We start from the raw sequence: 134,692 nt of genomic DNA, 5'->3' as shown, positions 1-134,692 counted from the left end.
TGCTCCTGCCCTTCTCTCTCCCCCCTCGCTGCTGCTTCTGCCCTTCTCTCTCCCCCCTTGCTGCTGCTCCTGCCCTTCTCTCTCCCCCCTTGCTGCTGCTCCTGCCCTTCTCCCCCCTCCCCCACTTTCTGCTGCTTCTGCTCTTCTTCTCTCCTTCTTTCTCCTGCTTTTCTCTTCCTGCTGCTTCTGCCCCCTCCTTTCTTCCTCTGCACCCTCCCTGCAACCCCTCTATCTCCAATAAAGAGGGGGTACCCACCAGGAACCAGAGAGCCGGCTCCTCTCTCCTCCGAGAGAAACGGGGCCTGGCTAGGTAGAAGCCCAGCTGTGAGCTTTTGGCCAGATGGCAGCCGGTGGAAAACACCTGAGTGGAGGCTAACCCAGCGGGGCTTAATCACTCCCCACCTGGACCGAGAGGGAGGAAGAAGCCACTGGAGAGTCCTCCGTGACATTTACGGACCGCTTATTATGTGCAGAGCACTTGTACTGGGGGTTTGGGAGAATTCAATAAAACAAAACCGGCTGATACGCTCCCTGCCCACAACGTGCTAACGGCCAAGACGCTACTGAGATGCTCGTTCATTCATTCGGTTGTATTTACTGAGTGCTTACTGGGCGCAGAGCACTGTACCAAGGTGCTCCAAGCTTGGAATCCTGCAGCGTGAGTGTGGCTAGACCGAAGGACCTATCTGGAAATAGGGAAATGCCGGCTTTCAATCCATCGATCGTATTTCTTGAACCCTCACTGCGTGCGGAAAGCTTGGGAACAACGGAATTAGCGGACGCGTCTGCTGCCCGTAACAAACTTACAGTTTGGAGGATCTGTATACTAGTCTATCAGGTATTTTTCTTTTTCTGAAATTTTAAGGGTATTTGTTAAGTGCTTTATTACGTGCCAGGCACCGTATTAAGCGCTGGGGTGGCTACAAGATGATCACGTCCCACATGGGGAGAGGGCCCGGGTTTTCGATCTAGACAGTAAACTGGTGTCTAAACTTAGGCTTAGTTGTGGGCAGGGAATGTGTCTGCTTATTGTATTCTCCCAAGTGCTTAGTAGGGTGCTCCGCACACAGCAGCGGGGCGGCTTAGCGGAAAGAGCGTGGGTTTAAGAGTCGGAGGACGTGGGTTCTAATCCCGCCTCGGCCGTATGTCTGCCGGGTGACCGTGGGCAGGCCACTTGACTTCTCTGTGCCTCAGTTACCTCATCTGTAAAATGGGGATTATGTCTGTGAGCCCCACGTGGGACAACCCGATCGCCTTGCATCCACCCCAGCGCTTAGCAGAGTGCTCGGCGCATACGAAGCGCTTAACAAATGCCATGATCATCATCACACCGAGAGCTCAATAAACACAATTGAACCAAGGACGGAATGCTTCATTCAGTCCCATTTATTGAAGGATCAGAGGCATGGAGAAGTGAAATGACTTTATGAGGCGACCGAGGCACAGAGAAGTAAAATGACTTGCCTGAGGTCACACAGCAGGCGCGTGACCGAGCCCGGAGGAGAATCTGGGTCCTCTGACTCCCAGTTCCGTGATCGATCACGCTGAGCCCCCCCCCCCCCGCTTCCCGGACGTCACTGTGTCCACTGGAAAGGTCAGAACATCTTTCTCCTCGGCGACACCGCGATGGGAGGGGACGGATAATCACCCCAGATCAGCGCCTCACACGTCTTCGGGGGAATCAATCCGTCCTCTCTCCAGCAGTCTGCGGGAAAGAGTGATTTGCATGAAAGAGAATCCCAGGCCAATAAAGACCCAAATTACGCAGAAATTACTATCGTTCTGATCTCTCAGGAGTGTCGTTCGGCATTTCAGCTTTTCCGTTCCGATTCCCGAAGCCGCTCTCGAAGTGCGCGTTAAGAGACGTGCAGGCCGGACACTGTCTCTCGGAACCAAGTGTTCCTTTCAACCGTGACAACGGACCTGGTGGTGTCTCTTCTTCCATTCGGTCGTATTTATGGAGCGCTGACTGTGTGCGGAGAGCTGTGCTTTCCATCCCCCAGTCTCCCCGCCCTGCGAATTAGCATCGGTTTTGAACCAGGTGTGATGAGGCAGGCGGGCCTGGCGGAAAGAGCGCAGACCTAGGAGGCAGAGGACCCGGGTTCTAATCCCCACTCCGCCGCTTCCCTGCTGTTTGATCTTGGGTGAGTCACTTCACCTCTCCGACCCTCAGTTCTGTCGTCCGTAAAGTGGGGTGTCATGAAGTGTTCTCCCTCCTCCTCGCTTGATTGATCGAACCTGGCTCCCAGACCCATGTCCTTACCACTGGGCCTGGTTTACCCATTCATTCATTCATCCATTCGTTCATTCATTCAATTCAGTTGTACTTACTGAGCGCTTACTTTGCGCAGAGCACTGTACTAAGGGCTTAGGAGATACAATATAACAATAAACGGACACATTCCCCGCCCCCAGTACTGCCTCTCATCAAGTAGTAAGCTCCGTCAGGGCAACACGGCAGACAAGTGGTGGAGCAGGGATTAGAACCCAGGACCACCTGACTCCCAGGCCCGTGCTCTCTCCGCTACGTCTTGTCGTGGCTCATCATCGCCGCGGAGGTGAGGGTGGTGCGTAGTATATTTCCCCAGACATTTAGGAGAAGCGTTTAGGGTAAGCGCTCAGTAAGTACAGTGGAAGAATTGGCCGATAGGTTGACGCTTAGAGGACCTGAGGGGCTTAAAAGCAGGGCTGGGGTGGACAACTTGGAGACGTTTATATAGAGTCGAGCGCCATCTTTCACTTTTCCCTCTACTTTAGAAGCATTTCTCATCTTTAAGGAAAAGAAATCAAAGTAAATGAAATTAAGCCCCTAAGAGGTATCGTATTAATGAACCTATAAATTAACTAAAGAAATGAAGATCGGAGAAAACAGAAGACGTTCCAGCTAGATAATGGTAAAAAATCAATTTCTGTAACAAATAATGGCGGAGGCTATAGCAACAGGCCCCCTAAGTGATTCTTAGGAACGACGACGCTATCTCCCTTCTCGACAGGGGAGAGACGCATAAAAAGGAGATGTTTCCTGCCCACGCGGGCCTCCTCCTGTCCGGGAGGCCTTTCTTCGGTCGTCGTGGCTAATGCTTTGGAAATCCCGGTGACCCCGAACCCCGTGCTGAACGAGGGAGTCGACTGACTGTGTTCCTCCGTGGAGAGATGTGGATGTCGCTAAATGAATCCCGCCCAGACGGCCGATCGGCCTTAAACAGAAACAGACCGGCCCGGTCTGTTCTGGATGCCATTAGGGGCTCAGAGTGGGCAGAGTCTGAGGTCACCCAGCACCATATGGAGGTAACCGTGTTATTTTTGTCGAATCCGAGACAGCTCGGCGACCAGGAGAGAGGTTGGGGGGGGGAGTAGGAGGAGGTAGCGGAAGCGGCCGTCCGGAGTCCGCCGGTTTTTCTGGGCAACCTCATCCTACAGAGTGCGTTGGAACCTAAACCGAGCATGCTCTGACTCCAGCTGGGCGTCCCTCTGATCATCATCATAATAATAATCGTGGCATTTGTTAAGCGCTTACTATGGGCCGGGCACCGTACTAAGAGCCGGTGGGGGTACGAGCAAACGGGGTTGGACTCAGTCCCTGTCCCGCGTGGGGCTCACAGTCTCGATCCTCATTTTACAGATGAGGGAAGGGAAGGGACTTGCCCGAGGTCACACGGCAGATAAGTGGCGGAGTAGGGATTGGAATCCATGACCTTCTGACTCCCAGGAGTCTGCCTTGTACCGAAGCGCTTGGTACGGTGCTCTGCACATAGTAAGCGCTCAATAAATACGATCGAATGGTTGAATGAAGTGCTCAGTCCAGTGCTCCGCACGTAGGAGGTGCTCAGTAAATGCTGCCTTCCACGAGGGGCGGCGAGCAAGGGCGGCAGCGAGCCGCGCAAAGCATCCGACGCATTTCATCCATTTTCCTCAAAATTTCCCAAGAATTCCTACAGAAATCAAGAACGGACCTGATTGAGTCACAGCACGACCATGGCGCCGGAGGTCGGGGGACCCGAGTTCTAATCCCGGCTCCGCCAGCCGTCCGCCGTGCTACCTTGGGCAAGTCGCTTGACATCTCTGGGCTTCAGTTTCTCATCTCTGAAACGGGGGATGAGGTAGTTATCGCCTTTAGACCGTGAGCCCCACGTAGGACAGAGAAGGTGTTCGAACTGGTTGTCTTGACTTGACCCCGGCACTTGATACGATTATCACATTATTATTATTCCTCCTCCTCCTCCTCCCTCTTCTTCTTCTTCTTCTTCTTCTTCCAGGTGGAAGAGCATGAAGAACGTTGGACTGGTGACTGCTATCACGTTGTGAATTTCTCCAGAGCTTTAATTCTTTCCAAGAACTCTCATTTTAATCCTCACGGGCTCAACCCCGTTGTCTTTTCACCCCCATCTAGACTGTAAGTTCACTGCGGACAGGGGATGATGATAATGTTGGGTTTTGTTAAGCGCTTAGTATGTGCCGAGCACTGTTCTAAGCGCTGGGGTAAGTTACAGGGTCATCAGGTTGTCCCACGTGGGGCTCACAGTCTTAATCCCCACTTTACAGATGAGGGAACTGAGGCACCGAGAAGGCAGGCGACTTGCCCAAAGTCACACACAGCTGACAGGTGGCGGAGCCGGGATTAGAACCCACGACCTCTGACTCCTAAGCCCGGCCTCTTTCCACTGAGCCGCGCTCTGAGTCTACCAACCCTGCTGAATTGTACAGAGAAGCAGCACGGCAGAGTGGATAGAACAAGGGCTTGAGAGTCAGAAGGTCTTGGGTTCTAATCCCTGCTCTGCCACTTGTCTGCCGGGTGACCTTGGGCAAGTCACTTCGCTTCTCTGGACTTCAGTTACCTTATCTGTGAAATGGGGATTGAGACTGTGAGCCCCACATGGGGGCAGGGTCTGCGTCCAACCTGATTTGCTTGTATCCACCCTAGCGCTCAGGACAGCGCCTGGCACATAGTAAGCACTTAACAAATACCAGAATTATTATCACCTCTTGACTGCAAGCTCGTTATGGACAGGGAACACGTCTACCAACTCTGTTATATTGTGCTCTCCCAAGTCTTTAGTACGGTAATAATGATAACGATGATGATGATGTTGGCATTTGTTAAGCGCTTACTATGTGCGGAGCACTGTTCTAAGCGCCGGGCTAGATACAGGGTGATCAGGTTGTCCCACGTGAGGCTCACAGTCTTCATCCCCATTTTACAGATGAGGGAACTGAGGCACGGAGAAGTGAAGTGACTCGCCCACAGTCACCCGGCTGACAGGTGGCAGAGCCGGGATTCAAACCCATGAACTCTGACTCCCAAGCCCGGGCTCTTTCCACTGAGCCACGCTGCACGTAGTAACCGCTCAATAAATAGGACCGATGGATCGACTGCTTACTCTGCCGGGCACTCGGCGCGGTGCCCGGCACCCAAAAGGTGCTCGGCAAACACCACGGACCGAGTCATTTTACAGAGAAGGAAACGGAAGCCCAGAGAGGTTGAGCGACTTCCTCCGATCGCACGGCCTACGGAAGAACGGGAACGAGGCTTCTGAGGCGGCCGCCGTGTGCGCCCTTGGGCGATTTTCACTTCACTTCTCCGGGTTTCCGGTCGACAAGACGGGGATCCGTGCGAGGGACACACCATCTCACAGCCAACCCGGACCCTCTTCTCGGGAGAAGAAGTTAGATGGCCTCGGACGCCCCCGAGTCAAAAACCCATCCTTTTTTTCTCTCTCCCCTCCCAACTCGTTCATTCACTCGTATTTACGGAGCGCTTCCTGTGTGCAGGGCGCTGTGCGGAGCGCTTGGAGGGTACAGTTCGGCAACGGTAGAGACCGTCCCAATCGCCCCAGAGAAAGCCCGGCGGAGTAGCTCTAACTCCGCGCCTCTTCCACAACGGGGAGGATCATTTCCTGGTGGGTTGTACTGTTGGACCATTTCGTCTGTAACCGAAAGGGGCCACCGGGTGATTTATCGATTCCTGAAGCCCTCCGCGGTGGCTTCAGACATTATGATGGTTATTAACTAGGACATTGTACGGACAGTAGCAACTATTAGTTGACATCCCGGTTGCTATTGATCTACCATTCTCGACGATAAATGCGAGACTTTCTATCCACCAGAATTCAGCAATTTCTCCCTGGCAATCACGCCGCTCGAGAGAGAGTGAACGTCAAAAGCCTGAATAACCCATATAATTGATTCTCCACCTTCTTCGCCCCCTCCCCTTTCCTTCCTTTTTTTTTTTTTTTAAAATGGCATCTGTTAAGCGTTCACCAAGTGCCAGGCAGCGTATTAAGTGGACAGGGCTGGCCGCGGTCTATGTCCCACGTGGGGCTCTCGGTTGTAATCCCCGTTTTACAGATGAAGTAACCGAGGCCCGGAGAAGCGAGGCGACTTACCCGAGTCGCGCGGAAGGCACGTGGCAGAGCGCGACTCTCAGCGTTTCGACCGACTCTTTCTTGCAGGATCCCGGAGACCGCGGCCCAGAATTCTTCCCGTTCTTCTCGGCTCCGCCGTCCCGTGTTCGAAGAGACGATCTTTCCCGTCCCAGAGGTTAATGGGGTGCGTCAATCTGAGCCTCGCCACGGAGCACCGCGAACCCAAAAATAAATCTGACAAGACGGATGCGGGCCCCCATCCCTCCCCGTCTCCGAACCACTCGGGCCCTCTGGCTTCTCTCCCGAAACTCCAGAATTGATGGTGTCGGGATCTGCAGACTGAGGGAGCCGGGTTTCCAGCTCTGATCTGATTCAGCAGAAACGGCTTCGTGGCCCAGGGCCACGAGCCCTCGGCCCTCCTTCCACCGCTTGCCTCCCGGGACCCCCCCGCGCCTGATGCGGTCAAAAGAAAGTTAATAATAATTAATAACGGTGGTATTTCTCAAGCGCTTATTATGTGGCGGGCAACGAACTAAACGCTGGGGCGGATAACAAGATAATCGGGTTGGACACGGTCCCTGTCCCACATGGAGCTGACGGTCTTAATCCCCATTTTGCAGGTGAGGTCACCGAGGCACAGAAAATAACAATAATAGCCGGGGCATTTGTTAAGCGCTTACCACGGGCCGAGCACTACACCGAGTGCTGTGGTGGATGCAAGCAAATGTGGTCGGACACGGTCCCCCGTCCCACATGGGGCTCAGAACCAGCGTGGCCCAGTGGAAAGAGCCCGGGCTTGGGAGCCTGAGGTCACGGGTTCGAATCCTGGCTCCGCCACTCGTCAGCTGCGAGACTTTGGGCGAGTCACTTCACTTCTCTGGGCCTCAGTGACCTCATCTGGAAAACGGGGGTTAAGACTGTGAGCCCCATGTGGGACAAACTGATTGCCTTGTCACCTCTTTCCCCCCCCCAGTGCTCTGCACATAGTAAGTGCTTAACAAATGCCATTATTATTATTAGCATTATTTCCCATCTAGCACTGTGGATGCTAAATAAGGAATGGTAATTACGGTAAGGGCTTAAGGGCTAACTATGGGCCGGGCGCTGCGCTGAGCGCCGGGGCGGACGCAGGCACATCGGGTTGGACACAGTCCCCGTCCCACGTGGGGCTCCCGGTCTCGATCCCCGTTTTACGGATGAGGGAACTGAGGCTCAGAGAAGGGAAGTGACAGGCCCCAGGCCTCGCAGCAGACGAGGGGCGGAACGGGGATTAGAACCCACGACCTTCTGACTCCCAGTTCCGTGCTCTACCGGCTAGGGCAGCGTGGCTCAGTGGACCGAGCCCGGGCTTGGGAGTCAGAGGTCATGGGTTCGAATCCCGGCTCCGCCACCCGTCAGCTGTGTGACTGTGGGCGAGTCACTTCACTTCCCTGTGCCTCGGCGACCTCATTTGTAAAATGGGGATTAACTGTGAGCCTCACCTAGGTCAAGCCGATGACCCTGCATCTCCCCCGGCGCTCAGAACGGCGCTCTGCACCTAGTAAGCGCTTGACAAATACCAATATTATTAATAAGTACTACTGATTTAGTAGCGGGGGTCAGAGGGCTGAGTTTAGCCGAATGGGGAGGGCGTCAGAGGGCCGGCCGGGAAGCTCCACCCTGCGGGATCGGGATCGGGGGACGATTCTGCCCCGATCGATCCTCCCCGCTCTCCGGAGTTGGAACGAGCTCAGCGGTATTGGCTCAAACGGCCCCCGGAGCTGGATTCTCTGAGCCCTGGAGACATAACAGAGGTCTTTAAGATGAGCTACGTTGCCTTCAGAGGACTTGCCAGATCATACTCTCCTCTGGAAGGAGACGAGTGAATTAAAGCTGTCTGTCTCTCAGTCTCCCCCCGGGACCACAGAAGATGCCCCTCCGCGGCTCGGTGAAAAGAATACGGCATTTTCAGTCCGGAGGCCGGGGCTTTTCCTGTGGCATTCGTCGAGCGCTTACTCCGTGTCGAGCCCTGCCGAAGATACACGTTAATCGGGCCAAATACAGTCCCTGTCCCACGTGGGGCTCGCGATCTAAGTAGGGGGGGATCGAATCCCCGTTTGGCAGTTGAGGAAACTGAGGCGCGGAGACTCAGTTGACTCGCTCGAGGTCCCACAGCAGGCAAGTGACGGAGACGGGATTAGAACTCGGGTCTACCGGCTCTTAGGTTCATACGTTACCCACTGGGCCACGCTGGTTCTAATCCCAGCGAAGCCCCTCGTCTGCCGAGCGACTTGGGGCAAGTCGCTTATTTTCTCCGTGGTTCGGTTTCCTCCTCCGTAAGGCGGGGATAAAATATGTCTCTCGATCAATCAGCTGAAGCTGGGACAGAGAAAATGGGCAGGCTGGGTTGGGGGGAGGGGGGGGTGTGCCTTTCTGGTCAAGGGGAAGGGGGGGGTCTCTCCTAAGAACGGGGATGGAGGTCCCGAAGCAGTGACCGCCGCCCCCCCCCCCGCCATGGTGGAAGCGTTTTTTTCTTTAATGGCATTGGTTAAGCGCTTACTATGCGCCAGGCACTGTACTAAGCGCTGGGGTAGATACAGATCTGTCAGGTTGGACACCGTCCACGTCCCACAGGGAGATCACAGTCTTCATCCCCACTGTACGGTTGGGAGGACCAAGGTCACGCCACAGACGAGTGGCGGAGCTGGGATTAGAACTCGGGTCCCTCTAGAGTCCCGGCCCCAGTTTTGGAGGAAACAAAGATCTGCATTTAAATGCTTGAGATGGTGGAACCTGCTAAGCACTTACTGTGTGCAAAGCAGTGTGTTCTAAGCGCTGGGGGGGATCAGGTCGTCCCACAGTTTTAATCCCCATTTTCCAGATGAGGGAACCGAGGCCCAGAGAAGCGAAGTGACTCGCCCAAAGTCACACAGCTGACGAGTGGTGGAGTCGGGATTAGAACCCACGACCTCTGACTCCCAAACCCGGGCTCTTTCCACTAAGCCAAGTGCTTCGGGGAGCGGTCCCGGCACCAAGGGCTCCGAGGAGCAAAAGCGCTCAGCTGACAGGTTTGAGATTCGATGAACGCTTACTGGGTGTCAAGCACTGTTCTAAGCGCTGGGGCGGGCCCGGGATAATCAGGTCGGACACAGTCCCCGTCCCACCCGGGGCTCCCAGTCTTCATCCCCATTTTCCACACGAGGTAAATGAGGCCCAGAGAAGTGAACAACTTGCCTCAGATACCAGTGGCGGAGGCGGGATCAGAACCCAGGCCCTTCTGGCTCTATCCACGAGGCCGTGATAAATCTCACCGGGTTTAAACGTGCACGTCCACCGAGTCCCAGATCCGTTTCCGGACCCCGAGTTTTTCTTTCCCGTGGTCCCGAGGCGGAACGCCGGGGAAGGGGATCCTTCGGAGACAGACGGTGGAACGATACTCCGGGTTCTCTGATCCGTACGGCGTGGGTTTTTAGGCCGCCACGAGGGAGAGGGAGCCGGCCCTCCCGAGACTCTCTGTCGGTCGTCCAAATCCCGGCAAATGCAAGTTAAGCAATTTTTCTACCTTATCTCTGCAGTACCACGCCGGTCATTTCGAGAAAAGCCACTCTACAAACAGTGAGTAAATCGCACACTGTAAAAATAAATTATAGCGTCTCGGGAATTAGCACATGAGAAAAGGCCAGGCGTGCCATCCCCGGGCCCTTCTAAACCCGGGATTCTGTCCCCGGTGATTGGAATGGGACCCGTAAGCCCATCACTGGGCGGGGATCGTCTCCGTCTGTTGTTGAAGTGTCCATTCCAAGCGCTTAGTACAGTGCTCTGCACATAGCAAGCGCTCGATGAATACTATTGAGCGAATGAATACGTGGAGGAGTTTTGAAGAATAATAATGATGACGCTGGTATCTTTTCAGCGCTGGGGTAGATACCGGATAATCAGGTTGTCCCACGGGAGGCTCACAGTGAATCCCCATCTTACAGATGAGGTCACTGAGGCACAGAGAAGTGAAGCGACTCGCCCGCGGTCACACGGCTGACAGGTGGCTCCGCCGGGATTCGAACCCACGACCCGTGACTCCCAAGCCCAGGCTCTTTCCACCGAGCCACGCCGCCGGTGGGTCTCTGAACAACCAAACCCGTGGACGGAAGTGGCCCTCCGCAGCACCCCTTACCCGCGAACCCTGTCGATGGATCGACGTAAGCTCGTCGCCCGGCTTCTCTGGGCCTCGGTTTGCTCATCTGTAAAATGGGGATCGGGTCTGTGATTAGAGGCAACCCGATCAGCTCGCCTCTACCCCGGCGCTTAGAACAGTCCCTGAAAGACAGCAAGCGCTTAAATACCACAATTATGATTATCAGAGTCCTTGCAGGTACGACTCTGCATTTTGGGTACATGGGGAATGTGGGGAATAATCGTAACAATAATGTTGGTATTCGTTAAGCTCTGACTATGTGCAGAGCACTGTTCTGAGCGCTGGGGTAAACACAGGGGAATCAGGTCGTCCCACGTGGGGCTCACAGTCTTCGTCCCCATTTTACAGATGAGGGAACTGAGGCACAGAGAAGTGAAGTGACTCGCCCACAGTCACACGGCCGACAAGTGGCAGAGCTGGGATTCGAACTCATGAGCTCTGACTCCAAAGCCCGTGCTCTTTCCACTGGGGAAGGGAGGGGGGTTTGTGTGTGTGTGTGTGTGTGTGTGTGTGTGTGTGTGTGTCTGTGAGCAAATTTGCGTGCTATCTATCAAGTGCTCATTATGTGCTCATTACGTGCCGGACACTGTTCTAAGCACTGGAGCGGATACGAGCCAATTGGGACGGACACAGTCCTCGTCCCATACGGGGCTTAATCCCCACTGTACACATGAGGTAACTGAGGCCCGCACAATAATAATAATTATATTTGTTAAGGGCATACGACGTGCCGGACACTGTTCTAAGCGGCGGGGTGGATACGAACAAATCCGCTTGGACACAGTCCCTGTGCCATATGGGGCTCCCGGTCTTAATCCCCATTTTCAGATGAGGTGACTGAGGCCCGGAGAAGTGACTCGCCCAAGGTCACCCAACACACACGTGGCGGAGCCGGGATGAGAACCCGGGTCCTTCTGACTCCCAGGTCCGCGCTCTGTCATTCGATCCTATTTATTGAGCGCTTACTGCGGGCGGAGCACTGTACTAAATGCTCGGAAAGCACAACAGAGGGGCAACAGAGAGAGAGAGAGTCCCGGCCCGCAACGGGCAGCGTGGCTCATTCATTCATTCAATAGTATTTATTGAGCGCTTACTATGTGCAGAGCACTGTACTAAGCGCTTGGGATGAACAAGTCGGCAACAGATAGAGACAGTCCCTGCCGTTTGACGGGCTTACGGTCTAATCGGGGGAGACGGACGGACGAGAACAATGGCACTAAACAGCGTCAAGGGGAAGAACATCTCGTAAAAACCGATGGCAACTAAATAGAATCGAGGCGACGTACAATTCATTAACAAAATAAATAGGGTAACGAAAATATATACAGTTGAGCGGACGAGTACGGTGCCGTGGGGATGGGAAGGGAGAGGTGGAGGAGCAGAGGGAAAAGGGGGAAATGAGGCTTTAGCTGCGGAGAGGTAAAGGGGGGACGGCAGAGGGAGTAGAGGGGGAAGAGGAACTCAGTCTGGGAACGCCTCTTGGAGGAGGTGATTTTTAAGTAAGGTTTTGAAGAGGGAAAGAGAATCGGTTTGGCGGAGGTGAGGAGGGAGGGCGTCCCGGGACCGCGGGAGGACGCGACCCGGGGGTCGACGGCGGGACGGGCGAGACCGAGGGATGGCGAGGAGGCGGGCGGCGGAGGAGCGGAGCGTGCGGGGTGGGCGGTAGAAAGAGAGAAGGGAGGAGAGGTAGGAAGGGGCGAGGTGATGGAGAGCCTTGAAGCCTAGAGTGAGGAGTTTTTGTTTGGAGCGGAGGTCGATAGGCAACCACTGGCTCAGCGGCAAGAGCCCGGGCTTCGGCGTCAGAGGTCATGGGTTCGACCCCCGGCTCTGCCGCTCGTCAGCTGCGTGACTGCGGGCGGGTCACCTCGCTTCTCCGGGCCTCGGTTCCCTCATCTGTAAAATGGGGACTAACCGTGAGCCTCCCGTGGGACGACCCGATGACCCCGTATCTCCCCCAGCGCTCAGAACAGTGCTCTGCACCTGGTGAGCGCTTAACAAACACCAACGCTATCATTATTATTATTATTATCCGCTAGGCCACACTGCTTCTCCGTGTGGCCTTCTAACGTTCAAACGCACACGGTCCCTTCGGACGGAGCAGGGGTCGGAGGGGCGGTGGCCGCAGCGTCCCCGGTTAGGACCGTGGGTCCGGAGGCGGGAGCGGGGAGGAGGGGCGGGGGGGGTCCGGATGAGAAGGACGGGACGGCTCTCCGGGGATCCCGGCCAACCGTTCCGCCTGGCAGCGGTGCCGACTCACAGATGCTGACCTGTCGGCTCCGAAGAGTCACGAAGAGACCAGGCGAGTGTTCATCGGCATTCTTCCTGGAAGTGGACGCCGGAGCCAAAGGCGGGGGGGGGGGGAGGGGGGGCGGAAGAGAAAGCGACACGGAAGGGCCGACCCGCCCTGGCCCGAGGTCATTCAGACGGGGTTTTGTTTTCCGCGAGGCCGTCTCCGGGCTGGTCCGTCGGATTGACCGCTGCTTGTAATAATGATAATAATAATGAATGATGATGATGGCGTTTGGTAAGCGCTTAGCGTGTGCCAGGCACCGGACTGAGCACTAGGGTGGATACAAGCAAATCAGGGGGGCTCACGGTCCCATTCTGTAATTACGGGATCTGTTAAGTGCGCAGGCATCACGGCTGCCGATTCTGTCAGATAATTATAATAATAACAGTGGTAACTTTTAAGCGCTTACTGGGTGCCGAGCATTGTACTAGGTGCTGGGGTAAAGAGAAGATAATTAGGTCCCACATGGGGCTCCCAGACCAAGGAGGAGCAACAGGCATTGAATCCCCATTTTCCAGATGAGGGAAGTGAGGCCCAGAGAAGGGAAGCGACTTGTCCGAGGTCACGCGGCAGGTGAGCGACGATTCTGGGATTAGAACCCACGACCTCTGACTCCCAAGCCCGTGCTCCTGCCGCTAGGCCATGAGGCAAACCAGCTGGAATCTCGGAACTCCCCGCCGGCTCCCAAGGGGGCTTTTTTTTAAAAAATGGGATTCGTGAAGAGTTTACTATGCTTCGGACACCGTTCTAAGCGTCCCGGGCGGGTCTAAGTGAATCAGGTCGGACACGGTCCCCGTCCCGCATGGGGCTTCCGGTCTGAGTGGCGATCCGGAAAAACCTGAGCCGAATCCGCGGGGCGTCGTTTCTGGGATCCTCTTCCGGCTGGGCCTTACCCCGCCATGTTTGCCCTTTGAGGATTCGGCCCAGGAAAGTAATTTTCCACTCCCGAATGCCTGGCAGAAAATAAAAATAAAAATAAAAAAGGCTTCGCCTGGCTCCGGATCGACACGGCCGTCGGGTCTGAAAGCATAAAGCACGTGGACGGCCAGGGACCCCCTAATGAGGATCTGAGAGAGGAAACAGACATCTGTTAGATAGAATCAGGATTCCCTGGGGAAGCGGGGCGGTGGAGGGGGGAGGAGACGGGGAATGGGGAGGCGGGGTTCGTCGCCAGAGCGAAATCGGAGAAACAGAAGCCTGGCCGGTTGCGGATGGATTCTGGGCCCCGGGATCCACGAAGCATCATCCTGGGGGAAGACGCGTAAAGATCGGATCGTTGCGTTCCCCCCCGAGGGAGACGCGTGATAACGGTGGGGTTCTGTTAAGCGCTCGCTCCGTGCTAAGCTCTGTACTCGGGAAGCGGCGTGGCTCAGTGGAAAGAGGCCGGGCTTGGGAGTCAGAGGTCATGGGTTCGAGTCCCCGCTCTGCCGCTCGTCAGCTGCGAGACTGTGGGCAAGTGGCTTCTCTGTGCCTCAGTTCCCTCATCTGGAAAATGGGGATTAACTGTGAGCCCCACGGGGGACAACCTGATGACCCCGTACCTACCCCAGCGCCTAGAACAGTGCTCTGCACCTAGTGAGCGCTTGACAAATACCAACGTTATTATTACTCAGCACCGGGGCAGATAGAAGACGAGAGGGTCGGAAACCGCCCTTATGAGCTTCAGTCTAATGGCGGGGGGAGAGCAGGTATTGCACCTCCATTTTTCAGATGAGGTTAATCATCGTGGTATCTGTTAAGCACTTACTACGTGCCAGGCGCTGTGCTAAGCGATGGGATGGAAGCAAGCAAAAGACTTGGACACCGTCCTTGTCCCTCGTGGGGCTCACATTCTCAATCCCCATCTTACAGAAGAGGTAACTGGGGCACAGAGAAGTGAAGTGACTCGCGCCGGGTCACACAGCAGACAAATGGAAGCGCCGGGGTTAGAAGTCAGGTCCTTCTGACGCCGCGGCCTGGGCTCCATCCGCCAGTTCGCGCTGCTTCTCCCGGTTCCTGAGGCCCAGAGAAGGGAAATAACCTGGCCAAGGTCACACGGCAAGCAAGAGGAGAAGCCGGGATTAGAACCCAGGTCCTCTGACCCTCCAGGTCTCTGCGGGCACCATCTCGGTGTCTGTCGGTCTCCCATTCTTGCGTCCCTCTCTCCACCCCCACACGAGTACCGTCTGGGTGCCGATTAGGTGGGAGTCCCGTCTACCAACTCTCCGGTGCTCTCCCAAGTGCTCGGTCCAGCGCTCTGCCCACAGCAGGGGCTCAGGAAATCCCACCGGCGGGCGGATCGACTGACTGGAAGCCCGTCCTCTCGACTGTAAGCCCGCCGTGGGCGGGGATGGGCTCTCTTTTTTGCCGGATTGTACTTTCCAAGGCGCTTAGTGCAGTGTAAGCGTTTAATTAATACGATCGAATGAAAGAACGTATGATCGACCGCTTTCCGATTCCCCAGGAGAGAAGCTCAACGAGGCGTCGGGGAGAGACTAATCCCGCGGATCCATCGACAGCATTCACCGAACGCCCACCGAGTGCCACGCACCGGGCTAAGCGCTCGGGAGAAGAGAGCAGAAGTGAGATTCACGGCTCGTGGCCCGCGGGGAAGATGAACCGGACCGAAGATTCTTTCACAGAGAGTCGGGGCAGGGGAAGGAGGAAGCATCAGATGGACATCCGTAGGGTGGAATACCTGAATCTGGGTCCACGGAGAAGTCACGAGGGTTTTAGACCGTAAACTCGTCGGGGCCAATTCTGTCGGATTATCCTCTCTCAAGCGCTTAGTCCGGGGCTCCGCGCGCAGGAGGCGCTCAGTAAATACCGCTGGGAGATCGATCGACTTTACAGACCCTGAGGTGTAAAGCAGTGTGGATTGAGCCCGGGCCTGGGAGTCAGAAGGTCTTGGGCTCTAATTCTGCTCCCCCTCAGGGCCGCCGTGTGACCTCGGGCAAGTCGCTAACCTCTCCGGGCCTCGGTCACCTCATCTGTAAAAGCACAGGGACCGGGTGCGAGTCCGACGCGGGACGGGGACCGCGTCCAATCCGATCAACTCGTGTAATGATAACGGCGATGACGGGACGTGTTAAACGCCTACCGTGCGCCAGACGCTGTCGTAAGCGCCGGGGGCAGATACGGGGTAATCGGGTTGGCCCGCGTGGGGCTCACGGTCTTCGTCCCCGTTTTACAGACGAGGTAACCGAGGCCCAGAGAAGCGAAGCGGCTTGCCCAGGGTGACACAGCAGACGCGCGGAGGGGCCGGGATTAGAACCCGGGTCCCCTGACTGCCAAGGCCGGGCTCTTCCCGGGGGTTGGGACGGCGCTTGCCAAGCACTTAACGAGTACCGTTATTAGTATGGGGAAGCCCTCCCCGGGGGGAGAGCGAACGCGTCGGATCCGCTCCTACCGTATCTTACCCCAACGCGCTTAGCACGGCGCTCGGCACGCGGCGAGCATTTCGCACGGACCGCTGGACCGCGGTGGCAATCTCACCACCGTAAGCTCCTTCCGGGCAAGGATCGTGGGCGTTTACTACACCGCACTCCCTCAAGCGCTCAGCGCCATGCCGTCCGGCTATCCGGCGCTCGGTGAATCCCCTCCGCCAAGCCGGGCCTCTAGCGTGCTCGGGAAGAGAGGGGGAGAGAGAGAATCCTTCCTTCAACCGAGTCCGCCCGTGTGAACCAGCCGGACCCCGAGGAGCGACGAATTCAACCAGTTGGGCTCCCAAAGCCTCGGTCACCGCCTCGCTGGGGGAGGTGAGCGGCGTGGCCAGCCCAGAGGCACCGGGACGCTCCCAAGAACTAACTCCGTGTTATTACCTGGATACCCGTCTGAGTGGTTAGGAATGGACTGTCCAACCGTCCCCCTGACTCTCCATCCCCGTCTCCCAGTGACCCAGCCCGGACCCTCCCGCGCCCCTGCCCCTCCCCTCTCCATTCGATCGTATTTATCGAGCGCTTACTTGGTGCAGAGGACTGTGCTAAGCGCTCTCCATCTCCGACTCTCTTCAGTGACCCCCCTCCCAGACGCCCCCCCCCCCCCCATCCCCTACTCTCCCCCAGTGTCCCAGCTCGGACCATCCCACACCCCTGACCCTCCCCCGTCCGTCCCTGACTCTCTCCCAGTGACCCGGCCGGGACCCCTCCCACCCCCCCCCCCCCCCCATCCAGCCCTGACCGTCCAACCCCCCGACTCTCCCCCGTCCGGCCCCGTCCGGCCCCCGGTGTCCCCGCCTGGACCGCCCGAGGCCTCCGATCCCCCCGTCCGCCTCCGACAGTCCCGCAGTGACCCGGCACGGACCCTCCAACGGCCGCGACCGTCCCCCGGCGACCCCGCACGGACCAGGTCCCCCGTCCACCCCTGACTGTCCCCCGGCGACCCAGCGGGGACCACCCAAAGCCCCCGCCCCGCACGGACCGCCCGACCCCTCTGACCCTCCCCTGTGCCCCCCCTCCCCCGACTGTCCCTCACTGTGACCCCGCTCGGACCGCCCGACCCCTCTGACTCTCCCCGGCCACCCCCGAGGCTCCCCCAGTGCCCCCGCCGGGACCCCCCGAAGCCCCGGATCCCCCCCGACCCGTCCTCCCCCGACTGCCCCCCCGGTGAGCCGGCACGGCTTCCCGGGAGAACGGACTCCCCCTCCGCCCCCGGGTCGGGGTCGGGCGGGGGGTGGGGGAGGGGGCTCCGGAGGACTAAAGCTCGGGGGGGCGGGGGGCCGCGGACCCTCCAGACTTCAGTCCCCGGGGCGAGGGGAGGCCCGGCCGGAGGGGGGAGGAGGGGGATGGAGGAGGAGGAGGATGGGGGAGGGGGATGGAGAGGAGGGGAGGGGGCGGAGTGTCCCTCCCCGGGTATATAAACCCGGCGCCACTGACAGCCACAGATCCCGCCCGGCCGGCCCGCTCCTCTCCTCTCCTGTCCTGCTCGGACCGGTCCTGTCCCGGTCCGGTCCCGTCCGGTGGTGTCCCGTCCCGCCCGGTCCTGTCGGGTCCGGTCTTACTCGGCCCGGTCCTGCCCCGTCGGGTCCGTCCCGCAGGCCGGTCCCCGGGAGATGCCCCGGCGGCGGGGCCAGTGAGCGGGCCGGGGGGGACACCCCCTCCGGGCCGACCGGACCCTTCCTCTCCTCCGCCCCCGCCGCACCGCCGGACCGACCGGCCGGTCGGGGAGGGAGGCTCGGGAGGCCGGGGAGGGAGGCTCGGAAGGCCGGGGAGGCAGGCTCGGCCGGCCGGGAGGGAGCCTCGGACGTCCCGGAGGGAGCCTCGAACGGCCGGGCCGGGCCGGGCCACGGCCACGATGCTGCCGCCGTCGCCGCCCGCGCTGCTCCTCCTGCTCGGGGCCTCGATGCTCGGGGCTCAACGCGCCGGAGCCCTCAGGGTCTTCAGCGGTGAGTGAGAGCCGGGCCCCGGGCCGGAGGGAGGAGGAGGAGGAGGAGGAGGAGGAGGAGGAGGAGGAGGGGAGAGGGCAAGAAACCCCTGAGGGAGGAGGGGGCAGCCCCTCAGAGGGCGGGGGGCATCGCCTGAGAGGGAGCGGGCAGCTCCCGAGGGGGAGAGGAGGCAGCCCCCGGGGGGGGGGGGGCGACCCCTGAGAGAGGAGAAGGGGGCATCCCCCGAGGGAGGAGGGGGCGTCCCCTGAGAGGGAGGGGCGGCTCCCGAGAGGGAGAGGAGGCAGCCGTCGAGGGAGGAGGGGGCGACGCCTGAGGGAGGAGGGCCCGGCCTCTGAGAGGGGAGGAGGGGAAGCCCCTGAGGGACAAGGGGAGAGGGCAACCTCTGAGGGAGGAGGGGGCGTCCCCTGAGAGGGAGGGGCGGCTCCCGAGAGGGAGAGGAGGCAGCCCCCGAGGGAGGAGGGGGCGACCCCTGAGAGGGGAGAAGGGGGCCTCCCCTGAGGGAGGAGGGGACGTCCCTTGAGAGAGGAGGGGGCATCCTCTGAGAGAGGAGGGTGTACTCCTGAGGGAGGAGGGGAAGCCCCCGAGGGAGAAGGGTGGGGGGCGGCCCCCGAGGGACGAGGGGCACCAGGGGCCGACCGGCAGTTGGGGCTGGAGGGTCGGGGGCGGTGGAGGGCTGCCGAGCTTCCGCGGGGCCTGGCGAACCCGACCCCCGGACCGGCGAGCACAGAGAGCGAGAGCCGGGCCCGCCGGGGCCCAGCACGTCCGAGACAGAGAGACCCTCCACCTTCCTCCTCGACCCACGTTCCCGAGGACTCAAGTGTCGGACTAGTTAATACCCTCTCTTCCCCTTCTCCGCGTCCTGCCCGCTCACCCTGTCCTCCGGCCTCCTCTTCCCCACCTCTGGCTTCTTCCTCTTCCCCTCGACCTCTTCTTCGGCCTCCTCTCCCCCCGCTCCCGTCCTCGTAATCCTGCCTCCGCCGCGTCGGCTGTGCGGCTTCGGGCCGCTCGCCTGGCTTCTCTGTGCTGCGGTTCCCTCGCCTGTCAGATGGGGATTAAGACCGCGAGCCCCACGTGGGACCTCCTGATTCCCTCGTGTCGGCCCCGGCGCTCGGAACGGTGTTCGGCCCGTAGTAAGCGCTTAACAGATACCGTAATAATAATGAAGCTAGTCGACTCCTCCTCTCCCCCCGACTCCGCTCTATCCTCCTCTTCTCCCCCACCCCAACTCTATCCTCTTTCTCCCTTTCATTCGTTCAACTGCATTCACTGAGCGCTACAGACTACATCTCCCGGAAGTCTTCGTGCCCCGAGTCCCGTGCAAATCACCGCACCGAACGCTTCTCCCCCGACCTTCTCCAGCCTCCTCCTCTCGCCTTCGCCCCGACTCTGTCCTCCTCGTCCTCTCCCCCAACCCTCTTCTCTATCCTCTTCCTCTTTCCACACCCCGATTTTATCCTCCTTTCTCCACACCCTCTTCTCCGTCCTCCTTCTCTCCCCTAACCTTCTCCTCTAACTTCTTCCTCTCTCTACACCCCGATTTTATCCTTCTTTTTCTCCTCACTCTCTTCTCCGTCCTCCTTGCCCCTAACCCTCTTCTCTAGCCTCTTCCTCTTTCCACACCCCGATTTTATCCTCCTTTCTCCACACCCTCTTCTCCATCCTCCTCCTCTCCCCTAACCCTCTTCTCTAGTCTCTTCCTCTCTCCACACCCCGATTTTATCCTCCTCTTTGTCCTCCTCCTCTCCCCTAACCTTCTTCTCTAGCTTCTTCCTCTCTCCACACCCCGATTTTATCCTTCTTCTCCTCACTCTCTTCTCCATCCTCCTTGCCCCTAACCCTCTTCTCTAGCCTCTTCCTCTCTCCACACCCCGACTCTATCCTCCTTTTTCTCCCCGCCCTCTTCTCCATCCTCCTCCTCCTCCTCCCCCCCAACCCTCTCCCTTCCCACCCTCTTCTCTAGCCTCCTCCTCTCCTCTCCCCTCCACCCCACCCCCCCCCCCCAGCAGAGCCCCGAGCTCCACCTCCGGTACCTGCTGCGGTCGTCCCACTGGAGAGCCAAGCCGGGCAGCTGGGCAAACGTGGGAGGAGTCCCATCAACCTAGCCGGGAAGGCTCCCTGAGTCGGGCAAACCGGGATCTGTCCCCGCCGCCACCCAGGGGACGCGTGGTTAGCTCGAACCTAATCCGTCCCCCTCGTCTTGGGGCCGAGGGCTCTGATCTTTACCCCATCGATTGACGGAAGGGATTCTCCACACCCCGCCTGCCCCCGTCCCTCGAGCGAGGCCGTGGCCGGGGAGAGTCGGGCTTCTCGGGCAGCCCTGCTGACCGTGTGAACGTCGGCTGGGCGTCGGACGGAGGAAGATTGGCGTTCTCCATTTCTTGTATGTGCGAGGAAGCAGACCCCTGCCCCCTCCCCGCCCCCTATGCCCTTCCCGGGCCACTCTGAAGGTGGCACTCGAGGAAGGCGACCCGGTGGCTTAGTCTGCCTGCTTCTGAGGGTAGAATTCCTTTCATAAAAATGGAAATCTTTCATCCACTCCCCCCGGCTTTCATTTGCCTTAAAGGTGAATTGCCCGGGGAATGGCAATTTGAAGGGCCGGGGGTCGATTTTCCCTCCCAAACCCAGACTCTAGGGAGCCTGTCGCTGTTGAGAACTCGGACGGTCAGCTCCGTAACCCTCCCATCGGCGCCCGTTCTCCCTGCCGGCTAAATCCCACTGATGCCGCCAGGCTCCGGGGGAGCGGACAGGAGAGTGCGGATTGTCCTGTGCAGACTTTCACCCCCCAAAAAACCAGTTGGCAGTCGGCCATCCCTTTCCCCTCCTAACCCCCGAGCGATGTTCCCTCAAATACCGAGGGGCCAGAGGAGATTCGCGGCCATATTTCACGGGCACGGTGTGTGAGAGACTCTCAGTGGGACCCTCCCAGATGCCCCTGATAGCAGCTTCCTCTCCAGACGCTACTTCGTTTTAGTGTTTGAGAGGGAGGTGCCTAGACCGGCTCAGTTGGTGTGATTCTGGGTGTAGAATTCCTGCCATAAAAATGGATGTCTTTCATTCACTCCCCAGAGCTTTCGATTGCCTTGAAGCATATGGAGAGCTCTGTAAGGCCAAGGATCATTTTCTAACCCCAAATTCCAGGCTGCTGACAAGTCTGTCCCCTTGCTCTGATGTTGACAGAGGCTCAAGTTGGTCTTCCATTTGCTTGCTTAGGCTGAGTGGGCATTTCTGGAGTCATAGCTCACAGTCGATCGATCGATCAATAGTATTCAGTGAGCGTCGAACTGTGCCATCACTTATATGTAACCTCGGATCAATCATTCGGTCGATGGCTTTTATTGACTGCTCACTGAAGGCAAAGCATAGTACTAAGCAATTGGGGGGGGGGGGGGGTAGAATTCAGGGAAACATGATTCCTGCCCACAAAGGTCTTACCCTCTAATGGGGAACTTACCCTCGTGTTTATTCATACATATATATACATATATATATATACACATATATATATATATACTTATCGATTCTAGACTGCAAGCCTGTTGTTGGGTAGGGATCGTCTCTATTGCCGAATTGTACTTTCCAAGCGTTCAGTACAGTGCTGTGCACACAGTAAGCGCTCCATAAATACGACTGAATGAATGAATTTGGATTCCTCGGTAAATTCTCCGTTACGGCGTCAGCTCGCCGTGGAAAGGAGTCCGTCTCTGTTTCGTACTTCCTAAGAGCTCAGTCGGGCGTATTGGACCAGTGGGCGCTCAATCAACCAGCCAGTCGACGGTACTGATCGAGCGCTTTCCGGGTGCGGAGGGCTGTACTAAGCGCTCGGGAAAGTACATGACGACGGAGTTGGCAGACACGATCCCTGCCCACGGGCGATTACAGTCTAGAGGGGGAGACGGCACTGAAATAAACTTCAGAGAAAACGGCAGAGTGTAAGGTCCAGGTCGAAACGCCTCCCTCAGAAGGGAGAGCGAGCAGAAAAAAGAAGGTTTAGTTGGGGAAGGCTTCTTGGAGGAGATGTGATTTTAGGTGGGTTGTGAAGGGAGAGAGCGCGGCCGTCTTTCGGATATCAAGGGGGGAGAGAACCCGAGGGAGCTGTGGGCAAGGGGTCGGGGGGAGACAGGATTGAGGTACAGCGAGTAGGTTGGTGTTGGACGAGTGAAATGTGCGGGTTGGGTCGCAGTAGGAAATCGGGGAGAGTTGACTGAGTGCCTGAAGGAAGGAGTTCCTGTTGCGATGGAGCTGGATGGACACCCGTAGGAGCTTTCTGAGGCGCGGGGAAGACGTGAACCCAACGTGTTCTTTGAGAAAAATGGTCCCGGGAGCAGAGTGAAAGTGTTAGAGAAGCAGCATAGCCTAGTGGCAACAGCAACGGGTTGTTGTCAGAAGATGTGGATTCGAATCCTGGCTCCGCCACCTGTCTGTGTGACCTCAGGCAAGCTACTTCACTTCTCTGTGCCTCAGTTACCTCATCTGTAAAATGAGGATTAAGACGGTGCGCCCCACCGTGGGACAACCTGATTACCTTGTATCCCCCAGGGCTTAGAACAGTGCTTGGCACATAGTAAGCGCTTAACAAATACCATAATAGGAATAATAATAATAATGATAGATGGGAGTGTGGAGAGACAGGAGGCAGGGAGGTCAGCGAGGAGGCTGATGCGGTAGTCAGGGTGCGAAATAATGAGTCCTCGGATCAGCGCAGGAGCGGTTTGGAGAGGAAAGGGAGGATTCCGGAAATGTTGCGACGGTAGACGGGATTTCCTACGGGATTGACTGTGATGATGATGACGATGACGGTATCCGTGGAGCACTTACTAGGCGCCAGGTACTGTTCGAAGCGCTGGGTGCTGGCCGGAGGAGCGAGATGAGTTGAGGACGATGCCAAGGTTGCGGACTCGTGAGACAGGGAGGATGGTGATGTGGTCTACGGTGAAAGGAGAGTCGGTGAGAGGAAAGGGTTTGTTTGGGTGTGAAGGCGTGGAGTGCTGTTTTGGACACGTTTGAGGTGTCGGTGGGACATCCAATGGAGATATCCTGGGGGACCCGAGTTCTAATCCCGGCTCTGCCACCTGCCTGCTGTGTGTCCTTGGGCAAGGCACTTCACTTCTCCGTGCCTCAGTTACCTCACGTGTAAAATGGGGATGAAGACCGTGAGCCCGGTGCGGACCGGGGACCGTGTCCGACCCGATTTGCTTCCATCCACCCCGCTGCTTAGTACATAGTAAGCAGTTCAAAACTACCGCTATTAACATTATCATCACCTTCGTGTCCCGGAGACGGGAGGAAACGCGAGACTGCAAAGAAGGAGAGAGAATGCTATTGCTACTATTAGCGAGAACAGCCCTCAGGGCTTGGGCAAGTAACGGAGAGTTAACAGGCCAGGGAGTTTGTGGTCTCCGGGGGGAGACGGCGGGAGAGACAGATGTTAAAAATAATTGTCAACGCCATCCTCAAACACACGCTCCGATAATACCGACTGAGCTTTAAGATGATTCCCCCCTCTCGCGCCGGGGCACGGCTCCCCATTTATCGGAGAAAGAGGAGGATGAGCCCGAGTAAAGCTGGCACGTGTAGGTACCCGATGGATGGTATTTATCGGGCGATCACTATGGGCGGAACACTCTGCTGAGCACCGGGAAGAGTACGACGAGCTTACGGTCCCCGCCTGGCCGTGCCATTTAGAGAACCGGCGGTTTGACGGCACGGCGGTCGAAACCCCTCGTCCTTGGCCCTGTTTTTCGGGAATCCGGAGGCGACATCTGGAAGGTTCATAATGAACTGGATTTCCAGGACCCCAATTGGCAGAAACGATGTTTACTTGATGTTCAAACAATTCCTAAGATGTGTTTTCGTCGGGAGCGATTTCACGGTCCCCGACCGTGAAATAGACCCCGACGGCAGCGTGACCATCTGTGGGAGAATTTGTCGGTGTGTCCAATCGGGCCCGGCCGATCCCGGGGCAGGCTATCAGATGCGAGCGGCGGGCCGGGATGCCAAGTCCTGGAGGTTTCTGGGAGGTCTCGGGGCAACCTGCCGCGCCCCTGGGGTGAAGGGTTCGCTCACTTGGATTCCCTAGAAGGCGTGTGAACTCTGTGGGAGGTACCACTGTATTGGCATCTCCCAAAACCGAAGTTCAGTGCTCTGTACTCAATAAGTGCTCAATGAATGCCGCCGCTTGACTGATTGAACCCCTTGGGTAGGTCAAGGCCACCGTGAGTCCATGGTCTTCCCTGAACTGGGCGGGTGCCGGCGGCTAGCTTATTATTCTTCTTCTTAATTACATCATTGTGAATATGAATATCGCATAATATATCATAATGACACAACTAATAATATTATCAGTATCATATGCCATTGTATATGAATCACATAATAATCACAACACTAACAACTGTGCTTCTAAAGTTCTTACTACGGGCCGAGCACTATCCTAAGCTACAAGATAATCAGGTCCCAGATGGGGCTCACCGTCTAAATAGGAGGGAGCACAGGTATCGAATCCCCATTCTGCAGACGAAGGAACCGAGGCCCGGGGAAGTGAAGTGACCGACCCGAGGTCGCGCAGCAAGCAAGTGGCAGAGCCGGGATTAGAATCCAGAGAAGCAGCGTGGCTTAGGGGGTAGAGCACGAGCCTGGGAGTCGCAAGGACCTGGGTTCCAATCCCGGCTCTGCCACGTGTAGCCTTGGGTAAGTCACTACCCTTCTCCGGGCCTCGGTTACCTCATCTGCAAAACGGGGATCGAGAGCGTGAGCAGGGGCGGGGACCGTATCCACAGCGTTCAGCACAGTGCCCGGCGTTGACGGCAGACGGATAGAACGCCTTTTTGGAGATGCGAGGGAGTGGCCCGCCGCATCGCAGCTCCCTCCGCCGAGGCCCCGGGGAGGTCCGGGGAAGGAGCGGGGATCTTCTCAACCCTGGACTCTGGGAGGTTCCCTGATATTATGCGAGGCATGAAGTGATGATAATGCAGTTTTCAAAGAAGCAATTACTTTAAGTATCTATCGAGCAGGAAAGGGCCAGCCTAATCTTATGACCGGCCACTTAACAAGCTGTATATTAATCACAGGCACGGTGCCCAAACTACAGCCAGCAGCCATTTCACAGAGGGTTTTTTCCAGGGGAATCTTCTTCCTTCGGGGTGGGGCATCTTTTTGGCGAGGGAATCAATCGGCCCTTTGGTTTCATGTTGTGAAACCCTCCCATTTTATAATAATGATAATGGTACCTGTGAAGTGCTTCTTATATACCAAGGGATCGAAACAAGTTAGAATGGAAACAGTCCCTGTCCACAAGGGGTTCACAGTCTCGATCCCCATTTTCCAGATGAGGTAACTGAAGGGCAGAGAAGTTAAGTCGCTTGCCCAAGATCTCCCAGCAGGCACGCGACGGAGCCGGGATTAGAACCCAGACCTGTGTTCTGAAGGAGAAAAGCTGGGCTGAGGGCAACATCAAAATCCTCTGGTCTCCAGGGGGACGATGAGAGATGGGATCCGGCTCTCTTTCCTAACCGGCTCTGCCTTCGTCCACGTGGTCCGAGAGAGGACCGGTCTTCTATTTCCTCTGCCGTGAGCATCTAGAGGTGAACGGAAGCAGAGGGAGGCGAAGGAGGTTAGGGCTGGGAGTCAGCGGATCTGGGTTCTAGTCCCTGCTCTGTTGTGTGATCTCGGGCAAGTTACTTAACCTCTCTGGGCTGCGGTTTCCTCCTCTGTCACATGGGGGTAAGGTACCGGCTCTCCCTCCGAGGCCTAGTACCATACGTTTAGGGGAATACGATATAACACTAAACAGACACGTTCTCTGCCCACAACGAGTTATCATAATAATTATTATTTTTCGTTCGTTCGTTCGTGTTTACGGAACGCTTACTGCGTGCAGAGCGCCGTTCTAAGCGCTTGGGAAATTCCACTACAACGATAAACAGTGACATTCCCTGCCCACAATAAGCTTACAGTCTAGAGAGACATCAGTTCAAAAAATAAGACGACAGATACGCACATAAGTGCTGTGGGGCTGGGATGGGGAAAAAGCAAAGGGATCAAGTCAGGGCAACGCAGAAGGGAGTGGGAGATGAGGAAAAGTGTCATCTCATGGCATTTTGTGCATTCGGAGACTCCGGTTTTCATAATGAGTCCAAGTGGAAAAGCTCAAACCCCTAACGGCGGGAGAGTCTGTCGACCCGCGCGCTATCCCGATCAAACGGATTCTATCTAGCCCCCCTGCTGATTTCTGGGCTCCCAAGGCCGCGACGTCGTCGTCGATAAATGGGTTACGCTGAGTGAAAAACGGTGAGAAATCCAAATTTCACGTTGAATTGTCGGGGGCAACGGCTTGCTGACGCACATAAAATTTCCACGGACGCTTACGCACGCAGAATCGATTATGGCCAACTCCCCGATGGCGGGGCCGAGAAAAATGGAAGCAGTTATTACGGAAAGAGCTTTTAATTTAAGGAATGCTAAGTTAATAAGCAGAACTAAAGCCAAAGAAATAGATATCTTCCACACAGACGAGAAAAGGGAGAACTCTCATGATTTAATGGCTTGGTGCCCCCCCTCCCCTTCTCCCCCTCCAATCAGGAAATGTCATATAGATTTTTTTTTCATAAAAAGACTACTTAATCCAAAGGCTAAAACTGAACTTCATCTGTGCTCCCTCAGTGTATTTCTCCACTTCCTTTTTGAGCCTGCGTTTCCCTCGTATTGATTCAGATCCCTCCAAGGATGTGTACACACCCCCGAGGACATGGAAATGCTTCTGTTACCAGAATTCAGGATTACACATTTTTCTCTAACTGCCTTGGGTTTGGAGTTGGGAAACTTATTTCTGGAGAGAGGGTCCCTATTCAAAGCGGGAGGGAGGAGGGAGGAGAGTTTGGGTTTCGCCCGAACACTTACAATCCGCCCCTTCAATCTCCGAGACCGTGACATTAAACGAAACGATAAATTCATGTTCAATTAGCTTTAACGAGACAAGAGGTCTCTTTGTTCTAGAAAGCCTCTTTAATCAAAACAATTCCATTAAAAAATCTCTACTCTGGTCCTTGCAGGCCGCTGGATAAGTTCACACACTCCTCTTAAGAGCCCTCCATGATCTGTAAATCGGTCGACCGTGTAATTTTTAAGAGTTTTTTCTACGGAACGGTATTTGCGGTTCTCATTTTTTCCAACGGTATCTGTTCAGCACTTACGACGAGCCAGACGCTCATAGCCGGTGTGGGCGCAAGCTAAACGGGTAGGACCCCGACCCTGTCCCGCATGGGGCTCAGAGTCTTCGTCCCCATTTTACAGATGAGGGAACTGAGGCACAGAGAAGCAGTGTGACTTGCTCAAGGCCACACAGCGGACAAGTGGCGGTGCCGGAATTAGAAAACGGGTCCTCTGACTCCCAGGCCCGTGCTCTTTCCATTAGGCCATCCTGCTTCTCATTGTTTTGGAGAAAACGTATTAAGTGTCCATGTAGTGAACAGTGATAATGACGGTTGTAATATCTGTTCTTCGCTTACTATACGCCAAGCAATCAGTGGTATTTATTGAGCACTTATTACGCGCAGAGCACTGTACTAAATGCTTAGGAGACGGATAATGATAATACTTTGGTACCCGGTGAGCGCTTACTCTCTGCTAAGCACTGAAGCAGATACAAATTAATCGGGTCGGACACAGCCTCTGTCCCACCCGGGGCTCACAGTCCATCTAGGAGGTAGTAGGATTAATCCCCATTTTACAGATGAGGAAACTGAGGTATAGAGAAGTGTACAGAGACCTTGCCCAAGGTCACATAGCCCCGCCCACCCCCCCACGGCAGAACCGGGATTAGAACCCACGTCCTCGGACTTCCAGGCCCGTGCTCTTGTCGCTAGGCCACAGGGTTAGCGGACACGTTCCCTGCCTCCGCTGTTCCAATTCAAATTCCCAAGACTGTGTCTCTCTTCTCCGTTCCATTTTGCCCAAGTCAACCGGGCCAAATGGGTAAGACCGATCCCCGTCGAAGAGAAGGTGGGTAGGACTTGAATTCATGGCGGTGGCATTTCCCTGGTTAGACGGGAGTCTACGGGTACAAAGCACCCCTAGACTTCTCCCAATTCCCCACGGTCTGCGGGTTCTCGAGGAGAAGGAGACTACGGGTAAAAATAATAATAATTATGGTATTCGTTAAGTGCTTACTATGTGCCAAGCGCTGTTCTAAGCGCCGGGGTAGATACGAGGTAATCAGGTTGTCCCCCGTGGGGCTCACGGTCTTAATCCCCATTTTACAGATAACGGAAGCACGGAGAAATTAAGTGGCTTGCCCAAAGTCACACAGCAGACAAGCGGCAGACCCGAGATTAGAACCCACAACCTCTGACTCCCAAGCCTGTGTTCAGCCTCAGCCGCCCACCTGCCACACTGTAAGCTTCTCGAGGGCAAGAAGAGCGACTACTAACTGTACCGTGCCCTCCCCGGCACGGAGTGCAGGGTTCTGCACAACGTGGGCGCTCAGATGCTCTTGATCGAATGAGATGCTCTCTCCAAAGAGACGGTCGCAGCCTCGGAAACCGAGAAATGCTTGAAGACTCTGTTACTTGGGGATCTAATGGGCTAAAATGGGCTGTGGGGAGAGTTTGGCTGGTCACGGTAGAGGGGATCCTCTGAGGCTTCTGGATATTCAGATCCCTCTGGGAAACAATGTTTTCTGGGGCGCAGGGGAAAGACTTTGGAAATTCAAGAGGCGCTTAAGGCTTCTCGACACTTGAAGCGGGGAAAGAGATCAGGATTCAGAAACCAATCCTGAATTAGATGAGCATTACCGCGACTCTGTATTATAGAAACAGCTCCTCTCTCTCTTCTTTTAAAGATAAAACAATCTTCCAGCGCGCAGCCAAAACAGTCTACCCTTGGCCAAGACCGAGCCCAGAGGGAGAGTCTCGGGCCAAGTTCTAAACCCGAGGAAAAACCCTCTCTGGCTAATTAAGGGAGGTCTCTCAGGGTTTCTAAGGCACCGGCGACAAGATTCTATTCCGCGTCTGTGCGGTGGTGATTCCTGGAACCCTCTGGCCTGCCGCTTGCTAGAGAGCTGGCGGGAACTGGAATTCTTTAAAGGAGGAGCATTTAATACCGTCAGCATCTCCTTGAATACTCGGTTGTCCTGTCGTTTCACTGCCTCGAACTGTCCCCTGTTGATCTGAGGAGCTTGTGTTGTGTTAAGGGAACCGTACTGAACGCTGAAGTAGATCTAAGCTAACGAGGTCGGACACAGTCTGTGGCCCACCCGGGGCTCCCGGTCTTAATCCCCATTTTACAGTTGGGGCGACTGAGGTACAGAGAAATGAAATGACTCGCCCAAGATCACACAGCAGACAAGAGGCGGAGATGGGATCAGAGGTCAGAGCCCTCAGATTCCCAGGCCCGTGCTCTATCCGCCAGCCCACACTGCTTCGCACGTTGAGGTTTGAGTCCTCTTTAAATTCCGCATTTCAGTCACTCAATCTGCGGTGCTCATTGAGCGCTCGCTGTGTGCAGGACGCTGTCCTGAGCTCTGCGGAGAGTGCAATCCTTGCCCGCAAGGAGCTTACGGACTACAGGGAGAGACAGACGTGCATGATGGCTAGCCCTGGCGTAGGTACAAGCTAATCAGGTTGGACACAGTCCCCGCCCCACATGGGGCTCACAGTCTCAATTCCCATTTTACAGAGGAGAAACTGAGGCCCAGATAACTAAGGGACTGGCCCAAGCTCACAGAGCAGGCACATGGCAAGCGGGGATGAGAACCCAGCTCCTCGGATGCCCAGACCTGAGCTCCTTCCCCTAGGTCATCCTGCTTCTCCGCTTCACTTGCAGATGAGAAAGAGGAGGACCTTAGCCCTCTAATTAGGAAAAATCCCGGGTCTGGGAGTTAGGGGATGGGGGCTCTGATTCCGTTTCTAACAGTTTTCTGCCGTGGGACCCTGGACAAGTCACTTACTGCTTCTGGGCCTCGGTTTCCTCATCTCTAAAATGGGGATCCGATGCCTGTCCTCCATCCTACGCAGACCGTGATCACCGTGTGGGACAGGGGCTGTGCCTGAACCGATTAACTTACATCTACTCGGGGGTTTAGAACGGTGCTTGAAAGAGTGTGCACTTAACATATTAATGATGATAATAATAATAATTTACTAAAATCCTGCAGGGGAGCTGCAGTGGTTAGGATTTGGAAAAGAAGGCACATAGACCATAAATCCCACACTTTTCTAAAATAACAAACAGGATACGGGCCGGACGAGAAGGATCTCAAAGGAGCGCGTTGCATCGAAACAGGAAACAAACACGATCTTTGCTCTGGAAATCTGAGCGTAAACTGCGAGGGACTTGACGGATGTGTTGTTTTGGGAAGATTCTTGAGAATCCTGGTTTGGCCACGGGCTAGTTTGCCAGAGAAAATCCCAGGATCGTTGAACTCCTCTCAATCAGATCATTCAAAGGCAAATGGGTTAGTTTTCTCATACCCATTGCTTTGCTATTAAAAGCTCCAGACCTGATTATCCTGCATGTTCTAGCCCTGTGCTTAGCGCACCCACTTAGGGCTCAATAAATAGCATTTTGATGGTATTTGTTGAGCACTCATTATGTATCAAACACTGTTTCAAATGGTGGGGACAATATAAGTGAATTAGGTTGGATACAGTCCCTGTCGCACATGGGGCTCACAGTCTAAGTATGAGGGAGAAGCGAGGCACCACCAAGTGAAGAGACCTGCCCAAGGTCATTCGGCAAGCACTCGGCAGAGCCGAGATTAGAACCCAGGTCCTCCGATTCCCAGGCCTGGTCTCTTTCCGCTAGGCCACGCCGCTTCTCCGATATATTATTATTCATCCCCACACGGTGAGCATTTTGCTTAAAAAAAAAAATAGGTTTAACTCCCTAATTCTCCCCTTAGTTTTTGGTACCTTTATGTTTGACTGGGTTCTGCCACGGGTTCGGTTCATTCACTCACTTAATCGTATTTACTGAGCGCTTACCGTGGGCAGAGCTCTGTCCTAAACTCTTGGAAGAGTTCAATGTACTAACGAACCGACACATTCCCTGCCCGCAGCGAGCTTACAGTCTAGCGTCTACTTCATCCAGTCTAGAGTCCATCCTAGGGGACGAAGAGGCCATTTTAATAAAGATGGCACTCGTTAAGCGCTCCCTATGTGCCAAGCACCGTTCTAAGCGCTGGGGTAGAGACAAGGTAATCAGGTCGTCCCACGCGGGGCTCACAGTCTTAATCCCCATTTTGCAGATGAAGTCCTCTCCTCAGTTACTCCCAGATTTAAGAGAATTTAATTTAATACTTCCAAACCCTCCTCGAATTCCAAATTTAAGAGAGGTCAAGCGTCCCGCCCAACGTCACCCAGCAGACAAGCGGCGGAGCCGGGATTAGAACCCATGACCTTCTGACTCTCAGGGCCGGGCTCTACCCGTTTCGCCAAGCTGCTTCTCTGGAATTCCTGTTCATTCTACTGTCCTCGCCCGAGCACTTTAGTACAGGGTTCGGCCGACCGGGGTCCGTAAACTCTCTGAAAGCAGGGGCCGCTTCTACGGACTCTACTGTCCTCTCCCGAGCGTTTAGTTCGGTGCTCAGCACGTGGTAAGCTCTCAGTTAAATACCTTCGACTGACTGCAAATGAACGAGGCGAACATCAGCGAACGGATAGAGCACGGGGCTGGAAGTCAGAAGGCCCCGGGTTCTGATCCCGGCTCCGCCCCCTTGTCTGCTGTGTGGCCTCGGGCAAACCGCTTCACTTCTCTGGGCCTCAGTCACCTCATCTGTAAAATAGGGACTAAGGCTGCGAGCCCCACGAGGGACAGGGACTGTGTCCGACGTGACTACCTTGTATTTGCCACGGTGCTTAGTTCGGTGTCTGGCACGTAATAAGCACTTAGCAAATATCACCGATATCATTATTATATTCTCCACCCCAAGCAGCGACGCCAGATTTTCCATTCTCCCAAGAGGAAGTCGAATGCAAAAAAATGCTCTGGGTGCTTTCCTCAAAGATTATTCTAGGCGACCTTTCCCCTCCCCCCGGACCCACTCTGTCTCACCCCTCTGCTCGCCTCTTGAACTTTATTTTTTCTTTAATGGTATTTGTTAAGGGCTTACTATGTGCCGGGCACTGTATTGAGCACTGGGGTAGATTCATTCAATCGTATTTATTGAGCGCTTACTATGTGCAGAGCACTCAAAAAGCGCTGGCAAGCTGGGTCGGATCTAGTCCAGTGTCCCACGTGGGGCTCACGGGCTTAATCCCCGTTTTACAGATGAGGAAACTGAGGCCCGGCCAACTGTAGTGACCTGCCCAAGGTCACACAGCGCACAAGTGGCGGAGCCGGGATCAGGGTCTCAGACCTGCGCTCTATCCACCGGGCCACACTGCCTCTTCGGCTTCTTAAGTGCCCCGTCTTCCAGCCTCACGGGACAGTCTTCGAAAGGAACGAGGAAACCCAGAGAAGAGTAGCGAAATGTCCAAAGGCGAGACGCGTCGGATGATTTCTGAGTCACTCGTTTAAAGGAAACTCATCAGGGATGAACTTCAGTACGGCGCGATCCTTTTCGTAAATCCCATTTTAGACGCTCACCCCAGAGGCGGGAAGCTACCAGGGAGTTATTACGGTTGCCATTTCGATCTCTTTTTCTAGGAAAGGACAGAGGAGAGAGAAAATGCGGGACGCAGATAGCGCGGTGTCGGTTTTCTCATCTCTGCCTGAAGAGAAGAGCCACTTTACCTAAGTCAATGCGGACTCTTATTTTTTGAGCCACATCTCGGTTGGCAGAATGAGAAAAAAACGACAATACCGATGGCTCGCATCGCACTCATGCCTTGTGAGAAAGAAGTCTGGAAGACCAACTTCGAATACGCCATAAGTCAAAATCAAGATGGAGTAAAACAACAGAATCCCATCCCTCCCCACCTTCAAAACCCTCCTCAAATTCCACATCTCCTCGCAACATGCCCCCCCTACACCCTGAGATACATCAAACTCAATGGCTGCCTCTTTTTTTGGTTTTAATCGTATTTATTAAGCACTTACTATGTGTCAAACACTGAGCCCTGGGGTAGGTACAGGTTAATCAGGTCGGACCCAATCCCCGTCCCGCGTGAGGCTCGTGATCTAAGTGGGAGGGAGAACAGTTCTGGATTAAGCTTCACCCTCGTTCGATGGAGCATTCAACTCATCGGACTGTTGTCTACCAACTGCATTGTATTATAGTCTGCCAAGTGCTCAGTCCAGTGCTCCGCACCAAATAAGCGCTCCATAAATAGCACCGGCTGATCGATACGGTGCAGTGAGGACAGGGAGTCCCCGACAAACACCGTGACCGCACCTATTTGACCCCAGCGGAGTGGTCGGATCTACAAAAATAATCAACTCTGTGGTCTTCGATCAGTGGATCGCCCGATCGCGTGACCTTGCAGCAGTGCGGCCTTGTGGATAGGGACCGCGCCTTAGACCGAGAAGGACCTGGGTTCTAACGCTGACTCCGTCACCTGCCTGCTGGGTGACCTTGGGCAAGTCACTTCCCTTCTCTGTGCCTCAGTTACCTCATCTGTAAAACGGGGATTGAGACTGTGAGCCCTGCGTGGGGTAGGGACTGTGTCCAAAACGATTTGCTTGTATCCACCCCAGCGCTCAGTACGGTACCGGGCACACAGTAAGCGGTTAACCAATCCGTAATTATTATTTTTTATTATTATTGTTAACGCTGACTCCGTCACTTGCCCGCTGTGTGACCTTGGGCGGGTCACTTCACTTCTCTGTAGCTCGGTTCCCTCCTCTGTAAAATGGGGAGCGAGTGTGAGCCCCCCCGTGAGACAGGGCCTGCGTCCCACCCGATTTGCCCGTAATAACGTTGGTATTTGTTAAGCGCTTACTGTGTGCACAGCACTGTTCTAAGCGCCGGGGGAGACACGGGGGAATCAGGTTGTCCCCCGTGGGGCTCACAGTCTTCATCCCCATTTGACAGATGAGGGAACTGAGGCCCAGAGAAGCCAAGTGACCTGCCCGCAGTCACCCGGCTGACAAGTGGCAGAGTCGGGTCGTATCCACCCCAGCGCTTAGCACGGTGTCCGGCCCCTCGTGAGCGCTTAGCCCATCCCGTCACGGTGACGACCATCATCACTCTTTCTCCAGGTCAGAAGGTGTGCTACCCAGCCCTCCAGCAGCCCTGCTACAAGATCGCCTACTTCCAGGACCTGGCGCGGCGCGTGGGTTTCCAGGAAGCCCGCCAGGCCTGCGAGCTGGACGGCGGGGCCCTGGTCAGCGTCCGGAGCCGGGCCGAGCAGCGGCTGATGGAGGGCCTGCTCCAGAACCTCACCGCCTCCGGCTCGGGCCTCTCCGACGGGGACTTCTGGATCGGGCTCTGGCGGAGCGGCGAGGGTCAGGCCTCGGCGGGGGTCTGTCCGGACCTCTACCGCTGGGCCGACGGAAGCGCCGACCAGTACAGGCACGCGGGCCGGGAAGGGTGGAGGGGGGCGGCGGGCGGGCGGCTTGGCTCCCCCCACGCCCCTTCCACCTCAATTCACTGTACTGGGCTCTGGGCGCTCAATAAATGCAACTGATCGAACAACCGTGGCCGGTAGGATCGTCCCCATTTCACAGGGTAGGAAACGAGTCCCCGAGAGGTCCGGCGACCCGTCCGGCAGTTGAGCCCGGGTCTCCTTTCTCCAAGAACGGAGGGGGGGGAGGGGGGCGGGCGGACAGAGCCCCTACCTCTCTTTTTCTTTTTAATACGGTATTTGCTAAGCGCTTACTGTGTGTCAAGCACCGTTGTAAGCGCCGGGGTAGATACGGGCTGATCAGGCGGGACGCAGTGCCCGTCTCACACGGAGCTCACCGTCTCAGCAGAAGGGAGAACGGGCATGGGATCCTCATTTGACGGACGAGGTAACCGAGGCCCGGAGAAGTGAAGGGACCTGCCCTAGGTCACCCAGCCGGCCCGTGTTCGATCTATCCCCTGGGCCAGGCGGCCTCCGCGGAGCGTCAAAAGCCCGTTCCCCGGCCCGTGTCTCCGCAGAAACTGGTACACGGACGAACCTTCCTGTGGAAGCGAGGCGTGCGTGGTGATGTACCACCAGCCGACGGCCAACCCCGGCCTCGGCGGCCCTTACCTCTACCAGTGGAATGACGACAGGTGCAACATGAAGCACAACTTTATCTGCAAGTATGAGCCAGGTAGGGCCGTGCCCCAGCTGGCCGGGGGGACGGGAGGGGGAGGCGGCCCTCGACGAGGAAGGCGCCGGCCCTGGCTTGTGCTACCACGGGGCCGGAAGCCTCCCCTGCCCCTCTCGGCGTCCCTCCGACTGACTGATCGATCCTCACAACCGGTCTGCGGCGGACACGGTTGCCTTTAGGCGCCGCGTAATCCGACATTCATTCATTCATTCAATCGTATTTATTGAGCGCTTACTGCGCGCAGAGCAGCGTACTGAGCGCTCGGAAAGTACGAAGCCCTAGAGGGTAGCTCTCCCCTCCGTCACCGTCCTTTCTCCGGCTCGAGTCCGCTCTGAAAATCCAGGATTTGTCTGCCGTAATCAGCCCTGGGTGGCTACGACGCCAAAGAGCTTGGAAACCACTTGCCAACTTAGCGTACTGAGCAGAAAAATCAACGGAGGCTTTTATTTTTGTGACTATTATTATCGTCGTATCCAGTAAGCACTTGCTATGTGCCAGGCACCGTTCTAAGCGCTAGGGGAGGAACAGATTCATCAGGTTGGGCACAGTCCCTGACCCGCCTGGGACTCACAGTCTAAGTAGGACAGGTATGGCGATGAGCCCCACTGTGCAGAGGAGGAAACCGAGGCCCAGAGAAGCGAAACGACTTGGCAAAGGTCAGCCCGGAAGCGGTTGGCGGATCCGGGATTAGGACCCGGGTCCTCTGACTCTCAGGCCTGGGCTCTTTCCCCTAAGCCCTGTTGCCCAACTGTTAGACTAAACTCTCCCAAGCGCTCCGTACAATGCTCTGCGCGTAGCAAGCACTCAATAAACATCATCGATGAGGACGAGGAATACGATGCATCTGCGTGTATTCCAACTTTTATGCAGTTGTTTCCCCGGGGCCTATGTCTTTTTTATTTTTTCCCGCTGGATTTTCAGTGTGGGAAAGAATCATAGTCATCCCACGCAAAAGAAATGTGAAAAAGACTCGGTGGAAGGTATCTGATCTGTTATTTCACTGAACTCTTGCTTTAACAGAGAGTGCCGTGGAACTAGACCGAACAGGAACGGAAGGTAAGAACCCTTAAAACCTGGACATCGGGTGAGTGACGGGGAAAGGGGTCACAGCCATCCACCGTTGCATGAAACGAAAAGAAGGGAGAGCGTCTCCCAAACCGGCCCCGCCGCTTCTCAGCTGCGTGACCCCGGTCGAGTCACTTCACTTTTCTGGGCCTCGGTTCCCTCGGCCGTAAAATGGGGATCGAGGCCGTGAGCCCCACGTGGGACGGGGAACCGTGTCCGGCTCCATTTGCCCGTATCCACCCCGGCGCTTAGGAAGTGTAGGAAGCGCTTAAAAAATACCGTCGTCATCACGCTTTGGGTCCGACTGAGGCCCCATGGACGGCCCACGTTACGTCCTTTTCTGCGGGTCCTACTCACCCATCTGTCTTCAGTTTCAGAGGACATGCCTACGGTAGCTGCGGAAAAGCCTCACGACGCGAGCAAACCGGAAGATTCTTACCACGTGGTGGTCACGGAGACGGGTGAGCGGTCCCCGTGGCAACGGTTGGCCCAGAGACACACATCCTGATGCAGCCCGGGAGACCACCCCCCCACAGTCCCGAGGAGGAGGAGGAGGAGTTTATCCCCATTTACGGATGAGGAAACCGAGGCCCAGAGAAGTAAAGTGACTTGCCCAAGGTCACAGAGCAGACAAATGGAGGAGCTGGGATAAGAAACCAGGCCGGCCGGCTCCCAGGCCGGTGCTCTTGCCATCAGGCCACGCTGCTCCCCTAGGCCGTGAGCCCGTTGTGGGCAGGGGATGCGTCCCTTAGGTCGTACTCTCCCTAGCGCTCAGCACGGTGCCCAGAACACAGCAAGCGCTCGATTAATTCCGCGGATCGGCTGACGTTGGAAGTTACCTTTCCGAGGAGACGTCGGTTTTTTTACTTCGCCGCTCCGGCGCTGTACGACTCCCCGGACGATCCCGTCGCGGGTTTAGGGTTTTTGGCGGGAGGATAAGCGCTGTCCGACGCAGAGAGGGGAGCGTGCGGACCGACAGGTCAAGAGGCCCCGCCTCTTGCCGGCCGTGTGAGCTTCGGCAAGTCACCGACCCGCCGGGTCCTCAGTTACCTCATCTGTAAAATGGGGTAATGATTCCTATCCCCCCCAGAGAGCGGTGGCGAGGGTAAAATGAGATAATTAACGGAAAACGCTTTGGAGAAATAAAACCTCCACCGAGGGAATTATTCTTGCTGTTGTTCACGCCCGCTCTCTCTTCTAGGTTTAATTCCGAACCTCATTTATGTGGTTATTCCGACGATTCCCTTGCTTTTGCTGATCCTGGTGGCTTTTGGGACCTGCTGTTTCCAGATGCTTCACAAAAGGTAACTAGAACTATTAGCATCATGGTATTTTTTTTAAGCATTTACTCTGTGCCAGGCACTGTACTAAGCCCCGGGGTGGATACGAGAAGCAGCGTGGCTCGCGAGAAGCCGCGTGGCTCAGTGGAAAGAGCCCGGGCCTGGGAGTCGGGGGTCACGGGTTCGAATCCCGGCTCTGCCACTCGGCAGCTGGGTGACTGTGGGCGAGTCACTTCACTTCTCTGGGCCTCGGTTCCCTCATCTGGAAAATGGGGATTGACCGTGAGCCTCACGTGGGACAACCCGATGACCCGGTATCTCCCCCAGCGCTTAGAACGGTGCCCGGCACAGGGTACGCGCTTAACAAATACCAACACGATCGTTATTATTACAAGCAAATCGGGTTGGACAGTCCCCGTCCCACATGGGGCTCACGGTCTTAATCTCCATCTGACTCACGAGGGAACCGCGGCCCAGAGAAGCGACGCCGTACACCCGAGGTCACAGAGCCGATAAACGGCAGGGCGGGGATTAGAACCCAGGTCATTCTGGCGCTACCCACTGGACCACGCTGCCAGCAGGTCAGAGGAGACCCCCAAACGTCCGAGGCCCCGGAGAGCAGCCCCCCGAGCTTCGCGTCCCCTCCCGGAGCCCCCCAGCTCTAACCAACCTCTCGATTTTCCCCTCCGTCCTTCAGTAAAGGAAGAACTCAGACGAACGCCAACCAGTCCACGCTCTGGATTTCCAAGAACTCGAGGAAGGAGACGAGCATGGAGGTCTAGCGGCCGGGGGGGAGGCGGACCTCCGGGTAGGCGAAGGAAGGTTACCGAGGGCGCTTGGGACGGCGCTCTGCATCCGGTAGGCGCTCGGTAGATAGCCCCGATCGACTGCCGGGGGGCGGGGCCTCGCCCGCGGCCTCCGCCCCTCAGCTTGGAATGGCTCGACCGCCTCCGAGGGTCAGCCGGTCGAACCGAAAGCCCCCGGAAGAGGTCTCCGCGCCGATCGTTTTCCCGTGTTTGTGATCCGTTGGCTGGACGTGCGCTGTGAAGAATGACGCCGTGCTTATTTTGCTGGAGGGAGCTTCTGGGGTTCATCGGGTCGGGGGCGAGGGTCAGGCCCGGAACCACCCCTACGCTTGTGGCGAAGCCGAGGCCAAGGTCCCAGTTTTCTTTCATCTCATGAGCCCGTAATGTAGCCACTATTCCGTTCGACGCATTTACGGTGTACAAAATATTTTATCTTTGCATAAATGTTTGATAAAAATGGATTGTTCTACACTGTCGTCCCTCTGGCTTTTTATTTCTCAAAAGCGAAGCCTCCTCTCTCTCCCTGAATTTGGCCCATGTCCTGGATGAGGACTAATGATGATCGTAACGACGGTGGTGGTCGAGCACTTACTATGGGCCAGACGCTGTTAATAATAATAATAGTAATAATAATAACGATGGTGTTTGAGTGCCTACTATGTTCCAGGCACTGTCCTAAGCACCGGGGTGGATCCAAGCAAATCGCATCGGACACAGTCCCTGTCCCACGTGGGGCTCACACAGTCTCAATCCCCATTTTACAGATGAGGGAACCGAGGCCCAGAGAAGTGGAGTGACTCGCCCGAGGTCGCACGGCAGACAAGCGGCAGAGCCGGGATTCTAAGCTCCGCCGTGGATCCAAATCGGATTGGACGCGACCCCCGTCCCACGTGGGGGCTCACGGTCTCAATCCCCATCCGACAGGGCCGCAGAGCACACAACCAAACTCGGGTTACAAAATTCGCTCACGCGCCGTCTACTGCGCCGGAGTCCACTCGCGCTCGGGACGCTGCCCCGCACGCAGCGAGGGCTCGATAAATACCGGCGATCGATGAGCCCTAAGAGCCTCTGAACCAACAGACAGACCCAAGGGGAGGAAAAACACCACTGTAGACGAAGGGAAGCCCAGCCTATTGATCAATCAGTGGCGTTTATTAAGCATTCACTGGGCGCGGAGCGCTGGGGAGAGTGCAATAAAACAGAGTTGGCAGATACCACGGCTGCCCTCAAGAAGCTTATGTTACAGTCGGGAGGAGTTGATAATCAGCATCTATCCCGGGTTGAATCGACGTGGAAGCGGCCGGCCAAATTCCAGATTTATTCCCGCTCCCCCCGTCACCTCCTCGGTTTCGACCGAACGGGATCTACTCCTTACGGAAACGACGTGGGGTTGAGAGAGTAGACGGAGGTGTGGATCGTCTGGATTTTCCCTTTCCCAGCTAAATGCTCAGTTGAATTTATGCTGCGAATTGCTATGTGCACTCACTAGATAGACATATTTTCTCTCTCTCCTCGGAGTTGATCTCGACAAGATGAATTTACTGACCGTTTTACCGTGATCTATGGGCGTGGGCTCTTATCCTCCGTTGAACGAGCTCTTAGGGGACTGACTTTCGGGAACACGGGAAAAATCAGAGGCAGAAACGGAGGCTTAAACTGATCACGTTCCCCCACGATCAAAAAACAGTCATTTATTACTAGAATTCAAGCACAGAGATATTCTTCATCAGATCAGGTACTATCTTTGTTTCTCAGGCTAAGAGGAAAGGAGGGCGGGGAAAAGGACTAATAATCATGGTGACTATAAAGATAATGGTGATGGTAACGCCTGGGATTTGTTAAGTTCTTAATATTTGCCAAACACTGTGCTATACGTTGTGGCAGATGGACAATCGGAGCGGACAGTCCCTGTCCTACACGGGATTCACAGTTTGAGGAGAGAAAATGGCGACCGATAAACATTTTTCTTAGGTGAACCTTGCCTTCGGCAGGGTCTTCTGCAAATACGAAGGGCAGCTCCATGGATATGGTTTACAGGTGAGGAAGTTGAGGCACAGAGAGGTGAGGTGATTTGCCCAGGGCCGCCCAGCGGACCGGGGACAGAGCTGGGACTGGAACCGGGGATCTTTTGACTCCTGGTACCTTGCTCTTTCCCTGTTTTGTGCTTTGCGGTAACTTTCAAGCGCTTAGTACAGTGCTCTGCACGCTAAGTGCACAGTAAATGCCACTATTTGTTGACTCCTCTAATTTGGGGAAAATACGCCAGAAGACTGAAAGGGGCAGGAAATGGGGAAGGTGGCCGGTAGAAGGGACTGCAGTTAAAAAAAACACACTGAAATTTCAAATTGATTTAATTCCAAACAGCAGTTTTGATAAGACAGTAACTAATTTTCCTTTCTCTCAGTTTTAGAAGTTTAGGGATCAAGATGGCTTAGTAGAGAGAGCCTGGGGATCTGAGGACCTGAGTCCTAATCGTAGCCCCGCCAGTGGCCTGCTGTGTGACCTTGGACGAGTCACTCCCCTTCTCTGAGCCTCGGTTTCCTCACCTGGTAAATGAGGAGATTCCCTCTGGTCTCCCTTCCTCTTTTTTTTTCCTTTAATGGCGTGCAGAGCACTGTACTAAGCGGTTGGAAAGTACAATTCAGCGACAAATTAGAGACAATCCCTATTCGTTAAGTGCTTACTATGTGCACTGGGGTAGATACAAGGTTGGACACAATCCATGTCCCACATGGGGCTCACGGTCTTCACCCCCATTTTACAGAGGAAGGAACTGAGGCCCAGAGAAGTTAAGAGACTTGCCCAGGTCCTTCTGACTCAATCATTCATCCAATTGTATTTTTTTCAGCGTTTACCGTGTGCAAAGCACTGTACTAAGCGCTTGGGAGGGGACACGTCCCTTGCCCACAGTGAGCTCACAGTCTAGCGAGCCCGAATCCCAGGCCCGTGCTCTAACCACGAGTCCCTCTGGCGAGCCCGCCGGGGACGGGCCCGCGTCCACCCGCCGTCGGTCCCCTCCCCGACCCGGAGGCCCCTCCGTCCCCCGGGGCCCGGCGACGCCCGCGGACGCCGTCCGGCCGACTGGCGCAGGAAACGGCGGATCCAGTGGGCGAACACGGTGGTGCGGGCGTAGACTCCCGGACGACGGGGCAGGGCGCACTGGTAGCCGAAGGAGGTCACGCCCGCCAGCAGCCAGCGGCCGCCCTCTCGCCGGACGAGCGGCCCTCCCGAGTCCCCCTGCCGAGAGAGACCCGGGCCCCACGTGAGATAGCGGCCGCCGGCCCTCCCTCCGGCCGGGGGAGACGAGACGACGCCTCCCGCCTACCGCTCGTCCGACAGCGCTTGACCTTCGGCGCTCCGAGCTGCCCGGTGGGCACCTGAGGCCTGAACCGGACCCCGCTGACCGGACGTCCCTTTTATCTTAGTCTTTCCCCCGCCTCGTTGGGCCCGAGATCCCTCGCTCTTGTTCTGAGGTGAGAGGAATCGGATTCCGGGACCAGTCCCGGCCGGAGCCTAATCGACCCATCCAATCGCTCGACGACACTTACAGGACACGCCGGATGCGTTCCCTGACCCAGCGCTTAAAACGGCGTTTGACGCGTGATAAGCGCTTTAACGAATACCGTAGCAAAGACCAAAAAGAACCCCCCCAAAACAAGCCTTACGGTCTAGAGGGGGAAGCGGACATTGCTATAAATAAATAATTTATAATCTAAAATTTAGAGACACGGACATGAGCGCTGCGGGGTCGAGCCAAATCCGGCCCCCCAGAACTGCAAGATCTGATCGGACCCGACCGATTCATCTGATTACTACTGCTATTGCTATTATTACTATCAGTACTAGTAATTAAGTGCTTTCTCCGTGCCAAGATCACCCAGCGGACAAGAAGCGGAGCCGGCATTAGAACCCAGGTCCTTCAGACTCCCAGGCCCGGGCTCTATCCACTAAGCCACGGTGCTCTCCTGCTGGCTGAGGAAAACCCACTTCGGGCTTAAAAACAGTAATGACGATAATCATCATCGTGGCATCTGTTAAGCGCTCGCTACGGGCCGGGCACCGTACTAAGGGCTGGGGTAGATAGAAGGTAATCGGGTGGGACACGGCCCCGTCCCACAGCGGGTTCGCGGCGTAGAGCGGGAGATGGATAAGGATAGAAATAAATGAATTTCAGATACGTACGTAGGTGCTGTGGGGGCGAGGGTGGGGTAAAGTCAGTCCGTCAATCACATTTATTGAGCGTCTACCGTGTGCAGAGCGCTAGACTGAACCCTTGGGAGAGTGCAACGTCATAATGTCCAACCTGATGCCGCTGTGGCTTCCCCAGTGCTTAGGACAGCGGTTGGCACCTAGTAAGCGCCTACCAAGTACCATAATTATTATTATTACTAATTAACAGACACATTCCCCGTCCACAGCGAGCTTCCGGTCTAGAGAATGAGCTTATCCACCGAGGGAGATGGAGGGGAGAGGGGACGAGGGGCTTTTATTTACCTGGCAGGAATCAACCCCTCCTCGCTCATAGCCGCCGCACATCATCTTGGCGGTGATGATGTATTCCGGCATCCACCGCTGGCATTGTTCGTTGGAGACCAGAGGGATCGTGGCTTCTTGTAAAACGGCGGCGGTTGAACCTGGGCGAGAAGAGAGCCAGTGTCCCCATCATTCCGATCCTAAGGCACGGCGGGCAACCATCCGCCAGAGTGGTTCCAGAACCTTCCCTCTCATTAAAAACAATAACAACGATGATAACTGGGGTATTGGCGAAGGGCTTTTGTGCCAAGCCCCGTTCTAAGCACGGGGGCGATCAGGTCGGACACGGTCCCTGCCCCACGTGGGGCTCACGGTCTTAATCCCCATTTCACAGATGAGGGAACCGAGGCCCGAGGAAGTGGAGTGAGTTGGCCAAGGTCACACAGCAGGCACGTGGTAGGGCTGGGATTAAACGCTCCATCTTCTGACTCCCGGGCCCGTTCTCTTTCTATTAGGCCATTACCGAGCGCTGTGGATATAGTAAATGTAGCTGGCTCGTTTCTCCATCCTGCAAACCTGCACCTCCTCCTTTTTCTTTTTTTTTTCAGTAAACACTTATCAAATACGACTTCTGTGCCAGGCACTGTACTATGTGCCGAGGGAGTTGAAAGCTAATCGCGTTGGACACGGTCCCCGGCCCACATAGGGCTCCCGGTCTCTATCCCAGTTGACAGATGAGGGAACGGAGGCACAGAGAAGTGAAGTGATTTACCCAAGGTCAACCAGCGGACAAGGGGCGGAGCTGGGATTGGAACCCAGGACCTTCTAACTCTGTTCTACTGCACTCTCCCACGTGCTCAGGATGGTTCTCGGCACATAATCCTTTTTATTATTATTAAGTGCCGTCGAGTCGTTTCCGATTCGGAGCAACTCCGTGGATATACTTTCTCCAGAACGTCCCGTCCTTTGCCATGATCTGCAAACTTTCTAGTGGTTCTTCCGTTATCATCGTTCATTCATTTAATATTTGAGCGCTTACTGTGTGCAGAGCACTGTACTAAGCGCTCTCCATCCATCTAGCTGCTGGTCTGCCTCTTCTATTCTTTCTCTGGACTTTTCCTAGCATTCTCCAGAGAATCAAGTCCTGATTCTGTGTCCAAGGTATCCTAATCCAAGTCGAGTCATCTGGCCTCCCAAAGACCGCTTTGGTTTAATTTTGCTCTAAAACGCATCCGTTTGTTTTTCGGGCCGTCTGTGGTATTCACAGAAGTCTCGTCCAACACCACTTTTCGGAAAAATCGACGTTCTTTCTATCCTGTTCTTTCACCGTCCGGCTTTCGGATCCATACGCCGTCACTGGAGACACCACACCACAGAGTTGACAGTTTATATTATATTATTCCCGTGACTAGCAGCGAGAGAAATGAGGGCTGATTCGACTCAGCAAGTGTCAAAAAACGCAACCCTCGGAGACCCTCATCACCCTCTTACCTGCGGTCCTCCTAGCAACCAACCTGCAACTTCACAGTTACCTTAGTTACGGAACAAAATAGAGGGGTAAGATCATCGCGGGCGGAGGTCAATCACAAGCAAGGGTCCATAAAATGCATTAGAAGCGTCCTATAAAAGTAGCTGGGGTATTTATTGAACGACCCCCTCGAGTCGGGGCACCATGTTGAGTGCTTGGCCTACGGTACCTCCTGCCTTTAAGTTCCCTCAGGGCACAAGGGATGAAAATAACGTCTGCTTCCTCAAGTCGACGAAATGGATGGCTTTAATAACCATCAGCGAACAAGCAAGGCTTAATAGGCTCTAAAAAGGTTCCGTGTGCCAGGATACGCCAGGGCCGGCGCACTTCGAGAAATCCAACTTCGTTCGGAGGACGGGGAACGTGTCGAACAACTCTGTAATCGCTCACTAAATAGAGAGGCGGCGTGACTCAGTGGGCAGAGCACGGGCCTGGGAGTCGGAAAGACCGGGTGCTAATCCTGGCTCTGCCACATGTCTGCTCTGCACCCTTGGGCAAGTCACGTCTCCGGGCCTCCGTTACTTCGACTGTAAAATGGGAATCGAGACTGGAAGCCCCTGTGGTTCAGGGACCGTGCCTAACCTGATGAACTTGTATCTACCTCAGCGCTTAGAACAGTGCTGGGAACATAGTCAGCACTTCCGGAGCACCGTCATTATGACCACTGATTGACTGTACCGTGTCCCGTTAAGATAGAGGATAGAGAGTCACTTTTCTCTTTCGCTTTCAAAGGCAATCAGTCCCCCGATTAGACCGTGAGCCCGTCGAAGGGCAGGGACCGTCTCTGTCTGTTACCGATCTGTCCATTCCAAGCCCTCGGTACAGTGCTCCGCACAGAGCGGGCGCTCCGTAAATGCTATCGACTGAATGAATCGAGGGATCGATCGATCGGAGGATTGACGGAAGGCTTGTGTGACGAATGGAAGACCTCCGCTGGACGGATTTGACGAGAGACACGGAAGTTGGTTGGTGGCCGCCATTTTGGATCGGGAGGCGATCTCTCGGTCAAGCGGAGAGGGTCGGGACCGTGGACCGTTTCCATCGGGCCCGGTAGAATGCCGTTTATCGTTTATTATTATATCGTACCCTCCCGAGCACTCGGTACAACGCTCCGCACGCACTAAGCGCTCGATAAATACGTCAGTGAAGGAATGAAAGGGTCGCCACCAACCTCCCGCCCTCGAAGCCTCAAGGCTCACCTTGAGAAGAGGTTTTCCCCCAACCGGCGATGGTACAGTCGATCCCAGGTGGAAACGGTTGATCGGCTTCAGGTAAACAGACGGGCTGGATGTAATCTGGAAACACGGACACCGTTTGGGAATGCCCATTAGTCCCGGCGCCTAATGGGAAAGGGCCTGTTCATCCCGGCTTCCTTTCATCTGACTCTAACGCTTTGTCAGCCAAGCAGTGGGATTTTAGAAGCATTTCAGAAGCACTAAATCACGTTAATTCACGTCGGAAGGCACCGCCGCCTCGTTCATCAATTCCTTTTAAGAACTCCTCCGTTTTCTTCATCCTACTGGAAGTTCCCCCACCCATCCTCCTGGCCTCTGCTTTGAACAACAGCCTCCTGGGTCTCTTTCAGATGCCATTTCCCCTCCTCCCCGAGGTGTTTAACTCTGCGGACCCTCTGAGGTCCCAGGACTGTAATAATAATGATGATACTGATGATGTTAAGCACTTACTATGTGTCGAGCGCAGTTCTAAGCGCTGGGGTAGATACGAGCTTTACCAGATGAAGAAACCGAGACACAGAGCGATGGAGTGACTTGTCCGAGGTCAGACGTGGCGGAGCCAGGATTAGAACCCAGGTCCTTCTGACCCCCGGGCCCCTGTTCTATCCATTAGGCCGTACCGCTTCTACGGTACAGTTTCGGGGCTGGGTCTGGGGTCACCCCCGGTCTAGAGACAAACCTTGGGGGTTTTCCCCCAGAGGATGGAGGGAGGCAAATCTCCGGGAATACTAAACGTATTTATTGAGAAGCCACTGGGTATAACGTCACAGTGATAGGTTCCGGGTTCTAATCCTGGCTCTGCTACCAGCCGGCTGGGTGACCTCGGACAAGTCTCTTAACTTCTCTGGACCTCGGTCACCTCATCTGTAAAAGGGTGATTTTAAGACCCCAAGCTCCAGGTGAGACAGGGACTGTGTCCGACCCGATCGCCTCGTATTTATCCCGGGGTTTAGGACAGCGCTCGGCAAACAGCGAGTGCTCTTCGAATCTTTCTTCAAATGCCGCCGGGTCATATCCGACCCACAGCGACTCCACGGACACGTCCTCTTCGGAACATCCCACGTTCGGTCATGAAGTCGCTCTCGTACGTGCGTCCGTAGCTTTCGTGGCAAAGATACGGACGTGCCTTCTGCCACGCGGCCAAAACTTGAGTTCTCCGCCATTATCTCCGATTAACGCTTTGATCCCTTGACCATCCGCCTGTGATTCTTCCCCACGCGGCTGCTGCCCAGCACAGGTCGAGTGACTCTGTCTACCACTTTGGCTTAGACCTTTCCATTCTTGGGAGCCCAATATGGCACGGCTCTAAGCTTCATCAGCGAACGCACACTCTCCTGCTACGGTGAGATGTCCGTTCACGGGAGAGGCTTAGCCAATCCACAGTCATTATTATTAGTAATAATTAGAGTAGGAGTGACAGGTTTTTAAAAAATGGTACTTGTCCATCGTTTGCTACGTGCCGGGCACTGTCTTAACCGCCGGGATTGGTAAAGGATAATGAGTTTGGACCCAATCCCTGTCCCACACGGGGCGCACAATCTTAATCCCCATTTTCCAGATGAGAAACTCAGGCCCAGAGAAGGAAAATAACTTGCCCAAGGCCTCGCAGCGGACAAGCGGCGGAGCCGGCATCAGAACCCAAGTCCCGACTCCCAGGCCCATTAAGTCACGCTGCTTCTCGATGGCATTAATTGAGCTCTTACAGGTACAGAGCACTGTACTGAGCACTTGAGAGAAGAAAGTACAATAGACCCGGTAGAGTTGTGTCAGGGGGGGCTGACAGGTGGATGAATTCCATTTAACCCGGTCGTGAAAAAAGCGCGTAAACACATCGGGCCCCTCGGGGCCACGTCCTTTACCTGTGTAATTCACCGTGAGGTGAAGCCGCATCATGGCAAGGTCAGCGTCCTTGGTCCGCTTGTTGTAGAGAGGGTGGATGACGATCCGGTCGATCGTCCGTCGGACGGCGTGGGGAGACGTGAGGTTCAGCGTGCTGTGGAGCCCGAGGAGAGCCTGCCACCGGGAGGGGATTAAATTCCTCCTGGAGAGCACAGTCAAGGAATTCTGCTCTTTAGAACCACGCGGGGACTCCGACAGCTGCTCATTCGTTCGTTCGGTCGTATTTATGGAGCGCTCGCCGTGTGCGGCGCGCTGAACTAAGCGCTTGGAAAGTACAATTCAGCAACAAATAGAGACGATCCCCGCCCACGACGGGCTCACAGTCTAGCAGGGGGGAGACAGACATCGAAACAGGTAAACAGACAACGGTGGAGCGTGGGTGTCTGTCTTTAACCGTTTACGTCCACAGGTCTAACTTATTTATTCCTATTAATGTCCGTCTCCCGCTCTAACGATAACAGTAACGACGGTACTTGTTAAGGGCTCACTTCGTGCCAGGCACCGTACCGAGCACCGCGACGGGTGCGAGGAAATGGGGTCGACACAGTCCCTGCCCCTCGTAGGGCTCAGGCCCCACGAGGGGCTCACGGTCTAAGTAGGAGGGAGAAAAGATATCGAATCCCTTTTTGGCAGATGAGGGAACTGAGGCCCAGAGATGCTGAGCGACTTGGCCGAGGTCACACGGCAGACAGGCGGCGGGGCCGGGATCAGGACCCAGGTCCTCCGACCCCCACGTCGGCGCCCTGGCCACTGGGCCACACTGCTTCTCATTTGGGGGCGGTGTCGGACTGAGTGGGATGAATGCCGGGCGATCTGGGAGACGGCCGGCCCCGGATACGGGATTCTTCCGTGGATTTGGGGCATCGAGCCAACGGAGGACGGCTTACGGTCTGGAAGGCTCCCAGTTGGGTGGGAGCCAGTAACTCCATTAGTAGCCGAGTCAAAGGCCGAGGCAACTGAACGTTTCAGACTTCGAGACCCAACTCTACCGAGTTTAGAAACCCGAGCGAGGAGCAGAGCGGCCTAGTGAACGGACCTAGGGCCCGGGAGTCGGAGGGTCTGGGTTCTAATCCCGGCTCCTCCGCTTGCCTGCTGGGTGTTCTTGGGAGAGTCACTTCACTTTTCCGGCCCTCTGGGAGATGGGGATTCGATATCCGCCCTCCCCCCGAGTTAGACCAGGCTCCTTTTAGACGGCGAACGCTCTCCCACGCACTCAGAACAGTGCTGGGCACCTACTAAGTGCTTATTACTATTACTATCATTACTATTACTACTATTACAAGTATTACTATTACTATTGGGTGACTTGGCCAAGTTCACACAGCAGTCAGGAGGAGGACCGTGTCCAACCTGATTAGCTCGTATCTATTCCGGCCCTCGGGACGGCGCCTGGCGTATATTAAGCCCTCCACGACAACCGATTAAAAAACAACCCACCCCGGGAAGAGCTCAATAAACTCGCCTGACGAAAGAGCGAAGGAACGGACGATCGAGGGAGGTCTCGGTGCCGTCTCCCTCCCTCACCCACGGCAGGATTCCGGCACTCACCCGTACACGCAGTGGGCCGCCGACACCAGCCACTCGTGGTTGACCAGGGAAGCGCCGCACGAGAAACGGCCGTTGTAGAAGAGCGCCACTATCCACGGCCACTCTCCCTCGCGGGCGTCCGCTCCGCCGACGATCTTGGGCCCGGCCTCTTCGGCTACCATCTTCCGTCCACACGCTACCCGAAGACCGGGGGGTGGGAGAGCGACCCTGGAGCAGGTCGGAAGGCCTCCCGCTCCTCCCCGGGGCCCCGGAGGAACCGCTCTGGGCCCTCCTTCCCTAAGGGATCCGGCGGATTCCGGGAAAATCCCGGGGCCGGGAGGCGGAAGCGGGTCCCGCCCGCGACGATGGTCGATCCCGGGAGCGGCTCCGGTGTCAGAGAGGGACGTCCACGCCTCACACCCTCCCTCTGCTCCCGGGGTCTTACCGAAAGTTATCAATAATAACAGTCATGATAACCGTGGTACCGGTTAAGCGCCTACCACGTGCCAAGCACTGTTCAAAGAGCTGGGGTAGATACAAGTCCTTCAGGTGGGGCACGGTCCCTGTCGCACGGGGGTCAGACGCTCTTAAACTCCATTTTACAGACGAAGGAACCGAGGCCCAGAGAAGCGAAGTGACTCGCCTAAGGTCACACGGCAGGCGCGTGGCGGAGCCGGGATTGGAACCCGGCTCCTTCTGACTCCCAGTCCCGGGCTGTCTCCGCTAAGCCACGCCGTCCCTCTGCTTCACGGTCCGTCCGCACCGTCTCCCCGCATCCTGCTTCGGAACCTCGGCCCCGGGGGCTATCGTGGACACCCCCGCCCCTCCGCCCCGGCCGGCCAAGGCGGGTCCCGGTCGCGTTGAGTAAATACTCACGGCGGTAATTGCACCGCAGGTGAATCGTGCGGTCTCCGGGGCACCGATTCCTGCAAATCGCACAGAACTTCCATTGTCATCTCGTTCGCTCGTTCGATCGTATTTACTGAGTGGGCCTACTGTGCGCAGACCGCTGTACTGAGCGCTTGGGAGAAGACGATACGGCAATAAACAGACACATTCCCCGCCCCCAACAAACTCACCTTTCGAGACTTTCCACCCCAGTGTCGTGTGCCGAAGGGTTTTCGCTTCAAATGCCCGGGGGCCGTGAGGAAGTCTTCCCTTAGAGGAGCCACTGCTCGAATCCTTGAATCACCGAACGCTCTGTGCCTCAGTTTCCTCAACTGTAAAATGGGGCTTCAACCCTCCTCCCGTCTACTTAGCCTGTGAACCCCCCCGTGGGACAGGGACCGAGTCCATCCCGATGAACGTGTTTCTACCCCAGCGCTCAGAACGGTGCTTGACGGAGAGTAAGCGCTCAACTCGCTGGGGGCAGGGACTGTGCCTGTTTATTCATTCGATGGTATTTATTGAGCGCTTACTGCGTGCAGAGCACTGTACTGAGCGTTTGGATAGTGTTTACTGATACACTGTACTCTCTTTGCCCATAGTGAACACTTGATAGATACAACTGAATGAACAAATACCATTAAAAAAAAGATTTCAGACATTTTGAGAGCTCACCCGGGTATCAGTGTTAAACTGCCATTTGGGGCCGGGCTTAGGGTCACAAAGGATCCATTCCCCGTCGACAATACGGATCGGGATGCGTTCCCACTCCTGGGAAGAAAAAGCATCGCAGCTTCAGACACTCCCCAGGGGATAAACGCCACGAGCTACGGGATTCGGGTTCTTCTGACTCCCGGGCCCGGGCTCTGTCCGCTAGGATAGAGAGATAGCGTGGCGTGACGGATAGAGCCCGGGCCTGGGAGTCAGAGGGTCGTGGGTTCTAATCCCGGCTCCGTCACTTGTCCGCTCTGTGACCTCGGGCAAGTCACTTAGCGGCAAAAGCACAGGCGTGGGGATCAGAGGTCGTGGGCTCCAAGTGACTTTGGGCAAGTCCCTTAACTTCTCTGGGCCTCAGTTCCCTCATCCGTAAAGTGGGGATTGAGACTGAGCCCCACGGGGGACCACCTGATCGCCTTGGATCGACCCCAGCGCTTAGAACAGGGCTTGGCGCATAGTAAGCGCTTAACAAAATGCCATTATTATCATTCACTTCCCCGAGCCCCATTTACCTCATCTGTGAAATGGGGATTGAGACTGTGAGCCCCACGTGGGACAGGGACTGTGTCCAACCCAATCTGTCTTTACCCCAGCGCTTAGTGCAGTGCCTGGCACATAGTAAGCACTTCAAAACCAGAGTTAATATTGTCATTCTCCGGGCCTCAGTTCCCTCAGCCGGAAAACGGGGATTAAGACCGCGAGCCTTACGTGGTATGGGGCCCGTGTCCGGCCCGATTTGCCGGTATCCACCCCAGCGCTTCCAACAGTGCCCGGCACGTAGCAAGCGCTTAACCAACACCACGGTTATTATCATTTTTATCATTACCCCAGGCTCAACAGCCGGCAAACTTCGTCGGAGACGCCGGGGCTCCAGTTCTCCGCACAAGCTGTCCTCCATTCCCTTTCGACCCGGAACTGGACCAGCCCGCTGTTGCTGAGGGAGCCGTCGAACAGACGCACTGGTGGGAAGGAGACGTCACCAGTTGGAGAGACGGAAGGCTGGTCAGAGATGGGCAAGCGCATGGGGGGGGGGGGGATAGGACGAGCCCCAGCGCCTTGTTTTACTTAGGCTCTCGAGTCGTCTCCCGCCCACGGCGACTCCACGGACCCACCTCTCCCGCAACGCCCCGCCTCCGCCTGCGATCGTTCCCTTTCTTGGATCCGTGGACTTTTCTTGGTCAAAATCCAGGAGTCGTTTACCACCGCCTCCTTCCATGCAATAAACCTGACTCTCCACCCTCGACTCTCTCCCGTGCCGCTGCTGTGGGTGACTTTAGACTTATAGCGGTTGGCCTTCCGCTCGCTAGGAATGGAATGGACGGGCCTCCGCTTGACTCTCCCTCCCGTAGCCGAGACCGGTAAAGTACTGGAAATTCTCCGGGTGTGATCCTGAGAGGGGGGCCTAATGCATATCTGTAGGGAAGCAGCGTGGCTCAGTGGAAAGAGCCCGGGCTTCGGAGTCCGAGGTCATGGGTTCGACTCCCGGCTCTGCCACCTGTCAGCTGGGTGACTGTGGGCGAGTCACATAACTTCTCTGTGCCTCAGTTACCTCATCTGGAAAATGGGGATTAACTTGAGCCTCACGTGGGACAACCTGATTACGCTGTATCTCCCCCAGCGCTTAGAACAGTGCTCTGCACATAGTCAGCGCTTAACATACCGACATTATTATTATTATTATAATATATAGAGAGAGAGTATAGGATATCTGTAATTTATTCATTACTATTGATGTCTGTCTTCCCTTCTCGAGACTGTAAGCTCATTGCGGGCAGGGAATGTGTCAGTCTATTGCTGCACCGCACTCGCCCGAGCGCTTAGAACAGTGCTCTGCAATAGCAACAGCTGTGGTATTTGTTACACGCTTACTATTTTCCAGGCTCTCGCCCTCCGAGGGAAGTTCCGGGAAAACGGGCTCATCCTGGGAGGATCATCTTCCGGCCTCTCCTCCACTTCTCCGTTCCTCACGGACTCCTTCCTCTGGATATCCATCCCCCTTTCCCTCCTCTGCCCTCTTCCACCCGTCGATCCATCCCCACACGTCCATGAGGAGCTTTCGGACTCCCGCAGCTCGAACCTTCCGGTTCTGGAATTTCCCTCCGTTCTTCCGCAACTGCTGAGTTTCCCTGGACTCATTTCCCAACCCCGTAGGCAGGGAATATTCCCCCCAAGCAGCTCCAGCGTTTAGTACAGGGCCTGACACGTAGTAAGCGCTTATCAAACACCATCATTATTATTAAGGAGAGTAGCCTAGTGGATAGAGCACGGGCCTGGGAGTCAGAAGGACGCGGAAGTTCTAATCCCATCTTGGCCACTTCACAGTGATAACGAATAATGATGATCGTGGTACTGGTTAAACGCTCGCGATGCGCCAGACACCGTACTAAACGCCGGGGTGGATACAAGCAAATCGGGTCGGACGCAGTCCCCGTCCCGAGAGGGGCTCACGGTCTCGATCCCCATTTTTCAGATGAGGTAACTGGGGCCCCGAGAAGCGAAGCGGCTTGCTCGAGGTCACACGGCAGCCACGTGGAGGAGCCAGGATTAGAACCCATGACCTTCTGAGTCCCGGGCGTGGGCTCTATCCACTAGGCCACGCTGCTCCTCTATTCACAGCAACCATCCGCCACCGCGCCAAGAACCGTCACGGCAACCGCCCCCAAGACAGTCATCACGGCCGCCGCCGAGACGGCCACCGGGGACGATCGCGCCCGGCCGGTGACACGTTTCTTCCTCCGGGGTCTCCCGGTCCTCGCGATCTCAGGGGCTGTGAGGATTTGAACCCACTTCCCCCTTCCTGCCCAACGCTCCTCTCCCCGATTGGCTAGAACGGGGCTCCGCCGCCATCCTCCTCCGGTCCACCGCCCATGTCCCAAGCTGGACGAGGGGAGGGTTGCCCTCGGGGATCCCCTACCGCACTCGGCTTCGTCCGAGCCGTCTTGGCAGTGTCGGTGTCCGTCGCAGAGGTGCTCGGCCGCGATGCATTCTCCGCTCCCACACCTGAAACCCCCTCCTTGGCATGGTTCTGATTCAAGTCGGGGCACAAGGCGGGGGGAAAAAAAAAAAAAGAAAACCCCACATGAGGTGGATCTCGGAAGGGCTGGTCCTGATTTGGACAGAGGAGGTAACTGAGGTCCACAGAAGTGAAGTGGCCGTTGAACTGGATGTGGAGCCTGACGGTTATCATCCACTGAGGCAGAGATTCCCCCTAGAAATACGACAGGTCACGGCCTCGGGTCTCCCGGTCGTGAAGTCTGGAGGCAACCCCTTGGGGACACTGGGTCCTGGGCCCTCTGCCTACCTTCCATTCCCAGATTGTACCCGCTGGTGAAGTTGGCCAGGAAGCCACTTCTCCCCACAGTCTTGTCGGTGATGAGGAGGACGGTCATCGTGTTGGTGGTGGAGTAGACGTCCTGCATGGGCCCAGGCCCCGTGTACACGGCTGTGTTCGTAGAAAACGCAGGTGGGGTCAGTGACCCGGGGAGCGACAGGGCACTCCTATCGTGGCTGGGCTTGGGAAACTTTTGGGAAAAGGCGCCTCTTCCGAATCAAATTTCAACGGGGCTCGGGCCGGCCCCGAGAGAAGGACTCCGTCCCTAAGTCGAACCTCAGATCTCCCCATCTCTCCGGGTCGATCGATCGTCTCGGTGGACGGCTACCAAATCCCCATCACTGGAGAATCAAGCCTGGGACACAGGAGAGGAGGAGGCTGGCGCCTCGCTCCGACTTGGGTGGCTTTGACTTCCGTCGGGGAACCGTTTTCCAGAAACCAGGACGGCTTCCCCAGCACTTCCAGCCGGAAGCCGAGACACGGCTGGGCGACACCGTCCGTCCCTCGTTCCCCCATCGGGCCCCGTGCTCTGTGTGATCTGGATCTCGGGTGGCACCCTGGGTGACTAGGAAAAAGGGTCACAAATTTTCGGGACCCCCTCTTCCCCATACAATCGGGATTCAGGGTCACCCTACCTACTAAAAAGGACGATTTCACACCCGGGGGGAGGGGGTGTCGGAGACGCACATGAGCCTCCCGTTAGAATTCGCCTGCCGTCAGTGACACCTGCCTAGAAGCCGTGAGTCCTCTCCGCTGCCATCTCTGACTTCGACCACATCCACGACATTCTCTAAGTCAAACGTTTGAAAGTGAAGTCGGATATTCTTCCCTTCTTCCGCGTGTAAATACCAGATACCTGGAATGGGGGTAAAAGCATCCGCTCCTCATCACGATGGCCTTTATGCTGTAAACGACAAATCCCCTTTTCTCCCCCTATAGCTCACATTTCCCCGAAGAATCATTCATTCAGTCATATTTACTGAGTGCCTACTGTGTGCAGAGCACTGTTTTACGCACTTGGGAAAGTACAATAGAACAGTAAACAGGCACATTTCCCGCCCACAGTGAGTTCACAGTCTAGAGGGGGAGACAGACATTAATACACATAAATACCTGAATTACAGATATACGCGGATATATTCGTACGTGCCGTGGGGATAGGAGGGAGGGCGAATGAAGGGGGAAAATCAGGGCGACGCAGAGGGACCGGGAAAAGAGGAAAGAGGGGGTTTGGTCAGAGAGACAAGAAAGAGAGAGAGGTGAGGAGGGAGGCGACGACGACATACTCACAGAAAGCTTGATTGGGGTAGATGTTCGGGTAATTCATCGAGCTGAACGTTGAATTGGGCTCCGAGAGTTTCACGGGCCCTCCGCAGTTGGCTGGAAGGAAAAAGAGCGGGAATTGTTAAGAACTTGCTGTTCCTGTCCGTGAGCTTTTGCTGGGAAACATGCACAGACAAGTCCCACGTTAGTCAGACTTCCCTTTTCTTTCTTTTTCTTATGGTATTTGTTAAGAGCTTACTTTGTGCCAGACACTGTTCTGAGCGCTGAGGTTGATACGAAGTAATCAGGTCGGACGCAGTCCCACACAGGACTAACGGTCTTAAATCTATTTTACAGATGAGGGGCCTGAGCCTCAGAGAAGTGAGACAAGAGACAAGTGGTGGAGTTGGAATTAGAACCCAGAACCTGCTGGCTCCCAGGCCCGTGCCACTGAGCCACCCCGCTTCTCTGCCTCAAAAGCGGGCTTCGATAATTCGTCCGTTACGCCACTTATCCAACATGGGCTCGGTGTCAAACCTGGAGACGGAGACAATGTAATCAGATGGAAACCGTCCCCTGGCTCACACGGGGTTGCTGATGGAAGGGGGTATCTTACGTTTATTTTTCCTATAAGGGGAGTCAACAGGGAATCCAGGTCTCCCGACTCCCTCACTCACACACTTCCCATCAGGTTGCTCCCTGAAAAGTTGGGTTCTCAGTCACTGCCCCATCTTTGGATCTCCCTGCAGGCAGTGAGGGGGAGGCAGAAGGGATACCCAACCCAGGGGCGGTAGCCTAGCGAAAAGATCACAGGACCCGGGAGTCAACGGATCTGAGCTCCAATCTCAGCTCCGGCCCTAGTTCGTTTTTTTTAACGTCATTTCTTAAGCCCTTACTCGGTGCCAGGCACCGTGCTCAGCACAGAGGTAGATACAAGCAGTTGGATCACAGTCCCTGTCCCACGTGCGGCTCACTCTTAAACCCCATTTTACAGGTGAGGTAAACGAGGCCCGGAGAACTTGAGTGACTCGCCCAAGGCCTCCCAGCAAACACGTGGAGGAGCCGGAATTAGACCCCAGATAGCTTCTGACTCCCAGGCCTGTGCTTTTTCTGCCGGGCCTTGCTACTTCTCGCTTGCTGTGTCCCTGAAATTATCTAGGCCTCCTCTCCCTTATCTGTAAAACGGGGCTTCGATTCCTTTTCTCCCTCCTACTTAGACCGCGAGCCCCACGTGGAACGGGGACTGCGTCCGATCCCATTAACTCGTACAGTCCAACGCCTTCGACTTGTTTCCGATCCACAGCGACGCTATGGATATATCTTCTCCAGAACCTCCCGTCTTTGTTCCCCGGTAGCCATCCCGATATGTAGGGCCATAGAGTTTTCTTGGTAAAAAACAGTCCGGTCCTTGACCCGTAATAAGCGCTTTACAGATATCAAAACTACTGCTGTCGTTAGGGGAAAGGGAGGAGGGGAACGCGGGTGCAATTTCACCAAGTCCCCCAGCCCACGGCCTCGGCCAGCCGACAGAGTCGGGGTGACCGTTCCCCCGTGGCAAAAATGCCATCCTGCCTTCCGCCTGCATCTCTGGCCTTCCCTGACCCTCCATTAGCCTGCAATCCGGAGGACCGGAGCACTGGGAGCAGAACTCTGCCTCCCCGCGTCCCCAAGATGCTGACTCTCGGTATCTTCAGGGAGAAAGGAAAGAGCCCCGAGTGGTTCCCTGTCTTTGGAATATCAGAGGGGCACTCCTCGAGATGAATTTCTAATCCCATTACTACATCCAAGAGCCGGCGAGTACGGGTCCTTTTCACCTCTGGCTTAAGGAGATGTGTGGGGAGCTTCAGAGCACCGATCTGCCGGAGCATCTCATCACGCTAAGCCCCGTCTACTCTCCCGGCGGCCCAGCCAGGTGGGAGAGGCTGCGTGATTATCTTTATGGAGCCAGCGTCGGCTCCTAAAACGCGGTTCCGAAAGTCTGCGCCGTTATTGAGAAGCAGCAGGGCATAGCGGACGAAGCACAGGCTCGGGAGACAGGAGGTCACGGGTTTTAATCCCGACCCCTTGGGCAAGTCGCTTCATTTCTCTGGGCCTCGGTTACCTCATCTGTAAAACGGGGATCGAGACCGTGAACCCCGTGTGGGACGGGGACTGTGTCCGACCTGATTTGCTTGCATCCACCTCACCGCTTAGTGCGGTGCCCGGCACACAGTAAGCGCTTAACCAATACCATAATTATTATCATCATTATATGGGACAGGGACTGTGCCCAACCTGATTAGCCTGCACCTACTCCAGCACTTAGTACGGCGCCTGGCACCTATTAAGCGCTAAATAATGATAATAATAATTACCGTATTTGTTAAGCGCTTACTACAGCCTTAAGAAATACCATTATCATCTTTATTATTGGCTGAATCTGGCTGATCTGACTCTATTGGATCTTGGCGCACGGTGCGTGCTAAACAGACGCCGCTATCGTTATCATTATTAATGATGTTACTAGGGGGGAAGGGAGAGACGTTACTAGTTCAGCCGAGATGAACCTGCCGAGCTGTTCTCATGCGAGGGGCTGCCGTGCTCAATCCATCCATCTCCCTCTCTGTTGGCAGGATTGATTTTTAAGGGCTTGCTCCCCTGACAGGCGTTTTAAAACAATATGTAAATAAGACAGGCCGGTGGTTGCCAAGTGATTTATAGACATCTTTTGTTTGGTGGCTTCTGCTCTTTTTCCAAAGCTTTGGTCTTATTTATGGCATCTTCTGATTTACGGAAACGACGACGACGACGATGATAGCACCAAGATAATACCAATGATGATAATAGTATTTGTTAAGCGCCTCCAATGTCCCGAGCACTGTACTAAGCCCTGGGGCAGAGGCAAGGTAATCAGGTCCCTCACGGGGCTCAAAGTTTAAGTAGGAGGGAGAAGGAGAGGTAATGAATCCCCTTTCTATAGGTGAAAAAGCATAGATGTATAAACGTCAGGTGGGAAGATCAGTTGCCTCGACCGTAATACGGCAAGCCTTTCTTTTGCTCTACGTCCTTTCGAGCTGGAAAAGTGTCAGCTTTTAAAAAAAATGGTACCGGTTAAACGCTTACCGTGTGCCAGGCACTGTACTAAACGCTGGGGTGGATACAAGCAAATCGGGTTGGACACGAGTCCCTGTCCCACATGGGACTCATAGTTTTACTCTCCATTTTACGGTTGAGGAACCCGAGGTCCAGAGAAGTGACGCGAATTGCCCAAGGTCACGGAGCAGACAAGTGGGGGAGCGGAAACGGAACCCAGGTCCTTCTGCCTCCCGGGCCCACGCTCTATCCGCTGGGCCACGCCGCTTCCCGGTACGGTGTGCGGAGCACTGGACTAAGCGCCTGGGAGGGTCCGACAGAGGGAGAAGCCAAAACGTCCGCTCACGAAGAGCTTAACGGGAAGCGGGGACAAAGGAGCCCTTATAATCAATTCCCGAGGGAAAGGGAAACTCAGCCTCTTCTTCAAGGGAGGATAACGCCCCCCTGGGCTCACGCCCCGGTTTTAACTGGCACAGACCTTGTCCTCGGGTGTGGGGACGCTGCCCGAGGAGTAATCCCCTCCGTCCTCTTTTACAGCCATGGCTTCTGGTGCCAGCTGCAAGGAGGGCTCAGGTCTATCAATCGGTCGCTCAGTTACGCGGCTTCAGAAGCATCCTCCGACACAGGCCACTCAACCTGGAGGGACCGACCGATCGAACGAGTGAATGACGGGATGTTTTGGGGGAGCTCTTGGGGGACCCTTGGTTAGCAGCCAACGGGCATCTGCGGTTTTCGGGCTCCGAGCTCCGGTGAGACCCACGGCCTCGGCGAGAGGGTGGGGAGGGTGCGGGGTGATGGGCTCCGGCTTGATCGTCCAGTGGGGTAGGGCCGGGGTGGAGGGGGAGACCCCCTCCCTGGAGAGGAGTTCGCGGGGAGATGCAGGAATCCTGGGGTCTTGAAGTTTTAACCAGATCAGAAGAGGGTCCTGGGGCGCTCCAACCCTCTCCCCAAAGAGGCTCTGGAGGCTCCAATCCTCCCCCGCAAAGAATGTCCGTGGGGCTCCGACAATCCTCTCCCACATCCAGGCCGCGCCCCTGAGCGGAGCCAAGCCCGCCGGTTCCCGGGGGCAGTACTCACTGGGAAACTCCGGAGCCGCCGTCGTGGTCGGGACGGGCGTGGGCTCCGGGTACGGGCCGGCGTTGCAGCTTCCGGCGGCCAGGCCGACGTCGTCCAACGCTATGTCGCTCGGCCCACGGTTCCGGTGGGCGTCGAAGGCCACCTGAAATTCCCAAGAGATGGATGGGCGCGGAGCCGATACCCGACCGTCCGCAGCCCCTACGGCTCCAGAGGTTCGGCCCAGAGAGAGCAGAAGCGAGGCTGGCCCTCTGCCGTCTTGTGGGCGGGTTCATCCGGCCCCATCTGGGGCCCAACCTTGGGTCTCCCGATGCTGCTTCCCTCCTCTCCCTGTGAAATCAATCTGTCCCATCCTATTGTACTCTGCCCCTCTCCTCCTTTTCGGGGAGCGCACGATTGCCAGCTCAACCACTTTTTCCTTTCCTTTCTTTTCTCTCTCTCCCTTTTCTTGCTTTCTCCCTATCTCCCTTCCTTTTTCTTTCTTTCTCCCCCTTCCTCCATTTCTTTCTTTCTCCCTCCCTTTCTCCCTTTCTCCCTCTTTTTTTTTCCTCCCTCCTTTTTTCTTTTTCCCTCCTTTTTTCTTTCTCCCTCCCTCTCTCCCTCCCTCCCTTTCTTTCTCTCTCTCTTTCCATTAATATCTGTCTCCCCTTCTATCCTGTAAGCTCACTGAGGCAGGGAATGTGTCTGTTTGTCGTTATATCATACATTCCCCATCGCTTAGTACAGTGCTCTGCACACGGTAAGCGCTCAGTAAATACGGCTGAACGAATGAGCGGATGCACGAACGAACAAATGCAAAGAACAATATGACATCTCTGCTCACCTGAAAAGGAACGGTTTCATTCAACGTGACTTGGCCATAATTCCAGTTGTCCCCATAATTGCCTTCCTTCTGGAAAACGGTCTTTTCACCATTGTGTTCGTCGCTGATATTAACGCTTAAACGATATACGGCATCCCCATACATATGATACCTGGATTGGAAACAAAAATCAACCCATCCGTCATACTACCCAGCGCTTACTGTGTTGACAGCGCTGTATTAAGTGCTTGGGAGAGTACAAAATACAAGAGATTTTCGGGGTAACGTATCTCATCAAATGAATATTTTCACAATATCCCCATCTCCACTTTTATTTGTGATGATAAAATTTAGAGAAGGGTACTTTAAAAATGTCTTCCTAATAGCAACAGTGAGGACAATGGTCCACAGTAAGCGTTTGGTATATAATAATTGTTTTATCTGTTAAGTGCCAGGGCCTATACTAAGCTATATACTTACTATACTGGGCTGGATACAAGCAAATCAGGTAGGCCACAGTCCCCGTCCCACGTGGGGCTCACGCTCTCAATCTCTATTTTGCAAACGGGGTAACTGAGGCCCAGAGAGGTGAAGTGACTTGCCCAAGGTCACACATCAGACAAGCGGCAGCGTTGGGATTAGAACCCATGACCTTTCGAATCCCCGGCCCCTGCCCTATCCACCACACCGAGATGTACGATAAGTGCCGGGGTAGAGAGAATCCAAAGGGACCCAGTGCCTCTCCCTCAAGGGGCTCACGGTCTAGGAGGGAATAAAAACAATCATTTCCTCCCCATTTTACAGATGAGGAAAGAGAAGCTCAGACAGATCACGCTTTCCCCTTGTCTCCACCGCTTTCCCGTTTCAAGACTCTACAGAAATCACGTCTCCTCCTCTTCCCTGATTAATCCTTCATCTTCTCATTCTATATTCCCCCCCCCCCCCGCCCCAAATGCTTATTCAGTATCTGCCCTTCAGCTGAGCACTGGGGCTCCCTAAGCGAAGCACCTATGTTCATCTTTTTATGCTTTATTGCTTCCCACTAGCTGTAATTTCTTTCAGCATCTGATTTCTCTGACGTAGGATAAGGTCCTCGGGGGCAGCGATCGCTAACTGAATCATTCTCTCCCAACCACGTCGCGCATCGCTCCGCACAGGCTAAGCGCCGGGCGGACGCTCTGGCTGTTGGCGGAGTAAATCCTTCAGAGGGTTGTTAATCAATCCCTGGAAACTCTTTCTAGCGGAACTCTGAGGCCGAACACTTGGCCCGTTTGCCTCGAAGGCCTTCTAGATTCCAGCGGGAACAATGTCGACGTGAAAGCGGAGTCATAAATTCCACCGTACCAGAAGCTGAAGCACACTGGACCCGAGGCGGGCACCAGAGGGAGACTTAAAAGCCGGACTCTCTCCCGTCTGCCTCCGGGTCCGACGGGCGTAGAGATATAAAACCCTGCAAAATGGCAAAGGGGATCAACTGTAAGGGGTGGCGTTGGCTGTGGGGAACGGATGAAGGGCAACGGGGAGCGCCGCTCGTCCGAGAGGCCTGACGGCTTTCGTTGGCAGGGGGCTAAACCCGAGACTCTGATTCCCACCCGTGTGGCGATCCGTGGGGCTGACATCGGTGATTTAGCGCACGCCGCATCACGCGAAGCTCCACCTATTCCGGGTGGCCATTTTGAGCGCCCAGGACTTCAATTCCCAGAAGCACTTGTGGGTTAGAGTCCCCCTCCCTCACTTAGCTGGAGGACTAGACCCGCGTGTTCGTTCGTTCATATTTGAGCGCTTTCCGCGTGCAGAACGCTGTGCTGAGCGCTTGGGAGAGTTACAGTATCACCGTAAACAGACACATTCCCTGCCCACAAGGTAGAGGGAGCTTACGTCACCATGGCAAAGCGTTACAGGGGAGAGTTGAAGGCTTGGTGCACGAGCAGCACTGCGGCTCAGTGAAGAGCCTGGGAGTCGGAGGACCTGGGTTCTAATCCCGCTGTGTGATCTCGGGCAAGTCGCTTACCTCCTCTGGGCCTTAGTTTTCGCATCTTGAAAATGGGACTGAAGCATCTCTTCTCCCTCCTACTTAGCCTAGGACCCCACGAGCGACACGGACTGTGTTGGAGCTGCTTGACTCGGATCTACCCCGGCGCTCAGGTGCGTGCCCGGCACGCCGCAGGCGCTTCGCCGACACCACACCCGTGTCGATTACTACGCGAAATCGCTTCCGTCCCCCGACTCGGCGAAGCGAGATTTGGATGTGGAGTCTAATGTTGAGGCCAGAGGCCTCCCGCGGGACAGAGCACCTACGCTGACCGTTACCCCTCGCGGACGGGGCTGAGGTACCTGACGAATTGCCGAAAGTGTGATCGTAACTGGGTCCGGTCTGCGGAGGGAAGGTGTATCCCTGAATCCTCTCCCACTCGTCTTCATCTTGGAGATCCTGGATCCAGTAACAGAATCCATCCTCAAAATCGCAGTTGATTTTTTCACCGTCTGTCCGTAAAGAGAACACGCCCACGTTTCATCCGACCTGGAGCGGGGCGCGCCGGGAAACGATCTCAGTGGTCCCAGAGAAGTCTCTCTCCCGGGCTCGTTCTCTATCCGCTGGGCCACGCTGTTTCTCGAGTACCTACCGCTCAGCTCGTCGATGCCGAACGCGCCGTACGTCGCGTGGAAGCCCGTGTGCTCGTTTTCGTCAAAGTCCGCGACGAACTCTACGGTGGCTTCGTGTGAAAAGATGCGGAAAGTTCCGGGATCCTTCCCCCAGAGGGACGCTGTCGGAGAGACACAGGGAGCGGATCGGGCTGGGGCGGGCGGGGAGGCCAGCTAATAATAATTAGAATGGTACTCGATAAGCGCTTACTATATGCCAAGCAGCGCTTTAGATGCTAGACTGTAGATACAAGTTAATCAGGTTGGGCAGAGGCCCCGCACCACATGGGGCTCACGCTCTGAATCCCCATTTTCCAGATAACTGAGGTACAGAGATGAGAAGTGACGCGCCCAAGGTCCCACACTCGACCTGTGGCAGAGTCAGGATTAGAACCCAGGTCCTCGTGACTTGCTCGGTTGAAGGAAGGACCCATTCGCCGGTCAACTCCGCCTTCACAACTTGGCACCGCTTTTTGCCCTGCCTCTCATCTCTAAAGGCAGGACCCAGAAGTAGAGCTCGCCTCAGGAACTTCCAGCCCAGACTAAATATCTATCGAGTATCTTACAGTGCTCAGCACACTGCACTAAACGCTTGGGAGAGTTCCCAAGAGCTAATACACACAATCCCTACCATCAGGGTTCTTATAATCTAGTGGGGGAGAAGGATCTCAAAATCATTTACCGGAACATCCTCCCCCCTCACACCTAACGGACGATTCCTCTCCGCCATTTCAAAGCCTCACTGAAGGCCCGTCTCCTCCAAGAAGCCTTCCCCGACTGAGCCCTCCTTGCCTCTTCTCCCGCTCCCTTCTGCGTCGCCTTGACTGGCTCCTTTTATTCATTCCTTCCCCCACCAGCCCCACGGCGCCTGTGATAATCTAGTGTAATCTAGTGATATTAATATCCGTCCCTCCCTCTAGACTCTGGGTGTGTTGTCGGTTGGGAATACGTCTGTTCATTGTCGTATCGTACTCTCCCCGGTGCTCAGTACCGCGTCCCGCACCCGGTAAGCGCTCAGACACAACCGACCGGCCGAATTCACAGATAGGAGGAAGAAGGTGAGTGGGCAAGTAGTCGAGGGAGTAAGCAGCGGGGCGTCTACTACGTAGTTGAGGGGGCGCATAAGCAGCAGAGGATAATCATCATTACGGTACTGGTTAAGGGCTTACTACGAGTAAAGCGCCGTTCTAAGCGCCGGGGTGGATCGACGTCAAGCTGGATGCAGTCCCTGTCCCACGTGGGTAGGTACCAAGCGCAGTGCTCTGCGCAGGGTAAGCGCTCAATAAACACCGCCGATGGGCTGATGACAGCAGGGCCTCGGCTCCCCGCGAGTCCACGAGCCCCATCTCACCTCGGAGGACCTTGTTTCGTCTTGTGCCTTCGTAGATATAGAGCACGTCTGCGTAATGCTGGGTGTCGAAAGAAGCGAAGTTCAGCTGAATGGCGGATCCTTGATTCACCCTGAAATCAAGCGAGGGCAGTTTCGAGGACCACCTCTCCCGGGGCTCCTCCCTTTGTTGTTTGTTGTCCACTCCCAAGCGCTTAGTACGGTCCTCTGAACACAGTAAGTGCTCCAGCACATCGGGTTGGACCAAGTCCCTGGCCCGCGGGGCGCTCACGGGCTTTATCCCCATTTTACAGATGAGAGAACTGAGGGGCCGAGAGGTGAAATGAATCGCCCAAGGTCAGACAAGTGGCGGAGCTGGGATTAGAACCCAGGACCTTCTGACTCCCGGGCCCGGGCTCTCTCGACTGGGCCACGCTGCTCCTGGATGTGAATCGAGAGGGCCGGGGCCGCTTCAGGTGGCGGGACTTGGGCACAGATTGAGAGCCGAAAGCAAGCCATTTGGGGATCGAGAGGACGCACACAGCTCCGGACAGGTTTCAGATTGTGTTGTAAAAACGGGCTTTTAGGCGCTGACTACGTGCCAGGCACCGTACTAAGCGCCGGGGCAGATACGAGGGAATCAGGTCGGACCCGATCCGTGGCCCACGTGGGGCTCACGCGCTTCGTCTCCATTTTACAGATGAGGGACCCGAAGCACGGTCTGCAACTCGGATCGAGTTGCTTTGGATTCTGCCAAGGGTTTCCAAGCGCCAGTCGTTCCTTCGTTCATCCAGCGGCATTTATTAAGCGCTTACCGTGTGCGGAGCACTCAACTCAGCGCTTGGGAAAGTACAGCGCAACACTAAACAACGGGGACATTCCCCGCCCACTCCGAGCTCACAGTCTAGACCAACCCACGACAACCCACGCGATCCACTCACAGGCTAGATAGATCGGTGGGCGGTATTTCTTGAGCGCTCTGTGTGCGGAGCACTGTGCTAAGCGCTTGGGAGGGTACAACACAACAGAGTTTGCAGGACACACGGCCGTTCTCAAGAAGCTTACAGTCTAGTGGGGGAGACGGAGGTGGAAATAAATGACGGATACTTGCGGAAGTGCTAAATCCTATCATTATTATTAAATGCCAGAATTAGCATTATTGTTATTAGGGCTCTATCAGTCCATCAATCAGGGATATTTACTGAGCGCTTACAACGCGCAGAGAACCGTACGAAGAGCTTGGGAGAGGGCAGCCCGACGGAGTCGGTGGACGCGTTCCCTGCCCGTAGCGAGCTCTCGGCCCCGGAGACGATTCCTCGGACCGGCGCGGGGGGCCTCTCGGAGTCGGGGAGATTGGGAAGGCGCCTACCGTATAACCCACTGGCACGCGATGTTTGAGTTGTAAGGCTTCGGGTAATTCATCGAGTGGAAGTTCCCGGAGGGACCCGTCAGCAGAAATTGGCCATCGCAAACGGTAGCTGGGAAGAGACGGCAGGGGAGGTCGAGAAGGATCATCGTCGTCATCATGAGAGCAAATAATTACAACGGTGATAATCGTGATAATAAGGGTGGTATTTGTTAAGCGCTTACTACGTGCAGAGCACCGTTCTGAGCGCTGGGGGAGATACAGGGGAATCAGGTCGTCCCACGTGAGGCTCACGGTTAATCCCCATTTTACAGATGAGGGAACCGAGGCCCAGAGAAGTGAAGCGACCCGCCCACCGTCACACAGCCGACGAGTGGCAGAGCCGGGAGTCGAACCCATGACCTCCGACTCCCAAGCCCGGGCTCTTTCCACTGAGCCGCGCTGCTTCTCTAATGATGATGACAGTGGTTTTCGTTAAGCGCTCGGTACGGGGCGAGCACCGGACCGAGCGCTGGGGGAGAGACGAGCTGATCGGGTTCCGCACGAGGTTCGCAGTCTAAGATAGGAGGGAGAACAGGTCCCGAGTCCCTGTCTTGCAGATAAGGGATCTGGGGCACAGAGAAGTGAAGTGACTCACCCAAAGTCACACAGCCAGAGGGTTCTTTCCGCCAGGCCGCCCTGCTTCTTGTCATCCCTCCCTTATGAAAAGGGCCTGTCATTTCTGCCCCCGTTTGCCTTCAGGTGCAGAATTGATTAATTCTGGGATTTATTCCAGGCTTCCTCTGTGCCGAGCTTCGGGTAGATTGGAGATTATAAAACGGGACACAGTTCCAGTCTCACCCGGGGCTCCCAATTCATCTTCGACCCATTACACAGATGAGGAAACGGAGCTGGAACTAGAAGCCAGGTCTTCCGACAATCAGGCACAAGCGCTGCCCACTAAATAAGACATTCTGGACGTAGGCTCCAGTGCCTCATCAGCGGGGAAAAGGAGGGAAAATTAATGGAAGCCAGCTCATCCCAGAGCACAGATTAAACATCTTCACGAGCAGGTCTAACGTTTTCATCTGGAAAACGGGGAGGGAAAGAAGCAACGAGGCCCGGTGGAAAGAGCACGGCCTTGGAGTCAGAAGGACCCGGGTTCCAAACCCTATTCTGCCACCGGTCCGTTGTGCGACCCCGGGCTTCACTTCCCTCATCTGTAAAATGGGGATTGAGACTGCGGGCCTCGTGTGGGACGGGGACTCTATACAACCTGATAATCAGCCCAGTGCTCAGTACAGTGCCTGGTACGTAAGAAGTGCTTAACAAGTACCTCAGTTATTATCATCACTGCAATTATTATCGTCATGTCTGTTCTCCCTCCCTCTTAGGCTGTGAGCTCTAGGTGGGATAGAAATGGTGTCTGATCTGATTGTATCCACCCCATAGTAAGTGCTTAACTAATACCATCATCATTATTATTATTATGATTATTACTGTTCTCCCTCACATTTAGATTGTGGGTCTCAAGCGGGACCGGGAATGGCGTCTGATCTGATCGCATTCTGTCCACTCCAGCGCTTAATACGGTGCTTGGCGGTTACAAAGTGCGGAACAAATATTATTATTATACTGTTCTTCCTCCCACTTAGCTTGCAAGCCCTGTATTCAATCGCATTCAATAAATACGACTGAACGAAGGACAGGGCCTGCGTCTGATTTGATCATACCGTACCTATCCCAGTGCTTAGCACAGGGCCGGTCACTTAGCGCGGACTTAACGTCCCCCATGATCCTATTTAAGGGGGTATCCGGGGCACGTGATCTGTCTGGAAGGCCGCTGGGGGAATCGGAGACCACCTTGCCCCGACCCGCCCGTCCGTCTGACGACGACAAGACCCGGTCGAGAATAACATAGGCGTCACCGAGCCGGAGGGGGTCGCCCCCCCCCCCCCCCCCCCCCCCGTCCGCCACCCCCTCACCGCAATCCCGAGGGTCTTCGTCCGAGGCGTCGGGACAGTCCGGGAAGCCGTCGCAGAGGAAATCCCGTGGGATGCAGTAGTCCTGGCCGCCGGCACACGGCCTGGTCCCGGCGGAGCACCCGGACGTGGTGCTGCCTGGAAGAACCACCACGCAAACGGATCACGGGCCCGGAAGAAAAGGACATTTCCCTTCGGTCATCCCAGCCGGACGACCCAGCCGACGGAATTCCACCGGGGAAGGGCGCGGAGGTCAGGGGGACCGGGTTTGGAATCCCGCCTCCGCCACTTGCCCGCCTTGTGATTTGGGACGAGTCACTTCTCCTCTCTGTACCTCGGCTAACTCTTCCCCAAAATGGGGATTCCATTTCTGTTCTCCCTCCTACTGGGTCAGTCGGTGCTATTTGCTGAGCGCCGAGTGTTTGGAGAGTATTTTACTAAACGCTTGGGAGAGTATAAAAGAACGATATAATGGACACATTCCCCGCCCATAAACAGCTTCCGGGCAGCCCCGTGTGAGACAGGGGGCCTGATGATCTTGTATCTATTCCGCTGCTCGATAAATCTGATCGGTTGATTATGATGCTGGTAGCGCCATAATAATCTTTGTGGGATTTATTAAGTGCTTACTAAGTGTCAAGCAGCGTTCTACGCTCTGGGGTAGATACAAGGTAATCAGATTCCACATGGGGCTCACGGTCTAAGAAGCAGGGAGAACGGGTATGGAATGGCCATTTTCCAGATGAGGGAACGGAGGCCAGAAGTGAACTGACTCACCCAAAGTCACCCGGCAGGTAAGTGGGGCATGGGGGATTAGAACCCGGGTCCCTCCGATTCCCAGCCCTGTGCTCTACCCACTAATTCGCACGTCGCGAAAGCCCATCAGAGCCTGAGAACGTCTGTAGCTCGGCTTCTGGGTCCATCCGGGTCTCCGACGGGGACAGAGTTGCTAGGAGGAATTGTGTGCTGGTTGCCATCGAGGCCAACCGTCCTCGTGGCTAGAGGGGGATCGCCCGACACCCCAACTCCCCCTTCTCCATCCCTGACTCTCCCCGCAGTGACCCAGCATGGCACCGCTCCTCCAAGAGGCCTTCCCGGCCTAAGCCCCGCTTTTCCTCGTCTCCCACTTCCTTACGCATCACCCCGACTTGCTCTCTTCGCTCTTTCCCCCCACCTCCCAGCCCCAGAGCACTTACGTACAGAACCGTCATGTCGTCTATTTGTATCGCTATTCATTTCCACCCCTCTGGACCGTGAGCCGGTCGTGGGCAGGGAACGTCCCTGTCGATTGTTGTGTGGTACTTTCCCAAGCGTTCAGTACCGCTTCCCGCACGCAGTAAGCGCTCAGTAAATGCGACCGAACGAAAGAATGACCATCCCACCCGCCTCGGCTCTCCCCCTCCAGTGACCCAGCATACGCCAACTATCAGCCACTCTGAAATTTCCCTCCGTGAACTCAAACTCCTCTGGAACCTGCTGCTATTTTCCACCCGAAAAGCAGCCCGCCTCAGTACACAGAGGAGAATCTAGGGATTCTGCCATCTCGATGTCCTATCTAGCGTTTCTGGGCCTGAAGTGGTCCAACGGACTGAGGTTTCTGAAAACACGGAAACGCTCCTTAAATTTGGTGCCCGGTCCAAAAGCAAAACTATGCTGCCATCTCCTGGGAAGTAAAAGCCTTAACTTTTCCTACTGAAAAAGTTCCCGGAAAAGGCCATTTGGAAAAAAACCAAGCGCTTTTACTTCATGGCCCATTAAGGACGGCATCTGCCCCGTTTTATAGCCGACAGTCTGGTTTGGGGCTGGTCTTTCCCCTTTACCGACACGGCATCCGATTCTTTCATGTCTGACGCTTTTACCTGCGGGGTCCGGTCCCCCCTTGCTCTGGTGCTGCCCTCTGAATTCCACAGCTGGGAAGCAGCCCTTTTTTTTTTCCTTTGGTATCTGTTAAGCGCTTCCTCTGTGTTAGACCCTATACTAAGCACTGGTGTAGATGCAAAGTAATCAGGTTGGACACAGTCCACGTCCCACATGAAGCTTTCAATCTTAACCCCTATTTTACAGTTGAGGAAACTGAGGCACCAAAAACTCAAGTGACTTGCGCAAGGTCACAGAGCAAGCAACGGGCAGAGCAACTGGAAGAGCTGAGATCAGAACCCGGATCCTCCGACTCCAAGCCCGTGTTTTTTTCCACCAGACCACGCGGTTTGTCTTAGACGCTGTGCACCTGGAGCACGCGGTTTGTCTTAGACACCGTGCAACACTCCCGGTGTTGGGCCGATGGTCCGAGTGTGTTCAGTTCCTGGTCAAAAAACCCCAGTGACATGACATAAAATGAAGAGAACCTTACGGACACTTCCACGGTGCTTTCCAGGAGGGTCCCTCTCCTCATTTCCTCCGTCCTGCCGTTTTTTAAAAAGGGTGGTCATTAAATACTTACTCTGTGTCAAGAACCGTGCTAAGCTCTGGGGTCGACAAGATAATCAGGGAGGACACAGACCCGATTCCACATGGCGCTCACTGCCTAAGCAGGATTTAATCCCCGTTTCACAGAAGAGGAAACTAAGGCACCGAGAAAGGAAGCGACTTCCTCACGGACACAGAGCAAAGGGGTGGAAGAGCCGGGATTAGAACCCAGGTCCTCTGACTCCCGGGCCCATGCTTTTTCCACTAGGCCACACTGCTTCTCTTGCAGACCCGCACAGGAAAGGCTCACAAAACACCAGATTGATTAACTGATGTCGCCGTGACAGGACGGGGATCCGATCTACCGTGTATCCTACTCTCCCGAGCTCCTGGGGCAGAGCTCTGCACCCAGTAAGCGCCTCGAGGGCAAGCACTGTACGCTGCTCTCAAGTGCTAACTGCAGCGCCCTGCCTCAGGTGAACTGCTCAGTAAATATCCTCGATCGCTTGGGGCCTGGTGGGGATGGAGGATCTGAAAGTGAGAGCGTTCGAGGGAAAGGTCCTCCCAGGCGCTTGCCGAAACGATCCTTTGTCTCGAAAGAACTCACCTGGTGTTACCTGAGGATTGATCGTGGGGTGGCTTTCGGTTCCTGGGCAAAAAATAACATCATCACCACAGAATTAAGACTGCTATTGGACACTTCCACACCGCTGCAGGGGCGCAGCCTCGCTGGAGAAGCTGGGGGCCTAGTCATTCATTCATTCAATTGTATTTACTGAGCGCTTACTGTGCGCAGAGCACTGTACTAAGCGCTTAGGAAGTACAATTCGCCAACACAGAGACCATCCCTACCCAACATGGGCTCACAGTCTACAAGCGGGGAGACGGGCAACAGAGGCAACAATATAAATAAATAGAGCCCGGGAGTCAGAAGGACCTGGATTCTAGTCCCCGTCCCATCACTCCCGGGACTAGATGGGTGACCTTGGGCAAGTCACTTCACTTGGTACCACAGTTACTTCATCTGGAAAATGAGGATTGAGACCGTGAGCCCCACGTGGGACGGGGACTGCGTCCAAATCGATTAGCGTATATCTAACTCCAGTGCTTAGTAATAATAACAAAAATAACAATAATGATGATAGTATTTGTTAAGCACTTACTATGTGCCAAACACTCTTCTAAGCACCAGAGTAGATACAAGGTGATCAGGTAGTCCCACGTGGGGCTCGCAGTCTTAATCCCCATTTTACAGATGAGGGCACTGAGGCCCAGAGGAGTTAGGTACTTGCCCAGAGTCACACAGCTGACAAGTGGCCGAGCCGGGGTTAGAATCCACGATCTCTGACTCCCGAGCCCGGGCTCTTTCCACTGACTGAGACACGTTGCTTCTCACAGTACAGCGCCTGGCACAAAGTAAGGGCTTACCAAATCCCGCTTTGACGATCAGAAGCTCGACAGATAACACCGACCGAGTGAGACGGGGCTGGGACAGAGCGGTTATGGGTACGTCCCCTTCGGGTCAGCTCCCGGCAGACTCCCGACAGGCCGGATGCGGGGCGGGGAGGGGAAAAAACGGTCAAAGTGGCCACGGTCCACCTACCTAGGATGCCCACGCTGCTTGGATCCACCCGGAGAGTCAGTAAAAGGCTCGAACCGTTGGCCTCGATGCCCCGCACCAGCGCATCCTTGGCGTTTCCGTCGGACACCCGCCGGGAGAAGAAAAGGTCAAAGTCGACCATCACGCTCCCGTTCCTGCAGGATTGGGAGAGGGGGGGAAACAATCAACCGATTGAGAGTATTGGTGGAGCGCTTACTGTGTGCGGAGCACTGTACCAAGCGCTTGCGGGGAGAACAGTACTTCGGAGACGGACTCCCTGCCCGTGAGCAGTTTACAGATCAGAGGGAGCCGGGGTCCAGATGCGTTGAGATTTCTGCTCGTTGCCTACCCGACCTGCCTCTGCAAGCATTGAATCTACTCTCTAAACGTTTCCCCTTCACTTTTTTAAAAATCTTATGGCATTTGTTAAGCACTTACTACGTGCCGGGCACCGTTCTAAGCGCCTTATGGTGTCGGGTCATTTCCGACCCCCAGTGACCCCGCGGACACATCTCTCCCAGAACGCCCCACCTCCCGCAATCGTTCTGGTGGTGGATCCGTAGAGTCTTCTCGGTAAAAGTACGGGAGTGGTTTACCAAGGCGCTCTTCCGAAGCACAGGGGTAGATATATGGTCATCGGATTGGGCACAGTCCATGTCCCACATGGGGCTCACAGTCTTAATCCCCATTTGACCAGATGAGGAAGCCGAGGATCTCCACCTCATCCATCTCGCCGCCGACCTCTCGCCCGAGTCCCGCCTCTGGCCTGGAACGCCCTCCCTCCTCATATCCCACGGACAGTGTGACCCTTCCCCGCGGCTTCAAAGCTTTCCTGAAGGCCCATCTCCTCCAAGAGGCCCTCCGTAAGGCCCCTCTCCCATTCCCTTCCGTGTCACTCTGACTTGCTCCCTCTATTCATCCCCCCTCCCGGCCCCTCGGCATTTATTTCCATTTCGGTCACTTATTTTTTTATATCAACGTCTGTCTCCTCCTCTAGACTGTAAACTCGCTGTGGACAGGGAACGTGTCTGTTTATCGTTATACTGTACTCTCCCAAGTGCTTAATGCAGTGCTCTGCACACAGTAAGCGCTCAGTAAATACATCGAATGAATTCAAGGCTGTTTGTAGAGCCTCTGATCGGATAGCAGCACTGGAATTGGGCTGCTAACTCCACCCAGCCCCGGAGAGCCGAACGCTATAAATCACAAGCACGCTTATCGCCTTCATTACTGAAGGCCGCCGATAACTTGGGGGTTTGCTGAAGAGAGCGAAGGCCTGTTTCTCTCCACGTGATGAGTCAGTGGGTTCAAAGGGCAAACAGAGTAGCCCATTGGCCCCCGGGGCAGTTCCTTCTCTGGAGAAGGAACTGTGGGGCCAACGGCCTCCTTGTCAAAGTCCACTGGCCCGGCAAAATGGCGACACCCGGGAAGCCAAGAGGATGAAGAAAGCTTAAGTGGCAATTAAGGGAAACGAAAGGAAAAACAAAGCGAGAGGCAAACTCGGGTGTCAAGTGACACTTTCCAGTTCAAAGGCAGTGATGAATACTGTGGTGTTTGCTGAATGTTTACTATGTGAAATGCACTGTTCTACGTGTTGGGGTAGCTATGAGATAATCGGGACCCACACAGGACTCACCGTCTAAGAGGGTAGGAGAACATGCACTGGGTCCCCCTTTTACAAATGAGAAAACTGAGGCAAAGAGAAGTTAAGTGACTTGCCCAAGGTCACCCAGCTGGCAAGCGGACCTCCTCCTGTCTCACGTCACAAAAGAGTGGTGCCTTCAAAGTTGAGGTTAACTGGCAGAGCCCGAGAATTCTTGGCCTCCGTGATAATAATAATAAGGTTGGTATACGTTAAGCGCTTACTATGTGCCAAGCACTGTTTTAAGCACTGGGTGTAGATACGAGGTGCAAGATAGACGTAGGGCTCGCAGTCTTCATCCCCATTTTACAGATGGGGGAACTGAGGCACAGAGAGGTTAAGTACCGGCCCAGGGTCACGCAGCTGACAAGCGGAGGAGCCGGGATTAGAACCCATGACCTCTGACTGCTAAGCCCGGGCTCTTTCCACTAAGCCACGCTGCTTCTCATGCTAAACCTTATTCAAACAGATGAGAGGCAGTTGACATTAGCCAAATTCCAGATCCTGTCCTCTTGAGGCAACTTCGCTGTCCGGTACTTTCCAAAGAGCTTAGAACGGCGCTCCGCGCCCGGCAAGCGCTCAAAAATACTTCGGATTGACGGTTCTAGGCCGGCAGGCACCACGGTACTCACCTAAGGAGATGATCCTGGAACCCAGGACACAGAGAGTTCTCTGAGAAGACCCCGTGGGAGCAGAAAGGAAGGATGGACGCTACCGGCTTCGGGGGGATAAAGAAGCCCGGCCGCAGGCCTGGGCCCGGCCTAGTTGGCGCTCGGCGATGGCGGACGTCTTGGGGAAACTGAACCGCGCTCACCTGAACTGCAGAACTCGGGAGGTTTTGAACTCATTCTTCAGGTGGCTTGCCCGAAAGATTTCATCTATCTAAAGAAAGGGGAACGGGAAGAAGAGGTTACCGACCGTTACAGAGCTTTTGGAACGCGGTTTATTATCCGTTAAGGTCGGTTCTATGGCATCTCAATAACGGGATGGGGCGGGGAGGGAATTCATTCCATCGTTTTTATTGAGCGCCTACTACGGGCAACAGCACAGTACGAAGCTCTTGGGAGAGTCCGATATAAGAATAAAGAGACACGTTCCCGGCCCACAGTGAGCTCACAGTCTAGAAGGGAGAGGGGGAGGGAGGGAGGAAGGGAGGGGACGAGGATGCGAGGGGGAGAAGGAGGAGAGAGGAGAAAGGGAGAGAGAAAGGGACGAGAGAGGGGAAGGGACTGACCCCCCATCCTACCATCTGCTGCACGTCAAAGGCCAGGATCTTGAAGTCGGCCGATGAATTGTCTCGTAAGCCTGGGCTGAAAGACGCCCCTGACGCTATCTTGAAGGTTCCCCTGGTTCCGTGGCCAGTACCGGGTTCTGTCCGTGAACGATTCCACGAGAAAGAGAGTAACGGAGATCCGGTCAAGGGGGAGAGGTTTGCCCCCTCTTTCAACAGGGATATAGGTAGGATTCTTAATAAACGATAACGAAAGGCATTTCTGAAGTCCTTACTACGTGCCAAGCCCTGAACCGTACGCCGGGTGAAATACAAGTTAATCGGGTTGGACCCGGTCCCTGTCCCACCTGCGGCTCAGGTTCTCGGTAGGAGGGGTGACGGTTACTAAATTCCAATTTCGTAGTTGAGGAGAGTGAGGGGAGTGAGTGAAGGGACTTCCCCCAAATCACGTAGCGGTTAAGCGGCGGAGCCCGGGATTAGGACCAAAACCCTCACACTCCCAGGCCCGATTTCCACTTAGGCCGTGAAGGACCTGGTTTCTAATCCCGGCTCCGCCACTAGTCTGCTGTGTGACCTTGGGCCAGCCATTTCACTTCTCTGGGCCTCAGTTACCTCATCTATAAAATGGGGGGAATAAGACAGTAAACCGTAAGTGGGACATGGAGCGTGTCCAACCTGATTTCCTTGTATCTACCTCAGCTCTTAGAACAGTGCTCGCCACAGGGTAGGCACCTAACCGATACCACAGTAAATTCATTGATTAATTGCAATCTAGTGGGAAAAACTGTCGCTAATCAGGAAGGAAGCACTGAGGAGGGAAATTCCCTTTAAAAGCCAGGAGGAAAATCCCGTCTCGGCTAAGGTGAGGAAGAAGAGGAGGTTTTCCTTCTCTTTCCCATTTCCTTTCCTCTCCTCCAAATCTTCAGTCACTCTCCTCCCCGTCGTCGCCTCTCCTCTTGACCGTCTCTCCCTCTCTGAACAATCCATGTCTACCTATCGATCCCACTCCCTGCTCCTAGACTTGTAGGCCCTGCATCCCGTCTCTCCGCTTTCTTCCCGGTGGCTCTTCTCCGTCAGATCAATCCATCGATCGGTGACCCAGCCTTTCCTTCTTCACCTCCCCGCTCCTTTCCTCTCCCTTCATCCCCGCTTCCGTCTCCCCCCTTCTCTAGTTCTTTTCTCCATCTCTCCCTGTCGCCCTTCCGCGTCTCGCCTGCTGACTCTCCGTCCGTCGGCCCGCCATCCTGCCGGGATTTGGGGTTTCCAATCGGCCGGTCTGGGTGCCCCCATCTCTTGGTGCCAGCCAATCAGCATCCAGGTTGGCACGGACAGAAAGTCGGGGTGCCCCGGTTGGAATGATATATCTGAATCCATCGCTCTATAATTATAATAATTATGGTGTCTGTTAAGCGCTCACTATGTTCCAGGCACTCTACAAAGTGCTGGGGTGGATAGAAGCAAATCGGGTGGGACACAGTCCCTGTGCCACGTGGGCCTCGCAGTCTCAATCCCCATTTTATAGATGAGGGAACTGAGGCACAGAGAAGTGACTTGCTCAAGGTCACACAAAAGACGAGTGGCGGAGCAGGGATTAGAACCCATGACCTTGCCGCTATGCCATGCTGCTTCCATATCTGTATATATCTGTATATGTCACTATTTCTAGATCTAGTCCAAATATTAGCGATACAGACGGATATAAGGAAACCCAACTCATTGAAACTAGAGACTGACTGCTAGTACAAATCCACCAAAAAAGCTACCCTTGCTTGAAGTGATTTATCGATATACTATCTTGACTTACTAGATGTAAAACCATTTTTTGCCCTATTTCCAGTTTTTCACATTTAGAAGAAAAAAAATCACATCATCCGGTAGGGTTCTAGAGTTCCCCCGGCTCTCCAAAAGATATTTTTTTCTCTCTCCCCAAACATTCGGCACGTCTCGATCCACTCGGCGAACACTTCTTCAGACCGGCTGCGTTCCTTTTCCCTTCAACACAGCGATGAGGACTTTGACTTTCTTCTGCTTACGGGTCCCCTTTAGCGTTTTCAGGTTCCAACGCTTCTAGGGTTTTTCCCCACACTTCACCCATTCTTCAATCGATCAGTGGCATTCATCGAGCGCCTTCTGGGTGCCGAGCACCTTACTCGGGGGGGGGGGGGGGTGTCCAATACGCAGAATCGCTACGGCTAACATTTCCAATCCAGCTCTTTCAGTAGACGGATCTGAGGACTCACCCGTTTCCGAGTCGCGGACGGCCAGCCACGAGACCACCAGTAACCCGACGCTGACAAGCGCAGAAGCGACAAAAAGGGCAGACAGCAGGATTTCATAACTACTGAGAGGGTGACGGGTCCCAGGGGACGACCTCTTGCTCATTCTGTCCTTTAGAAAGCTGAGCTCCGTGAAGTCCTACCCAAGCGGTTGGGCTATTTCTCGCCGGGGGACGGGTATATTTATAGGGGACGTTCATAAATGGAAATCTCCTCACGCTTAGGGAGGGCGGGAGACGGGGGCGGGTCAGATTGGGAGGGTCTAGTCTTGTTCATTGAGGAACTCCGAGAGGCAAGTTAATCTTTAAGAAAACACACCGGTAAACAAACACGTTGTAAACGTTAATGATGAGGATTGACTAATGTCTTGGTCGACGTGAAGGGTGACCGGGACAGCTGACGCTCGAGGTTTCTGGTCGCTGATCCTTTGGACTTCCAGTGGGAAAAATGAGGAATTAACATCCTGTCGTCAGACTACTTAGCCCGGGAGGCCCGTGTGGGCCGGAGATCGGGTCCACCGGTGTGTACCTGTATTGTATCTATCGAACGCTGTGTGTGGAGCACCGTACTAAGCGGGTGGGAAAGTACCGTACGGCAATAAAAAGACACAATCCCCGCCCACGACGAGCTCACAGTCTAGAGGGGGACCGACCGACATGGGGATAGACGTCGTTATGTATTTATCTGTCATTTTATTTATTTATAAGTCCCGTGGGGCGGGGAGAGAGGGTAAGAGCAGAGGGAGCAAGTCAGGGCGACGCAGCGGGGAGGGGCAGAGGAGCAAATAGCAAGCGCTTAGCAAGTACCCAAATGATCATAAAAATAACGATCACGAGAATAATACCGACAGCGAGAATAACGAGGCCGGGATCTATTATTATTCACTGGCGTTCTCCTCAATGCACTCACAGCTCAGCCTTTGCTCAGATCAATCTTTATTCATTCGTTCAATCGCATTTATTGAGCGCCTACCGTGTGCGGGGTACTGTGCTAAGCACTTAGGTAGTATGATTCAGCAACAAATAGAGACGATCCCCGCCCACAACGGGCTCACAGTCAGAAGTAAAACAAGTAAACAGGCATCGATGCCATCGATGTAAATAAATGTAATTATAGATGTATGCACAACATTAGTAAAATAAATTGAATTATAAGCATTTATTTACACTAACGTCTGCGTCCCCCTCTAGCCTGTAAGCCCCTCGGGGGCAGGAAACGTGTCGCCAAACTCCGTTATATTGGACTCTCCCAAGCGATCAGTACAGTGCTCTGCACACAGTTAGCGCTCAATAAATGCCATCGATCAATAGGCTGCCTTTAGAATGGGCTCTCACGACTACCCATTTTATTTTATAAACAACGCCGCATTTTTGTCCGTGACAGGACGATGTACGGATCTTTTCTCTGATAAGATGAGGTAGGCTCATGGGATTTACCAATAATGTTGGTATCTGTTAAGCGCTTACTATGTGCAGAGCACCGTTCTAAGCGCTGGGGTAGACTCAGGGTCATGGGGTTGTCCCAGGTGAGGCTCACGGTCCTAATCCCCATTTTACAGATGAGGCGACTGAGGCACCGAGAAGTCAAGTGACTCGCCCGTAGTCACGCAGCTGACAAATGGCAGAGCCGGGGTTCGAACCCATGACCTCTGACTCCCAAGCCCGGGCTCTTTCCCCTGAGCCACGCTGCTTCTCATGATTAAGGATGAATAATCATGAATAATGATTAGAGTATCTGTTAAGCGCTTACTCTGTGCCAAGCAGTGTGGCGAGTGCTGAAGATGGGGGGGTGAGATGGGAGGCCTTTCTGCTAGCTGGAACCCCCCTCTTCGGGTCGCAAACTGACCCCACCCTAGAGAAGCAGCGCGGCTCAGTGGAAAGAGCCCGGGCCTTGGAGTCGGAGATCATGGGTTCGAACCCCGGCTCTGCCACCTGTCAGCTGTGCGACCGCGGGCGAGTCACTTCACTTCTCTGTGCCTCGGTTACCTCACCTGCAAAACGGGGATGAAGACTGTGAGCCCCACGTGGGACAACCTGATTCCCCAGCGCTTAGAACAGTGCTCTGCACATAGTAAGCGCTTAACAAATGCCAACACCATTAAGACCCTCTCCACATCCATTCAGTCGGATTTACGGAGCGCTTACCGTGTACAAGGTACTGTGCTGAGCGCTTGGGAGAGTACAATTCAACAACGAGCAGACATTCCCTGCCCACAACCAGCTCCCAGTCCGGAGGGGGAGAGAGACAGAATAATGACGATGGTATCTGTTTAGCCGCGCCGCACTTACGGTTCTTAGCACGGGGGTATAGATACAAGTTCATCAGGCTGGACACGGTCCCCGTCCCACGGGGGGCTCACGGTCTCATTCCCCCATCTGACGGACGAGGTCACTGAGGCCCGGCGAAGGGAAGCGACTCGCCCAAGGTCGCCCGGCGGGCAAGTGGCGGAGCCGGGATTAGAACCCACGCCCTCTGACTCCCAAGCCCGGGCTCTTGCCAGTAGCCCACGCCGCTTTCCACGTGAGCCCGCCGTCGGGCAGGGATCGTCTCTATCTGTTGCCCGACTGTCCTCTCCGAGTGCTTAGTACAGCGCCCCGCACACAGTAAGCGCTCGATACATACGATTAAACGAATAGCGCGCATCACACGCACATAAATCAATCGATCACAGCTACGGAGGCATCTACCCACGCCTATCCCTCCGCCCCGCCAACGCCGCGTCCGTCGAGACCCAGGCCGCGCCGGAGGCCCGGGAGCGTGACGGGGCCGGTCTGAGGTCCCGGGTTCGGGTCCGGCCCGGGGCGGGGGCGCGCCCGTGGGCAGCGCGGGGGACGGGGGAGGCCTCGGGACCCGCGGGGCACGCGGCGGTCCTCCGGGGGCGGCCTCTGGGGCCGAGGGAGTGGAGAGGGGCCCCGGTCGGGCCTCCGGTGGGAAGATCCCAGAGACTCGGTGGGCCCGGCTCCTCGGGGTCGGAGAAGGGAAGGGGAGTTCGAAGTTCAGCCGGTTTATGGCCGTACCCGACTCCCAACAACCGCTCACGAGGCCGGGGGCAAAAATCAAAAGATCGCCGACCCCATCGCCGCCGGAGAGCCCAAGAGGAGCAGAGAGAGCAGCTGCTGAGCCCCCACGGGCCGTCGGGCCCTCGACTACGTCCGGCGATTCCAGCGAGTGCGATAATCACAACTCTGGTGTTCGTGAAGGGACTACTGTGTGCCAGACACTGTACTGAGCGCTGGGTGGGATGACGATGATGATAGTAACAGTGCCTGTTAAGCACTTACTGGGTGCCGGACACCGTACTAAGTGCCGGGACGGGGGATGATAATAATAACAGTAATAATGATGGTACCGGTTAAGTAAGCGCTTACCGTGCGCAGGACTCTGTACTGAGCGCTGGGATGGATAATACTATTGGCGCTTGTTAAGCACTGGCCGCGTGCCGGACACCGTGCCAAGTGCTGGGATTCATAATGATAATTAAAATAATAACAATGGTACTTGTCAAGCGCTTACTGTGTGTCAGACGCTGTACTAACCGCGGGGACGGAGAGTAATATCGATAATGACGACGGTACTGGTGCCTGTTAAGCACTTACTGTGTGCCGGCCACTGTACTAGGCAATGGGATTCGTAACGATAATTAAAATAATTCGAAGTGCTTACTGTGTGTCAGACACTGTACTAGGCGTTGGGATTTATAAGAATGAGAAAAATGATGATGATGGTATTTGTCAAGCACCTACTATGTGCCAGACACCGTTCTAAGCTCTGGAATAATAACGTCGGTATTTGCTGAGCGCTTACTCTGTGCAGAGCACTGTTCTAAGCGCTGGGGGAGATACAGGGTGATCAGGTTGTCCCACGTGAGGCTCACGGTTAATCCCCATTTTAAAATGAGAAGCAGCGTGGCTCAGTGGAAAGAGCCCGGGCTTTGGAGTCCGAGGTCATGGGTTCGAATCCCGGCTCGGCCACTTGCCGGCTGGGTGACTGCGGGCGAGTCACTTCACTTCTCGGTGCCTCGGTTCCCTCATCTGGAAAATGGGGATGAAGACCGTGAGCCCCACGTGGGACGACCCGATTCCCAGCGCTTAGAACAGTGCTCGGCACATAGTGAGCGCTTAACAGATACCAACATTATTATTACTGCTCTGTACTTACACTGTAAGTTTCTCAAGGGTGGAGGCTCTTTCGATATCTCTGTCGGAGCGTCTCTAGCGCTCAGTACAGTGCTCTGTACACAGCAGGCCAAGTTCACTGGGGGTAACGATGACACAACTAATACCGATAGTGGTTTCTGTTAAGCGCCGACTAAGTGCCAGGCACCGTGCTAAGCGGCGGGGCCATACAAGGTAATGGGGTGGGTCACAGTCCCCGTCCCACGAGGGGCTCACGGTCGCAATCCCCACCGTACAGACGAGGTGACTGAGGGACAGAGAAGCTAAGTGACCGGCCCAAGGTCACACAGCAGACAAGCGGTGGCGCCGGAATCGGAACCCGCGGCCTTCTGACGAGCAGCTCCACGCTCTGTCCACTACGTCACGCCGCTTCCCGACACCGCTGATGCCATTAATTGAATTCTGAGCTAAGCGTGGTTTTACGACAGCTTAAGCTTTGAGGGAATATTTATCTTTACGAAAACCCCCGATCTTGTTCTGTAGGAAGTTTCCATTTAAAATCAGTCCCCGGGGATTTCCTACATGTGCTTCAGTCTTCTCCGATTGAATAATTTATTTTTCACACTTCCCACCTAGGTCCTTACGCTCACTTGGCTCCAAATGGAGAAAAGAACACCTAATTAAGTGAAAATGATGTTGTAAAAAAGTAATTAGCCGGGCATTGTAGATTGAAAAGTGATAAACGCTTTCAGGACTTTGGATTCCCCGGCAAACATACCACCCACACAGGATGAGTCTAACGCATGACCTTCACACTTATCAGGTTCGGACTATAATTTTCTTCCCCCGATAATTTCGGAACACACAGATTAAGGTCAACCGGGTCGATGACGACGACGTAGGCCACCTAATAGGTACCGCCCGCCCGTAGGGAATGATAATAATGACGGGATGGGTTAAGCGCTTACTATGTTATTATTACGGTGTGGGTTAAGCGCTTCCTGTGTGCCAAGCACTGTTCTAAGAGCTGGGGTAGATACAGGATCATCGGGTCGTTCCACTTGGGGCTCACACTTTTAATCTCCATTTTCCAGATGAGGTAACCGAGGCACGAAGTTAAGTGGTTTGCCCAAGGTCACACAGCAGACAAGTGGCGGAACTGAGATTAGAACCCGTGTCCTCTGATTCCCGAGCCCGTGCTCTTTCCACTAAGCCACGTTACCCTCTCTCCCTCCCTCTTAATAATAATAATCACGTTGGTATTTGTTAAGCGCCTACTATGGGCAGAGCACCGTTCTAAGCGCTGGGGGAGATACAGGGCAATCGGGTTGTCCCACGTGGGGCGCACGGTCTTCATCCCCATTTTCCAGACGAGGTAACCGAGGCACAGAGAAGTTAAGCGACTTGCCCGCAGTCACCCGGCTGACAAGCGGCAGAGCCGGCATTCGAACCCATGAACCCAAGACCGGGCTCCTTCCACTGAGCCACGCCGCTTCTCCATCTCTTGACTTTGAGCCCCACACGGGACAGGGACTCTATCCGACCCGAATATCTCGACTCTTCCTCCAGCGTCTAGTACAGTGCCTGGCACAGATTAGGCACTTCAGAAGCACCACGACTATCAGTAGGGTGGTGCTGAGCACCGCCATCTTGGACCGCCCCCTACGCCGCTCTGGATTCTTTCCAATTTGCCCCCTTTCTCCCGATGAATTAGACGCTGCAGAACGGAGCTAGGCAAGGCCAACGTCTCGTGAAATTCTCGAGGGCTCCCAAGAATAAAAAAAGTCACGATGCCACTCGGCGGGAGGAGAGTCTCTTAACTGGGAAAACCCAAATGATTATTTCCTTGAAAGGAATGGAAAGAATCTAATGATCTGGGGTCCAGGGAGCAAGGGTTTATTAGGGGGTAATGTCGGGGTAGGGCTTCACCAAGCCGGCAAAATATCGATAGGACCCCGACTCGACTCCTTTCCGCTCTCTGTCGGCTTCCCGCTGCCTCCTGAGATAGAACGAGCTCAAACCCCAGGGTTCGGTCAAACACGCCGATCAGGCAATTTCCCTTTTATCTGGGAAATTATCAGTCACACGGGTCCTTGAATAAAACCAATCAAGATGTTGGAATTTGGAATTTTAGTCACAAAGCGCTACCGTGATTTATGGCGCGTAGCCCCTGGATCGAAGTCACCGGACTAATCTCCTGGGGAACGCCAGCGGAGAGAACACGGCCGCTCCCTGCCCTCGAGGGACGAAACGGGCTCCTTCCGGACCCTCGGAAAGAGGTGCGTCACTCCCGACTCCTGCCTTTCGAGGGAAGAGATCGATACCAGGGTGCCAAAGGAACGTCCGGTTAATGATGGTACTTAGTAATTGCTTCCTACGCCCTAAGCGGTGGGGTAGATATAAGATAATCAGACAGAGAGAGAGCAGGGAATCTTATCCTTCCTGAGAAATGAGGAAACTGTTGGACAGAGAGCTCAGGTGATCTGTCCAACGTCACACAGCCAGTTGATGACTCGAACTCAGGTCTCTGGACTACCAGTGCTGTGCTCTTTCCACTAAGTCATGGCTTTTTCCACCAATTCACCTGACCTACGTAAGTCTACTCTGAGGCTGAGAAGCGGCGTGGCTCAGTGGAAAGAGCCCGGGCTGGGGAGTCAGAGGTCCTGGGTTCTAATCCCGGCTCCCCCGCTCGTCGGCTGGGTGACTTTGGGCGAGTCACTTCACTTCCGTGGGCCTCGGTGAGCTCATCCGTAAAACGGGGATGAAGACCGCGAGCCCCCCGTGGGCCAATCTGATCACCTTGTATCCCCCGCAGCGCTTAGAACAGCGCTTTGCACATCGCGCTTAACACACGCCGTTACTGTTATTACTCGGCTCCAAGTTATCCGAGACTTTCAGCACAGTGCGTTCTTCCCGTTCGGAACGCTCTGCAGGCAACGAGCGCTCAAGCAATACCGCCGGTTGGTCGATCATCAGCTTGACCATCCTCAGGCCCCGCGGAGATCCCCGGCTCTGACCTCATCCCGTTTTTCCTGTCCGTCCCGCCGCTGGTCCAGGTGACTCGCCTGCCTCCTCCTCATAAAAACCCCTTGAATATACTCGGAGACGGTTACTAGGTTTCCTCTTCAACTCGACCGAGGGCTAAACAACCTCAGTTCACTTAACCTTCCCTCCCGCGTCCCGACTCCTCATCTCGAGAGGCGGCTGCCAAGGACAACACCGACCGTCCTTCCGCCCTCCGGCTCTGGCTCGCGGGGTTACCCGAGCCCCCACTTCGGCCTTCCTCTAGTGCCCCATTCCTTCTTCCGTTCTGGAGTCCCGAGGCCCAAAATCCCAAACGGCAGAAACCCCGGACACTCGGTACCCACCTCTCGCCAACGAAGCCGGGCCTCGGGTAGGGCGGAGGAGCCTGGATGCGCGTCAGGAGAAGAAAGTCTCTCCCTAGAGAAGCAACGTGGCCTAGCGGGAAGAACCGGGGCCTGGGAGGCAGAGGACCCGGGTCCTAATCCCCCTTGCCTGCAGCGTGACCTCGGGTAAGTCACTTGACTTCTCTGGGCTTGGGTTTCCTCGTGCGAAAACGGGGACAAGATATCTGTTCCCTCACCCTCTCCGCGGGACGGATCCCTTTTCCCGTCTGACTGCCGTAGCAACCCTGGAGCTTAACGCATATAACAGTGCTTAAGGAACTCCAGGGTGATAATGACTGTCTTTAGGTTTCACCGGGTTGTAGGAGAAAGCCACCCGACCGGTCTGCGGTCCTAGGCCCCGGAAACCTTGGCCTTGGTGATTTTGCAGTGTCACTGCAGTGAATCGATAAAGCCGGGAGCACAGCTCTATTTCCAACCGATCTCTTTTCCTCTCTCTATTCCGGTTGGTAAGGAAAGATGATTAGATGTGTTATTACGGAAGGGCGTCTGAAGAGAGGAGCTTCTTCATTTGAAGACACGCACAGGACCGACTCTTCATTCTCCCTGCTTTTCAAGGGCCTAAACTCTGACGACATTTTCCTAGATGATTGTTTTCCAAGGCTACTCAAAACACACAGTGTCCCTACGGCTCCGAAGCTAAAATATCCTGAAGAATTTAATCTTTAGCAACCCACGCTCAGTCTGCCTTCTACCCCCCGCTTCACCTCCCCTCAGCTAAGCCCCCCTTTCCCCCTGCTCCTCCCCCTCTCCCTTCCCCTCCCCTCGGCCCCGTACTCCTCCGCTCAACCGCGTATATTTTCATTACCCTATTTATTTTGTTAATGAGATGTACGTCGCCCCGATTCTATTATTTCGTTAATGAGCGGTTCATCACCTTGATTCTATTTATTTGTTGTTTTAATGAGATGTTCGTTCCCTTGATTCTATTTATTATTATTGTTTCTGTCCGTCTCCCCCGATTAGACCGTAAGCCCGTCAGAGGGCAGGGACCGTCTCTATCTGTTCCCGATTTGTCCATTCCAAGCGCTCAGTACAGTGCTCTGCACATAGTAAGCGCTCAATAAATACTATCGAATGAAGGAAAGCAGTCTTCACGGGAACCAAGGCCGTATTTTAATTACCATTTCCTCCAAAGAAATGCAACTTGAAAGTCTTAATAATAACAACAACGAGGATGGTATTTGTTAAGCGCTTACTATCTGCCAAGCACCGTTCTAAGCGCTGGGGTGGATAGGAGGTAATCAGGTTGGCCCACGTGGGGCTCACAGTCTTACTCCGCATTTTCCAGAAGAGGTAACTGAGGCACAGAGAAGTGAAGTGACTTGCCCAAAGTCACACAGCGGATAAGTGGCAGAGACGGGATCAGAATCCACAACCACTAATTCCCAAGCCCGGGCTCTTGATGGGGAGCACCGTATAGTGCAGAGAAACCTAAATAATGCCCTTTTTTAAAAAAAATGCTTATTGTGTGCCAGGCATTGTACTATATGGGGGTCAGGTACAAGTTACTCGGGTTGGACATAGTCCGTGTCCCACACAGGGCTCAAAGTCTTAATCCCCATTTTCCAGATGAAGTAACTGAGCCCCGAGGTCAAGGCCTAGCATCTGCACAGCTCTTGAGGTAAAAATTTCCCCTCATCTTATGGTAAAACAGTGAAAGTCAGGAATGAGAAACTGCAAATTTCCACCCCACGCGGCCCTGGTGAATACCTAAATAACCAAATGTCCTGTCAATTTCTCTGCTTGTGAACATTTTTACTTTTGTCTCCTCCATTACACGTCTACCTACTCCGTTATACCGTACTCTCCCAAACGCTTAATACTTAATACAAGAGAAGCAGCGAGGCTCAGCGGACAGAGCCCGGGCTTGGGAGTCAGAAGGCCGCGGGCTTTAATCCCGGCTCTGCCACTTTTCTTTGCGACCTTGGTGAATTCATTTCATTTTTCTGGCCCTCCGTCACCTCGTCGGAAAAAAGGGGATCGAGACTGGGAGCCCCATGTGGGACAGGGACTGTGTCCAACCCAATTGGTATCCACCCCAGGGCTTGATACGGTACCTGGCACACAGTAAGCACTTAAACACCAAAATCATTATTAATACAGCTCCCTATACACACTAAACACTCAACCGATACCATTGATCGATCTGACTGATGGATTCCATTAGAGTGGAAGCTTCTTGTGGGCAGGGAAGATATCACGGGCTTCGGTTACAATTTCACAAGTGCTTAGTACAATACGTCACACCCAACGGGTGCTCAGTAAAAAATCACTGGTATTCGTTAAGTGCTTTCTACGTACACTGTATTGAGCGCCAGGGTAGCTATAGTCAGGTCCAGTTCAGTCCCTAACCCACACTGGGCTCACGGCCTTGGAGGGAGATTAAGTACTTAATCCTCATTTTAGAGATGAGGTAACTGAGGCACAAGTAAATCCAGTGACTTGCCCAAGGTCACCCAGCAGGCAAAGGGTAGATCCAGAGTTAGAAGCCAGGTCTAAATATAATAGTAATTATGGTAGCTGTATACCACGGCGCTTACTACGTGCCAGGCACCGTACTACACACTCGGGCGGTTACAGAAGCAGCGTGGCTCAGTGGAAAGAGCCCGGGTTTGGGAGTCAGCGGTCATGGGTTCGAATCCCGGCTCCGCCACTCGTCAGCTGTGTGACTGGGGGCAGGTCACTTCACTTCTCGGTGCCTCAGTGACCTCATCTGGAAAAGGGGGATTAACTGTGAGCCTCACGTGGGGCAACCTGATTACCCTGTCTCTCCCCCCAGCGCTTAGAACAGTGCTCTGCAGCTAGTAAGCGCTTAAATATCAACATTTTTATTATTATTACAAGCAAATCAGGTTGGACACGGTCCCTGTCCCACGTCGGGCTCAGTGTCCCAAATCCCATTTTACAGACGAGGCGACTGAGGTGCAGAGAAGTGAAGTGACCCGTCTACGGTCACGCAACGGAGAAGCGGCGGGGCCGGAATTGGAAGCCGTGACCTCCCGCCTCGCGGGCCCGGGCTCTATCCACCACGCCAGGCTGCTTCTCGCTCAATCAATGGAATTGTTGGAGTTGATTGAGTCCTTTCCGTGCACAGAGCACCGTTCTCAGCATGAGAGTAAAATACAAAAGTGCTCGTTGACCTAATCCCCGCCCTCCAAGATTTTACAACCTAGCGGGATCTCTACTCCTCTCCAGCTCCCGACTGCCACCAGCCCCGGGACTTTCTCAAGCTGGGAACGGACGGAAAAATGTCCTGAATTTCCTTCTCTGAAGATCGAGGGGAAGAAAGAGCCGGTTGTTGGGCTCAACATCCTACCTTCGGGCTAATTCTAGCAGTCTCCACTGCATCTTCACGGACAAAGCCCGAGTTTTCCCAAACTATCCCGGGAGCAATTATTTGGATTCAAAGGCTGAAGCCGGCTGACCTTTCGCCTCTTTAGAGGAACATTTTATTTTCGGGGGAGACTCTGGGCAGATTTTTATTTCTTCATCGGTAAAACGACGGTCCATTAAACGGAAGATTTAATTCCGTCGACGGACATGCAGGAACGCGGTATTAATTGCTAAAAGCTCGGCGACGGTGGGCGTGGGGGGGACGGAGGCGTGTGGGGGACGGAGTGTATTAATGGAAATAGTGTTTTATTGTGATCCTCGGAACCAAAGGCAGAGCTTCATCTAAAATGCGCCTGTCTAAATTATAGGAATATTCAAACGGCATTAAGAAATTATGCTCAATAAAGTAATTTTATCTGAATCATATTTCTGGGTAACCTTGGCTATTAAATTCCCGACTCGAATTTCTCTCTCTCGCTCTCTGATGAAAAGATTGTCATCCAAATGGGGTAGATAAATACTCCTTTCTTCCAATGTCTATTATTTCTTTTAACTGTAATAAGCATGTTTTCTTACTTCAAACCTGCAAACCCTGTTTCCTCCCACCATTAAGCTATTCTCCGGTTTTGAGCTTTGCGAGGATGATTTTATTTATTTATTTCTGGGGGCTAAGTATTGGTGGAGAAGGAAAAGGAAAAAAAAAACCCAACAAAAACCCTCCGGTACGGTAGGAAATGAAAGACAGAGGTTAGTGAAAAATCCATCTGGAGTTCGATCACAAAATCCATTCTCCAAAGAGTTTACTTAAACTTGAAAAAGTGAGCCATTTTAATATGCTCTGCTTTATGGTGACGATAAAATATCCGGGCGGGGGGAACGATGGGGTTACCGCAGAGATAAAGCACCGCTAATTATTCTTCTTTGTGTGCCTTTCTTATTTACAGAATGGAGGAAAGGAGCAGTAAACAATGGCCAACTTTTACTGCTAAAGAGGTTTAGATTTAGTACAAAGGCGCATTCGGCGCCGAAGGCCAAGCCACTTCGTCTTTCCTTCTGATATTTTCAGGACCGCCGTTGTTCTTGCCGTGGGTCAGAGCGGGTCACGTGCTAGCTGTAACGGGCACCCGGCTCCATCTTCCGAGATGCTCGAGGGAAGAGTCGGGGACGGAGACGGGAGGAAGTTAGGGGAGTTGGGGGGGTCCAGCGTGGTGTAGCGGATAGAGGTCGGGCTTGGGAGTCGGAAGGTCAGGGGTTCTAATGCCGCCTCCGCCACCCGTCTGCTGGGTGACCTTGAGCAAGTCACTTCACCTCTCGGTGCCCGAGTCACCTCATCTGTTTCGTTTCGTTGTCTGTCCCCCCCCCCCCACCCCTTCTGGGCCGTGAGCCCGTAGTTGGGTAGGGATCGTCTCTATCTGCTGCCGAGTTGTACTCTCCAAGCGCTTAATACAGTGCTCTGCACATAGTAAGCGCTCACTAAACACGAGTGAATGAATAAAATGGAGATTGAGTCTGTGAGCCCCTTCATTTTCTCCCCCAGAGGGAAACTATGTTGAGAAGGAAAATATTACTTCCATCATTCCGGTTGATCTCCCTTGGGTCTTACTGCGAGTCAACCGATCGAGGGCATTTATGGAGAGCTAGGGAGAGCGCTGTACTGAGCGCTTGGGAGAGTCCAATACGAGGGAGTTGGTGGACAGAGTCCCTGTGCTTGAGGAGCCTATATCCAGCGGGGATGGATCCGATCCTGGGGCGAAGGGGTCAAGTTCACCTCTTTGCTACTTTGACTGAAGGTCAAATAATAATGTTGGTATTTTGTTAGGCAGATACTATGTGCAGAGCACTGTTCTACGTGCTGGGGTAGATACAGGTAATGAGGTTGTCCCATGTGAGGCTCACAGTTAATCCCCATTTTACAGATGGGGTAACGAGGCGCAGAGAAGTGAAGTGACTCGCCCACAGTCACACAGCTGACAAGTGGCAGAGCTGGGATTCGAACCCATGACCTCTGACTACCAAACCCTGGCTCTTACCACCGAGCCACGCTGCTTCTCTCACTTCAGTGCCCGAAGCCAATACCCCTCACATTACCCTTTGGCCCTCATAGTCTTCCTTCTCAACTAGGAGCAGACCACGATCCTTCAAAAATGGGAGGCGAGAGAACCTTTTTCTTACGGCACTGGTAGAGTACTTACTACGTGCAAGGCACCAGACTGAACGCCGGGGTGGATACAAGGTGATCGGGTCGGACACAGTCCCCGTCCCACATGGAGCTCACGGTCTTCGGCCCCGTTTTACGGATGAGGGAACTGAGGCACAGAGAAAGGAAGCGACTTGCCCTAGGTCACCCAGCAGACACGGGTCAGAATCAGGATTGGAAGCCAGGTCCTCTGACTCTCGGCCCTGAGCTCGTCAAGGCCTTGCATGCCAGTCAACATTCACCATTCTCCCAATTATCCTCAACTGATGAATTTTCACATGCTTAATGTTTCGGTAATTCTAATTGCCCTGATTTTTCGGTTTTTGTCTTTGCTACCTTGAATCTCGGGGATGAACTCAATTATACTTTTCGCATTGCTATTTCACTTCTCAAAGTAATTAGACGGGTTTTTCCAGGAAATTACTTCGCCTGATATCAATCTTATTAATGTTTTCGGCTCTTGTATTCATCAAACTGTCCCTCGGTATAAGCAAACCCCATAAATAATAACCAGAACAACAATGATATTAATGGTAATAATACCACACTATGGACATATCTTTAAATTATATATTATAAATTACTGTTTATTCATATTCATTCCTGTACCTTCCTAGAGACCGTAAGCTCGTTACGGGCGGGGAACGTGTCCGCTAATTCTACTATATTGCATTAAATTGTACTCTCCCACGTGCTTAGTACAATGTTCCGCACACGGTACGTTCTCAATATACACGATTGAATGAAATGCATACTCTCCAAAATGCTTAGTACAGTGCTCTGCACATGTAGTAAGCGCTCAATAAATACCATCGATCGATGAATCGATTAATAACCGCAACGATCAAGGTGTTCGTTCAGTGTCTACTCTGGGCCAAGCGCTGGACCATGTTCTGAGGCAGATAAATAATCGGACGTGGTTCACAGACTTAAGAGGCTTAGAGAAGCAGCATGGCTCAGTGGAAAGAGCCCGGGCTTGGGAGTTAGAGGTCATGGGTTCGAATCCCAGATCTGCCACGTGTCAGCTGTGTGACTTTGGGCACGTCACTTAACTTCTCTGTGCCTCAGTGACCTCATCTGTAAAATGGGGATTAACTGTGAGCCTCACGTGCGACAGCCTGATGACCCTGTATCCACCCCAGCGCTTAGAACAGTGCTCTGCACATAGTAAGCGCTTAACAAATACCCGCATTATTAAGAGGCAGGGGAGAGCAAGTGTGTGCTGTCCCCGTTTTACAAAGGAGGAAACTGAGGCCCAGAGAGGTTAAGAGCCTTGCCTGATGGTCTCCAGGTGTGTACTTTTACACTAGGCCAAGCCCACTGGATCAATATCATTGAACGGTATTGAAAAATCAAGACCGGGCAATGAATCCTTACTGGAAATTAGGTAGACGGTTCTGAAGTGAGAGTCCTGGGATTGCTGGATATTCTTCTCTTACAATCAGATAATCAATGGAATTTCTTGAGCGCTTACCGTGTGCAGAGCACTGTACCGAGCGCGTGGGAGAGGACAATGCAACGGAATTGGCGGACAGGTTCCCTGCCCATAACGAGCTTACAGTCTAGAGGGGTAGGCGGACTTCATCGTTAATAATTTATAATACGCAATTATTATTCTTACCATCTAGAGACTCCGCTAGCTTGTACCAATCCATCGTATTTATTGAGCCCTTTCGTACTAAGCGCTCGGGAGAGTACGAGATGAGAGAATTGGTAGCCTCATTCCCTGCCCCGCCCTCCCAAGCGATCAGTACAGTGCTCTGCGTACAGCAAGTGCTCACTAAGTCCCACCGATGGATTGGATCATCGCCAGCCGTGAAGCTTGTGGTTTTAGAACCTAGAGTTCAGATGTCTAAAATCCTCTTCTCATGAACCCGAAACACCTTGATAAGACGACAGATAAAGCTGTCAAGTAACCCTGCAGATAGAAACTCGCCCAAAACGTGCCCGGCCAGTAGAAAAGAATACGTATATGCCACTTGAAACTTTGAGAGAGAGAGAGAGTTCAAGCAGTTCTATTTCCTGATATATTTATACATGTGCGAGAGAGCGATATTCTCATTTAGAAGCTGCCGCTCAACTCTATAGATTTGTCTTTCAGCTCCTTTTATCCTGCATCTTTCCAAACTGATGAAAAACGGATGGGAAATTTGGTCGTGCCTTCACGTTAGGGTTTGAGAGAGCTCTGAGGAGAACGCGACACCGAGTCACGGATCCATTTCAACCGTTTCCTCCCAGGTACGAGAGATCCCGCCTTCCGAATGAAATGTATCTTTCTATTACCAGCGCAGCTGAGGACTAACGACCCCAGCCACGTTCGGATAAAAATCAGGCCTAAAACGTGAGCGACGTTTGGAAAGAGTTAAAGGTTCGCCTTTACGTGTAAAATGCGTCGGAGGAGACTATACATCAATTCCTCAGTCGTGAGGGCGGCGTGGTTGTGAATGTTTAGGGGTGTGTGCGGGGGAACGAAGAGGAAATCTTCTCTGATTCTATCTTTCCATCTTATACACAGGCGGTATCGCTTTGACTTTTCAATGCGCCGGGGAGGCTCGTTTACAGAATTCTCGGGGCGAATAATGGCAGATTTCTGGCTGGCGATAGCCACCGCTCCTCACTTGGATTTGGTAGGCAGTTAAAGGAAAATCATTCCGAGAGGAGATGATCAAGGGGGGGAAGAAAAGAAGTCAGTCAACCGTCTGAAGGCATTTATTCACTAGAGGGCAACAGTGTTCTTCGCCCAGGTGGCAATCCAAAAATCAGAGCTCAAAATCGGAGAAATCAGGAGTCCAGAGTTCCCCAGTAAGAAAAAGAAAGAAAGGATGTCCAGTCTTTTAGCATGATTTACCTGACGGTTCACAGACAGGAAAGCTGAAAAGGCCCGACTCATTTTTACCAGGCGAGGAGCTGCAGATTAGAAGAAAGAGAAAATACAAAAAGGCCGCAAGACGAAGATATCCGTTAGAACTCGGCTTGGGTAAAGCCGCCCGGATAATCAAGGGGAAGGTTGCTACCCTTAGGTTTCCAACAGAAGGGCAATAAAAACGGTGTAATAACCTGGGCTTTCCTCTGGGCTCTTGCAGAACAGTTGATCTAATTTACTTTTCCGTCGTCTCGGGGGGGGGGGGGGGGGGCAGGTGCAGCTTTTGAGGTTTAGGGTCTCCGATACCGACGTGCGCGTGTGCTGGAGGAGGAAAAAGCCGGAGAGAGGGGCAGTCGGGGGGAGAATGGGGAGCTGTGAATCGCTAGACCCGTGTTCTGATCCCCGTTCTTTCGCCTCAGTGCTGTGTGACTCCGGGAGATTCACTTAACCTCGCTGGACCTGTCTTCTCACCTGTTCTTCGGATCAAGTGCTTCCTCTGGGCAGAACGCCGCTCGTGGTGGGCGGGGAAGGTGTCTGTTTATTGTTCGACTGCATTCTCCCAGGCACTCTGTACAGTTCTCTGCACACAGTAAGCACTCAAAAAATAAAATAAAACAACGAATGAATGAATGCTTGGGTGTGTAGAATTTACCAATGTAACAGACACATTCCCTGCCCACAGTGAGTTTACAGTCTAAAGGGACTGTTTCAGTCTACTTCAGCAACAGCAGCAGCAACAACTCTGATATTTAATAATAATAATAATGGTATTTGTTGAGCGCTTACTACGTGCAAAGCACCGTTCTAAGCGCCGGGGGAGATACAAGGTGATCAGGTTGGCCCACGTGGGGCTCACAGTCTTAATCCCCATTTTACAGTTGAGGTCGCTGAGGCCCAGAGACGTTAAGTGACCTGCCCACAGTCACACAGCCGACGGGGGGGGGGGGGCGGGATTCGAACCCATGGCCCCCGACTTCCGAGCCCGTGCTCTTTCCGCCGAGCCACGCTGCTTCTCTACATTTGTGAAGTCCCTGCTGTGAGGTAGAGTACATACAAGCTAATCGATCCTCTCCTAATCCCCGTCCCACGGGCGGCTCACGATCCGAGGGAAAATGACAACAGGTACCGAATCCCCATTTTACAGATGAGAAAACGGAGGCCCAGAGAAATGAAGCGCTTAAATACCATAAAAAACCCCCAACAAACGAACAGTTCTTGACCCACATTAAGCGCTCAGTGCCATAATAACAGTTATTAGTTAGAAGGGAGAGATAAAAGCATCAAGTTGAAGGGTCACGGGGAGGGGTAGGAGGGAGAATGAAAAGGAATCGGATGCTTAGTGGGTGGACAGGTGCTTCAGAGGCAGTTAGCGGACAATATGACTGGACCTGAAGGCCCGTGGCGCCCAGCCGGGGAGGCGGAATAACTTCGCGGCTGAGAGGAGAAAGGTAAAACGGAGTCAGTGCGTACGAGATGCACCGAGGTACTTGGTCTGGCCTTCCACCGGGAAGGAAACGAAGGCCGTCTTCGGGCTCGGCTTCCCCCGCGCCGTCCTCGCCGGAAGCGGAAATGTACAACCGGAGTGAAATTCTGGACTTATTCTGCGGGGGCCCCTCACCAAGTCGACGGGGAGGTCGCACGTCGTCCCGGGGAAGGACAGCAAATCTGCTTCGGCTGAATTTGTCTAAAGGATTTAAACACGAACCGAAACCACCAAAGGCGGCTACTTCAAAGCCGGGGATTATTATCATAATTTAGCATTTATATTGGACTCTATCCTCTAAGTGCTACATGCCCATCTCTGTTTGTTCTCGTTCCACAATGGCCTGGGTGACAGACTCTCGTTCCTGGGGTCCTGTCTCCACTCTCCTCACCCGCTCTGCTCGCTGCCGGTGAGCAGGAGGCTCTGGAAGTCAAGAGGGCCGTGTCTCCCCGGGAAGGATGGGATTCGCTAACGATAAGACCACTGATTTTGGTATCAAGTGCTTACTACGTGGCAGGCGCCGTCCTGAGCGCTGGGGTGGATACAGGCCGATCGGGTTGGACGCAGTCCCCGTTCCACGTGGGGCTCCCGGTTTCGATCCCCATTTTCCGGATGAGGAAAGCGAGGCCCAGAGACTATTGATATAATAATGTTGGTATGTGTCAAGCGCTTACTACGTGCAGGGCACGGTTCTAAGCGCCGGGGGAGTTACAGGGTCATCGGGGGGGTCCCACGTGAGGCTCACGGTTAATCCCCATTTTACGGATGAGGGAACTGAGGCACAGAGAAGTGAAGTGATTTGCCCACAGTCACCCAGCTGACGAGTGGCAGATCTGGGATTCGAACCCATGACCTCCGACTCCCAAGCCCGGGCTCTTTCCACTGAGCCACGCTGCAGTGGGATTTGTTAAGCGTCTACTAGGTACAGGGTAAGCAGGTGGTCCCACGCGGGGCTCCCACTCGAATCCCCATTTGACAGAGGCACAGAGAAGTGAAGTGACTCGCCTAAGGTCACACAGCCGACGAGTGGCGGAGCCGGGAGCGGACGTGGGTCTCCCGAGCCCGTGCTCTTTCCACTAAGCCCAGGTGAGGAAGGGAAATGACTCGACCAAGGTCACACAGCGGGCAAGGGGCGGAGCCGGGACCAGAACCCATGACCTTCCGCGTGACCGCCGGGGTGAGGAGACGGCTCAACCATCCCTCCCGTGAGGGTGGCAATTGGGGACGGACGGTCCAGTGGATAGAGCTCTGAGTTGGGAGTCAGTAGATCGGCGGTGCGAGAAGCAGCACGGCGTAGCGTAGAGAGCCTGGGCGTCGGGAGGTCACGGGTTCTAATCCTGACTCTGCCACGTGTTTGCTGTGTGACCTCGGGCAAGTCGCTTCTCCGTGCCTCCGTTACCTCATCTGTAAAACGAGGATCGAGACCGTGAGCCCCACGTGGGCCAGGGACCGCGTCCGACGGATTTGCTCGTATTCCCCCCAGCGCTCGGTACAGCGCCTGGCACATAAGACGGGCTTAACAAATACCGGAACAAAAAAGCCCTGTGGAAATGCGCGGTGTTTTCTCTCGCCTCTGGTCCGAGTGAAAGACTTGGGTTCCCAACCGTGGTTTCTGACAGAACTCTCCATTCCCCCGTCGAGCTACGAATACGCGTGTTGGATCTTGCCGAGGGAACGTCGTCCAAGGTCGATTAAATTAACCGAAAAGTTATTCCCACGCTTCCGAAAACTTGGCGGTTTGCACGCATTAAAAAATAATGGAGAAGTCAAACACTCAGGGGCCGCACGGAGCCGACAATGCAAAATAAGCGAGGACGAAATCGCAAATGGGAAAATTTTCTCCTGGCCATTATGAACGGGATAAAAGCACTTCCGTGAGAACCGACTGGGTTATTTCTTTTCTTCTCAATTCTCCGTTCTCAGACACGAAGTATTTTTGCAACAAAACACTGGAAAAGTGGGACCAATTAGTTCTTGAGTCATTAAGTCCCCGGGGCTGTTGCGTGCCTTCAACTTCATTCGCGAAATGACTGAAGTGAAGCTGAATTAGAAAGGTTTCTCCGTCGCCTGGAAGTTCTCCCACCTGCAGACCGAGACCAGGAGATGAGACGGCCGTTCCTCCTCCGCATCCAGCTCGCTGACCTTAGTCCTCTGACCTCGTGTCCGCTCTATTTGCCCCGCTCCCCCATTCCTCTCTTCCTCCATTTCTTTATCTGTCCCAATCCGCCACTTCCATCGACCCCCCCGTGCCCTGACGGGTCCCCCGACCTGGATTTCTTTGAGGGATTTTCCTCTTGGACGCACAATAATAATAATGTTGGTATCTGTTAAGCGCTTACTATGTGCCGAGCACTGTTCTAAGCGCTGGGGGAGATACGGGGTAATCAGGTCGTCCCACGTGAGGCTCGCAGTTAATCCCCATTTTCCAGATGAGGTCACCGAGGCACCGAGAAGTGAAGTGACTTCCCCACAGTCACACAGCTGACAAGTGGCAGATCCACGATTCGAACTCACGACCTCTGACTCCCAAGCCCGGGCTCTCTCCACTGAGCCACGCTGCTTCTCTAATATCCAATCCTGCCCCCTCTCTCTCCCTCCTAGTTAGGTGGTCACTGCGGTGTTTGTCGTTTTTATTGAGCTCTTACCGAACGCAGAGCACCGTACTAAGCGTCCGGGGAAAATTCAGGCTTAGGGGAGTCTCAGCCCCGTCACATGCCCGCTGTGCGACCTGGGGCAGGTCACTTGACTTCTCTGCGCCTCGATCGCCTCATCTGTGAAATGGGGATAAGACGTGAGCCCCAAGGGGGACAGGGACGGTGTCCGAACTGATTAATTTATATTTACCTCAGTGCTTGGCACACAGTAAACACTTAACAAGTACCATTGTGTCATTACTAATACAACACTAAACGGACACAATTCCCTGTGTTTTTGATGAGCCAAACAAACTCTGAAAGGGCAAACCACCCAGCCCCGGACGAGCGTAAAAGCAAATGATGCTGAGGGTGAATTTTGCTCTTCCGCGGGTGTGCAGTTCGCTAACCCAGTCTCTCCAAAGACGATGATCTCAGCTTATTAATATTTAATCAAACACACTCTGCTATGAAACTCCGTGCCGCCTAAATTCTCGCTAGGTTGGTCCGCTCCTTTCAACTGACGAGGATTTCTTTCGGCCTTTCCTGCCAGAGGAGAAACGGAGGGGGACGGGGTAAGGGCCCGTGATCTGCGCTGGATTTAGTCAGGCTCTCAGGCTCCTCGTGGGAAAACCCGCACTCCCCTGCCTAAGCGCTGTGCTAATCACTCCTTCCCTCAGCCCCATAGCAGAGACATACGTATCCACCCGGAATCTATTTTTCGTCGTACTCTCCCGGTCAAATTTATTGAGTGCTTCCTGTGTATCGAGTATAACGCAACCGATTTGGTAGATAAGGCTCCAGCCCACACTGACTTTACAGTCTAGAGGGGCCGAGTCCAGGATCCCAATAATATTAATACCGCGGCTCAAGCGCTTACTTTGTGCCAAGCACCGTACGAATTGCGGGGATAGATGCAAAGATCACCAGGTTGGACACGTGTTCCATGTGGGGGCTCACGGGCTTAGTTGGAAGGAGCAGGATTTAATCCCCATTCCACAGAGAGGGAAGTCGAGGCTCAGAGAAGTGACGTAACTTGCCCAAGGTCACACAGCGGACGACGAGCAATACCACTGATTAGAACCCAGGTCTTTCGGACTTCCGAGCCCGGGCTCTAGCCACTAGGCCACGCTGCCTTGAGGGAGGACCCACCATGGGGCGATCGGAGGATGAGAGGCCCTTTCGTTTCCCGTGGAAATGTCTCCCCACGGGGCGGCGACGGAAGTAAACACCTCCGCATTAGCCAGAGCAGTCCCGAAGCCGCCGTGATCGCAGTAAGTAACATGCCTACACAAACGCCGCGCAGTCGAGGAATCACTGTACCCCTTAAGGCCGTAAATTCGACTTCCTACTGACGGAGCAACTGAAGGAAAAATAAAAAGAGCCATTGAAAATCCATTAACTGTTACTTAAACACCCAAATCACACTTATCAGAAGCTCTTTACTGAGCATCTGATCGAGCCGTAGGTGGAAGTGAAGAGCAAAGTAGCTCTGACGATTCTCCCCCCACTGATGGGGAGAAACGGCGTGGCCTAGCGGGAAGAGAGTGGGCCTGGGAGTCAGAAGCCTGATCCCACTTGGCCACCCGTCTGCTGTGTGACTTTGGGCAAGTCACTTCACTGGGCTTCAGTTCCCTCATCCCTAAAACGGGGATTAAGACTGCGAGCCGCGTGTGGGACCCGTACTGTGTCCAAAACGGACTGTGAGAAGCAGCGTGGCCTAATAACTCTCTGGCACTGAACTCACCCAAGCACTTGAGTGCTCCACCCTCACTAATCGCTCCATAAATACCGCTGATTGATGGATGAATCAATTAAAAGCCACTGAATCGCCATTTCGCAGACGAGGGGGGTGAGGCCCAGAAAAGTAGAGAGGCTTGTCTGTCGTGTGACCATCTCCGTGCCTCGGTTCACCCATCGGCAAACAGGGATTCCAACGCGTCTTCCCTTTTAAGTCGACTGGGACCGGATGATGGCGTATCTACCCCGGGGCTTAGTGCAGTGCTTGGCACGTAGAAAGTGCACCACAAACGCCATAATGATCATTATTACACCACCCTAGGCCATCTAGAAAAGGGGATTGGGAGATGCCATTTCCCAAAGCTATTCCTCCGGCAATAGGGGAATATATAAGGGCTACTCAGGCGACAACGAGGAGTTAGGGACGTTAGAGCGACAGGATCATACACCTTGACCAGGGGGATGCAGGAGTCTAAACGATAAGCTCGGGGTGGGCGGGGATTGTCTCTCTTGATTGCTGAACTTTACTTTCCAAGTGCTTAGCACAATGCTCTGCACCCGGCAAGCGCTCCACAACCGAATGAAAGAATGAACGAGTGCAATCCACAGCTGGACCACAGATGGAGAAATCTTTTTTTATGATCGTTAGTCACTATGTGCCAAGCACTGTACGAAGCGCTGGATACAATCTAATCAGGTTGGACACAGTCCTCGTCTCACATGAGGCTCACAGTCTAACTCAGAGGGAGAAGGATAGAGGGAAGAGGATTTAATCTCCATTTTACAGAGGGAGGAATGGTAAAAATAACAATAATAATAATAGTGGTATTTTCTAAATGCTCACTTGGTGTCAAGCACTGAAGAAGAGCTGGAGCGGATACAAGACAATCAGGTCCCGTGTGGGGCTCAGCCTAAATCAGGAGGAGGAGGAGGAGGATTTAATCCTCTGTTTACAGACGGGTTTATAAAATAATAATAATAATGATAATAACAGTGGCATTTGTTAAATGCTTACTTTGGGTCCGAGCGCTGTGAGAGAGTTGAAGGCAGCACAGTGTAGTGGGTAGAGTGAGTCAGAAGGTCATGGGTTCTAATCCCAACTCCGCCGCTTGTCCGCTGTGTGACCTCGGGCGAGTTCCTTCACTTACCTCGGTCACCTCACCTGGACAACGGGGATTGAGAGTTGGAGCCCCAGGTGCGACAGGGACCGTGTCCAACCCGATCGGCCTGCGTTCACTTCAGTGCCCGGCACACGGTAAGCGCTTAGATACCATTATTATGTGCAAAACACTCTACTACGTGCTTTGGAGAGTACAATTAACAATCAACAGACATATCGCCTGCCCACAACGAGCTTAGACGGTGAATCCCACATGGGACGGGGACGGCGACCCCCCTGATTCGCCTGCATACGACCCCGGCGCTTAGAACGGCGCCTGCCACGTAGAAAGCGCTGAAAAATACCATCAACAAGGGGGGTTTACTTCTGCATCTCCTCTCTTCCTCAGACTGCCAGCTCCCCAGAGCCCAACAGCCGAGCCTGTCCATGAAAAAGCGACGCTCAAGAGGAACGTATCCAGGATTCTATCCCCCACAGTAGATTCAAGCGCCAACTGGTAACAAATGGAACCACTTAGAGGAAAATAAATGGCCAATCACTGGTAGCTATTTGTTTCATCTGAGTGATATATTTTAATACCCTGAACACAGACTGTATATAATCTATATAAGCAACCATGTAAATCAATAGAATGGTCCCTGGACCAAATTATTATTCATTTCATGACAAATACCGTGGGGATGAGAAATCCTGCGAAATTAATGAGCGCGTCCTCACTGCAAGGCACTGTATTAAACAATTTAATAATTAAGACTTCAAGGTCAAGTCGGCTGTAATTGATCAAGAGTTCGCCGCCTGGTGCTAACCCGGCAAAGAACCCTGGGCTTTCTGGCCGACGGAGTTGTTTCAGGGGGTAGGGCGGGGTGGGGGGGGAGGGAGAGAGGTTAACACACCGTGCATGGGTCGCTGGGAAGCGAGTTCAAGTTCAGTGTGGCGGGCAGGGCGGGGGACTCCAGCAAGACTCTCCGTTCTCACGGCGCCGTGACCACCCAATCTGTCGGCCTCGGCCTGAGGGATACCGCGATTGCGACAGAACCGCCCTCCCGCAAGAGAAAACGAGGAGTTACCTGCTCTTGCTCGCTACCGGTCTGGATGTCGGTACCGGAGCGGATGGCAAAGAATTCACCGGGGGGGTTGGACATCGCTTTCTGCCCCGCCGACTGAAGCCGAGGCTCCTCCCTCCGCTCTCCCGAGAACCGCCTCCTGAAAAGAAGTCACTCCAGGGTTGGAGGAGGAAGACATCTCTCCTTCATCCCGAATCCCGCCAAGAGGCCGACCTCATCTGAGCGAGCTGAGCACCTGTCACCGGTGGTGGTTTTCTTGGGAGAGACGACGGGCCGTGGGGGGGAGAGGAAGAAGGAAACGAGCCGCGAAGGGTGGGAGGAAAGGATCCGGGCCTGGGAGGTGGAAGATCTGGGTCTCATCCTAGCACTGCCCTCCTGCCTGCTGGGTGACCCTGGACAAGTCACTTCACTTCTTTGTGCCCCGTTTCCTCGGCTGTAAAGCAGGGATTCAAATACCTGTTGTCCCTCCTATTCGGACTGTGAATCCCGTGTGGGACAGGAACTATTTCTGATCCACTTATATTAATAATTCTGGTATTTATTAAGGGCTTACTATGTGCCAGGCACCGTACTAAGCACCGAGATGAATACAAACTGGGATGGAAACGGCCCCTGTCCCTCCTGGGGCTCACAGTCTTAATCCCCATTTTACGGATGAGGTAACAGGCAGAGAAGTGTCTTTCCCAAGCTCACACAGCAGACAAGCGGCGGAGCCGGGATTAGAACCCGTGACCTTCTGACTCCCAGGCTTGTGTTCTATCCACTACGCCGTATTGCTTCCCCGATAATTACCACGTCGCTTGCCGTGGAGTGGGCCCTTGAAAAACACACATAATCATTATTATTATCACGGGGGAAGGAAAAAGGGATGCAGAGGAATCAAGTGTTGGAATTGTTTCTGACAGAATGAAAAGACGGGTTGGAAAGGATGAAGGCCTCGCATGAGAATTCCTGGGGAGCAGCGCTCTGAATTGGAAGTCTCTGAGCGGTCTGAAGACAGAAGGCCAAGAATAGTTCACCCGCAGTACTGCTCACTGACCCCACCTCCAACTCCTTCCACCCCCATGGAGGCAGCGTGGCCCGGTGGTTAGGGCCCGGGCCTCAGAAAGACCCGGGTTCTAATCCTGGCTCCGCCACTTGCCGGCCGTGTGACCTTGGGCAAGTCACTTCGCTTCTCTAGGCCTCGGTTCCCTCATCGGGAAAATGGGCATTGAGACTGAGCCTCATGCGGGACGGGGACACTGTCCAACATGACTAGCTTGAATCCATCCCTGTGCTCCCCTGTGAATAACCCCTTCAAAAAAAATACCATCGTCCTTCCCATCCCTCTAGACTGTAAGCTCTTTGTGGGCAGGTTGTGTGTCTATTTTGTTCTACTGTACTCTCCCAAGCGCTGAGTACAGTGTCCCGCACACGGTAAGCGCTCGATAAATATGGCCGACAGGACGGATGGCAGCAAGCCCCTGCTACACGCAGAGCACTGGGCGGTCGATCAGTGTTTAGCACCATGCTCGTCACACAATGAGCCCCCCAGTAAACGCCAGTGATTATCTGCTCCAGGGCTTAGTGCATAATAACAGCTGCAATTATTATTATTACTAGAGTTATTGATTGTAGCCTTGCCGCGCGATGGCTAATGATGGACCGTCTCCCCTCCTTAACTTTCCCCTCTCTGTTTCCACCTTTTCCTTTCAAGACCCATTAGGGGCCTCTCATCCCACCAATCTCTCCCAACTCCTCTCGGGCCTCCCGATATCTCGGGCACGCGAGGGAACCGGGATCAACTCCCCGAGTCTGCCGGGAGCGCGTCTAGTAAATTTCCTTCCTGGTACACCAAGCGGGACCTTCCCGGCCCGAAAGAATTAATGCCGTTTCCGAGGGGTCTAATTAGTTCCCCATCGAGGCTTACAAACCAAGGAACTCGGGGTCATTAGCGAAGGAAACGCCGGTGTTACGGTTTGGCCTTTTGGGTCTCGACAATAAACCGCCCTGATGGAGTCATTTAAAACCTTCACAACTATTTCCTCATCTCACAGTGTGAGTGCCTGTTTGCGTGACAGGTTTGATGATAACGGGTACTTTCATGTGCTTTTAGAAACCCGAGTTTCCTTTTACCTAATGCCTTATATCGCAACTTCACTGATCAATCTCAGACCGAGAACGCGGCGCCTTTCGCCTCCCTGGAAGAGAACGACCGCTGGTATTCGTAAAATCCTCACCACGTACCGAGGGCTGGGCCGATCACTCGGGTTGTTGGGAGACCATCGGGTGGGCCACAGTCCCCGTCCCGCACGGGGCTCACCATCGAAGCAGCGTGGACTCCCGGAAACAGCCCGGGCCGGGGAGTCGGAGGCCCTGGGTTCAGCGCCCGGCTCTGGGTTCAAATCCCGGCTCCGCCACGTGCCTGCTGGGTGACCTCGGACAAACCACTTGACATCTCTGTGCCTCGATTCCCTCATCTGCAAATTGGGGGCTCGATACCCGTAGTCCCTCCTACTTAGACCGTGAGCCCCAGGGCTGATTAGCTTGTCTCCACCTTAATGCTCAATACAGCGTTAGGCGCACAGAAGGTGTTTAACAAAGGCCATAAAATTAAATACCACAATGTCTTTGCTCAAACATATATATATATACATATATATATATATAAAAATATATATGTTTGTGTGTGTGTGTATATATATATATATATATATAAAAGCATTAGAGCATGGGTTCTAATTCCAGTTCTGCCATTTGTCTGCTGAATGACCGTGGGCAAGCCACTTAACTTCTCTGGGCACATATGCACATATATGCCTAAAAGCTAAAAATGCTTAATATAAATGCCATTCATTTATTGAACGACCAACTGATTGATTGAGATGTCATCATAGCCTCAAATAAATGAATTCCACCACTGCAGGACTGTTATAGATCCCAAACCCGTCTGTCCCGGCTGAAACCGTCCACCCACTCGAAAAATCACCTGTAAGGGGAAGGGAGATAAAACCAAACCAAGCGTCCGAAAAATGCTTAGACTAGAAGCTTGCTGCGGGCCGGGAACGTTTCCGTTACACCGTCATATTGTCCTCTCCCAAGCGCTTAGTACACTTCTCCGCACACAGTAAGCGCTCAGTAGATAGGACTGACTGAGAGCGATGTTCAGGCGGCATTCTGAATCTCTCTAGGAAGATGTGTTACTGCCTCTCAATAGGTGTTTCCTAAATCCTCCCGGCACACTCTACACCTTGGATAATACCGAGCCGCGATTGCATTATTTCCTTTAACGTGGAAAAATGATGATTGTGGAAGAAGAAAGCGAAGGGTAAGTTGAAATTATGAGTTTGATTCCTAGCTAATGTTAATATATGGGAAAACAACCCCGGGGAACGAGAACTAGGCCTGGGGAAGCTATAAAAATGATGGAACGCGTCCAAACACACGGATGCATCATGTAACTGTCACCGCCACCCAAATAAATTCCGCCCGGCTACCGGTGGATGATATAATACAAGAAGACTACCCAAGACAGATCATTTCCAAGACAAAACCCTCACATCTCTTTTAAATATCTGGGAAGGTTTAATTCTCTTAGATGCGCAAGTCTGGGTTTGGTAATCACGACAATCATTCTAATATAATGATAATCACGCTACTGACGATGACGACGGTACTTAAGTGCTCACTATGTGCCGGGCCCTGTACTAAGCGCTGGGGTCAATACGCGATCATCCACTCGGACACGGTCCCCGTCCCACATGGGGCTCACAGTCTTAATGCCCATTTGACAGATGAGGCAACTGAGGCCCGGAGAAGTGAAGCGGCTTGCCCAAGGTCACGCAGCAGACAAGTGGCGAGGCGGGGATTAGTATACAGGTCCTCCTGCCTCCCAGGCTCGGGTCCTACCACTAGGCCACGCTGGGCTTTTATCCTCTGCTCTCCACAATACCCCGTTCTCCCAAACTATTTCCTGGATCTCCTTGGTCCCCAGCGGACATTCCGGGGGCCCGGGAATCTCGCCGGGAGAAGACATTGGAAAAAGACTCGTCTCTTTCTCCGAGGGAAATGCTCTTCCAGTCGACCGGGTCTCCAGACACCCGGGGCCACGGTTCCCTTGGGAACCGCCTCCTACAGTCCCCTGCTCCCCTCCAACCTCCACCAATCGTCAACCCCTTTCAACCGAGTCACCTCGGTTCGGGGGACGCGGGCCTTCAGAGGAGGAGGTTCGCAGAGGGAAAAAAAGAAATCCGTTCATTTCCATTTTCCCACTCTCTAAATTGTACTCTAGCTATATTATTTTTATAACAACTTGGACACCTCTTCCAGAAATCCATGCGATACCATATTTTAAGCGAGTCGAGGGGTTTTTATTTTTTTCCGTAAGCTAGTCAGACACGAATATAATGTTGACGGTTTGGGCACTTTCATGCCAGTTTTCACACTCATCTCACAACACCTCAGTGAAGTAGATGGAAAAATCTCTCTCTTTTCAGAAATTTCACCCTGATCATGTCATCCAAACTGCCATCTACGCCGCTAATGTACCGTATCAATTCATATATTTCATTTACTCCTTTCCTTGCTCCAGACTCTTGCCCTGGGGTAGCTCTACAGTTCCTCTCGCTCCCCCTTTTTTATATAACAGTGCTCTGCACACAGTGAGCACTCAATACGGACCACCGATGGATTGAATTTGTCCATCCGTCCCCCCCATTCCATTGTGAATTCCACAAAGGCACAGACCGCGTCTTATTTTCTTTTATCCTAGGGTCCCGAACACCTAGTTGGGAGTTCGGTGCACAGTAGTTGCTCAGAAGATACTCCGGAGTGAATCGTGATTTAAAATTCAAAAAAAAAAATCCGTTGAGCGCTTATGTGCCAGGAACATTACTAAGCACAGAGGTAGATACAAGCTAATCGGGTTGGACGCGATCCTTGTCCCACGTGGGGCTCACAGTCTCAATCCCCATTCGACAGATGAGGTAACCGAGGCCCAGAGAAGCCAAGTGACACGCCCAGGTCACACAGCAGAAGAGCGGCAGAGCCGGAATTAGAACTCAAGTCCTTCTGACTCCCAGGGCTCCTGGGACGTAATGCTTAACGATTATGATCACTACTGAGCACTCATTATGTGCCAAGGGCCGGGGAAGACACGGGATTTTCAGATCAGACTCAAATCCCTTCTACTCGCGATGGGAGCCCCATGCCGGCCAGGGACCGTATCCGACCCAAATGACTTGTACCCAACCCGGCGCTTAGAACGGTGTTTGACACCTAATAAGCCCTCTACAGGTACCATAAGAAGCCCCCAAACCCAACAAAAAAACCTCCCTGGCCCGCATGGGACATGGAGTTTAAAAGGGAGGGAGAGCTGGTAGCTTTCCCCCATTTTACAGATGAGGAAACTGAGGCTCAGAGAGAGAAGCTAAGCGAATTCCCTGGGGACACACAGCAGACCAGCGGCAGAACTGGGATTAGAAATCGGGTCTCTTGGTTCTCCGCTCTCTCCACTCCCCCTCCATCCTCCCCAGCCTCACCTCGGAATGGAAAAATTGACAAAGCAAAGGTGGAGAGAGTGATAATAATAATAGTAATGATGATTACGGTATTTGTTAAGCACTGTGTCAAACACTGTTCTAAGCACTGGGGTAGATACAGGGTAACGAGGTTGTCCCACGTGGAGCTCACACTTCTCATCCATTTTACAGATGAGGTAACTGAGGCACAGAGAAGCTAAGCGAGGTGCCCAAAGTCACACAGCTGACAAATGGCGGAGGTGGGATTAGAACCCACATCCTCCGACTCCGAAGCGCCTGCTCTTTCCGCCAAGCCACGAAATAGGGTCTCCCCAAGGAATACCCGCAAGTTGGGATCACGCACCTCCACTGTAAAATCAGAGTTCCGCTCTGCATCAGAGCGACGTTGAGAGTACCTGACGTCTCTCTGTACATCTGCTTGGATAACCCTACCCCGTCGCGTACGGCGTCTTCATTTATTCAGTGGCATTTATCGAGCGCTTACCGTGTGCGAAACGCCGTACTAAGCGCTTGGAAGGTACAATCCGGCAACGGATAGGGGCGATCCCTACCCCGCAACGGGCTCCCAGTCTAAAAGCGGGGAGACGGACAACGAAACCAATAGGCAGGCATCGATGGCATCGGTATAAAGAAAATTATAGTAACATCCACATCTTCTCGCAGCTCCGTCTGAAGGTCTTCAGCGCTGCCGTAACCCGCCTCACTTCGTCCGCGCTCGCTCCGAGGTGCTTCGCCCTCTCAAGACCCTTGTCGTCTCCAACGCGGAGATTTCTTTCCAGCAGACCGGATGACCTGCAGGTCGCGAATCGCTCTTCCACGACTCTCATCGTCCTCTCGAAAAGGTCATTAAACCGTGTGGGTGCAAGCCATTAGTGGAGCCTGAGTACTTGCTTGTTCACCAAACCATTACGTTAAGTGCTGTGCAGCTAGGAGACCAATACTCAGAATTGTGAAATTTAAGTGCTTACTAGGTGCCGAGCACTGTGCTGAGCACTGGCGTAGATCACAGGTAAGCAGGACAGACACAATCTCTGTCCCGCATAATAATAATAATGATAATAATAATAATAGGAGGAGGAAGAGGAGGAAGGGAAGGGAAGGGAAGGGAAGGGAAGGGAAGGGAAGGGAAGGGAAGGGAAGGGAAGGGAAGGAAGGGAAGGGAAGGGAAGGGAAGGGAAGGGAAGGGAAGGGAAGGGAAGGGAAGGGAAGGGAAGGGAAGGGAAGGAAAGGAAGGAAAGGAAGGAAAGGAAGGAAGAGAAGGGAAGGAAAGAAAAGGAAAGGGAAGGGAAGGGAAGGGAAGGGAAGGGAAGGGAAGGGAAGGGAAGGGAAGGGAAGGGAAGGGAAGGGAAGGGAAGGGAAGGGAAGGGAAGGGAAGGGAAGGGAAGGGAAGGGAAGGGAAGGGAAGGAAGGGAAGGAAGGAAGGGAAGGGAAGGGAAGGGAAGGGAAGGGAGGGAAGGGAAGGGAAGGAACATCAATAATTACGGTATATGTTCAGTGCTTACTCGGTGCCAAGCACTGTTCTAGGTGCTGGGGTAGATACGAGGTATTGGGGTTGGATACAGTCCCCGTCCCGCACGGGGCTCGCGGTCTTCATCTGACCTGGTGTGTTGACCGTGGGCAAGCCACTTGACTTCTCTGTGCCTCAGTCGCCTCATCTGTAAAACGGGATTAAGACTGCGAACCGCACGTGGGACAATCCGATACCCTGTATCTACCCCAGTGCTTAGAACAGTGCTGGGCGCATAGTAAGCGCTAAACACACATCATAATTATTATTATTCATCTCCATTTTACAGATGAGGGAGCTGAGGCACACAGACAAGTGAGGTGACTTGCCCAAGGTCACGCAGCAGACCCGTGGCGGTGCCGGGATCGGAACCCACCGCCTCTGACTCCCAGGCCCGTGTTCTTTCCGCTAGGCCTTGCGATTTCTAAATTGTCCCTGGGACTTGCAAGGGGGAAGAGGGGGGCAACTGTCTCAAGAGGAAGCGCCGTGCCAAAGGGGAGAATCGGAAGAGGCCAAAAACGTGTGGCCCTTGAAGGGAGCGAGTGATTTACACGGACCGATCCGCGGTTGGTGTCCCGCCCGCCCGGAAGGGCCGGGGCTTGGCTAATGAGTTACCGGGAGGATGGCAAAATAAGCTAAATGGGGAATCCTTTCAGAGCCGTCAGGAGTAAATCGGGTCTATCGAGATCACGGGAAAGGGTACAGGCCGAGCGGTAGGGAGTAGCCTAATTACCTCTCAGACTCCGTTGGAATGCAGTAGGAAGCAATTCCCATTAAATGCCGTCGTTGCCGGTTTGGCATCGGACGCGTCTCCGAGGTCGGATCCTCTCCGGACTCCCGGCTCCGTTAACGGGAACTGCACGGTTCTAGGGCGCGGCAGGGTTTCTCCGACGGGCAGGGCTTTACACCGTCACTTCGCGGAGGGCATTTATCGGCTGCTGGGTGCCGAGCACCGTACTGAGCACTCAGAGTACAGTACAACAGAGCTGACAGCTTTGTGGACGGGGGCACGTGTCTGTTACATTGATCTCTCCCAGGCCCGGGCTCTATCCACCACGCCATGCCGCTTCCCCACGCTATACTGAGCGCTCACTGTGCGCAGAGCGCTGTACTTGGGAGTCAGGAGGACCTGGGTTCTAATCCTGCGTTTGCCCGTTGCCTGTTGTATGACCTCGGGGAATTAGTTCACTTCACTGTGTCTCAGTTACCTCATCTATAAAACGGGGATTAAGATCGTGAGCCCCATGAGGGACAGGGAGTGCGTCCAACCTGATCAGCTTCCATCTACGCCAGCATTTAGAACAGGGCCTGACAGTGGGATCTCTTAAAAAATACCATAAAAAAATGACCGGTAGATTAATTACTGCTTCCAAGGGGTTTTGGAAGCCAAGGAACAGACAGGGAACACCTCTTTGCCGGAGGTCGGATCCGGTATCCAAGGATGGAGTTCTTACGAGGAAGCTCCTCGAAGGCAGGGGTCGTGCCTACCACCTGTATAATATTCTCCCAAGTGTTTAATCCAGGGCCCTGCTCAAAACGCACTCTTAGTTCTTTGAGAACGGGGATGTGCTCTTCCAACCGCATCGTCCTCTCCCAAGTGCTTAACACAACGCTCTGTACACCGGAAGCGCTCAATAACCACCACCGATTGATTGCCCGAGGCTGCATATGAGATTTGGGTGAATGAATCCCGAGAGAAAGTCAAGGCCTTCCCGGGAGACCAGGGGACAACCAATTCGGGAGTTACCCACTCTAACGTGGCCGCTAGAATCACCACCACCAGGTCCTGGACCCGAGAACGTCTTCTGGGTTCTGCACGCTGAAAGGGTCTAAGATGGCGTTTAGAACCATCGCGTTGACGTTCAGGACTTCCCCAAGGGGAAACCCTTGGCTGGGTTTTCATTGGGAAAGGTCACACTTAACAACGCTTTTCTCGTTTCCCACCAAGAGAACATTAAGAAAGCTAAACTGAGTCCACATCCCCCGACTCTAGCACCTCCACTAGAAGGAGAAGTCTTTCTTCGGGACAAAAAACGGAACAAAAACCCAACAGAACTCTATTTTCCTCAAATAAATCATCTATGCTTTTCATCGCATTACTAATATGCCAAGGAGGACCTGCGGGTATTTATTTCAGTACACTCTCCCAAACTCACTGTCATGTACCGGGTCCCTCGTTCTTTCCCTCAAACCATCGTGTGACAGGGCAACTAAATCAGTGGTGAAGGACCAAGTGGCGTTTGAGATCCGGATCACGGAGAAGTGTGTGCTGGTTTAGGACGCAGTTGTAAATACGACTCAAACGAACACCCCCTCCGGGAAGCCTACCCCGACTCACCCCCAGCATACCAAGTCACATCAGTCCGACAGTTGGGAAGGCACCCTCATCCCCTGGATACTCGGTTATCTTCTCCGGAAAGTCTTCCGCGACTGAAGTCAGTACCCGGCGCCATAAATGTCAGTTCAACTGTCACTTGAGCACCTCTGCCTCTCCTAAGTCTTCCCCGACTGAATTCCCTAGATGGATGTGAGATCAAAGATGGATTTCTAAAAACCTCAGACTGGAGAAAGAGTCATCTACCCGTGGCCAATAAGGGCCCGGGAGTCACCGAGTCATGGGTTCTAATCCCGGCTCCTCCACTTGTCTGCTGTGTGACCTTGGGCAAGTCACTTCACTTCTCTGGGCCCCAGTTATCTGTAAAATGGGGGTTGAGACTGAGCCCGATATGGGGACAAGGACAGTGGCCAACTTGATTTGCTTGCATCCACCCCCGTGCTTAGTACAGTGCCCGGCTAAGACTAAGCACAGAGGTCAGTACAAGTTGGACACAGTCCGTTGTGAGGTTCGCAGTCTCCATCCCCGTTTTACCGATGAGGTAACTGAGGCCCAGAGAAGTGAAGTGACTCGCTCAAGACCACGCAGCAGACGGGCGGCGGAGCGGGGATTAGAACCCGTGACCTTCCGACCCGCGGGCCCGTGCTTTATCCACTAAGCCGTGCTGCTTCTCTGAGGCGGTTGAATGTACCCCAGCACCCGCTCGTTGTTATTTTTCAACTCTGACGACTTCCTTCCGGAAATATTTGCTCCGAATACGAACTCGGGTGGCTTAGTTGTGATGGAACCCTAACCCTCCTCTTTCTGGAAATCCAACCACTCCGGCATCAAGGCTCCGAATCCCACCCCGTCAAGAAAATATCCCTTGCCACTGACATTTACGACTCAGGGAAAGAAATAGGTCAGTCATGCATTTGCCGGGTTACGGCTTTCAAAGAAATTTAGCATACTGCTCCGGGCAGTCGCTCGTCACGTATCACCAACACAGCGGCAACCTCAGATGTGCATCCCGAAATACGCAGCCGTGATCATTGATCATCCATCTTTACCGAGCACCTTCTGTTTACGGAACAGCGTGACGCGCTTCCGAGGGGGTGGGAGAGGTCATGACACGATCCCTGCTCTTGCTGGCGGGGATGAGCCTTTCCAAAATCCAGGAGAAACTTTCCGGGAGGTGTTGAAGGCTCCCCAAAGTCCTGGAATCCAATCACACTAGGATTTGGGAAAGGACTCAGTGGGGTCTCAAGGAACATTCAGGTCCCATACGATTTCAACTCTCCCGGACTGCCGAAAAATAGAAGAAGTAGAAAAAGGGAAAAGAGCGGAAAAACGGCATCGTCACTGACGTTCATTCGAACTTTTTGTTTTTTTTGTTTTTTTTGTTTTTTTTAAGAAGATGCCTTTCAAATGGCTCAGTGATCATTTGTCCTCCCGCAAAAGTGAAAGAAAAATCTGAATTTCACCTTAATCTTAACTAGAATAATTCCTAATTTATTCGCAGCGATGTCTAATTCCCCCTCTAGAGTCGCAGTTCGTAATGGGAAGGGAACGGGGCGGCTAATTCCGCTGCACTGTACTCTCCCAAGTGCTCGGTCTGGGGCTCAGCACAGAGTAAGGGTTCAATCGGTATTAGTGATTGTTTGAGAGTCACTACAGAACGTGGCTAGAATATCTTCCCATTTGGGACCGTGTTGCTAGGCCGGGTTGTCTCATATTTCCTACCGCCTTCGAGACACCTCTACTTAAATGCCTTTCCGTTACCTCAAACTTAACACGTCTAAGAGAGAACTCCTTTATCTTCCTACCCAAACCCTGTCCTCCCCCTGACTTTCCCCATCGCTGAAGACGGCCCCGTCATCCTTCCCGTCTCACAAGCCCGTCAACGCGGCGTTATCCTTGACTCCTCTCATTCAACTCACATATTCAATCCATCACTAAATCCCGTCCGTTGGACCTTCGCCACGTCGCTAAAATCCGCCCTTTCCTCTCCGTCCTAACGGCTACTGTGTTAATCCAATCACTTATCCTATCCCTCCTGGATTCCTTGATCAGCCTCCTTGCTGACCTTCCACCATCCTGTCTCTTCCCCGCTCCAGTCCGTACTTCACTCCGCTCACCGGATCCTTTCTCCTCTCCCCTCGAGGACCTCCAGAGGCTGCCCATCCTCCTCCGCGTTGAACGGAAAACCCTCATTATTGGCTTTAAAGCGGTCCATCGCCTTGCCCCCTCCTAAATCGTCTCGCTACCCTCCTGCTACAACCCAGCCCGCACCCTTAGCTCCTCTAATGCTAATCCTCTCACCATCTCCATCTCATCCATCTCACAGCCGACCTCACGCCCCCGTCCTGCCCCTGACCCCAAATGCCCTCCCTCCTCCTATCCGACAGACGATTACACCCTCCGCCATTTAAAATCTTACCGAAGGCACATCTCCCCCAAGACGCCTTCCCTAATCTTTCTTTTCCTTCTCTTCGACTCCCTTCTGCGTCGCCCTGAGTGGCTCCATTTCTTCATTCTCCCGCCCAGCCCCACAGCACTCACGTCCATATCTGTCGATTATTTGATTCTATTTACGTCCGTCTTCCCCTCTAGACTGCAAGCTCGTTGTGGCTTGGGAGTCAGAGGTCATGGGTTCGAATCCAGGCTCTGCCACCTGTCAACTGTGTGACTGTGGACAAGTCACTTCCCTTCTCTGGGCCTCAGTTACCTCATCTATAAAATGGGGATTAAGACCGTGAGCCCCACGTGGGACAACCTGATGACCCTGTATCTACCCCAGCGCTTAGAACGGTGCTCTGCTTAACAAATACCAACGTTATTATCGTGGGCAGGGAATGTGTCTGCTATATTGTTTTACTGTGCTCTCCCGAGCGCTTAATACGCTTAAAACACTCTCTGCACATAGTAAGTGCTCAGTGAAGACGAGTGACTCGCCGAATCAAGCTGTCCGTCTGTCCTTTTGGTTCCGTGGCTGTAATTTTCAGGTGCAGATGGTGAAACTAACTCTAACACCCGCTTACCGCTCAGAAGCCTCTAGAGTTTTAAGTTCAAATCGCACTTAGAAAAAGACATAATTAGTCCTTTCTGTTTTATGGCTGTTAAGGGAAGGGAGGCATTTTCCACTAACTACCAACTAGACACCACTCCAGATTTTTAAAATCCCACATTCGGCGCCTTATTCTCGAATCGAAATACCGCGTTGAGAGTTCGAAAAAGAAAGAAATGTCACCTTCGCAAACGTTACGGTCTATTAATGACGTCTCTGCGGGGAACTTCCTCGGTGCAATTAGTCTACAGCTATGGATATCGTTCTTTATGATAGACTAAATGGTGAGAGCAAGGTTAATTTCAGCTTAATCTGCATTGATAATACGATCGAGTGCGTCTGGTGATGAATGAGGAGTAACACTAGCAAAATGAGGTTTAATGATTTGTTCAGAAAGTTTGAAAAATAAGCAGGTGGGAAGCGTAATTCCAGGTTTACCTTGGCCCACGTAAAGGGCTTTCCGCTGTCACGTTGCACGTGTGCAAGGATCGGGCGAAACTCCGGCCTCACCCACACACCGCGATGACCTCCGACCCTCTCTGTCACTGCATGTCATCTGTTGAGGAAGCAGGGTGGCCTAGTGGAAAGAGCACCGGCCTGTAAGTCAGAAGACCTGGGTTCTGATCCTGCCTCTCCCAGTTATTATTTGTTAAGCGCTTACTATGGGCCAAGCACTGATCTAAGATCGTGAGCTCCCTACCCCGCTGCCTCTGCCAGGTGAATCCGCTCCCCATCTGCAAAACCCTCCTAAAATCACATCTCTCCCAAGAGGCCTTCCCTGACTTCCCCTATTTGCCTTCACTTCCGCATAACCTGTGCACCTGGCTCTCACCCCCGAAATCACTTGATATTCACCCCATCTTCAGCCCCAGGGCACTTAGAGACATATTATTATTATTATGATTATATCCTTCCACCCTCCCTTTTCCCGTCTGTAACACATTTCACGTTCGTCCTCTTCTCTCGACCGTAAGCTCGTGCTGGGCGGGGAACCCGTCTACCAACTCTGTTGTATTGGACTCCCCTGAGTGCTTAGTGGGCACGCAAATGGAGAAGCAGCATGGTCTACATGAAATCGGAGGACTTGGGTTCTAATCCTGGCTCTGCCGCTTGTCTGTTAGGGGACCTTGGGCCAGCTGCTTAATTTCTCTGTGCCTCAGTTATGTCATTGGTAAAATGGGGACGAAGACTGTGAGCCCCACTTGGGACATGGACTGCGTCTGAGGCACCGAGAAGTGAAGTGACTTGCCCAAGGTCACCCAACAGACAAGTGGAGGACCCGGGATTAGGACCCAGGTCCTTCTGACTCCCAGGCCCGGGCTCTATCCGTTAGGCCACATTGCTTCTCCTGGATTAAATTCTGCTCCCTCCTACTTGGACCAAGAGCCCCATTTGGGACAGGGACTGAGTCGACGCGGATGACCAGTGCTTAGAACAGCGTTTGACACACAGAAACTATGTACTTAAAAAGTACCACAGCTCTTACCATAATTAATAAATTCCACTGGGCAGGGAATGTGCCCGTTACATTTTTTTAATGGTTTCGGTTAAGCCCTTATTACTTGTCAAACACTGTTCTAAGCGTCCGGGTAGATACCGGCTCATCAGGTTGGACGCGGTTGTTCTATCGTACTCCCTCAAGCGCTTAGTACAGTGCTCTGCACATGGTGAGCGCTCAATAAATACGATCGACTGACTGATTACTCTATGCCGACACAGTGATGAGCGATACTCCCCTCCGACTCTCACCTATCGGGGTCGCTTTTTCACCCTGCCACAGTCACCGACCTCAGAGTTGCCCCTCGGGCGATGCTCTTTGAGGGTGAAACATCCCCTCTCTGACCCCAACCAAGATCATCCAGGCCATCCCTCCGCATCGGGGCTGGTTTGTGATGTGTCTGAATGGTTTATAGGGCTCAGAGTGCAATTGGAAAAACGCAGAGGGACCTTGAATTATTAAGATAAAAGCTTTTAAGGTTTCTTTCCGAGTGAAAATTTGCCATCTACTGCCCGCATTTACCACTCTGGGTCGGAATCTATACGGCCTTTTGGGAACCCTGCCATTGACTCCACAGAAAACGCCAATTTCGAAAACGAGTTGATTGAAGGAGTCTTTTTCTCGTGATTGTGCGCGAGTGTCTATGTGGGGCTGAGACAGAGGTGACACTTCTGTAATGTGATAATCCGCCCTCTGAAAAATTGCCCTTTTCCTGCATTTATCTATACGAAGCACTCAGTGGGTTTCTCGTCTTGATTCGAGGCTGACATCGTCAGCCCCAGTGGTCTTCGAGTGGATTCCCATTTGCTTCCTTCAGGAACTGAGTTCCCTCTAGCACCGTAGACGGCCCGGTTTTCCGTAAGTTTTCAGACCACTCCCAGACCCGTTTTTGATTTAACGACGACATCGAATCGGAGTCTTGCGCAGAAAATCAAAGCCTCGCCGGCAGCTGATCTATCGATCCCGCAACTCCAGCGGAAATTTCAAGTCTTTTCGTGATAGCCAGCGTTCAAGATTCAAAAGCTAGGATTCCAAAGGGGAAATTCGCCGTCGATAATCAATCACACTGGCTTTCACTCCCATCAGAGACGCGTGGGATGGGGAAAGGGACGGATGGATCTAACCGCGCTCGGGGGCGACGGAATCCCGTTTCGGGTAGGTGGGGTGCCTTTCCAGCTTCTGAAAGTAGGGGTGTTTGCGAGGAGATGGGATAGGGAAGGGCCCGGGGTAGGGATCGTGTCACGCCTCGGAAAGGGGGCGGAATGCCGTGATAAGAATGGCATTTGATAAGTGCTTACTACGTGCCAATGCCGTAATAGTAATAATGACGACGACGATGGTATTTGTTAAGCGCTTACTATGTGCAAAACACTGTTCTGCTAACCACTGGGGTAGATACAGGCAAAGTGGTCCGGATACAGTCCCGTTCCCACATGGGGCTCTCAGTCTGGAAAGAACACTGGCCCGGAGACGTGGGTGGTAGTCCCGGCTGTCACTGCCCTCCAGGGTGACCTTGGGCAACCACTCTGAGCCTCAGTTTCCTCTTCCGTCAGATGGGGATGAGGAAGATCAGGGACCCGGGTGGGCAAGAGATCGTGAGCGGTGCTCGTCCAAGACGCGCACGTCGGACCACTCGCGTAATCACCGTTACGGACGTCGTAATAATAATTAGATGCTTACTATGCGTCAGGCACTGTTTTAAGCGCTGAGGTAGATACCATCCTCATCAGGCTGGACTCAATCCCTGTCCCACAGGGGGCTCGTGGTCTTAATTCCCCATTTTACAGATGAGGTGACCGAGGCCCGGAGAGGTGCCGCGACTCGCCCGAGGTCACAGAGCAAACAAAGGACTAGGATCCAGTTCCTTCCGACTCCCCCCAGGCCAGGCTGCTTTCATTCCTCTGAGGGTTGCAAAATGCGTCCTCCGCTTCAGGGAGAGGTGGAAAAGGGCGGAAGGGGGAGAGAACGTCGAAAGCGACAGAAGCTAGATGCGGGCGGCGGGCACGATAGCGCACAAAAGCCGTCTGCGTTCCAGGCGGTTCGAACCGCACTTTCAGGTCTGTGGAGTGTGTGGGGAGGAGAAGAGAGGCTCTATAAAGAATGGATTAAGGGGCGACTAAGTACCCATTACCTCCTTGCAGGGGAACGGAGTAGATGGCCTTTTAGCCCGAGATTACTGCAAAAGCTTTGCGCTTGAGAGAGAGATTGTCCGAGCTTCGACCCTACATCCACCCAGAGGGAACCGGTCACGCGGTTCCCAGTTGGCAAGACAGTGAAGGCTGCATTGGGTTTCTTGGAAGCTCTGGAAGTTCCCTCATTCATTCAATCGTATTTCTGGAGCGCTTACTGTGTACTAAGAGCTCGGAAAGTACAATTCAGCTCTTGCCTGGCACTTGGGTGGCTGCAGAATATTTTTACCTGGGTCGGTGCTTGGCACAAATCATCATAATAGTAAACACGGTAACAGCGATAATAAAGATGACATTTGCTAAGCGCTCATTTTGTGCCCAGGACTGTGCTAGGCGTCGGGATAGGTTCTCCCAACATATCTTTCCATCTCTCTCCAATCTCTGTCTCCAAGAGAGGACTGTTCAGGAAGAAACGGAAGGCAGGGCGGCCTAACGGAACGAAGACAGGTGTGCATTCGGGAGACCTGGCGTCTGATCCTCGCTCATTCATTCACTTAATAGTATCTTTTGAGCGCTTACTGTGTGCAGAGCACTGTATTAAGCGCTTGGAAAGTACAATTCAGCTATAAAGAGGAAACGAGCCCTGCCCACACTGGGCTTACGGTGTAGAAGGGGGAAGGCAGACCTCAAAACCAGTAAACAGGCATCAATATACATATAAAGAATTAGAGATATATACACGCTAAAACGAGTAACAGGTTTCCGCCTTCGGTCCTGTGATGTGGACACATCCCGTAGTCTTTCTGGCCTTCAGTTTTCCCATCTGTACAACGGGAAGGAAATCACCGCTTTCCCCTCTTTCTTAAACTATGAGTCGGGGACCGTCCCATACGATCGCTTAAGAGGAGCAGCGCGATGTTGCGGATAGAGCACGGCCCCGGGAGTCAGAAGGTCGTGAGTTCTAATTCCGGCTCCTCCACTTGTCTGCCGTGTGACCTCGGGCAAATCACTTCACTTCCCTGGGCCTCCATTCTCCGAGGTCAAACGGCAAACAAGTGGCAGAGTCAGGATTAGAACCCATTTCTTCTGATTCCCGGCCCGTGCTCTTAATAATAATAATAATGATGTTGGTATTTGTTTGGCGCTTACTATGTGCAGAGCACTGTTCTAAGCGCTGGGGGAGATACGGGGTAATCAGGTCGTCCCACGTGAGGCTCACAGTTAATCCCCATTTTACAGATGAGGGAACTGAGGCACAGAGAAGTTAGGTGACTCGCCCTCAGTCACACAGCTGACAAGTGGCAGAGCCGGGAGTCGAACCCATGACCTCTGACTCCGAAGCCCAGGCTCTTTCCACCGAGGAACCGAACCATGAGGGACTCCCACTGTCGGAGGGAGGCAGGAGAGAAGCCCACGAAAGAGGCTGAGAACGAGGCAAAGCCCCTTCGCACAGGCGCTCGGTACAGTGCTCTGCAGACAGCAGGCGCTCAATAAATACGATTGAATGAATGAACGAAGCCACGCTGCTTCCAGAGTTTTCTTAATCGATAAAATGGGGATGAAATACCTATTAGCCCTCACGTTTTCACCTGTGCATACTCTCAGTGCTTAGAACGGTGCCCGTACCAACTAAGTGCTTAATGAATACAATTATTACCCTCATAACTATACCACGTGCGTTCTAAGTCCCACGTGGAACAAGAACCACGTCCCGGGTGATCATCCGGTACCTACCCACGCGTTCAGGACCGTGCTCGGCAAGCGGTGAGCACTCCGCAAATATCTCAAGGGCCTTCGCTCGCTCCAGAGTATCGAAAGGTGAAGCCGTGACGGCGGGTTTATCACTCTCCATTTGCGGCCGGGAGAAAATTGGCAGTCGCCGGCCCCGGCAGCTCTCCGGCCGTTTCAGTGTTGAAGGTAAGAAAATCAAACGCGCCTTTTAGCTTTGCCAACGTCGTTAAGGCGCACGTCTCGACACTCCCGCAAGGCTCTCCGAAGAGGCTGCTCTTTTCAATAAACCCGCCGTAACCCTCCACGCAGCACCAGCGAGGTAAGTCGCGCTCGGAACGCAAAGACGAAGCCAGTGCGCGAGGAGAGCGTCCGATACCTAACGGTTGGAGCCCCGGAGGCCTTCCGAGCGGTTAGTTCAGTGCTCGGCACGCTCAGCGCTCAAACGACACCACTGCTCGATCGACGGGTCGCAACTTCTTTCCAATACAAATGGGGTTTGGTTTGCCGAGTGATGACCCTTCTGGGCCCGTTCTAGTCCCAGCTCCGCCACGTACCTGCTGTGTGACCTTGGACATGTCACTTCACTCCTCTGGGCCTCAGTCCTCTCATCTGTAATGTGGGGCTGATAGCTGCTCTCCTTCCCTTCCCCGAGAATTCGAGTGGCCTGGTAGAAAGAGGACGGGCCTGGGAGTCAGAGGGCCACATGGGACATGGGTTCTAATCCCGACTCTGCCACTCATTTACCGTGTGACCTTAGGCAAGCCACTTCACTGCTCTGTGCCTCGGTTACTTCATCTGGAAAATGGGGGTTAGGACCGTGAGCCCTAGGTGGGGCAGGGGTTGGACCAACCTTTCGTCTACCTCAGAGCTTACTAGAGTAAGCGCTTAAATACCCTAAAAAAAAATAAAATACGGTGGATAGAGGAGGTCTTTGACCATCTTACAGTCCTTGCAAACCCAAGAGTTATTGACCCGAATCTAGAATTTCCTAAAAAAGTCCCCTCCGAGAGGCCTTCCCTATTTAACCCCTCTTTTCCTCGGCGCTCCCTCCCTCTGTGCCATCTATGCACTTGGATCATGATAACGACGGTATGTGGGGAAGCGCTTACTATGTGCCAAGCACTGTTCTAAGCACTGGGATAGAGTCAAGGTTATCAGGTTGCCCCACGTGGAGCTCAGTCTGTGACCTTTGGACATTTGATATTCGCCTCCCCCCAAAACCCACAGTACTTGTGTCCATATCTTTAAATTATCCACGCTCTATTATTCATTCACATTAATATCCATCTCCCCCTCTAGACCGTAACCTCGTTTAGGGACCGGGAACCTGTCCACTAATCCCATTTTATCATCCTCTCCCCAGCGCTCAGGACAGTGCTTGGCGCATCATTCCTTCATTCCATAGTATTTACTGAGTGCTTACTATGTGCAGAGCACCGTACTAAGCGCTTGGAATGGACAAATCGGTAACAGATAGAGACGGTCCCTGCCCCCTGACGGGCTCACGGTCTAATCGGGGGGAGACGGACCGACGAGAACGATGGCGATAAACAGAATCGAGGGGATGAACATCTCATTAAAACAACAGCAGATAAATAGAATCAAGGCGATGTACATTTCATTAACAAAATTTCACTAACCAAGTCATAAGGACTCGATAAATTGATCGATAGATGAATCACCTTTTCATCAGCCACTGGCAAGTGTCCGCTAATCCTGTTGTTTTGTCCTCTCCCGAGCGCTCAGTACGGTGTTCCGCGGGTGGTAAGCGCTCAATACGTCGACTGACTGACGAATCGCCGTTCCACGGCCACTGGTAAAAAACAAGTGGCCTGGAGTCCGCTCAGTGGCTTTCGTTTTGCGTCGGTACCGTCGCTGAAGATGCTCTTCACTCCTCCGATACCTCCCATCTGACTCTGGCTCATATTTAATTCACGGCCTGCAGAACGCTCTGCCTCCTCCTTGCCCTCTTATGAATTTCTAATTAAACACCTGAACTCACCGCTCGGGAGCCAAGCGGCCGAACTCCCGACAAATTATTCATCGGCTGCTGGCGTGCGAGTCTCTCCTCCTCTCCGGGGCTGCCGACAGCTTGGCTCAGCTGGGCTGAAACTGGGGTCGGGTGATTTTTTTGGAGACTGAATCCGGGGCAGGGACTCCAAATCCGTAACCGGAGATCGGTTCTTCTGAGGTACGGGGGGAAGAGGAAAGGAAACCGAGGTGCCGAGTCGGGCTCGACAGGTCACGACGGGCTACTTCTGGACTCAGGGATGCATTAACTCGCCTGTAGGCCCGGGCCTACTAGATTTTTGGGAGGGGCCCTAGTAATGAGGATAACAACATTAACTGTGGTATCTGTTCAGCGCTTACCGTGTGCCGGACGCTGTACTACGCGCTGGGGTGGATGCAATCCAATTGGGTTGGACACAGTCTCTGCCCCAAGTGGGGATTCACATTCTCAATCCCCATTTTACAGAGGAGGTAACCGAGACACAGAGAAGAAGTGACTCGTCCAAGGTCACTTAGAAGGACATGGGCTCTAATTCTGGCTCCACCTCTAGTCTGCTGACTCCCGGGCCCTTTTCCCTATCCACTGGCTTGGTTGGAAGTGGCATCTGTGCCTCAGTCACCTCAACCGCAAAGTAGGGATTCCTCTGAGGGTCGCCCCCGGAAAGTTTCCGGTACTCTACCAGTCTCGACTCCGGGAGGGAGAGGCAAACAGAGGCCCACCCATCCCATTCCTAGCTTGGGCAGCGGCTGGCGAGTCGAAGGCCGTCTTCCACAAGCCAAAACCCCCCTGCGCTGGGCAGCAGCGGCAGGGGAGAGTCTCGAGGGCGGAGACTCAAGTTTACCGTGTGGAATGAGGCCGTGGTAAACCACTTCCGGATTCTGACCAAGAAAACTCCCTGGATCCACTACCAGAATGATGGCAGATGGAGGTGGGGCGATCTGGGAGAGACGTGTCCGTGGCGACGCTATGGGTCGGGGGCGACTCGACAGCATAAGAGAGGACAAAATGGGGATTAAGGCTGTGAGCCCCAGGTGGGACAGGACTCTGTCCAACCCGGTTAGCTTTTATCTACCCCAGCGCTTAGTACGGTGCCTGACCCTTAAGTGCTTAAATTCCACACAGAAAAGCCAAATACCACCCCCCAAATTGCCAACCGGTCCTTTAGGTCCAAGAATAAATAATCTACCGAATCACTGGCATTCAGATTCTCCTCCAATCCCACTCCTGGTGCATTTCAGCCACAGATCGACCATCGTTTCCTTGACCGGGTTTACTGTGAGCGGCTAGGGTCCGGCTCGGACCTTCTCTAAGGGTAAGCAGGATGAGGGCAACCGGGCCGACATCGAGATACTTCGACGGAGATGATTCGACTCTAAATCTGATCATCACTCACTCCCAGTTAGAATCTGAAGTTCAAGTTATGAGCTACCATCTGTTGCCCAAACATCCAACGGGGATTCCGGAAGGAAAGATGGTCTTCCTCCGGCTTATCACTGCTTCGGAGGGTGAAAACTTCACCTTCTCACAACAAAGATGATCGCTGGCCGCACAGGGCGATGAAGGGAAGAGAACGCTACGGCGATGAAGAGACGCATACCCTGTCCACGGTGAGCTTGAAGTCTAGATGGGGAGACGGACATTAATATGCGCACATCAATTACAGATACGGATAGAAGCGCTGTGAGGCCGAGCAAATGGTAGACTATTGTTTCCCGATTCATTCCTTTAGAAGGGGCATGGGGGGGAGACGGGGGGGGGTCTCGTAGAGAATCTGAAAAGCGTGGATAAACATACGATCGTCACAGTCCAGTGACGTTGCTCCAGATGGCCAAAGACTCCCAGAGCTGAGGATATTTGAGGACTAAACGGGAAATGCTTTAATACCCTCATTCAATCGTATTTCTCGAGCGCTTACCGTGTGCCAACCACTGTCCTAAGGCCTTGAGAGAGTACAATATAACAATAAACAATTACTCCGTGGATGAATTTTATTTATTCTGTGGTACTCATTAAGCGCTTAATACGTGCCAGGCACCGTACTGATCGCTGGGGGAGATACAAGGTAATTCGGTTGGACGTCTCCGTCCCACGTAAGGAGACAGGAGCCAACCTCTTCCTTCCAAGAAAGAAACTAATTCTTGGGTAGTTGAGGGTGGGGACGAAGCGCCGTGACCAAGTGGATACGGCATCGGAAAAAATGGCCGCCGCAGAGGAACCAAAGTCTTTCTTTACATAAGCGCATTCGTCAACTCATCAGAATTAAGTTTGCGGTGAGGCATTCCATTCCTATCCCCTTTCAAAATTCCACGTTTTCCTCCGAAAATTCCAGTTGAGAAACGCGTCTGAACTTTTTCCCCCGAGTCTTTCACGAAAGCACTGTGGTGCCAAGACGTGCAACATCACATCCATATTTTAATGTCAAAACTTGATATATTGCGAAGTCAAGTAAATTGTTGTTCAGAGAAATAGAAAATGTGTTTAAAAGTCTTCCCGTAAATCTGTTTCCCAGACTCCTGTTTACGTCGGAACTTTAAACATTTAAGGCCGCTAGGAAGTAAACATCATAAAATATTCCAAAATTAAAAGCCGAGCTTGAAGAGAAAAGATTGCAGTGGAATGTGAAAAGTCTGTCAGTTTTGAGAGAGGTTAAAAACACCCAAGGACTATCGGGAAATATTTTTACCTCAGTCAGATTTTCTATATGGCAGGCAAATTATAATTACGGTACTCGTTAAGTGCTTACTTCGTGTCAACCACTGGACTAGGCCCTGGGGTAGATTGAAGGTAATCAGGTTGGACCCGGCCCCCGTCCCTGTGAAAGTAGGAATTAAATCCCACTTTCTCCTATTTGACAGATGGCATCTGACAGCATATTTTTCTAAACTCAATGAGGAGCCTAAAAGGCGAGGAGGAGAAAAGTTCCAGGATGGATCGAGACGGGATAAAATCTGGCCAACAGCTACTGTTTTCTCCCAGTACCCTCTTCATCATCCCCACGCTGAGTAGACGGACGTCAGGGAGCAGCCCCAGTCACAAGATAGCTTCGGCTGAAGACCCTCCAAACACTTTCTCTCCAGGTTGAGATCGGCCAAGTCCTGGAAAGTGATTTTTCTTTCTCCGGTAACTCTCCGTTCCTCCGCCAAGCCCGGTTTCAGCACCCTGACTAATGGAACGCAGAACCGGGTGGAATTCTCAAAAGAACGCCTTGCTCCAGTTTTCCATCAGCCGCAAAATGGGCTCATTTTCCCGGTCTATTTTCTGCTGTTCAAAGCGCTTTAACCTGTTTCGGTGTTTTTCCAGGGTCCAGAAGGAAAACCAAACAAGTGGTCCAGCATTCAGAATGGGCAATATACGGCCTGGCTTCGTCAAGCCTTTCGGCGTTTCTGGGGGGCCGTTGGAAATGAAGGCCGGGGCCATTCGTGATAGCCACGGTTAATCCTCTTCTAATCCCGGCTCTGCCACTTGTCTGCTGGGTGACCCTGGGCAAGTCACTTCACTTTTCTGTGCTTCAGTTACCTCTTCTGTAAAATGGCGACTGAGAATGTGAACCCCACATGGAACAAGAACTGTGCCCACCCCGATTTGCTTGTATCTACCCCGCTTCTTAGTACAGTGCCCGGCACACAGTAAGTGCTTAACAAAGACCATAATAATAATAATAATAATAATACTAACTTATTACTAATCACAAAATGGCAGGAGTTTTAACGGAGAGATTGGCCACTTTTGAAGTCTCGACGACTCTTCTCTCAGGGAAGTAAAAGCCTTCCCCAGACATGTAATCGTGTGGTCCCGCTTAGAACTGGAAATAACAGAGTTCTGGGCAGAAAAAAGCGAGCGTAGTGTTGGGGAAAGAATGCTAAACTTGGAGTCACATAATCTGGGTCCCAGACCGCTGCTAAATCTGGCCTTTGGCTAAAACGCGTTGTGGCCAGGAAATGTGTCTTACCAACTCTGTTACACTTTACTCTCCCAAGCTCTTAGGACAGTGCTCCGCGCGCTGTAAGCCCTCGATAAATACGATTCAAGCGGCGCGGGCAGAATCGAGCCCTCGATCACTCAGTGGTATTTACCAAGTTGTTACTGTGCGCAGAGCAATGTATTGAGCGTTTGGGAGAGTAGAACAACAATCATCAAACAGACACTCTCTGTCCACAGTGAATTTTACAGTTGATGATTTTATTGATTTCACGTGCTTTGGACTAGCAGGGTGAGCTGATCTCAAACCTGGGACGTAATCTGTTTCGTCTCTTTTTTTTGATGGTACTTGTTAAGCACTCACTACGCGTCAAACGCTGTTCTCAGCGCTGGGGTAGGTACAAGTTCACTAGGTCGGACACAGTCCCTGTCCTGCATGGAATTTGCAGTCTTCAGGAGGATGGAGAACACGCACCGAATCGCCACTTCACGGTCGAGGAACCGGAGGCAAAGAGAAGGGACTTGGCCAGGGTCACGCAGCAAGCAAATGGCTGAGCAATTCACAAAATGGCCGAGCAATTCATTCATCCAGTCGTATTTATTGAGCGCTTACTACGTGTAGGACACTGTACCAAGTGCCTGGAAAGAACAATTGAGCAATTGGCAGAGCTGGGATCAGAACCCAGGCCACGCTGCCCGTCTAGGATCTGCCGCCGGGCTCAGCGCAGTGCTTGGCCCCTGGTGGGAGCTTAATGAAGACCATCCCTCTAGAAGGTGTAAGTACAGTTCATGCTGCCCAAAGTGAAGACAGACCAAGGATCCTGGAAACCGGAGACAGGATTTTTTTTTCGGCTCTCCCTCCTCCAACTCCACAGGAGACAGACCATCTCGCAGATAATCACCCCCATACGGCGTAAGACGGGAACATTTTTACAAATCATCTCACAGTCAGTGGCCAAGAGCTGGCATCGGGCACTAAGTGTCACAAACCGGGGTTACGGACGGCCCAGAAATCGAAAGGCCTGTACCGGTCGGCCAGATTGATTGAGCGCTTACTATGTGCCGAGCATTAACAGCTTGGGGGAGTACAACCAAATAACAGACACATTCCCCGATGACTACACATTCACAGTCCAGAGGGCGAAACAGATGTTAATATAAATTGAATTACGTCTATATATTTATACATATGGAACTGCCATAGGGCTTATTTTCACTGACCACACAGCGGATGCACCGACAGAGTAGAACGTGGAATCGGAAGAGCCCAACGAGGCCAATGAAGGAAGCAGGAAGGATTAGGTTTGCAGGCCACTCCCAGCACGAAGTCCCACTTGGCCATCTGCCATTTTTCTCTCCCTATCAGGAAGACACAAGGCCAAGATGCTTTAGCTAGAAGCCTTTGGGATTCTTCTTCCAAGTTGTGTGTGTGTGTGTGTTTTGGGGGGGCTGGAGGGAAGGGAGGGAAGTTTAGCGGGTGGTAGGGAGCATTGAAACTTACTGATGGATGTTTCCGCCTCTGAAGAGACCACTGGAGGTGTGAAGATGGCAGTCAATCACAATGGGCGCCCAGCCATGGAAATGAGCCTTTTAGAAAAATGAGAGGACCGAAACCTTTCCCCACGGAGCTGGCCTGTTCCGAAAGAGCGGGAGGGATTAATCTTGCCGTCCTTATGTTGGCAGCAGTCATAAAACTCACGTAATTAAAGTCTATCATGACCTATATCCCTCTGACATGGGCTGTGAAGTTGTCCAAAAGATGAACCGTGGAGAGGAAAAAATAGAAAAAGAAAAGCAAGAGAAATGTGTGCAACTTTCTGCAAATATGACATCCTATTAAAAATATTCAAGCACGATGCAGTTGGGACACAGACCACCATCGAGTCAACTATCTGTGGGGAATGATCACGATTTATCCACTCCAGGCCAGGGAGCAAACTCCTGGAAAATATCAGGAGTGCCAGGAGGGACGGCCACGAGAGGCGATTCTTCCTCCCGGCTGGATCTCACGGATCCCAACAAAGCCAGAAAAGAGAAACAACGAGGCCTAGGGTAAAGGCCTGGGAGTTTCTGGACCTGGCTTCTGTTCCCTGCTCCGCCACTTGCCTCCTGTGTGACCTTGGGCCAGTCGCTTCACTTCCCTGGGCCTCAGTTCCCTCAAACGTAAAATGGGGATTACGTCGGTGAGCCCTACGTGGGACAGGGATTGTGTCCGACTTGACGAAGATTTATCTACCCTCGTTTTTAGTAAAATGCCTGGCACGTAGTGAGCCCTTAACAAATCTTATCTTACGCGGCGCCATGGACATCCCTCTTCCAGAAGGTCCTACCTCCATCTGCAATCCTTCTGGTGAATCCAGACTCCATAGAATTTTCATGGGAAAAATCCCAAAGCTGTTTACCACCGCTTTCTTCCACGCAGTAAACGTGAGCCGAGGTGGTACTTCAACTTGTCCTTGACGATGGACCCACCTTCTCCCCACCCCCAAGAACCCTGGAGCAGTTCCATACTCCAAATTATTACTGTTATAGTTATTATTTTATTAAGGTCTGCAGAAAACAGGGTGGATAGAGCCCAGGCCTGGTAGTCGGAAGGACCTGGGTCCTAACCCCGGCCCTGCCACTTGTCTGCTGAGTGACCTCGGGCAAGTCACTTCACTTCTCTGGACCTCGGTGACCTCCTCTGTAAAGTGGGGATTAAGACGTTGAGTTCCATGCCGGACGGGGGTTCTTTCCAACTGGGATTAGATTCTATCTTCTCCAGCACTTCAAACAGTGCATGACACATATTAAGCGCTTAAATACCATCGTCATGATCATCATCATCATGTGCCAAGCACCGTTCTAAGGGCTGAGTGAAGTAGCACATCATCAGATCCCACGTGGGATGCACCATTCTAATGGGCGGGAAAACAGGTATTCAATTCCCACTTCACAGACAAGGAAACTGAGTCACAGAAGAGTTGACATGCCCAGAAGTGCTATGTGACCTTTCACCTCACTCCTTTGCTTATCAGTGGCATTTATTGAGCGCCTACTATGGACAGGACACTATACTAAGCACTTGGGAGCGCCCAATACAACAGAACTAACAGACACGATCCCTGTCTCCTACGAGCCAACACCAAGAAATCAGATCCTGACTCAGAATATCCTGCCAAAAGACTCCGACAACCAGGTCTTATACCAATCTTTCGATGGTATTTATTAAGCGCTTTCTGTGTGAACACCGTACTGGGCGCTCGGGAGAGGATCCAACCCGACAGAGTTGGTCAGCACGTTCCCTGTCCCCCAATTAATTCCTCTGAGCCCGGTCACGTTACTTAGCTAAAAGCACAAGGCAACGACAAAGCCCGCATTTTTTCTGTGATGGATAAAATGAATATTTAGCAATACCAGCTAGCAGTTTGCAAATGTGCAATTAAAATTCTGGCTCTTCCCTAATTATATAACACTTAAGTTAAATGGTCTTAATAGACATATAATGATAGCTTTATAAACCTACAGTTACTTATAATCCAGAGTAATTTCTATTTCGGTTTTAAAAGGAGCCATTAAACATCTATTATAATTTTTATGTAATTTGGCAGACGTTTAATGACGACTTTACAAACCTAAATAGTAATTATTTCAGGAGACAACTGTTAACGTATAGAGCGACTCGGCTTTTCATTTGAATCTGTACTTTCCGAACAGTGGGTGGATTTTTTTTTTCCCAGCACGTGCTTCGAAAGTACCGTGAATCCGTTCTTGGAAGGCCCCGTTCGGGCCCAGGCTCGGATTGGAAAAAAGTGAAAACAGCCTCGCAATTTGATCCTCGGCTCTTCTCACGACGGCGGCGATCCGATGGGATTAAATGGTGGCACTGGGCGAACCCCATCCGTCGTAAACCTCCACACGTCCCCCCCCGTCACGGCTGTCCGGGGCACGGATCTGTTTCCTGCATTCGCCCGCCGGAGGCTCCTTTGGTTGTTGCCCGGCAACCGGCGAAGAGCGGAGCGTCCTGTTATTCTTAAATGATATTTACACCTCGGTAAGGTTGCTCAAATGTCGTTCTGGGCACCCCTCAATCTGGTGCTCTTCTTAATTGGCTAGCACCCGCACACAGAAGAGGGGAGTGAGCCGGAGGCGAATCAAGCAACTCCGCCAGTTATCCACCTAAGAGGACGATCGCAGCATTTGTTAGGGGATTTCCTTCTTTCATTCATTCAGTCGTATTTACCGAGCGCTTACTACGTACAAAGCACTGTACTAAGTGCTCGCGGGAGTACAGTGTAACAGACATTCCCTGCCCAGAACCATTTCTCTAGTCAAGCCATATCTATCGAGCGCGTACCGTACGCACAGAACCGAACCAAATGCTTGGAAGAGCACATATAACAGTAAACAGACCCATTCTCTGCCCGAACGAGCTCACGGTCTCGAGATGAGCTTATGTCAGCCCAAAGAGGAAAACAGCGTGCCCAGTCTAGAGGGGGAGAAACACATTAATATATAGATGTAAATAAATGAAATATATAAGCATAAGTTGTCTTGTTTTTGTCCGTCTGTCTCCCCCGATTAGACTGTAAGCCCCTCGACGGGCAGGGATTGTCTCTAGCTGTTGCCCAATTGTCCATTCCAAGAGTTTAGTACGGTGCTCTGCACATAGCGAGCGCTCCATAAATACTACTGAATGAATAAGTTCCGTGGGGCCGGGAGGGAGGATGAATGAAGGGAGCAAATTAAGGTGACTCAGAAGGGAGTGGGAGAAGAGGAAAGGGGGGCTTAGTCAGGGAAGGCCTCTCGGAGGAGATGGACCTTCAATAAGGCTTTGAAGTGGGGAGACTCACTGTCGGAGAGGAGGAGGGAGGGCGTTCGAGGCCAGAGGCAGGACGTGGGCGAAGGGTCGGCGGCGAGATAGACCAGACGGAGGCACAGGGAGAAGGTTAGGATTAGGGGAATGAGGTCTGCGGGCTGGGTTTTAGTAGCAAAGTAGTGAGGTGAGGTAGGAGGGGGCAAGGTGACCGAGGGCCTTAAAGCCAAATGGTGAGGAGTGTCTCAGTGCCACTCAATGCGATGAGGGCTCGGCTCGATATCAGCCGAACAGACAGGGTCCTTGTCTCCGGTGGGACGGGCTTTCAGACGGAGGGAGAGCGGCGATCTGAGCCCCATTTCTGAAGCGTCGAATCCTGCGTCCCCTCCTGTCTCTCTGTGCTCTCTCTCTCTCTCTCTCTCTCTCTCTAAAATGTTTGGGGCATGCCGCGTAGTCCCAACCTTACCATCAGGGTGATAGAGTCTTCCTTAAGAGGTAGCAGGTGGATTCATTCTTCCATTCAAGTCGTATCTTTTGAGTGCGTACCGTGCGCGCAGAACTGAACTAAATGCTCGGGAGAGCACAACACCACGATAAACACAACCATTCCCCTTGCCCGGATGAGCTTACAGTCTACAGATGCCGGCCCAAAGAGGAAAGCAGCGCGGCCCGATGGACAGAGCAGACCTGAGAGTCGGGAGGATCTGGGTTCTAATTCTGACTCCACCACTTGCCTGCTCATGGGACCTCTGGGCAAGTCACTTGACTGCTCTGGGCCTCGATTCCCTCATTCGTAAAAAAGGGGTTAAGATTGTGAGCCCCTTGTGGGACTTGGGCTGTGTCCAAGCTCTTCATGAATCCTCTCCTCTAATCGTATTGAGTGCTCACGGTGCGCAAAGCACTGCGCTAAGCACTTGGGAGAGCACAGTACAACAGTAAACGGACACATTCCCCGGCCTACGGTGAGCTTACAGTCCAGACTCGGAGGCAGACGGAAATACAAATCAATGAATCGCAGATATGTACTATGTGTAATTTATCTATATTAATGTGCATCTCCCCTTCTAGATTGTGAGCTCGTTGCGGGCAGGGAACGCGTCTGTCGCATTGTACTCTAAGCGGTCAGTGCAGTGCATTGCACGCAGTAAGCGCTCAGTAAGTACGCCCGAAGGAATGAACGCGTGAAGATTAGCTTGTGTCTGCCCCAGCGCGCAGAACTGTGCCCGACACATAGGCAAGGGCTTCGTAAATAGCAACAGAGAGAAAAGGACCTGTCGTTCTCTGAAGACACTTTCCGTCAGAGACCCCGGCGTGCAGCGGAAGGAGGTGCTGCAGGAACTCGACGAGCTTCCGAGACCAGTATCCGACCCAACGGAGGTCGGCAAACGGGGTGTCGGTCACCCGGGAAAGTTCCGAGCGGCACAATGGGCACCGAAGCCCTCCCTGCGGTGACCTGGCTAGACGAGGCTGTGAAACCCCCTTGGGGTTGAATTGAGCGGGGACTGCGATGGGAAATCCTCTGCAAATCCATCCCCAGAGTCAACCGTGCAAGCCCGCGAAGACATTTCTGCTCCCGGTATCTAGGCAACGAGCTACTCTGTGCTTCCGTAGATAGGGGATGATAATAAAAACTAATCATTGAGCTATCTGTTAAACACTGACTGCATGGCGAACACTGTGCTGAGCACTAGGAAAGGTACAGTAAGAGCGGACTGGACCCAGACCTTATCCCACAAAGTATTTCACAACTTCAATCAATAACTTGATTTTCATCGTTCCTTAAGGACGTATTCTTTCCCCCCATGCCCCCCAGCAGGATGTCATCTCTGTTTGCAGAAATGGGTCACCTGTCCACGGACTAGAAGCTCGCTGTTGGCAAGCATCACGTCCACCGACGCTAATGATACGGACGACAACTGTGACGTTTATTAAGAGCTTACTCTGTGCCAGGAACTGTACTAAGCGCCGTGGTAGATACCAGGTGTTTGGGTCGGATACGGTCCCTGTCGCGCGTGGGGCTCACAGTCTTCCTGGCGCTGGGTTAAGCACTGGGGTAGACAGAAGCTGATGAGCTTGGACACGGTCCCCGACCCGCACGGGGCTCACAGTCTTAAGAGAAGCAGCGCGGCTCAGTGGAAAGAGCCCGGCCTTGGCAGAGGGTGTGGGTTCTAATCCCGGCTCCGCCGCTTGTCTGCCGTGTGACTCTGGGCAAGCCACTTCGCTTCTCTGGGCCTCCGTTATCTCAGCTGTAAAATGGGGATTAAGACCGGGAGCCCCACCTGGGACAAGCTGATTACCCCGCATTTACCCGAGTGCTTAGAACAGGGCTTGGAACATAGTAAGTGCTGAACAAATACCGGTGGTGGTGTTATTAACCCCGCTTTAGAGACCAGGGAATCGAGGTCGAGAAAAAGGTGAAGTGACTGGCCCAAGGTCACACGGCAGACGAGAGGCAGAGCTGGGATTAGGACGCAGGTCCAGCTGACGCCCAAGACCATCTTTATCAACTCGAAGGGATATTTCGTCGGGACCCGAGAGGGCCTAAATCCACCTCTCTTTCCCTCATTGCCTATGTCCTCAACGCACCATTTTAATAATGTTGGTATTCGTTAAGCGCTTACTATGTGCAGAGCACTGTTCTAAGCGCTGGGGTGGATACAGGGTCATCAGGCTGTCCCACGTGAGGCTCACAGTCTTCATCCCCATTTTCCAGATGAGGTAACTGAGGCACCGAGAAGTGAAGTGACTCGCCCGGAGTCACACAGCCGACAAGTGGCCGAGCCGGGATTCGAACCCATGACCTCCGACTCCCAAGCCCGGGCTCTTTCCACCGAGCCACGCTGCTTCTCATTTTAATCCACGATCCGCCCCCCCCCTCCCGAGAGGCGTGAGAAAATCATCTCCTCAGGCAACGTGTTTAGAAAGCTGTCACTGGGGGCCAGACCCTGCGGCAGCCACGAAAATAAAACGCCTCGGGACACTATCTGAGAGAGTGAATCGGGAAAGGGTGGAATTGGCTTGGAATTGGAATTGGCCCATCAGTTGGCTCCACATCTTCAGCTCACCTCGACTTCCAGAGTCAGAAGGACCTGCGTTTTAATCCTGACTCCGTCACCTCCCTGCCGTGTGACTTGGGCAAGACGCTTCCCTTCTCTGCACTTCAGTTACCTCGAATCACTTTCACCGAGCGCTCACCGTGGGTCGAGCACTGTTCCAAACGCTGGGGAGAGAACACGGTTGACGGACACCTTCCCCGCCCACGATGAGTTTCAATTCCAGAAGGGATTGTCAAGTGGGTTAAGACTGTGAGCCCCAAGTGGAAGCTGGACTCTCCAAACAGACTGGCTTATAGCTACCCCGGCGCTCAGCCCAGCACGTGGTACAGAGTAAGTGTCGAACAAATACCATTAAAAGACAAATTTAAGAAACAACAAAAACCTACCCCTGAGGTAGTCATCCACGCTATGCGTCAAGATTCACCGTGTCTCCATTGTGCGTTGGGAAAAAGCTTGTTATAACCACTGGCTAGGGAACGCAACCGACATCATGAAGGCAAACAGAAAACACGCACAGATCTCCCTATTAGCGCAAAGATTCGTACGCGCCCACGTCCTCGGTGTGAAGGCGGGCATACCCGTGTACACCGACACATCTTTCCGTATGTGTACAACGGGTCTGCACACACAGTTGCGTACGCGAGCCCGTCTAGGCTCTTGATTCTCCCGTCCGTCTCCCACCCGCTTTAAGGCGAGCTGGTTAGCAAATGAAATTTCTCTTACGGCATCCTTTTCTCCTCCCTGGGATTTAACCGTCAGAAAATGAGCCGACTGCTTTCCTTGACAGACTGTACTCGTTTAATGAGCTAATTAGATCAACAAATCACTTGAACTGTTCCTGGAGGGCGGTTGTCGCTGGATGTTAGATAAATACGCGGGCACGTGACTCCGTCTCATTGGATTTTCTCCGTGACTCCATTTGCGTGGAAAGACCCAGATTGGAGAAATTCATCCACCGGTAACCAAATTCAAATGGAAACGACACTTCCTCTAATAACTGAAGAGGGTTTTATTTTATATTTTTCCCCCGGCTTGTGAACTCCTGTTGCTTTTTGCAAGGAGTTGATTTCCTACCTAGAATTCCTCTGTTTAAAATGTTTTCCCACCCGGGTATTCTTTCCTTCGGCCCGGCGAGGAGAGACTGAGCGCCGTGTCGGCAACTGGTGGCCTCGGTCTATTTTCCAAAATCAGAGTTTGAAGAAATTTCGTTATTTGGCAGAGAACTGTGGAATGGAGAAGTCACTTGAGGCGTATTACTGATTAATCAGTGTTCTGCTACCCTTCTTGGAGATTATAGGATAGATCTTGAGTACTTCTTCATGGTCTTCGTTTAAACACTAGGTGTCGAACACTGTACTAAGCACTGGGGCTTTTGGTACAAGTTCATCAGGTTGGACACAGTCTCTGCCTAAATAGAAAGGAAAACGAGTTTAATCCCCGTTTTCCAGTTGAGGAAGCCGAAGCGCAGAGAAGTGAAGTGACTTGCTCAAGGTCACACAGCAAGCGACGGGGAGAGCCGGGATCATTAATCAAATTGATTGGCTCTTACTATGTGCAGACCACTGTACTAAGCACTTGGGAAAGTAGAGTATAACAATAGACGCATCCCCTGCCGACGATGAGCTTGCCGCCTCGAGGGGTTAGGACCCGGGTCCTCTGACTCCCAAGCCCATGCTCTTTCCACTAGCCAGTCTATCCTATTTATTGAGCACTTACTGTGTGCAGAGCACTGTACTAAGCGCTCGGGAGAGTACAACGTAGCAATAAACGGACACATCCCCTGCCCTCAAGGAGTTTACAGTCTAGAGGGGGAGACGGATGATATAAATTACACTCCAGGGGTCTTAGTACAGTTCTCTGCACTCAAAGTGCTCAGTAAATAATTAGCTTCATTAGATTGATGGACTGCCTGGCTGGACACAAAATTGATGCTCACCAAATCGTGCCACCCTAGGACACCCAGGGTGAAAAAAGCACCGTGGCCAAGCGGAGAGAGCCCGGGCCTCCGAGTCGGAAGGGTTCCGGGTTCTAATCCCGGCTCCGCCCCTCGCCTGCTGTGTGACCTTGGGTAAGTCCTCTGGACTGTAAGTTCCTCGTGGGCTGGGGACATGTCTACCAGATAACGTCTAACGCCGGCCCCGCCGCTCGCCGGCTGGGTGACCTTGGGGAGGTCACTTCACTTCTCTGTGGCTCGGTTACCTCATCTCTAAAGTGAGGATTGAGACTGTGAGCCCCACGTGGGTCAGCGACTGTGTCCAACTCGATTTGCTTGTACCCACCCCAGCGCCTAGTACGGCGCTTGCCGCTTGGTAAGCGCGGAACAAATTCCATCATCATCATCGTTATTCCCGGCTCCGTTACAGCGTACTCTCCCAAGTGCTCGGTACAGAAGGGGGAGGGAT

The 134,692-nt window shown here is 53.5% G+C and overlaps 2 protein-coding genes across 2 annotated transcripts; one reads left to right on the top strand and one right to left on the bottom strand.

The window, feature by feature from the left end:
• Nucleotides 1–32,984: 32,984 nt before the first annotated feature.
• CHODL (chondrolectin) lies at nucleotides 32,985–38,980 on the top strand. The gene is made up of 7 exons (XM_039914553.1): nucleotides 32,985–33,068; nucleotides 34,241–34,632; nucleotides 35,203–35,360; nucleotides 36,381–36,416; nucleotides 36,797–36,886; nucleotides 37,627–37,729; nucleotides 38,403–38,980. Exons 1-7 carry the CDS (start codon nucleotides 32,985–32,987, stop codon nucleotides 38,485–38,487), a joined length of 948 nt encoding a protein of 315 aa, XP_039770487.1. The 3' UTR covers nucleotides 38,488–38,980.
• Nucleotides 38,631–100,823, bottom strand: TMPRSS15 (transmembrane serine protease 15). The gene is made up of 29 exons (XM_039914552.1): nucleotides 100,749–100,823; nucleotides 94,176–94,389; nucleotides 92,691–92,749; nucleotides 76,734–76,908; nucleotides 74,509–74,633; nucleotides 74,077–74,144; nucleotides 71,531–71,775; nucleotides 70,628–70,669; nucleotides 67,618–67,752; nucleotides 65,657–65,765; nucleotides 64,312–64,421; nucleotides 62,942–63,082; nucleotides 62,652–62,801; nucleotides 61,662–61,767; nucleotides 60,339–60,489; nucleotides 59,519–59,660; nucleotides 55,397–55,486; nucleotides 54,837–54,962; nucleotides 54,077–54,217; nucleotides 53,690–53,800; nucleotides 51,602–51,734; nucleotides 50,734–50,829; nucleotides 50,050–50,099; nucleotides 49,195–49,369; nucleotides 47,607–47,788; nucleotides 45,712–45,807; nucleotides 43,006–43,145; nucleotides 41,517–41,748; nucleotides 38,631–38,746 (listed from the first exon to the last, which is right to left on the bottom strand). Exons 1-29 carry the CDS (start codon nucleotides 100,821–100,823, stop codon nucleotides 38,631–38,633), a joined length of 3,735 nt encoding a protein of 1,244 aa, XP_039770486.1.
• Between the last annotated feature and the right edge of the window lie 33,869 nt (nucleotides 100,824–134,692).

This window comes from Ornithorhynchus anatinus, chromosome 17 (genome assembly GCF_004115215.2).
Source record: "Ornithorhynchus anatinus isolate Pmale09 chromosome 17, mOrnAna1.pri.v4, whole genome shotgun sequence".
Classification (NCBI taxonomy): Eukaryota; Metazoa; Chordata; class Mammalia; order Monotremata; family Ornithorhynchidae; genus Ornithorhynchus; species Ornithorhynchus anatinus.
This window is presented reverse-complemented; position numbering and strand designations above follow the sequence as displayed.

Coding starts and splice junctions, on each gene's coding strand:
- CHODL (XM_039914553.1), top strand. CDS start 32,985: ATGGCTCGCATCGCACTCATGCCTTGTGAGAAAGAAGTCTGGAAGACC. Junction 33,069..34,240: donor TAAGTCAAAATCAAGATGGA/GTAAAACAACAG, acceptor TATCCACCCCAG/CGCTTAGCACGGTGTCCGGC. Junction 34,633..35,202: donor GGAAGCGCCGACCAGTACAG/GCACGCGGGCCG, acceptor GTGTCTCCGCAG/AAACTGGTACACGGACGAAC.
- TMPRSS15 (XM_039914552.1), bottom strand. CDS start 100,823: ATGTCCAACCCCCCCGGTGAATTCTTTGCCATCCGCTCCGGTACCGAC. Junction 61,768..62,651: donor CACTTTCGGCAATTCGTCAG/GTACCTCAGCCC, acceptor GCCATTTTGCAG/GGTTTTATATCTCTACGCCC. Junction 43,146..45,711: donor GGGGAAAACCTCTTCTCAAG/GTGAGCCTTGAG, acceptor CTTCTCGCCCAG/GTTCAACCGCCGCCGTTTTA.